Source organism: Erythrolamprus reginae, chromosome 1 (genome assembly GCF_031021105.1).
Source record: "Erythrolamprus reginae isolate rEryReg1 chromosome 1, rEryReg1.hap1, whole genome shotgun sequence".
NCBI classification, from domain to species: Eukaryota; Metazoa; Chordata; class Lepidosauria; order Squamata; family Dipsadidae; genus Erythrolamprus; species Erythrolamprus reginae.
In genome coordinates this window covers 270,993,736-271,105,274 of record NC_091950.1, presented here as the reverse complement: position 1 = coordinate 271,105,274, position 111,539 = coordinate 270,993,736, and the positions used below count along the sequence as shown (strand labels likewise).

The following is a 111,539-nucleotide window of genomic DNA, read 5'->3' as shown; positions in this document are numbered from 1 at the left end:
CTTTATAATGAAAATTCCCTTAATCTAAGCCCTCTTTTGGTATAGCAAAGAGCACTCATCTCCAAACAAACTGGTAATTTGTACAAGTCCCTTATCAGTTCTGTGATACTTAGCTTGCAGCTGTGAGGCAATTCACAGTCCCTCTTCTTTCACAAAGTGAAACACACTTTGCTCTGGTTTAGTTTCAAAGCGGGGAAAAATCAGCACGCAAAAGGTCAAAGTCAGTAAAGCAGTCATGAAACACAACAATCAGATAATCCTCCACAATGGCCAAACTCACTAATCACCACAGCCCCACCCAACCACAGGTGGCCTCATTTTATTTGATAATAATCTCTCAGTTGTTGTTGCCTATGCATCGCTCTCCGCATGCGTGGCTGTATCATTAACTCTTGTTTCGAATCCAAGGAGGAGCTAGATAATTGATCTCCTTCTGAGCTGTCTGCCACACTCTCCTCCTCCCTGTCACTCATGTCTTCTTGGTCAGAGGAGCCTTCATCATCAGATTCCACCGGGGGCAAAACAGGCCTGCAGCATGTGGATGTCTCCCCCACATCCACAGTCCTTGGGGCAGGAGCTGGGCCAGAGCTAACCACAACACATTATAACTTCAAATGATCACTAAAAAATGGTTGTAAGTCAAGGACAATCTGATGACTGGGAGATCAAGGGAATGAAACTTTTTGCTGTGTGTCCAAGTTAGAATTAGTGTCCTAGTCCACGTGCTAAGAGATTAACACGTGATTTAAGATTAACTCTTCTGTATATCTCTGGGTGCATAAAGATATAAAATAAACCGGTGAATCTTTTGAACCTTTCTGCCCTACAGATGTGTAAGATTAAATCGCCAGCATTCTTGGGCCATCCGAGAAGAAAATGCTTATACTGAAGACATTCACGTTGTAAAAATCTGCATCTGGTAAATTAATGTAGCCAAGAATGACATCACTGAAATTTCTATGTTTTTCAAAAGGGTTTCTAAGGAAATAGCTAAAGCAGGAGAAAATACATACAAAGGTTCTTCATGTTAGGATAAGCAGAAAATTAATGTCTGTAGTGAAATGGGCCTACCACTTTTGTTCAGTGTTTCCTTATTGGTAGCCATTTCAATTCCAGCTGCCTCTTTTCAAAGTAAGATAGTAACCAGACATCTCCTGAATTGGCCAGCAGACTATTCACCTGCCATTTACTTCAACTAATTGTTTGAAATCTGACATCTCTAGAGGAAAAATTGCTATGATTCATACAACAGTTGCAAGATGGATATTTATCAACATTTATTTCAAGAGCTTCTCTGGTCTTTATTTCTTCCTATATAGAGTTCAGCATATGGTCAACAGACAAGGTAGGATCAAGGAGGTGTCTTTGGAGAATGAACCGTCTACTATTTGCAATTGTTTGCTTTATTTTTTTAAAAAAAAATCTTAAACAGGCTTTACAAGAGCTCATTACTTTCAAAATCATGACCTATAAAGCCCTTCATGGCACCGGACCAGATTATCTCAGGGACCGCCTTCTGCTGCACGAATCCCAGCGACCAGTTAGGTCCCACAGAGTGGGTCTTCTCCGGGTCCCATCAACTAAACAATGTTGCTTGGCGGGACCCAGGGGAAGAGGCTTCTCTGTGGTGGTCCCGACCCTCTGGAACCAACTCCCCCCAGGGATTAGAATTGCCCCCACCCTCCTTGCCTTTCGTAAGCTGCTTAAAACCCACCTCTGCCACCAGGCATGTGGGAATTGAGATACTCTTTCCCCCTAGGCCTCTACAATTTTATGCATGGTATGTCTGTATGTATGTTTGGTTTTTATAATAATGGGTTTTTAACTGTTTTTAGTATTGGATTATTATTATATGCTGTTTTGTTATTGCTGTTAGCCGCCCCGAGTCTCCGGAGAGGGACGGCATACAAATCCAATAAATAAATAAATAAATAAATAAATAAATAAATGAATGAATGAATGAATGAATGAATGAATGAATAAATAAAATCCTATTTTATTTAGTTTCAGGTTGAAAATTTGCCTTTATAGTTAATATATACAGAACAGAGCTTTACCGAATCCTTATTCATCTCAATGAGTCTGACTTCAATCTCCATGATTTCCAGTTACGAGTAACGTTGACTGTGGGCTACACAAGTTAAAATCCAGTATTCATGGGGAGTTCCAAGCTATATTCAGTGATATTCAGTGATATTCAAAATTCATGAAGAAACTGACTCCAACTTTGACTATGTGCCCAACAAATGGGAAGTTCTTCTCCTGATAGCAGTAGGACCACTAATATTTTCCTCTCAATGTACTCATTAAATTAATCAAGGCAAGGATAGGACATCACCCACTGTCCACATGTTGACAAGGTATATGTTAACTCATGTGGGCTCAACAGAATCTATACAAGGGACATTGTATAGGTGAAGTTGTATAGACATGGAGGAAATGAAACATGAGAATCCATATTACTGAGGGAAAAATCAGATCGTCCCATCAGTTTTCACACCAATGTGAAGGTATGAAAAGTGCTTTCAATCTTATAGTAATTGTTCTGCCGGCATGTCCCAACCGCCTGTAATTACAGGGTAATTAGTCCAAAAAAGACACACACCACACGATAGGAGGAAAACCAAAAGTCTTTATCAACAGAAAAGCAGAAAAAACTCCCTTTTTAAATGTCAAAGGGATTTTCTGGTACACACAAGGCACAGGTTAAATGCAATCCAATTTCTCACCCAGTAACTGGGAAATTGAGTCCAATTCCAAAGTCCAGAAAGTCCACACACAGCCTTGAACAGGGAAACAGCAAAACCACGATCTTGACGAAACTATGAATCAGATAAACTTCCACAAGGCTAAATCAGCACGCTGCTCTTTTTATCTGTAGCACTAATTACAGCAGCCCCACCTAACCACAGGTGGCCTCACTTATCTCCTGTAATAATCCTTCAGTTGTTCTCTCCTATGCATCACTCTTTGCATGCGTGGGTCCGTCATATGTTCTTGTTCAGAATCCAGGGATGATAAGGATGATTGATCTCCTCCTGGGCTGTCTGCCAAACTCCCCTCTTCCCTGCTACTCACATTTCCTTCATCAGAGGAGCCTTCATCGGGAGATTCTACCGGGAGCAAAACAGGCCTGTGGCATGTGGATGTTTCCTCCACATCCACCTCCACATTCCTTGGGGCAGGAGCTGGGCCAGAGCCACCCACAACAGTAATGATATTTATTTATTGTGAATGATTGCTTTTATAGCCTTTGATATGTACATCATCACTGACTCTTGTATCTGAAGCATATTGGTTCCCACCCCCTCACTACCATGAATTAAAAAGCCATAGTTGCCGTTATTAAATGATAGTTAACTATTTTGCTTGTAGATTTCGTTTCTGCTTTCAAAGAAAATAATTGAATTTTTAAAACAACACAAAAGTTTTGACAAAGAAAATGATGATTTAAATCAACCAAAAGACTATCTTGAATAGCTCAAGAGAATGCAGTATGTGATGCAATTGACAGCTGAACTGTGAGATCCCAGGTGCTTTCTGAGCTTGGTTGTTTGCAAGCAAGCAAATATCTGCAAGCCAACAACTAAATTCAGAGAGCACCAAAATCATCACTAGATGGCAGAAAATGCTTACGACTAGAATTAGAGTGTGATTTATGTTTCTTTTTTTAAATTCCAGTCACATGGATTAAAAGAAAATCCTATAAACTTAACTGGAAGTTAATTGGACTCAGTGGAATTGACTTTTGAGAAGACCTAAAATGTATTCAAAAGCATAGTAAGCAGTTTTAAAATCAATTCTAATCATTAAGCATCTAAACAATACACTTTACTACTGTATATTTAATACATTAGTCTTTATTATCTTTTCATCTTGTATATTACAGGTGTACTATGGTAGTATCTTGGGGTATTAGGTCCCACAGAGTTGGCCTTCTCCGGGTCCCGTCGACTAAACAATGTCGTCTGGCGGGTCCCAGGGGAAGAGCCTTCTCTGTGGTGGCCCCGACTCTCTGGAACCAGCACCCCCTGGAGATTAGAACTGCCCCCACCCTCCTTGCCTTCCGTAAACTCCTTAAAACTCACCTCTGCCGTCAGGCATGGGGGAATTAGGCATTCCCACCCTCTCTCCCGTGCCTATACAATTTATGTATGGTATGTCTGTGTGTATGTCTGGTTTAAAAATGGGGTTTTAAAATGTTTTTAAAATCTATTAGATTTGTCATGAATTGTTTTATTGTATGCTGTGAGCCGCCCCGAGTTTACGGAGAGGGGCGGCATACAAATCAAATCAAATCAAATCAAATCAAATCAAATCAAATCAAATCAAATCAAATCAAATCAAATCAAATCAAATCAAATCAAATCAAATCAAATCAAATCAAATCAAATCAAATCAAATCAAATCAAATCAAATCAAATCAAATCAAATCAAATCAAATCAAATCAAATCAAATCAAATCAAATCAAATCAAATCAAATCAAATCAAATCATAAAATCAAATAATAAATAAATATTGCTATTTTCAATACAGTGGAACCTCAACATACGAGCAGCTCTACTTACGAGCTACTCGAGATAAGAGCTGGGAGGGGAGAGACATTTTTGTTCGTCTCCCGAGCTCAAATCCAGGATACGAGCTGAGAAGAGCCGGGCTGGTTTGCTTTCCTTCCTTCCCGCGCTGATGCAGAGCAAAGCATCACGTCCCCTTGACGCTTTCGGCGGCTTCCGAAGCGATGCTGGGCTCTTTTGCCGCCAAAAGCGTCAGGGGGGCGTGACGCTTTGCTCTGCATCAGCGCGGGAAGGAAGGAAAGCAAACCAGCCCGGCTCTTCTCAGCTCGTATCCCGGCACTTGGTGAGTGGAGAGGCGGTCGCCTCCCCTGTCGCCCCACTCTGCGGGTCCTTGGCTTCTGCTGGGGGTGGGGGGATCTGAACGCTTTCTGCTGGGGGTGGGAGATCTGAACGCTCTCTGCTGGGGGTGGGGGGATCTGAACGCTCTCCCTGGCTGGGAGCGCTTTCGCTGCGAGAGAGGGCTTTCTCCGTCCCTTTCGGGAAAGCGCGCCGCGCCCCTCTCGCAGCTCGGAACTGACAGGGCGCTGCTCTCTCTCTCTCTCCCGTGAGGCAGGAAAAAAAAAAGCAAAAAACCCCTTCTTGGGGGCTGCGAGAGGGGCGCGGCACGCTGCGTGCCTGTTTTAAAAGATTGCAGCCGGTCTGGGGGGGCTTTCCAGCAACCCCCGAACCCGGGTTGGGGGCTCAGGGGTTGCTGGAAAGCCCCCCCAGACCGTCTGCGATCTTTTAAAACAGGCGCGCTGCTTCTCCGCTGACTCCTGGCGAACTTCCCCGCTTTAGGAGTCAGCGGAGAAGCGGCGCGCCTGTTTTAAAAGATCGCAGCTGGTCTGGGGGGGCTTTCCAGCAACCCCCGAACCCGGGTTGGGGGCTCGGGGGTTGCTGGAAAGCCCCCCCGGACCGGCTGCGATCTTTTAAAACAGGCGCGCCGCTTCTCCGCTGACTCCTAAAGCAGGGAAGTTCGCCAGGAGTCAGCGGAGAAGCGGCGCGCCTGTTTTAAAAGATCGCAGCCGGCCTGGAGGGGCTTTCCAGCAACCCCCAAACCCCCAACCCGGGCTCGGGGGTTGCTGGAAAGCCCGTCCAGGCCGGATGCGATCTTTTAAAACAGGCGCGCCGCTTCTCCACTGACTCCTAAAGCGGGGAAGTTCGCCAGGAGTCAGCAGAGAAGCGGCGCGCCTGTTTTAAAAGATCGCAGCCGGTCTAGGGGGGCTTTCCAGCAACCCCCGAACCCGGGTTGGGGACTCGGGGGTTGCTGGAAAGCCCCCCCAGACCGGCTGCGATCTTTTAAAACAGGCGCGCCACTTCTCCGCTGACTCCTGGCGAACTTCCAGCTCCTCCTCCTCCTCGCCGGGAAGCACCGGGCACCCCTCAGCCGACGTCTTTTCCCCTCAGCCCTCGGGCTTGCACGCATTAATCGCTTTTCCATTGTTTCCTATGGGAAACAATGTTTCGACATACGAACTTTTCGACGTACGAGGCTCCTTCCGGAACCAATTAATTTCGTATGTCGAGGTTCCACTGTACTGGCAAACCCAACATTAGTTTACCATGCATGTATTACTGATAACAGCTTAAATGTTTTATTATGTAACATTTTTATGCCATCTCTACTGGATTCTTCTGGTCATGATTTTTCTTTAAAAAAAAAAAATCTTACTAAATTTAATGGAAAGGAAAAGGGAAAGAGAAAAAGGGAAACCGAGCAGCCCCCTCTATAAATTTCTCTGGTTTAATCCAATCCTCCAAGAACCTCACTCTGTCGGTGTCACTTCTGGAAAAAGCCAAGCTGAATACCAATGAAAAAATGACACGACCTTGTATGTAGTATGAAAGGAAAAAATAGATCCCCCCCGCCAAAGTAAATAATTAAAAACCCAGAAAGATGTGTAAAACTTCCAAAGTGGAACTGCACAAATTGATGGCTGGTGGGAAAAATAAAATTTAGTCCATTCTACTTCTACCATGTCAAAGAGGAAAAATGCCAAAATGGACGGAAACACCATGTTACACGCATGGAGGGATAATTTCCCCTCTCCATAGCAATGATACTAGCAGACTCAAGATGATGGGCCAATTTTGCTTGAGGCAGATCCAAAACCATACCAAGAGAAAAATCAGAGAAGCTGAATTGCTAATGTGTGTCCAGATTCTTACACTTCATGTCACGACCTGCCTGAGCTCCTGAATTGAAATGTCATTTGTCAGTGCTGATTGTTTAAATTGTTTAACTGTTTAAAAAGAGCACAAAAGACCTTTGGTACATTGTCTTGATTTTGTTGTCTACTTGCAATGGTTGAAGCCCAGACACAATTCCATGATACTTCTATCAGGTGAAGCTTATCCCCTTTTAGACGTGTGTTAACACTGAATACATGTACAAATGAGCGGGGCTTGGATTGAACTGTCAAAATCATCATCTTGACTTCTTTTTTAATCTTCTTCTCCCAAACATTGATTCCACAAGAAAAACAATCCATTATTTATTCAATCTTGATTACTTTGTTTTAATTATGAAAAAGAAACCCTGAAAGAAGCAATAAGTAAACCAGAATATTCTCAAATCAATTTCTTGGATTCCTATCAAATTCCATATATAAAACAGATGGTCATGCTTAAAGTATAAAATGCCTACACATGAGATATTAATAGCAAATTAACCACAGTATCTTATTTTATATTGGTTACCTTTGGACATTGATTTGATGTTTGAAATTTGAAGGTATTTATAGCAGTTGTTATAAAAGGTGCTATTAAGTATATAATCTGTCTATCAATAATCCCTCTCTGTCTCTCTGTCTCTCCCTCCCTCCCATTCTTTGCCAAATTAGTGAGCTACTTATTTATTCAGTATAATCTATCCAGCCCATTCAACAACCCAGCATGCTTGCTTGGCACAAATTTTCAAGCAAATCACCACTTGCATTTCCTAAAGCTGTTTACAGGGCATTTACAAGGCTGAGAGACATTCTTGGAAATAAAGATGATCCTATGGGTTGCCACTTTGTTGCACACCAACCTCCTTGTTTTATTTTTGTTTAGTTTAACTAACTAAAAATATTAAAACTAGAAGGGCCAGAAATGTTGTTTAAGAACAATAGATTGCCCCCCATCTTAACCTAGTTAAAGTAAAATTGCATTGTGAAGTATTGCAATAGTATCACTATGAGGCAAGCAATTGCATTCTTTTAAATAAAACAATAAGTATTTGCATATTTGACACACTGTGCCTAGTAACGGTCTCTTTTAATTGTTTACATATAGTTGGTATGTAACACCAACTAGGTAGTACAAACTTTCTGTAGCGAAGAATAAAAATGCATGACTAGAAATATAAGAACAGAGAAAAATCTCTTTCCTTTTCCTTTATCAATAGTACTTTAGATCTGAGTTTGATTACCTGTAACATTCTAGTATTTAACCATTTTACAACATATTTAACATTCCTAGTAGCATTTTCTTCCTCCTCAGTGCCATTTACAATACATAGTATCAGGTAGGGCTCATGATGAAGGAGCGGTTGCATGGAACCATCTTCTGATTTTCTTCTGGATATTAGCAAAAAACGCAACTCTCTCCACGGAGGCTGAAACAGAAGTACAGTAGTCCCTCGCTATACCGCGCTTCCCCTGCGGCTTCACTTCATTGCGGGTTTTCAAGAAATATTAATGAGAAAAATCATTTGCGGATCTTCGCTGGTTCGCGGGTTTCTGAGGAAGTCGATCGGCAGATTTAAACAGCCCGCCGAACTCGATCGGCAGGTTTTTTAAAAAAAATATATCTAAAATTGTAAATACTGTATTTAAATACTGTATCTAAAATAAATACTGTGTGGGAAGGGTTTATAAACACTTAAAACAATGAAAACTTACCAAACAATTACAATATAAATACTTAAATAAGTACTATCAGTCAATAAATTCCCCATTGCGGATTTCACCTATCGGGGCCAGGTCTGGAACGTAACACCAGCGATAGGTGAGGGACTACTGTAGCTCAACAAACTGAGGTGTTTTCTTAAAAGCTGATCCAATAAATCAAGTGAATGCTTCCTGGTTTAACTTAAGAGGAGAACAAAGGAAACTGAAACTGGACCTCTCTTTTGTTAATGACTTCTGATAATGTTGGGAATAAGTTCAGAACTTTATCAAGGTCTTCTCTCTAATAAGTAACCAATGTCTGCAAGGGTGGTTCTGCTTATCTTTGCCATTGGTTCACATCGCGGCCACAGAAGGGCAATCTTCCCGCTCCGGGTCCTCGGAGAGGGGCGGCATACAAGTCTAATAAATAAATAATAATAATAATAATAATAATAATAATAATAATAATAATAGCCTGACATTCAGCCTGGCTCAAGTGAATCCTGATTAAAATCAGATGATATGTGATTTATTTCCTTGCTTCCTTGCTTCCTTGCTTCCTTGCTTCCTTGCTTCCTTGCTTCCTTGCTTCCTTGCTTCCTGGCTTCCTGGCTTCCTGGCTTCCTGGCTTCCTGGCTTCCTCCCTCCCTCCCTCCCTCCCTTCTTTTTAAATGGCCATAGCTATGAGCAAATGGAGTACTACTGGATCTAGCTAAAGTCATGGAGACCTATAATCTCTGCAGATTAGCCACTCTGTCTGTGGATTTATTTCCAAAATACCAAGCAGGATAGATATCCCTCCTCTCACTTCATGAGTGAAATGCTTCCATTTCATTAATGCCTGTTGATCATCAATCATCGGAGAGCTCCGCCCACCCACCTGGATACCACCATTTGGGTTCTTTTACCCTATGCGCATGCGCGAAACATTCTGTGCATGCGCAGAGGGCAAAAGAACCCAAAGGATGGTGTTTGGGCAGGTGGATGGAGCCTCACGCTCCCTTCGTGACTGGCTCTCTGACAACTGACAGGCACAAGCGAATCGGGAGCATTTCACCCTTGCCTCTCTTACCTGCTTACATTTGGAACGAAAGATCCTAGGTTTTGTTGTGGCTATACTTCAATACTCCATATATATTGGTGTTGAGGTTTCTCTTCCTTTTTTGAGGACCTCTGGGTAATAACATTGCAAAGCAGCCAGCTGGAGTTCTAGCAGCAGAAAAGAGATGCCAAATCCAACCAAGCATAGCTTAAAGCCTCAGCGGCAGTAATGCTGGAAATTGTAGGTCTGTAACACCAGAGAACTAGCCAAGTATTGTCTAGAAACATTATTTCAGATGCTTATGGGGATTGCTGCATATTCTCCTGCTGTTGGATACTGTGTGGGCTGTTGCAGTGAATTTGCAGGATGGATAAAATTGCCTGGATTCAGAATGATAGCTACTGCTATCGGTATATATATATTGTTTGAACTATCTCCTGCGTGAATTCCGGCTTTAATTGACATGTAATGAAAACATGAGTATGAATTGGGAGAACTTTGTGACTGAATACTTCCACACATGTCTTGTGTGTGTGGCTCTGATTGATACTTGAGCAAAGGGGTTGGAAATCTTTCGTTTTCGTTAGACGCTAACAGTTCCAAGGGACAAAGCAAGGAAGTCATGAGTGGGTCAATCTGGAGTTCTGGGATTTGCTGGGATTATTTCAGTGCAACAAACGGGGAAGCATGCAACATTTCCACAAAAGTAAAGGCATTGGTAGCTCATGAGCATATCACCAACCCCACTGTAAAGATTTCAGAAGTATTTCAGTGATCAATCGCCCAGGAGCTTCATTTTCCCTTTCCTTGGAATATTTTCAAAGCAAGAGGGACAGACTATTTTTGTAAGGAAAAAAAAATCTGAGTGGGATTTACAGAAGACGGTAACAGGACAGTCCTAGCAATTAGTTTTATGAACCATCAAGCTTACCATAAATCTCCTGAATTTTCCCTGTCTTCTGCTACTGGGAATCGACAGAAACAGTAGGCATTATTTCCATAAATAGTTCACAGAAATATTTTTATGACTTACCTATTTTCTTTCTCCTCTGGGCCAAGGAAAAACAGACCTGAAAAACAGATTTTTTTTTTCCTGCAGCAAAGCTATGTCCTTCCTGCCTACAATGTTTTCTTTGGTTTACTGTTTTATTGAACGGTCATGGCTGTTGACTTCTTCTTCACCTCTATTTAATACATTTTGCATTGCACTACTTATTTATTTATTTATTTTTTGCTTTTGCAGCATTTTGGCCTTCACTCTTTCTAATTACGATACAATATTGCAAAAAAACCCTAATAGTATACATTCTCTGATCAACAATTATGCATATATCCATGCAAAAGCACTACACATCTTGGACATCAACACCCTTGAAAATGTCCAATTATACTTCACCAGGAGAGCCCTTCACTCCACCTACGAAACTAGACTTACAATCCTGGGTCTAGAAAGCCTAGAACTACGACGCCTTAAACATGATCCAAGTATTGCCCACAAGATCATATGCTGCAACATCCTGCCTGTCAACGACTACTTCAGCTTCAACCGCAATAACACAAGAGGACGCAACAGGTTCACACTTAATATCAACCGCTCCAAACTTGACTGTAAAAAATATGACTTCAGCAATCGAGTTGTCGAAGCGTGGAACTCATTACCAGACTCCGTGGTGTCAACCCCCAACATTTTTCCCTTAGACTATCCACGGTTGACCTCTCCAGGTTCCTTAGAAGTCAGTAAGGGGTGAGCATAAGTGCACTAGTGTGCCTTCCGTCCCCTGTCCTATAGTCTCTCCTATATCTATATATCTTTTCTTCCATTCATATATCTTTTCCTCTATTCTTCATTGACATATTCTATTCTCATATTTTTTCTTCTATCCTTTCCCTGATATTTACTACTACATAAACAAACAATTTTGTCATCGCTTTCTCCATGAAATATAGGTAGTCCTCAACTTACGACCACAATTGAGCCCAACATATATGTTGCTAAGTGAGAAATTTGTTCAGTGGGGTTTGCCCCATTTTACAACTTTCCTCTCTACTATTTGTTAAGTGAATCGCTGCAGTTGTTAAGTTAATAACATGGTTGTTAAGTGAATCTGGCTTCACCCATGACTTTGCTTGTCAGGAGGTTGCAAAGGGGAATCACGTGACGTAGGGACATTGCAATCCTCCTAAATGTGAGTCAGTTGTCAAGCCTCTGAATATAAATCGCCTGACCATAGGGATGCTGCAGTGTTCATAAGTGTGAAAAATGGTCGTAAAACACTTTTTCATTGTCGTCGTCACTTTGAACGATCGCTGAGTGAACTGTTGTAAGTCAAGGACTCCCTGCAAATAGTTTGGGTCTGAATGATTGATCCTAAAATTATATAGAGTAGAAATGCACAACCAGCAGCCCAGGGCCCTTAATCTGGTTCCCTTAGTTCTTCCAAAAATGAATGTAGCAATAGCAATAGCATTGAGACTTATGTACCACTTCACAGGACTGCTGGTTACACAGACCGGTATGCAGATTCAATTGGAAAAATGGGAACTGTGCATGCAAGCTGTGCGTCCCTGATGCGCACATGCGCCCCTGCCACATACACATGCACCCCTGTGTGAGAGTTGGTTTCTGCACATGCACAGCAAGTGCAGTCTTCTGTGAGGATGCTCATATGAGCGAGATTTTACCAATTTTTGCTGATTCTTTTTGCTTCCGTGCAAAAATCGCCAACGTCTCGCTCTTGTGTGCGTCCTCACATGAAATTTTGCTTGCTGTCCATGCACAGAAGTGCACACCCACGATGGCTTCAGAAATCGCACTGGATTGCTGAAGACAAGCGGCCCTTTACTGTTTACAGCCTTCTCTAAACAGTTTATAGAGAGTCAGCCTATTGCCCCCAACAATCTGGCTCCTCATTTTACTCACCTCAGAAGGATGGAAGGCTGAGTCAACCTTGACTCTACTGAGATTCGATCTGCCAAACTGCTGGCAGCTGGTGATTAGCAGAAGTAGCTTGCAGTACTGCACTCTAACCACTGCACCACTGAGGCTCTTATGAAAAAAGGAATAATTCTTCATTGTTTTTTCTTGTCAATAGGTCAATGCCCAGGCTCTTATTTTGAATATATGCCTGTGCAGCAAACCTGTGCCACCAGGGTGATTTCAGAGTTCAATGTGTAGCCAATGGTGCCATTTTAAAAGCACTTACAAAGATGTCCCATTGAATTCCACATGAAGTTCTTCCAGAGCACATAACATTAATTAATTGCCACTTCTTCAGTGATCATCAGAGCATAAACAGGGCTATGGTGAAAGAATCCCTTTTTATATTAGAGCACTCAGAATTCCATTATATGTGATTTGTCAGGGGAGCAACACATAATTTTGCAGAATTGTATGAGAATGTCTTGGAAAGGTAACAACTTATTAAAAAGATGCTAAAGATGTTTGTTGCATTTTGAAGAATTCAAAGATTTTCACTTATGTTAACGTTCTCAAGGAATTGGAATTTTTGACCTCAGGACATTGCTGAATTACAGCTTCTTCAGTCCCAGACTGTCTACCTAATAAGTATGTTGAAACTTACAGTTCAGTAAGGCACTGTCACTCATCCCTATTCTAACAGTAGACATATCAGATTTATAAAAATCCAGATGGTCATTACCTAACAGCCAACAAATGCTGAAAAATCCAAATCTCTTGTTTTATTAGTCGTCATTTGGATTGCTTCAGTCAGAAGAGTTATCTAATTGCAAAAGTAGCTTTTGGGCATATCACAAAATTGCAAATGGAAGAAGGAATAGAAATTTGGGTTCAAAGAGAGTGCCCCATCTAAGGTCACCTAGTGAATTCATGGTAGAGTCAAGATTCCTCATTCATCTTACAATATAGTTTATTTGTTGATTGATTTTGTCCAATACACAATGAGGGTTTTAGTGGGTATACATAGTAAAATACATAATGAAGGTTATAGAGGATATACTCATAGTAAAATATATCTAAGAAAGAATAGAAGAGAAGATATAGGAATAAAACATATCAATGAAAGAATAGAAGAAGATATATAGGAATAGAAGAAAGGTATATGAGATATAGGAGAGCAATAGGACAGGGGATGGAAGGCACTCTAGTGCACTTGTACTCGCCCGTTACTGACCTCTTAGGAATCTGGATAGGTCAACCATGGATAATCTAAGGGTAAAGTGTTGGGGGTTTGGGGATGACACTATGGAGTCCGGTAATGAGTTCCACGCTTCGACAACTCGGTTACTGAAGTCATATTTTTTACAGTCAAGTTTGGAGCGGTTAATATTAAGTTTAAATCTGCTGTGTGCTCTTGTGTTGTTGTGGTTGAAGCTGAAGTAGTCGCCGACAGGCAGGACGTTGCAGCATATGATCTTGTGGGCAATACTTAGATCTTGTTTAAGGCATCTTAGTTCTAGGCTTTCTAGGCACAGGATTGAAAGTCTAGTCTCGTAGAGTATTCTATTTCGAGTGGAGGAGTGAAGGGCTCTTCTGGTGAAGTATCTCTGGACATTTTCAAGGGTGTTAATGTCTGAGATGCAATATGGGTTCCAAACCGATGAGCTGTTTATATTATAGTTACTGAAACTGTGTGTATATTACTCCACAAATGCACCTTGTACTCTACCCATTTCACCGTGCACCCAGAATGGCTCTGTGGTTGAGAAAAAGTTTTGTGAGGGCTTGCAATAAGTGGTCATTAAATAGTCCTTCTTTGTTGAGGGAGATTCTGTTTTCATTGCCAGTCCAAGCCAGCTGCCTCATTGCAGTCTTTGCTTTGCCAAAGTCTACACGGAGCAACTCCACCCTCTTCTTCTGACTCTGTTTGTGTCCCCACGCATTTGCCTCTTCTGCTCTTCCAATCTTCATTTCTCCAACTCAGTCCCTCCCCTCAGTTGTGTTCTTTCACTTAGGTTGCATCATCTATTGGGAACCGAATGAGTGAGTCACTTCCACATGCAAAATCTTACCTAAAAACATTTTTCCTCCACATGGAAAGCATCTGAGAAAAAGATTGGACAGATATTTTTGTAGGCTGATTCGGAACATTATTATTATTATTATTATTATTATTATTATTATTATTATTATTATTATTATTATTTATTGGATTTGTATGCTGCCCCTCTCCGTAGACTCGGGGCGGCTAACAACAATGATAAAAAACAACATGTAACAATCCAATTAATAAAACAACTAAAAACCCTTATTATAAAAACCAAACAAACATACCATGCATAACTTGTAATGGCCTAGGGGGAAGGAATATCTTAACTCCCCCATGTCTGGCGGCATAAGTGAGTCTTGAGTAGTTTACAAAAGACAGGGCGGGTGGGGGCAGTTCTAATCTCTGGGGGGAGTTGGTTCCAGAGGGCCGGTGCCGCCACAGAGAAGGGTCTTCCCCTGGGGCCCGCCAAACAACATTGTTTAGTCGATGGGACCCAGAGAAGGCCAATTCTGTGGGACCTTATCGGTCACTGACATGCTCTCTTGGAAGTAGTAGCTGCTAAGTTCAGAGTTAGATTAGAAAAACTCTATCTGGGTTTTTTTGTTTGATGGGCAGTACTATTAGCTGTTATGGTTGGCTCTGCCCCAGCTCCTGCCCCAGGGAATGTGGAGATGGAGGCAGGGGAAACGTCAACATGTCCTGGGCCTGTTTTGTTGCCGGCAGAGTCAGGGAGTGCAGTTTCCTCAGACGAAGAAGAAGGTGGCCGTTGAAGAAGAAGTGTGGAAGATTATCTGATCACAGTTCTTCAGGATCGTGCCTCGCTGTGTCTGAACTTTGTTTGTGGATTTTTCATGCCTTTGACACCAAAGCAGAGTAAAGTTTGTGTGTGTGTTTCACTTCATGGGAAGAAGGAGGGCTGTGACATTTCTTCACAGCTACTAGCTAAGTACTTAAGGACTGATTAAGGGACTTGTACAGCTGACAAGATTGTTTTGGGGAAGAGTGCTCTTTGCTATACAAAAAGGGTGCTTTGTTTCTTTTGAATTTTGTGATAAAGGACATTGTTTTGAATTTTCAAACATGTGTGTGTCTGAAATTTGTACCCGTGAATTTTCGGGAGGCTTCTACCAGAGAGCCCGGCAGAACATTAACTGTTCAACAACATTTATAGTTTCCATTCCCAATGCAAGCACTGCTATTTCTTCTGATTCTGCAATGTGTAACCAATGGTGCAAATCTTAAAAGTACTTACAAAGAAGTCCCACTTGAGGGAATATAGAATTCCTTCACCTTTAGTGCCAGTGAGTGGGAGTGACTGGTGCCGAGGAGATGGAGGTGGCAGACAACAGAGGGGGAAGATAGTTAGGTGGGGTGGAGACTGAGGTGAACTGGGCCCGGAGAGTGGAGCTGAAAATGCCAACCGGTGCCAGCGGCCGGTGTGGAAGGCGAAGGTTTTGATGGGCAGAGGTACCAGCGGAAGGACCGGCAGTGAGGAGAAAATACTAAGACTAACTAAGATGGTTCTTTATATTGAGAAACATTTGTCCATCACATCCCCCCACTTAAGTTCTCCCCCCGTATGGAGAGCACCATTGATGAAAAGACAATTTTTATTCCTTTTGGAAGAACTTGTAGCCCAGCTGTTTTAAGGACAACACTTATTTAAGGCTGGCTTGAACTAATGAACTAAAGAACTAATAATTGATGAGTTAATTAAATTTTAGCTTAATTTAAATTTAACTATATATATTCAGGGTATTAATTGTTTAATTGTTTTTAAATTTTTTTATCTTATTAATGTTTTATTATTCGGTTTTTAAGTAATTTATTGAGGGTTTTTTAAAGGATGGATGATTGGGATCAGATAGAGAGCATGTATGATATGAATGAATGAATGTGATGCTATGAATGGGAAGGTCAGCCTACCTGATGGCATAGAGGTGGGAGAGATGGGGGAGACTATCTCTGGAGTTGTAGAGGGCCGGAGCATTCCGGTGCTGCTGGCGAGAGGCAGATATGGCAGGAGCCATGGGGTAGGCCACTCACGGGGAATGAGGGCTCGCTGCCTGAAAGCGATCCCTTGTTCCAGCCCCATGAGCTCAGAACGGGGTACAGGTGACCAGCAAAATTCAGGCCCTGGGCTCAGGCTGCTGCTACTCAATGCCAGGTTGGATGTAAATAAAGCTCTCCTCATCTGGGATTTGATCCTGGAGGAGGAGGCTGACCTGTGTGACTGAAACCTGGCTGGGCCCAGAGGGAGGAGTTCCTCTCCCTGAAATATGCCCAGCTTGGTTTCATGTATGGCACCAGCCACAATCCCAGGGAAAGGGGGGAGGAGTGGCTATTATAGCCAAGGAGACATTTAGCTTACGCAGACTTGCTGCTCCTGAGATTGCAAGTTGTGAGTCCCTCTTTGTGAAGTTAGACTTAGAGGTTCAGGTGGGCTTGTTGCTTACGTACCTGCCTCCCAGATGCACCTCAACAGCCCTGCCTGTGCTGCTCGAGGAGGTAGCCAGGCTGGCGGTGGAGTTCCCTGGATTTATAGTCTTGGGAGACTTTAATCTGCAATCACTCGGTGGGTTCTCTGGGTTAGCGCAGGAGTTCATGGCCAACATGGAAGCCATGGACCTGACCCAAGTAGTTCAGGGTCCAACTCATGAGTGGGGGGGGCATGCACCTGACATGATATTTCTCTTGGAGCAGCTGAGTGATGGTCTGAGATTAAGGGGTTTAGATGTTCTCCCTTGTCATGGTCAGACCATTTTCTGCTACGGCTTGACTTCAAGGCTCCAATCCTCCCCTGCAGGGAGGTGGAACTAATTAGGTGGTTCCGCCCCAGACACTTGATGGACCCTGAGGACTTTCAGAGGGCGCTTGATGTTTTACCGGATTCACTCGTACACAGTTCTGCAGAGTCCCTCGCTGTGGCCTGGAACAAGGCTGCAACAGAGGCTCTTGACCAGATTGCACCGTTGCGACTTCTCTGTGACACTAGACCCTGGAGAGCTCTGGGTGTTGAAATGCCAGAAGAGATGTCTAGAGAAGCAGTGGAGGAAAAGTAAATATGAGTCTGACCTAACACTTGTAAGAGCTCATATTAAGACTTACAAAGTGGCGCTCAAGGTGGTAAGCTGCACACATCATGACGCCTTGATTGCATCAGAGGAATCCCACCCGGCCACCCTGTTTAGGGTGACCCTCTCACTTCTAAATTGGGGGGGGGGGGTTGGGGAGCCCTTGCAGGGTAGTGCCGAGGACTTTAATGCATTTTCCGCTGATAAAGTCGTTCAGATCCGGATGGACCTTGACTCTTGAATGCAGTGTTGGCTGACAATGAGTCAGTCAAGGTGACATGTACAAGTCCTTGCCTATCTATCTGGAAGGAGTTTGACCTGGTGACACCTGATGAAGTGGACAAGGCCATTGGAGCTGTGAGTTCTGCCACCTGTTTGCTGGACCCGTGTCCCTTCTGGATGGTTTTGGCCAGCAGGAAGGTGACACGGAGCTGGGTCCAGGAGATTGTCAATGCTTCTCTGAGGGGGGGTCCTTCCTGGCTCCCTACAAGGAGGCACTCATGAGCCCCCTCCTCAAGAAGCCTTCCCTGGACCCAGCTGTACTTAATAACTACCGTCCCGTCTCCAACCTTCCCTTTATGGGGAAGGTTGTCAAGAAGGTGGTGTCGCTCCAGCTCTAGTGGTCCTTGGAAGAAGCCGATTATCTAGGCCCTCAACAGTCAGGATTCAGGCCCGGCTACAGCACGGAAACTGCTTTGGTCGCACTGATGAATGATCTCTGGTGGGTCCGGCGTAGGGGTTTATCCTCTATCCTGGTGCTTCTTGACCTCTCAGCGGCTTTCAATACCATTGACCATGGTATCCTTCTGCACCGACTGGAGGGGCTGGGAGTGGGAGGCACTGTTTTACGGTGGTTCTCCCCCTACCTCTCCGGTCGGTCACAGTTGGTGTTAGTAGGGTGTCAGAGGTCGACCTCTAGGTTTCTCCCTTGTGGAGTTCCTCAGGGGTTGGTCCTCTCCCCCCTGCTATTTAATATCTACATGAAACCATTGGGTGAGATCATCCAAGGACATGGGGTGAGGTGTCATCAGTACACAGTACACTGATGACACCCAATTATACATCTCTACCCTGTGTGCACTCGGCAAAGCAATGGAAGTGATGTGCCGGTGCCTGGAGGCTGTTAGGGTCTGGATGGTGTCAACAGGCTCAAACTCAACCCTGACAAGATGGAGTGGCTGTGGGTTTTGCCTCCCAAGGACAACCCCATCTGTCCGTCCATTACCCTGGGGCAGAATTATTGACCCCCTCAGAGAGGGTCTGAAAATTGGGTGTCCTCCTTGATTCACAGCTGACATTAGAACATCATCTTTCGGTTGTGGCGAGGAGGGCCTTTGCCCAGTTTTGCCTGGCGCACCAGTTGTGGCCCTATTTGGACAGGGAGTTTCTGCTCACAGTCACTCATGCCTTATCACCTTGAGATTTGACTACTGCAATCTTCTCTACATGGGGCTACCTCTGAAGAGTGTTTGGAAACTTCAGATCATGCAGAATGCAGCCGCAGGAGCGGTCATGGGTCTTCCCAGATATACCCATGTTTCATCAACACTCCGCGGCCTGCATTGGTTGCCAATTAGTTTCTGGACACAATTCAAAGTGTTGGTGATGACCTATAAAGCCCTACCTGGCATTGGACCAGATTACCTATGGGACTGCCTTCTGCCGCATAAATCCCAGTGGCCGATTAGGTCCCACAGAGTTGGCCTTATTCCAGGTTCTGTTGACCAAACAATGTCATCTGGTGGGGTGACCCCGGGCCTCTGGAATCAGCTCCCTCTGGAGATTCAAACTGCCCCCACCCTCCTCGCCTTCCACAAAAGCCTTAAGACCTATCTATGTCACCAGACGTGGGGCAACTAGTACATCCCCCCTTCTGACCATTAAAAGTTATGCATGGTTATGATTGTGTAGTGTCGATTGTTTCTTAAGATAATGAGTTTTAGTTACAGTTTTAATTATTAGATTTGTATCTACTATATATTGTTTTGTTGTTGTGAGCCGTCCTGAGTTTTCGGAGAGGGGTAGCATACAAGTCTAATAAATTATTATTTTTATTATTATTATTATTATTATTATTATTATTATTATTATTATTATTATTATTATTTAGCAGATTGTTGGTTGAGGGATCCTTGGTGCATTCGCTGGCTGGGGAATTCTGGGAGTTGGAGTCCAGATCTCTTCAAGATGCCAAGGTTGGGAAACACTGCCCTAGAGAACATAGGTTTAAAAATAATTTGAAACACCTGCCTTGATTCTGGGTGGAAATTTACTGTTATGTTTGGTATAATATAAAGTTTTCTGTATGATGGCGGGACCCAGGAGAAGAGCCTTCTCTGTGGCGGCCCCGACCCTCTGGAACCAGCTCCCCCCAGATATCAGAGTTGCCCCCACCCTCCTTGCCTTTTGCAAGCTCCTTAAAACCCACCTCTGTCGTCAGGCATGGGGGAATTGAAATTTCACTTCCCCCTAGGCTTATAGAATTTATACATGGTATGCTTGTATGTATGAGTGGTTCTTTAAATTGGGGTTTTTAAGATTATTAGATTTGTTTACATTGTCTTTTTATTGTTGTTAGCCGCCCCGAGTCTTCGGAGAGGGGCGGCATACAAATCTAATAAATAAATAAATAAATAAAATAAAATGATGGTTGCTACCAAAAAAGAGCATCTCTGAATGGTGCAGCAAGCTTAAATTACTGAGTCAATGTACTGCCTTTCCAAGCTGTCATGGGAAAAATTCAGTAATGCAACATTCCACTAAGGAAAATTTCAGGAGGGGAAAAAGGAGCTGATAATTTGCTGACAAAGCATTTAATTAGCTGTCTAAGCCAGAATGGTTCCTGAAGGCAAGTTTTTCTTTTTACGAAAAGCATAATAGTCAATTATGACAAACAGAATCCAGGTTTCCAAATTATAATTCAAATACTGGGCTCTCTCTGCTGCAGAGCCTGTAATGAGTTATGTTACCAGAAGCCTGTAATTACCTTGGTGCTTGCTGGTACTGTCACAGCAGAATCTATCCCCATTTTCATTACATAGGTTATTTTAAAAGTAATATGATGTAATTGCTTTTAACAAGCACATTGGACTGAAGCTTGGGAGAAAAACAATATGAAGTTTAGGAAACCATGTTGATTTCTGTGTATAGACTTGGTATACCATAACTTTGAAGAACCAGATAAATTTCAGTGTAAGAAAATACTTTAAGTAGAAAAGGTAGCAATAGTAGTAAATAGGGTTATTAGTTTTTTAATATTAGATTTGTGCGATTATAATATTGTTTTTATCGTTGTTGTGAGCCGCCCCGAGTCTTTGGAGAGGGGCGGCATACAAATCTAATAAATAATAATAATAATAATAATAATAATAATAATAATAATAATAATTATTATTATTATTATTATTATTAAATAAGGGCCTCCCAGCTTTCCTCTTGACCTATGACCACAATTGAGCTCAAAATTTGCATTGTTAAGCAAAACAGTTCTTTAATTAATTTTACCCATTTTATGACCTTTCTTGCTATTGTTGTTAGTCACATGGTTAAGTGAACCTGCCTTCCCCCTGATTTTGCATGCCAGAAGGTCACAGAAGATTATCATAGGACCCTCGGACAGTGTAACTGTCATAAATATATGCCAGTTGCCAACCATCCAAATTTTAATCATGTGACCATGGGAATGCCACAAAGGTCATAAGTGTGAGAAATGGTCTTAAGTCACTTTTTTTTCAGTGTCATAACTTTGGATGATCACTAAACAAGTAGTTATAAATTGAGGATTACCAGTAGTTGCTTTGAACAGTGTAGGGAAAAATGAAGCATGCATCCGGCCTGTTAAGTTGGGTCTAGATTAGCCTCACTATAAGATGCCATCCTGTATTTATTCTAGTTCTCATTTTCTTGACTGGAACAAAGTTGTTTCAGAGGTTTTATGTGGCCCTGATAAAGGCCATGTTTAACAAAAAGTACCTGCTCTCTTTTTAAAAGTAATTTTTACTGACTTACTTACATTTTGAAACAATAAAAAAGACATAGAGGCAAAAAATAGACAAAACAAAACAATACAGTACAATACAATACCATACAACTACACCATTTAACCTCTAGCGTTATAATACAGCAGCTTATACCGACAATAAATTCATGCTCAAAAAGTACTTGCTCTCATCTATGAATTTAATACTCCCCCACTTGTAAAACCGCTGCAAAAAGATATACTGCACTTTTCTTTTGATTGAACATTTTTAAGTCTACGCTGCGTTAGACCTTAGGTTTTATTACTGTATTTTAAATTGTGAACAGGAGCATGAGAATGTATTCCATCAAAACACATTTACAACTCACTCTACAAACAGCTAACCATAAACATACATACATACAAAAAGAATACTACCCACTCATTTAATTCTATCCTTGGGTTTCTCATGTAGGACAAAATCCTCAATCTAGCTCCATTGGGGGGGGGGGGGGGATGATTCTTTCACTGGGTTTTTGACTCCAAGCCAGGCCCAATCAGGGCACTCGCAATTAGCATGGACAAAAATACTCCGTTAAAATGAAAATGCTATAAACAGTTATTCTCACTTAAAGTAATAAGTTGTGTTGATACAGTGGTATGTGTGCATGGATGGATGCTGAAATATTCAAATCAGAAGAATATCTTATGTAGTGATATGTCTATTTATTGCACAAGACAATTAAATAATTAGGACATTTTGTGCAAAACTCACTGAACAGTTCCATTGTTTTCATTCTCTATTGCCTGGCATACCACGTTAAAGCCTCGACCTGATCAGAAAACCAGGGAATAACTCTTTGAAATATAAATCAAGACAGCAACAGACCAAATTGATATGGCTAATAGAAACAGCATTGCTACAAAATAATGAGTTTCACAGGTACTGTTCTGTTCTTAGGAGCTCAGTGAAATGCTTTATTGGCTAAGGCATCTATTGACATTTAAGAGACTGACTTACAACAGTCTCCTGCAACCAAATGTTTTACATTTGCCACTGTGTAATTCCTGTGCTAATCAGAGCCTTATTGTAAACCAAGAAGGATGGCCGAAATCTCTTCAGGTAGATAGACTTGCAAATCATAGCGATATGATGATGGATTGGGTCCCTAACTGCAAAGAGACCCAGGGTGGGGAGAAATGCAATAAGGAATAAAAAAAGGCAAAACCTTGGGACTTCTTTCTCTCCAAGATTTATTACATCTCTGAAAACCATATCCCCGGTGAACAAATGAAGGTGATTTTCTCTCTCCTTCTAGTTTTATTTATTTATTTATTTATTTATTTATTTACTTATTTACTTATTTATTTATTTACTTATTTACTTGCTTACTTGCTTACTTGCTTACTTGCTTACTTGCTTACTTGCTTACTTGCTTACTTGCTTACTTGCTTACTTGCTTACTTGCTTACTTGCTTACTTGCTTACTTGCTTACTTGCTTACTTGCTTACTTGCTTACTTGCTTACTTGCTTACTTGCTTACTTGCTTACTTGCTTACTTGCTTACTTGCTTACTTGCTTACTTGCTTACTTGCTTACTTGCTTACTTGCTTACTTACTTACTTACTTACTTACTTACTTATTTATTGGATTTGTATGCCGCCCCTCTCCGTGGACTTACATTATCTCACATTACAACTATTCTGTTGTATCTGAAAGTGTGAGCCTGTGTGGGTGATACTTATTTAGCATTTGAAGTGTTGCTAGATCCAGAAAAACAAGATAGCGCGGTCCAATCAAGACAATCTTTTTATTTTCACTCAAATACTGCATCACCCTCAGGCAGGTCAAGAAAAGACAGGATTCAGAAAGCCATGCATTTGATGACTCACTGTTAGTTGCCTGCTTTGTCCTTGCATAGGGATGGAAAGAGGAAGTGTACTTTTTGTAGGAGCAGTTTTGTACAGAACTGCTTTGGCCAAAAGACCCTTGACAGAACAAGTGTATAAGATGCACCCAAATTTTCACCTTCTTTTAGGGGGGAAGATACATTTTATACTCTGAAAAATATGGTATTAATATTTTCCCCTAATAGGCTGTTCTCATCTATACAAATGTCCCTTTGGTGTGAATTTATAGTCTTGAGGGCCCTTTGGAACATCAAAAAGTATGGAGCCAATCTAATATCGGATGGAAGGATGTTTCATAAGATATATACTACAGCAAAGAAGACACATCTCCTAGGACCTCATAAATGTAGATTCTTAGCTGGTAGTAGCCAAATCATGCCTCTCTAAAAGATCTGATGGAACAGACTACTGTAACTGAGGAAATGCACGGCCGGTGGCTTACCCCTGGCCTGGATTTGCCGCAGGGCCAGGGAGACATGGCCCTCGGCGTAGCCGCCATCTTGTTGGCCGGGATCTCGCAAGATTTCGTGAGATCCTGGCCATTTTGGGACATTGGCTCAGGCCGATGACATTGTCGGGGGGGGGCAGAGCCTGCCAGCCCTATAAAAGGGCTGTGCAGGCTTTCGGGCCTCCTTTTCGCCCCGACGATGAGCAAGCGAACACCCACCCGCCCTCCCTATCTTTCAGTGTGCTATGGTGGGTCGCCCTTAGGGGGCCGAATAGGAATTTTTGGCGGTCTCAGCATTTTCTGCGACCGGTTTTTTGCCTATTCCACACTGCGGTGACGGATGGTTTGATTAGGGGGTGCTTCGCTCCCCGATTCAGGTTAATTGGCTTACCTTTGGTCATTTGGGTTGGCAGGTTAGGGGCGGAAATTGGGTGGTGTTTAGCAACTGCGTGTTCTCCATTGGGCATCTTTGGGGATGATTGGCAGGTTCTCTCCAAGGGCTCATGGTGCCTTTAGTTCGATCTGGGCAATTGGGGGGAACCTGCCTTTGGGTCTCGCCCATTTCTATCCCCTTGAAGGGGTTAGATGGCGAGACCTCCCACATGCAGGTGCATGGCTGGGATCCAGGTGAGGGCGTGGCCCCTTCACCTGGATCAGCATGGAGCTATGCCCATATGTTGCCCCGGAAGTTTTTCTGACATCATTTTCCGCCCCAGAAGTAATTGTTTGACCCTGCGGGTCCTTGTTAGGTTTTAGTTAAGTTTATGCTAATTTAATGAATAAATTATGCTAATTTAATTAATAAAAATGACCCAGTTTAAATCCAGCTCTCTGTGTCCATGTCGTTACTGCTCTGCTGCAAAGAGGTCCCACTGCCTGGTCCAATAACTTGAAGGGCTTTGCAAACAGATTGAAATCTACCTTGAAAACTGAGTTGCTAATAATCATTTCCATTCTTAAATCATTGTTAATTCTTTCGGTTAAATACATATTACATCTAATGTAATGAGGGCAGGATATGGGATAAATTATCTCTGGTGGGGAGGGGCATAGAGATGGGATAAAAATAGAAAAAGAAAAACATGAGAAGACAATAAGGATCTTCAAACAATAATGACAAAGAAAGAAAATGAATCAGAACAAAAAGGCAGCAAAAAGGAAAACAGAAGAAGAAAAGCAGGTAGACGAAGACTTTGAACTTGACAGTGGAAAAATATAAGAAGATATAGAAAATGAACAGTTTAATGATAATACTGATTTTTATTACTTTGGGTTTAATAGTGATAGAAAAAGAAACAAGGAAAGGTATGGATATTTGACACAACAAACTAAAAAAAGAAGAGACAGGGAGAAGGGATTAAGAAAAATTGAAGGAAAATCTACATTATTGTTGTGGTTAGTTCTGGCCCAGCTCCTGCCCCAAGGAATGTGCAGGTGGATGTGGGGGAAACATCCACATGTCGCAGGCCTCTTTTGCTCCTGATGGAATCTGCCAATGAAGCCTCCTCTGACCAAGGAAGCATGAGTGACAGGGAAGAGGGGAGTTTGGCAGACAGCCCAGGAGGAGATCAATCATCTGTATCATCCTTGGATTCTGACCAAGAATTAATGACACATCCACGCATGCGTAGAGTGATGCATAGGAGACAACAACTGAAGGATTATTACAAGAGAAATTGAGGCCACCTGTGGTTGGGTGGGGCTCCAGTAATTAGGGCTGCTGCTATAAATAGCAGCATGTGGGTTTGGCAGTTGTGAAAGAGTATCTGATTGCAGTTCTTCAGGAATCGTGTGCTGCTGTTTCCTGGACTTTGTTTGTTGATTTTTCACACCTTTGAAACCAAAGAAGAGCAACGTGTGTGTGTGTGTGTGTGTGTGTGTGTATGTGTCTCACTTCGTTGGAAGAAGAAGGGGTGTGAAGTTTCTTCACAGCTGCTAGCTAAGTATTTAATGACTGCTTAAGGGAAATTGTACAGACTACCCGGTTGTTTTGGGACGAGTGCTCTTTGCAATACAAAAAGAGTGCTTAGTTTATTTTGAATTTTGTGATAGGGAACATTGTTTTGAATTTTCAAACGTGTGTGTGTCTGAAATTTGTACCCTTGAATTTTCGGGAGGCTCCTACCAGAGAGCCCAACAGAACAATTATCAATAAACATAAAGAGAGGAATACTCTTACCACTATTATGTAATAGTAGTTTGTGATTGGTAGTAGTTGATGAAATATAAAATAAATATAGGTACAAATAAATGATAGTTTATGGGGAACGGTAATTATATTATAGATTGATATGTTTGATTCGTTAGATGAAAATGCAAATTAAAGTTTAATACACACTGGGTATTATTAAAGGGAAATAGAACAAAACAACAAAAAAAGCAAATGTCACTTGACTGCACATTTTAACTTCCTGGTGGCTTCCCCATTGACTTTGCTTGAGGGAAAGCTAACAAGGAAGCCGATAAATTGCAATCACATGATTGTGGGATGTCATGATGGTTGGAAATCCAGACCACTTATGCTGAGCACCTAGATCATGACCACATGACTTCAGGGAACTGTAACAGCCAGCATTTTGAGGACTGGTCATAATGATCGCTCATCCAGGGCAGTGAATAGTCGCTGAAAGAGTGGTTGTTAACCAAGAACCTCCTGTATTCTGATTTGGAAATTGCTTTTCTACCCAAGAAAAATAGAAGTTTTCACTGTGATTCTTCAGTGGAATAAAGAATGAGAAGTCCTCCTTTCTTTAGATTTATGTGCTGTCCATCTGTCTAGACAAGGCACATTCTTAGATTCCAGACCAGTATTGCAGTTGTGTGAGTCTGTTACAACAACCCAAAGCCCCAAAAGGTTGTTTTCAATTTATTGCAGCACAAGTGCCTGTAAAGTGCAGCCCATATCCTCACTTTGGAGCCTGATAAAGTGAACTGGAGCTCATAGAAACCTACGTCCAATTTCTTCATCTTTATAAATGTGTAGTCTTTGTTGCATATTTTCCAAAGTATTTTGCTTTATGAGGAGTTCAGTTTTCTCAGAAAACTGCTTTCACATCAATTTTTGCCTGAATAGCGCAAGGTTGATCCCTCTGGCTCAATACAATTTTTCTCTGTGCTGCCTCAAAACTCTGGAAATGTTTATTCTTAGTGTGCTCTTGTTTTTGTCTCTAAAGAGTTGTCATTTCATTGAAAATGGCCTTTCTTTGTGATCTTTCTCAAAAACAAGGCGGCAACAAAGCATTTGCAGAAAGCAAGCTTTTTACCCTTTGCAGGATGCCAAAAAAAAATATGTCTGAGCCGCTGTTGTATCTAATTGTCTGGGTCTGCTTCAGTTCTTTTCTGTCTTACACAGCTGGAATAATTTTGATAAGCATTGAAATCAGAACAATTTTATTAATATGTAAGTCTGGTTTAAATCAGTAAGACCTGTTTCCAAATGGATTCGACTGAAATGTACATCTTTTTAGCTATTTTAATGCATCCAAGCCCGTTTTTGCTGCACTGAAGTATCTTTTACTATTTATAGCATGATTTTCTTGGATAATTCATAGCAATTTATATCACACCTGAAATTTTGCTCATTAATGGGCTGATGTAGTCTGCAGAACCCTAGCATTGACAGGAGTGTTCATTTTAAGGCCATATGTATACTGTTCTCTGGATTTGTTGGTTGCCAATTCCCACAAGGGCCAGCCATTATAATGACTCAGAATGATGGAACAGCATCTGGAAATACATAGGTTCCTTAACCATGCCATATGATACTCAGGTCTTTTTGAAAGAAATGTAATTGGATCTGAGAAGAATCCAACTAGATTTCAGAATTATTCTATTAGGCTATAATGAGAGAATATGGATGATGATAGTAAACAGTTTTTGTAAATAGTGTACCAGATATATTTTTTCTGAATGTCAAGTAGTTGAATCAGTCCCTTAAGACAATTTCTTGTTGTGGGTTGATATAATTGCCTTCTCTTACTTGGCCATAGGAGCTAAATGGAAAATCCCTTAAACCAAATTTTGCGTTTGTCCCATCTATGAACATCTAAGAAAGTCTTCATTGCCCATAGTTAGTGTTGTGGTTAGCTCTGGCCCAGCTCCTGCCCCAAGGAATGTGCAGGTGGATGTGGGGGAAACATCCACATGCCGCAGACCTGTTTTGCTCCCGATGGAGTCTGCTGATGAAGCCTCCTCTGACCAAGGAAGCATGATTGACAGGGAAGAGGGGAGTTTGGCAGACAGCCCAGGAGGAGATCAATCATCTGTATCATCCTTGGATTCTAAACAAGAATTAATGACACATCCACGCATGCGTAGAGTGATGCATAGGAGACAACAACTGAAGGATTATTACAAGAGAAAATGAGGCCACCTGTGGTTGGGTGGGGCTGTTGTAATTAGTGCTACAGATAAAAGTGCAACCTGCTGTTTTAGCCTCATGGCAGTTTATCTGATTCAATGTTTCGTCAAGATCGTGGTTTTTGTGCTGTTCAAGATTGTGTGTGGACTCTCTGGACTTTAGAATTGGACTCAATTTCCCAGTTATTGGGTGAGCAATTGGATTGCATTTAACCTGTGCCTTGTGTGTAATTACGGGCAGTTGAAACACGCCGGCAGAACAGTTAGAAGGGAAGCTCTGGGATGTATGTAGTTCTAGGTCCAATCCAGCAGAACTGTTCTTATGCTTAGATTGATGTATTGGCACAGCCAGATGTGACCTTAATGCGGCTATACCAGACAAGAGAAAGCATAAATGCATAAGCATTGGTACATAATCTTTGAGTTTTCACCAGTTAAATTTTGTTATGCTTATTTTCAAAAGTTGGTATGAGCATCTCAAAAGGGGGGAGGGGGACTTTTTATTATAAGTATCCTGTAAATTTCAACAATTAGAAACCAGGCACATTTCTTTAAATCTGCTTAGGAGTTTGACGACTTAGTAGGCCTTTGCATTTCTCATTATCTTCTGGGATTGGGTGGGTGAGTTTATGACACATATTATCTATTTCTGTTGTGGTTTTCACGCCACTTTAGCTCTTTCTTTAGTGTGCTACAGATGTGACTCCTTTATCCCAAAAAAATGGGTTCTAGTTATTTTTAGTTTGTTCTGGCCCAGTTCTGTTTCCTTGTCTTTTAATATTACCCCTCTTACTTATCTATTGGCCAATAGAGTCATTTTAAAACAATAATAAATAAAATCCAAGTATAAAAATAGTGTGTGGACTGATACCACTTAATTAAATGGTTGAAGTGAGAAGCAATGAATTCACTGAGAATCTATTACCTATCTACAACTATGTCCTCATTTAATGAATCACTAATGCCTCTTTGGTATGTCCTATTTGATAAAACAAAAAAATGTACTTTTGTATTGAATGCTTGGCAAAAAGAAAAATGGAAAATGGAAAGCTGAATTCACAAGTGAAAGTTCATAACTTGATTACTGAAATAATGAGTCATGATTTCCGTTTGATTAGTGCAGCACTATTTTTTAAAATGCAATAAACAAACACTAAAACAAACAAGCCCATCTCTTTTCAATACAACAATCTTATACACTCAGTTGGCATATCAATAGATCTCTGTGAACTCCCCACTGTGGTGTCAATTGGACTTGCTATTTTTTGTTTTATCAAATGAAGTGCTTATCCAATTCAAAAGGTTTGCATTCTTCTCGGGAGGCTGAGATCAATTGCCCTGTTCAGGATTGCCTTGAAAGAAAAAAAAATATGAACCAAAATATATTGGAAAAATGTTCAGGGTTGCCCCTTTTCAATCAATCCCCAAACAGGCCAATAGTTACTAACTGTAACATATCAAGAAAAGCAAACAGGAAGCAAAGAGAAGAAAATATTATAAGGGTTTGTAAAAATCTATCACATCTTTTCTACTATTTTGTAAATAAATGCTGCTTTCGGTCTAGATTTGGACGATAAATATGTGAAAAGCAGCATTCACACTTACAGTATAGAAACACCCAGTCGGTTTCAACTACATCTACTTTTGGCAGCTCCAAAATTATATCCTTTGGTCACACTCCTTTAATTGGAAAGATAAGCCTGCTTTTTCAGGTCTCTGCTTGAAACTCTGTGACTGTGAAGTGCTTCGCTAGAGTTAGATGGGATCCTTCCAAATTTAGGAGCACGTCTGAAAAAACTCCAGGCCTTACATGTTGATCTCAGTGGAATGTTAAATTATTTAACCTGGGTTGCAAGTGGTTACATTTAAAAAGGGGATAGAGTCGAATATATTTTGCAAACTAGTATAATTCAAACAAGCCCTATGTTCTTTCCGACTTCGTAAGTACTCAGGTGAATCGCATGCTAAATTTTAAGATCGATCTGTTGACACAGTTCTTTTTGGAGAGGTCATTACTCCCATCCTGTTAGAGAACTCTACACTGACTGGTTGGGGAGGGGGAGTAACTGTGTGGCAGTAGAAGGGTTAATTCATCCCCCCCTCACTTTGCCAGTTTCAAATTACAATGAGAAACCTCTTCTCTCCCAGCAGGGTTGTGCTTACATTAGCTTTCAGATCTCTTGAAGGGAGCTGCTCCATTTTTTGCCTGGCAGAGGTGAAAATCACTTTTAAGGAACTGCAAAAGATTGGATGGATATTGAGAAGGGGAGGGGTCTGGGTTTTTCTTTTTAAACATCCCTGTGTGAATTCAGAGGAAGACTGAAATTTTCAAGCCTGTGATGCATGTTTCAGATGGGCTGGACATTACAAATGTTAATAGGCTCAGCTGGGTGCTGGAAAAAAAAACCCCACTAAAGGGAAATGACACCATCACCAAGCAGTAGTTGAAGACAGAAAGCTGGCATATAGGACAGGACAGCAAGGTGGAAAAAGAGTTATTTAGTTGGGGATTAGGAATCAGAGCCCGAGGGGACTCTGAGCAGAACATTATCAGCACTGATAATGGCAGCTTGACAAGATGATCTGTTGTTTCATTCAAAGCCTATCTCCAGGTCTGATCATCTCAACGTTTTGACCAGGAATGCCTGCATCAAATGATCAGCTTCTGGGAACCTGTTCCGCCAGTGCAGGAGAATCAGTAACAGAAGCAGTAGAAAACTGGACGTCTGAATTTCAGCTTTGGTAGAACTGCAGGCAGCCCGACACGGCCCATCATACTCAAGGAAGAAGTGGAAGAAGATGATCAAGATGAAAGGCGCAGAAATGGCAATGCTGACATGAGGCATAGGTAATTCATTGCTCACCGTTCATTTTTCAGTTTTATTTTAACCTTCCTTGGTCCTGGGAACAGCAGAGTTCGTAAGAGACTAGGAAAAGGATAATACAACATTATTTCAAAGTTTATTTGTGCGTTTAATTTAATTTCATTTCATTTTAAAATGGACCAAACTCTATTCAAAGTTCTATTGAGCTTACTCTGGAATTACTGGCTTTTCATGGATTATGCTAAGGCAGGCATGGCGGACAACCATGTACACTCCAGTTTTATTTATCGGAGATTGCGGAACCATGAGAGGCGAGAGATCCAAAGAGAAATTCTTTCCATCCTGGGATTACCACATAGACCCAGGCCATTTTCAGCTGGGAAACAAGCGTCCTCAGCACCCCTCTTCATGCTGGATCTCTATAACGCAATGACAAATGAACAGGATCCCGAAGAGTTGGAATATTTGATGAGAGGATCATCCCCAAGTGGAGAGGGCAAAGGGCTACGGAAAAGCTACTTGGCATCTCCAAATGGATACTCCCGAAGAATATACATATCACGGACAAGTTCACTGCCTACACAAAATCCCACCTTAGCTAGCCTGCACGACACCAACTTTCTGAATGATGCAGATATGGTCATGAGCTTTGTCAATTTAGGTATGTTGCCAGTTTCATTTTGTTTTTCTTTGTTTGAAATCTGCTCTGGGGTGGATGAATTAGGAGATCAAGAGCCCTTGGAAGATGTACTACAACTACAAAATGGAGTTGGGCTAATGGTAAACCAGCTACTATGTAGGTAGCCCTGGGGAGAGTGAACTTTCTCTTACTTTAGTATAAAGTCTGTTTCAATAACTTTCCTGCCCTTTGTTTTCCTTCTTTCACTGATGTAATTAAAATGATTATATTAGCCCAAGAATAATTTTTTAAAATTAGACAAAAAAACATGCAAGCATTTTGGTATATATTGTTTGTTTTGCAAATCAGAACAAAATTATAGAAGATAACTACTAACTGTCCTTCAAGAATGATAGAATTAGACATTCAAACCTATATTTGTTTTTTTTGGGGGGGGGGATGTTTCATATTTGACAAGTTTCTCATAGGTAATTCTTGTTTGCATGTTGAAATGAGGAGACCACTTGTGGAATTCGCTAATACCCATGTAGAATTTGTGGCCTTTAAAAGATTTGAAATACATTTCAGGTATTGTGGCTTTTCCTTTCTGAAATGAAGTTTCCAAACAATGTGTTGTTGTCTCTGTGCTATTTTATATTTGCAATTTTTATATTGATAAATATTCTGTTTTGAATCACTGGGTTTCATTTTAATAGTTTTTTAAAAATTCTCCTTCATATATGAAATTAAACGCTAGAATAGAAATTTTCTATTTATTTTAAACCACAATTATTCAGAAAGGAATAATTATTTCATAATGCTAGGTGTGAAAAGTGGTAATATTATGGATGTTGTCAAAATATTTCTGTATTATGAATTTCACGTTGGAGAGAAAAATCTATAAACGGTGCTGTTTATAGATTGAAAGTTTTTTTCAACATTTTCAAACACATTTGCCAAAGATTTCACTGAAAAGTAAACTGTTATATAAGAGGCTTGACTAATTCATCTCCTATTCCTTTCCTAGAAATATTTTCTATAAAAGTTTTAAGCATCAGCATGAAACTCTAAAATACCTTTAAATGACATACACCATTTAAGCTGGTTCTAATTATAGTAGGTTAGTACAATGTTTAGTTCATAATTTTTTAGAAACGACATTCACCAGAAGTTTAGCAATCAGAAATAAAGTCATATTTTGCTAATATTATTTTAGGGCAAAAGTATTTTGAAAAGTACTTTTCAAAACTTAGTGAAAAGTATCTACAAATGCAATGCGATTTACCGGCACTGCATTTAAAAAAAATCCAACCAACTGCAGATGTTCTCCCTTTTTTCTTACCTTTACATTTAAAATGATTTAACGTGTTCTACAGCCACCACTAAATTGATTGATTCTATATAAAGAATCAATCAATCATGTTGAATGCATACTTCATATAAGCACTTTAATAAGAGATTTAAGGTACGTTGACCCCTCATTTATCAGTTAGCTTTAATTTGTAAAGCAACTGTCTTCTATGGGTCTAAAAACAGATTTAATAAATGCATTATTAAGCAGATGGCTGCTATTTTTTTCTCTTCAGTTTGTGGTAGTTGGACGTTTATAAACAAATAGGATTCCTGCTCATCTGCATTCAATACTATCCGTGATGACAATTCAATTTACTATAAGATCATTTCCTCCCTCCCCAGATCACTAAGTTTTCATAAATTGTATTATTATTAGATAACAGTAGCTGTTGTGTTAAGGAATATCTGAATGCATGTTCTATACTGAAACCTGATTTTTCTAACTCCTGAAATGTATCATGTATCATATCATTTCATAAAATGAAAAGCTTGCTAAGATAAACCCTTAACTGGTTTATATGCCCTATTAAACTGATGTTTAACCTTTCAAAGTAGATTGAAGTTAGATCACTTCTTGCTGCCTTTGTAGTTTGGCAGAATTTCAGTGCATTAAGCACCCGCTTCATTAAAGCTAGATAAATATACTGCTCAAAAAAAATAAAGGGAACACTTAAACAACAGAATATAACTCCAAGTAAATCAAACTTCTGTGAAATCAAACTGTCCACTTAAGGAAGCAACACTGATTGACAATCAATTTCATTTTGTTGTCAGCACATTCAACTTTGTATAGAACAAAGTATTCAATGAGAACATTCATTCAGATCTAGGATGTGTTATTTGAGTGTTCTCTTTATTTATTTCTTTGAGCAGTGTATTTCTGATGAACTAAGAAAAATCTTAATGCAATTAAAATTCATAAAATATCCCAAAGAGCAACCATCTGTATTCTGTATCTGACATTCAATGGCAATTAGAATTAAAAGTACTGCAAAGAAAAATGGTAATGATAAATGAATCTTTGGTCAAATCGTGGAAATTGGTGGAGGTTTACATTAGCCATCATCTGCAATTGACTTGCTTTCTTCTGGAAGTAGTCCTGATTCTTAAAGTGGAGGGCCATTATCAAATTACAGTACATTAATCCCCCACGAGATGATAAAGAATTTACATAAATCATTGCATCTGCCAAACTCTTAACGATGTAAAAACCTCTACGCTAAAAATAACAAATGGGAGGTGTTAAGTCCTAGAAATGCTGTTTGCTGGGAGCTTGAGATAATAAAGGTTCCTCCTTGAGGGACATCTGAATTTAAGGCAGAAAAAAGAAAAAAACCTCGGGAGGAAGAAAGATGGTTTCTGTCATAATAATTATGCTGGTGGAATAACTGCTGATAATGTTTGCTTGCTTTGCTAATAAAATTTAAAATGCCTGAGAGGGTATTAAAAATAATCCACTGGTAAAAAAGTAAAATGAAGTTATTTAAAGGTGGTTAGGTTTGTTTTCAATATTCTCTTTCTTTTTCCTCCCAAAATGTGAAGCCGAAGCGGTTTGCCATTTTCTCCACCGTTAGTATTCTAATATATGGCAATATAACCTCTTTGTCTCTTCTTTTCCCACCGGTATTTACTAAGAGATAGTTATTTATTTATTTATTGGATTTGTATGCTGTCCCTCTTGGAGGACTTGGGGCGGCTCACAACATATGAAAAACAATATACCATATACTGTACATATCTAAAAATCCAATTAACATAGGTGAAAAACTTAAAAAAAAACACTAATAAGATTTAAAATCATTCATTACCATTCACACAGGAAAACACGCTACACCCGTCGGCCAGGGGGCTAATTCTTAGTGCCTTGCATTTTTCTCCTGTCTAGCTCCCTTCCAAAACTTTTTGTTACTGAATTTTCCACCTGGTTCCCCCATTCCCTAATTTGCAAAGTTGTACTTTTTAAACTATAACTTTTAATTAGTTTTTATTTGCTATTTTGCTTTTTGATGGTGGTTAATTGTGTTTTCATTGTGTACGCTGCCCAGAGCCACATGTGTGAGATGAGCAGCTATATAAATTCAATAGATAAATAGATATTGTAGGTAGGTAGGTAAACAGACAGGCTTAAATAGTATTTTTCTTTTTTAAAAAAACAACAACAGACATCCAGGTTATTCCACAAAGACAGATACATGCATAACTTCGTCTTCGCAAAAAAGTTTGATCTGAAATGCTCCAATCAACAGATATGGTATATAGAAATCCATCAACAATTCCTCCCTCCCTTAAATTCACCAACTGAAATACAGTATTTTCAAAGGCTTACTTTAATTCTAATAGGAACTTACATCAGTGACTGATTCTCAGTGTTGTTTTTTGATTGATTGAAAGAAACGGAACTGTTTGATAAATCCTGTTTAGATAGACAGATTATTTGTTTTAACTATGTACTGGTGTATACTTGCTTTTTAACTTGAACTGCAGAAGTGGCATACCAAATCTGTTGTTGTTCGTAATCAGCTGTTATTGGATAGGAATATATTTTAATATATGCTACTGAGAATATTCAAATCTGTCTGAATTTATATTAAAAACAGTCCTCTAGCTTTGCTAAGATTCAAACTACTGGTACTAAACTTGAACTGATATGTGGGTGGGTACCACCACCCATGAAGAAGTAATGAAATAACACATGATTGTTCAATTATTTAGAGAATTTAAGGATGACCAATTATTTATTTCCATTTATTACACCAGCAAGAGAGTGGCATACTCAGTTTTGAATATGGTACACAGTTTTTCTCTTAAACTTTAGTAATTTCAGCAGGATTCGCGCAGATCTCCAGCAAGTATGAACAGTGTTGAAATAATCACAGGTTATCACACCACAAACGTTTAGTACATTATTCTGACAGTTGATGCTAGAATTTATAGAATGGAGTATGAAATAATTAAAGAGTACAGCCATATTCCTTTTTGGTTAGCAAATCCAATAACAAGGGCGTACATTTTCCTTACTGAAATAGAACCACTAAATCCATCTTGGTTTCATTTAAAGTGAGGGTCACTTCCTAGGCCTTGCAGATCTAGTGACCACTTTTTAGAACAACAGGGCAAGGGCCTTTTGAAGGTAACAATGTATTTCTTGATAAACTTTTTACTACCCGGGCAGCTCTCTGCATTGAATACTTTTATTTTTAATAGTTCATTTTAAATGAAAACACAAATGAGAGGCTACCATACTCTCAAAAAAGTAATAACATTGAATATCACCTGTACAGATATTTCTATTATTGACCCTAGGACTAGAGGGAAACACACATACACACAGGTCAGAGGCATCTGTCTGTCTGTCTGTCTGTCTGTCTGTCTATCTACATATCTATCTACATATCTATCTACATATCTATCTACATATCTATCTATCTATCTATCTATCTATCTAATCTATCTATCTATCTATCTATCTATCTATCTATCTAGTCTGTCTGTTAAATCAATCTATCTATCTATCTATCTATCTATCTATCTATCTATCTATCTATCTCTATCTATCTATCTATCTATCTATCTATCTATCTATCTATCTATCTATCTATCTATCTATCTAATCTAGTGTCTCTGGGTGTCACACGACTTTCGTTGCCAATGACAATTCGTTGTTTTGACAATGACAATAAATTTATTATTATTATTATTATTATTATTATTATTATTAGTCTGTCTGTCTGTCTGTCTGTCTATCTAATCTAATCTAATCTATCTATCATCTATCTATCTATCTATCTATCTATCTATCTATTTATCTATCTATCTATCTATCTATCTATCTATCTATCTATCTAGTCTGTCTATCTATCATCTTTCTAACAATCTATCATCTATGGATTTATCATCTCATGATTTGAAATAATCTCAACATTTATTTTTCTAAAAAAAGACAGGAAAAAGAAACAAAACCCTGACAAAAATGATCAATAATCTGAGAGAATATGATTGAAACTGCTCATTAGGGGTAGATGAGAGGGGGACCTCAATGTGTTTTTCTGTATTTCTATTTAAAATATGCAATGTTAATAATTTTGCCACTGGGAGGTAGAAAGATAAAACTCAGCTTGTTGTTTCCTTTCAAAGTTGCCTTTTCAGACTAAACACAGTCTTTGGGTGGGAATCTGTGGGTTACATACTATACATGCTTTACTAGGAAAACAAAACCTCATAGCAACCCTGTATAGCAATTAAAGTAATCCAAAATGGTCCTTTGATTGATACGACTTTTTGTTTCCTGGAGACCCATGTGGTGCGCAATATTCCCAAGCAGCATGGCTATTCCGATATAAAGCATACTGTGACAGCCATCTCTGGCCTTTATGAACAAGAAGGCTGGCTTCTGGTTATTGCCTATTGTGGAAGGGAAAAGTAAAACATGAAAAATAGCTCTACATTGTGGAGGTGTAATTTTCTTTCTTGCTCCCCTGGTGATTCTTCTAACTTCAAAGCCAGAGGTCGTGATGCAACCTCTGAACTTTGTGAGCCATAGGAAATGCTCTTCTGCATAGGGCAACCATCATCATTATCATTTTATCATTGCCTCCAACGACTAGCATTGGAAATAGGCATCGGTAGACTCCTGCAAAGGGTAAAGTCATGGCATTTATTTATTTATTTATCTATCTATCTATCTATCTATCTATCTATCTATCTATCTATCTATCTATCTATCTATCTATCTATCTACCTACCTATCTATCTATCTATTTGTATGCCGCCTCTCTCCATAGACTCGGGGCGGCTCACAACAGCAATAAAACAATTCATGACAAATCTAATAATTTAAAAACATTTTTAAAACCCCGTTATTAAGCAGACATACACACAAACATACCATACATAAATTGTATAGGCCTGGGGGAAATATCTCAATTCCCCCATGCCTGGCGGCAAAGGTGGGTTTTAAGGAGTTTACGAAAGGAAAGGAGGGTGGGGGCAGTTCTAATCTCCGGGGGGAGCTGGTTCCAGAGAGTTGGGGCAACCACAGAGAAGGCTCTTCCCCTGGGACCCGCCAAACAACATTGTTTAGTCGACGGGACCCGGAGAAAGCCAACTCTGTGGGACCTAATCGGTCGCTGGGATTCGTGTGGCAGAAGGCGGTCCTGAAGATATTCTGGTCCGATGCCATGAAGGGCTTTATAGGTATGGAACTTCTAGTATTGTATCCCCCTCTTTCTATTTCCTAGTCTCTCTTCTGCAAGGATTTGAACTATAGCAAGAGTGAAGTGAGAGAAAAGCAAAGGAAAAGGTAGTGGTAGTCCTTGACCTATGACCACAGCTGTGTCCAAAATTCCTGTTGCTAAGCAAGACAGCTATTAAGTGACTTTGGCCCCATTTGATGACCTTTCTTGCCACAGTTATTAAGTAAATCACTGAAGTTGTAAAGTTAGTTACACAGTTGTTAACTAAATCTGGCTTTTTTATTGACGTTGCTGATCAGAAGGTTGAAAAAAAAAATGCTGATATGACCCTGGGACACTGCAACCATCACAAATACATGACAGTTGCTAAGCATCTGAAGTTGGATCACAGGGATGCTGCAACGGTTGTAAGTGTGAAAAATAATCTGTGTGAAAGTTAACACAGAGATGAAAGGATTAAATTAGATATTGAGCTAAGATGTTAAGATGTTTATGTTTTATTATAAATAGAAAAAGGGAATTTAAGGGACTAGATTTTATAATATTGTTATTTGTAGATGAAATATATCTTGTGTGTAGTTAATTTTAATTAACTTAGCAAAGAAGAGGATAAAAAGTACATATTGAAAGTATTATTAGCGCTTTTCTCTCTCTCTGAATGTTTAACATATCTAAGATATGTTATTAATTATTATTTTAAGCATTGATTCTGTGTTTTTTATTGCTCATGTTGTTTTATTGTATGTTGAAAGAAAAATAAAGAAAAATTTTATACTCCCCAAAGTGTGAAAAATAATCCTACGTCACTTTTTTCAGTGCCCTTGTAACTTTGAATGGTCAGTAAATAAATTGTTATAAGTGGTGGATTACCTATTGCAGTGATGGTGGATATGTTTTTGTCGCAGGTACTAAAAGGGAGCACGCGTGTTTGATAGCGTGCATGTGCCCACACCCATAATGCAATGCCCTCTCCCCCACACAAATGCACAACCCCTGTTCTGCCCCCCTGCGCATGCACACAATACTCCCGTGTTGCCCCTCCTGCACATGAGCACAGGCCTCACTGAAGCCTCCGGACTTCCAGTAGGCCCGTTGGGCTGTTTTTCACTCTCCCCAGGTACAGAAAAGTCTTCTGAAGCCTGGGGACAGTGAAAAATGGCCCAACTGGAAGTTTAGAAACAAACCTTTTCACCACTCCCAGCAGTAATGGGCAGCCAAAATTTTTACTGCCACACTGGGGCTGTGGCTTATTTTGTGGCTGTGGCTTAATGGTAATGTGACTGGGTAGGAGTGGCTTGCTGGCCATGTGACCAGGTGGGAGTGGCTTGAACAATCATCGTGCAAGTGAACTGTTAATTCCTCAACTTAGAACCTCACCAGTGTCTCTCTCTGGGGTGACAATTTGCTTCGCGTTTCTCGTGCTCTCCTTCCTGGGTTGCCCCCTGCCTCAGGCTGGGGACCAATCAGCTGTTGGGAAAAGAGGGGGGAGGAAATGCCCCCCCTGCAACTGCTGCCGGTGCTGGTCTCCCTGCCGCTTTCCAAGGAGGAGGAAGAGGATGAGGGGGGGATAGTCAGCGGGAGTTGGGCACACAGCTTCATTTCCGTGGGTGGAACTGCATTCCACCCCATCCTGCCAGCTGCCCACCCCTGACTCCCAGGCTTTAGGAAGCTTACCTGAACCCTGTTGGTGAAAAACAGCTGAAAAGAAGGCTGAAAATCAGCTAGTAGATGTGACATAGGGCAACGGCTTGTGTGCTTCAGATATAGCTCCACGTGCCACCTATGGCACATGTGCCATAGATTCGCCATCATTGACCTATAGTGATGCCTTCAAACATCTCAAAGTGTGAGATTGCACAATTGATATTTTTTGCTGCCCTTCCCCCCCAAGATGAATGCATTTTTGAATCAATTTAAATCATTCCAACCATACTTAAAAACAGGAACACAATACATATTCTAACCCAACCTGAATAGTGTCACCAGTTAAGACAGTTATCAATTATGCAAAGTGATACCAAAAAAATCAAATAGAATCTGCCTTGTCTTGAGAAATGCTGTACTGAGCAATGATTGTTTATATAAGAAATAAACACAAACCATCTGTTCACAAATGAGTTCCAATTGTGTTCATCTGTGAGACATGCATAACTTTTAAAGTAATTCTTTGCAATGAGTCCAAGGGCAGAATTTATCCTTGTGGTCACTAACCACCCTGTTTCTTTGTCTACCTGCTGGCAATCCAAGATTTTCAGTCGAAGTGGAAGGAATATATTGGGGAGAAATATGGGAGGTTTTGGCCTTGCAAAAAGCCCCCTTGTATTCTGAAAGAGTACCATAAATTGATAAGAAACCAAGTGATGTGAAAGAAAGAAATCAACACTCCTATCTTCTGTCGTAGCTGATATAAACTCAGCCAATTGTAAATGTGGCCATTATTCTGTCACAGACTGTCTCACCCAAATTTTATGAAATTGCTGTTTCTTTGTACTTACATTGATGAGCAAATAAACAACATTATTTCTCCATTTGTGGAAACCAATGGTAGCCAACAACAACACATGTACCTTTGAAGTTTAAGTAATTCAACTAAAAAGATGTTAGGAATGTATGGAAAGTATGTCCCCAATTTTCCAGATCTGATGTGTTTGAAATATCATGGCTAGTAATTTTGAACTCATTTTCCCCTCAAAAAGAAAAAAAAAACCCCATTAATCATGTGCCAAATCTTAGCTAACATTTTAAATCCAATTACTTGTAATTGGAACGTGATTTGGTGAGCTTAGAGTCAGCTAGTTACCTCTGGACTTAGTTACAGAGATAACTAACTAGTCAGCTAGTTGTTGTTGTTGTTGTTGTTGTTATTATTATTATTATTATTATTATTAATTAGATTTGTATGCCGCCCCTCTCCGTAGACTTGGGGCGGCTCACAACTTACCTCTGGAAAGTATTGGAAAATCAAAGTTAGAAGATAGTGGTCACCCTTGTTTATATTTCCAATATTTAGATACACAGTACTGTATTTTCTTTTAAAATGGTGATTTATTTCATCCCCTTTTTGAAACCGAGCAGAACCATACACAGTCCCCAAATTTAGATAGAATGACAGGAAGGCTGCTTATGTCTAATGAGGTTGAAATACTGAACATTGAAAAACAAGTTAAACTAATGATGTGTTGCAATGAGGATGGGGGTTTCCACAAATTAATAACGAGGAAGCACTTCTTTTGTCCATCCTGCTATAGAAGATATGGCTTTAAAACTTCATGGGTATTGATAAAGGATCCATTTCAACTAACTAGCTTTCTTATTAGTGTGCAAAGCATAATACTTTATGCCTGCTAATGAAAAGATTCAAGGTGACAAACTATTTTTAGTGTTGTCCTCATAGTTGTTATATCTGTGATCTCTTGAATGCAAACCTTAATAATGTGAAAGTAGAGTGAATATTGTTTGATCTATATTATTCCCTTCACATGTACAAGCAACTAGTTGATGGTGTAATGAGGAATCTAGTTCATATGTAATAGTAAGCCAAGATTTAAAAAGCAGAATTGAACAAAAGATAAAATGCTCTGTTGAGTTGATGCCAATTTTTGATGGGTTCATTGATGCTTCTTTGTAGTCTTGTCAATAGTACTACAGTGATTAGTCACTGAAGCTCTCAGATCTCCTGGTGGTTTTATGTATTAATACGCGTTAAGCAGGATGAATCTTGTTTAGTGTCCCAAAATCAAATCAAAACTAAACATTGCCCCTTTATGGCCTTACTGAAGTCACACAAGGAAATCCATTGCAGTTTAGGATTATATATGAATTAGGAGATAGAGTGATAATACTGATAAGTATCACTTACATTTTTTATAAGTTCAACTCTGACAAGCATCTCTCAGTTCAGTCAATAAAGTTATTTTTCTAATTTTTAAAAATATATAATCTTTCTGTCTTCATTGTTCTTATTAAGTGTTCTCCTTCCCTTCTCCTTTGTAAATTACAGTCTCACAAAAGGGTTTTAATAGGTTATAGTAGCATCTGCCCTTACCGTAATTAGCAAGCTTGTGGAATTCTTATAATCACTAATTATTTGATCTTTAAGTAAGTAAGTAAGTTTAAAAAATGGATTCAGATGTAGATATTCTTTGGATTGAACTTAATGGAACAGGCTAATCTCATGACTAAAGTAAACTAGTTTGTACCAGGAGTCCACAACTTTTGAGAGATGCTGCACATCAGGAGTTGTGAGAAGCTGTTGTGAGCATTCTTTTAAAAAATCAGAAGATACTTTCAGTTTACAGCATGCTAGTGACACATCATTCCTTCTGCAGAACACCCTCTCAGTTTCTCAAAACGTTTGTCTTTTACCAAAATTTATAGTGGCCATTTGGCACCCATAGGCATTTTTAGAAATAGGTATGAGACTTCTACTTAAGCATTGCCTCACTCTATTGCCTCTACACACACCCATCTTAGTTAAATAATTTTAAAAAGATGTAAAAAGTATTGGAGCGAGTGCCTTACTACACTTCCATAGGTAAATCCTTTCATTCCAGTCAGTGAAGCTTAGAGCAAGATCCTTTCTTATGCCAAGGTATGGATGTGCAGGGAGAACACAAAGCAGCTACTAATGTGCTTGGCCACCAAGGACCTGCTCTTTGGAAACCACAGGTTAAGGGATGAGTGTTGCTGAGATGTACAAAGAGAAACTGAGATCAGAAGAGAAGGAGAAAGGGGGTCACATCCAACAATAAAGGCCCTTGTTCAGAGTCCAATTTGTGAGACCGTCCTTGCCCTTCAAATTCGATATTTTGTTCAGCAAGCAGTGGGGTTCCCATATTTGCTCATCTCTTTAACTGTCCATGCTGAATAATCTGATCAACCAGCAGCAGGCAAAATCAGCAGGTAGACTGACAACTGTTCTGTTTGTTTTGGTGGAGTATTGGTTATGGGGCCAAGTTTGGTTTTGGCTGATGATCAAAATCATTTCGGGGCAAAGCTGACACAAGAACCTTTCAGCCATAGCTGTGGTTGGCCTTTATGCCAAGTCAGAGGTTTCTTAAAATGTCACTGCTAGCCTTATGTTTAACTTTGTAACCTCCCCAAGTGTATGTGTATGTTCATGTCCGTTTGTGTGTCTTGTTTTTTTTTTTTTTAATGTAAATGGATGGTTGTATGGGCAATATACAATAACAATAACAACAACAATATTCAATTCAATTCAATTCAATTTATTAGATTTGTATGCCGCCCCTCTCCAAAGACTCAGGGTGGCTCACAACAATAATAAAAACAATATTCCAGAGAAAAACAAACCTAATATTAAAAAGCACATAAAACCCTATCATATTTTAAAAAGCAAACAGCATATACATACCCAAACATAAATATAAAAAAGCCAGGGACTTCCGGTTTCGCTGAGGATCGCAGCGGAGTCTCTTGGCAGGGCTCTGCCTCGAGACCCCCCCAACCCTCCCAGAGGCCGCCCCAGCGCGATCGGATCGAGTCCGGATGGCTCGATCCTAGAAAAGGGGATTCCCCTCTGCCCGGGGAGCCATCGCCGAGGCTCCAGGACAGAGGGTTCATCCTGCAGCTCTGGTGCAGGGAGCACCGGTCCTCTTCCAAGAGGACACGGCCATTGCGATCCCACCTAACCAGTGGGAAGCAAGAAACATCAAGAGAGTAAAAAGCAGAGAAACTGAACAACCCTAATCGAAAAAGGAATATTGCCAAAGAAGCTACAATTAAGGTAAAAGTTTTTTCTATGTTCCATGCTAAACAAGAAGTTTAAAAAACAAGAAAATTGAATCGTAGTCTAAACGAAGGCGAAAGAGAAAGTTGTTAAAACAACATTGTATCCAGGCGCGAATTAACAGCCAGAACTTATTCTAACCACTTTCACTTGTTTTGAACTGTTAAATTTTTGCAAACAAGGAGATCTAGAAGATTTTAGAATGAGACATTAAAGGATTTATTATTCACAAAATGACATTATTTGGTTGAAAAATTTTTTTTCCCTCTTTTGAAACATTTTTGAAACATTTGGTTACCGAAAGTTGAAAAATGAAGTCCGGGCTGGGATTTTTCTAGCGGAAGGACCAGACTGCTCACTATTTACCTACAAATTCTGAATAAACATTTATAAAGGGAAAAAAAAACTCTTTTCCTACATTTGAGAACTTTAAAATTTGGATTATTTAATCGACGTTTTCTTTGGATTATTCTGTTGGACTATTTCCATTGGATTTCGTTTGGATTAATAGCGGTTTGTGGATTAACAGCATTTTCGTTGGATTTACTGCGGAGAGATTTCTTTCTGGGCTGTGAGAGACGGACCGACTTCATTTTAACTTCGTGAGATTAAACTGCATTTGCTTGGAAAAAGTTTTATAAATTTTCTAAAGACTATACCCTTCTTCAAAAAACGGAATACCTTTGCAGTACTCATTAAGGTGTTTCTGACAACAAATTAGATCTTCAATCAATTGTTTTTTTCTTGCATTTTCCCTTTGATAATTTCAATTTTTGAATTTTAATTCTATATTACATTATATTACAATTGGTTCTGTTTATGCATTGCTAAATTTTCTTTTGGTCTTTGGTCCCCTGTTCCTCCTAATTGAATAATAGTCTTTAACTCCGATTGTCCCCTTTCTTCACATGCTTTTACCCTCCTTCTCACTTTGCTGACTTTTCCTCCTTATCTTTGCAGCTGTGCTAAACTAACCATTTCCCCTTTTCCCCCTCTTCTTCTTCACATCTTCTTGATATAAACTTTGACTAGAGTAATAAGAATAAATAAGTTGAGCATTAATTAGATATATTTTAAATTTTAAGTGTATTTGAAATTTAGCCTTTTATTTGAATTAGAACTTTTATTGCTATTAATTAATTGCTATTGATTTAGTATAACTGTTACTGTGGGTTTGGAATTTATAGAATCTCTTTACATTCTGCTAACATAAAATAACACTAAATTTAAATTTGAAAATGTCAAGTTCTTCCACCCATACTAAAACAATCAAGAAGCAAACAACTGTTATTTCTTCCCCGCAAAGTTCACCACATCCATCTCCCGCACAGCAGACTTTATCTGCAACTATGTTCACCAAGGAGAAGGACAGGGAGAAACAACCATCTCTGGCTTCAATCCAAGAGACATTAACAACATTAAATGACTTTATGCTAAAATCTCAACAAGACGCAACACAACAGAGAGATGAAATTAAAGCAGAGATGGCGGAAATGAAAGTTGACACAGGTGAAATGAAAGACCAGATGAAGGAGATTAAGCAAGCCTTGCAAGATAATGAAGTACGAATGAAGGCAGTGGAAGAAAAGGCGGAAAAGGTGGAGAAAAGAATTGGTCACTTGGAGGACAAAGCTGCTTCACGTTACAGAGGGTATGATGAATCAATTACACATCTGGAAATGCAACGTGCGTCATATGGACTTCGATTTCAAAACGTAATAGAAGAAAAAGATGAAGATTTAAAGGCCATTATGGCTGACATTATTGGGAAAATCCTCCAGATGGACCCAGATGACATAAAAAGAGAAATTGATGAAGTCTTCAGAATTTCTAACAGCTATATTCGCCGTTTTAATCTTCCACGCGAGATCCACATCAAATTTGTAAGAAAAAGCATGAGAGATCATATATTGCATTGGTCAAGAGCGGGACAACTACAACACCAAGGCAAAGAAATAAAAATATTAAAACAAATCCCAAGACGTGTTCGAGAGACTAGAAGAGACTATCATTTCTTGACCAAACTTCTGATCAAAGAAAACATAACTTTTCGCTGGCTTATTCCACAAGGTCTATCATTGACATGGAAATCAACGAGATATAAATTGGAGAATCTAGACCAAGCAAGAGACTTTTATGAAAACAGTGGAATATGCGAAATGGAACAGATAACAAAAGAACTGGAAGCAATGCAGGCCGAAGCCATGGGGGCACTTGCACAAGTGGAGGACCAGGACCATGGGGCCAGAAGAAAGCAACCTCAACGCGAAACCAAGAAATACAACAAATGACTACATTGAGAGATTTAAAAATCTTTTCAGTAAATGTCAATGGACTTAATGAACCAAAAAAAAAGAAAACAAATGTTTTCCAAAATTAAGAATCAAAAAGCTCAAATTGTGATACTCCAAGAAGTGCATATAAAAAAAAGTAATCGGAATTTATTGTTAAATAATAAAATTGGAAAGATGTATGCTGCGTTAGCAGACCAAAAGAAAAGAGGAGTGGCAATGTATGTTGAGAGTTCTATAAATTCCAAACAACTATATAGTGATGATGAAGGTAGAATTTTGATTGTCCAGATTGATATTGAACCCAAATCGCTTGCTATTGTTTCTATATATGCCCCAAATGATGACCAAATTGCATTTTATGAAAAATTACATCAAAAAATTTTAGAATTAAATTTGGAAAATATGTTAATTATTGGAGATTTTAATGCCATAACAAATAGACAATTAGACCATTCGGGGGTGAAGAAAAGTTGTAAAAAGAAAAAAAAGAATTTACTGCCCTCAACTTTCCAAAAAATGAAAGCAGAATTGCTATTGAATGATATATGGAGGGAAAGGCATCCTCATAGCAGGCAATATACTTTTTACTCAAACCCCCACAAAATTTGGACTAGAATAGATATGGTGTGGGCTCCCAAAACAACAGCAGAGTACATACAAGACGTAGAAATAGATGTTAATACTTGGGCAGATCATAATCCAGTTATAGTCTATATGAGAAATATTAAAAAACATCGCAATTGGCAAATGAATAGAAATATTTTGAAAGAGAAAGAATATAAAGAATGGATGGAAAAGGAATTAAAAATATTTTTCGAAATTAATAAAAATACAGACACCACCCCTCAGAACTTGTGGGATGCAACCAAAGCATACATAAGAGGATTAACAATATCCTATACTGCAAAATATAATAAAGAAAGAAAAAGAAAATATGAACAATTAATAAATGAATTAAAACAACTAGAGTTTCTATCACAACAAAATGTGAAAAATAAAGATTTGGGGAAAAAATAAATTTAATTAAACACAAAATTAGATTACAAGAACAAAATCAGCTATTGGAAAAAATAAAGAAAGCTAAGCAACAATATTTTGAGCATGCCAATAAATCAGGTAGATGGTTAGCATACAAACTGAGAAAACAGAGACAATCTAAATTAATTAGAAAATTAGAAGATAAAGATGGAATAATAAAATATGACCCAGAGGGAAAAGCAAATATAGTTCAAAACTTTTTTAAAGAATTGTATAAAGATGATAATATTGAAGAAGAAGCCGTATTTAAATACCTAGAGAGTGCAGAGTTACCACAAATAACAGAAGAGCAACAAGAAAAGATGGAGAGTCCAATAACGATGGAAGAACTCCTTATAGTTATTAAAAAGCAGAAAAACAACAAAGCCACGGGACCGGACGCTATCCCGGCAGAGTGGTATAAAATAGAAAATGAAGTATTAAGAAATAATATGCTCCAAATTTTTAATGAATGTAGAGTAGATGGTAAAATTCCTAAATCATGGTCGGAATCTTTGATAACTTTAATTCATAAACCAGATACACCAAAAGAAAAAATTAAAAACTATAGACCAATATCTTTATTGAATGTAGATTATAAAATTTTTATAGCAATATACGCAGATAGATTGAAAAATGTGATAAACAGCAAAATTCACTCAGACCAAAATGGTTTCCTTCCAGGTAGACAAATTAAAAATAATCTTAGAACAATTATTAATGTATTAGAGTATTATGAGCAACATTCAGATAAAACATTATCTTTAATGTTCTTAGACGCGCAAAAAGCTTTTGATAACGTGAATTGGACATTTATAAAGATGCAATTAAATAAAATGAGATTCGGCCCCAAATTTGTTAATTTAATAGACGCTATTTATTCAGAACAAACGACAAAAATTATATTAAACAATGAACAATTAGAAGCGTTTAAAATAAATAAAGGAGTGCGGCAAGGATGTCCCATATCACCTCTTCTTTTCATTATGACTTTAGAAGCACTCTTAATAAAAATAAGATCAGATCCAAAGATAAAAGGTTTAACAGTTAGAAAAGAGATATACAAAGTCCAGGCCTTTGCAGATGATTTGACTTTTATAATGGAAGATCCGTTAGTCACAGCACCAAGATTAATCCAAACAATAGAACAATATGGCAAGGTGGCAGGTTTGAAAATAAATAAAAATAAAACAAAAATTATAACTAAAAACATGAGTAAAATACAAGAAAGTAATTTAGAATGTATTACTGGAATGCAAATAGTTAAAAAAGTAAAATATTTGGGAATATGGCTAACAGCCAAAACAATAACATTAAAAAATGATAATTATATAAAATTAATTAATGAAATTAAAAAGGATCTAGAAATATGGAACAATCTAAAAATATCATTTTTGGGAAGAATTGCTACGATTAAGATGAATATCTTACCTAAGGTATTATTTTTATTTCAAGTGATCCCAATCAATCCAGGGGCTAACTTTTTTAAAAACTTAACAAATGTGGTTAAAAAATTTCTATGGCAAGGGAAAAAGGCAAGAATTAAGATAAATATGTTAGAAGACATAAAAGAGAGGGGGGGTTTTGCGCTCCCAAATTGGAAACTATATTATCAGGCAGCCGCCTTAACATGGATTAAAAACTGGATAACTTTAGAGGACATGAGAACATCAATATTAGAAGGACATGACCTCATGCTTGGTTGGCATGCTTTTGTGTGGTACGATAAAGATAAAAACCATTCTTACTTTAAAAGACACACGCTGAGAAAATATTTATTTGATGTCTGGAAAGACATAAAGAAAAACCACTTTTTAACAATTCCAGATTGGGTTACCCCCTTGGACGCAATAATACATCCAAATTCCATTAATGACTCAAGAAATATAAGATATAAAGACTTGTTAGACAATCAAATGAAATTAAAATCTAGAATTAAACTACAAGATGAAGGGATACAAATTGATTGGTGGCATTACGCACAGATTAGATCCAGATACCAGAAAGATAGTACACTCTATATATTTAACAAAAGTAAAAACCTGTTAAGTGAGTTAATCACTAAAAACCACAACAGAGTAATTGGAAAAATATATAAATATTTGATTACCCACAAGAATATTGAATTAACATTAAAAGATAGTATGATACATTGGTGTAGAAACATAGGTAAAGAAATTGATTTAGATACATGGGAGAAAGTTTGGATGTGCAATTGGAGAATGACTAAATCAGTTTCTTTGAAAGAGAACCAAATTAAAATGTTTTATAGATGGCATCTCCCACCAAGTAGATTAGCAAAAATGTTCCCAAAGACATCACCTTTGTGCTGGAAATGTAAGAAAGAAATAGGATCCTATTACCATCAATGGTGGACATGTAATAAAGCTAAAATGTATTGGAAAATGATAGAAAAAATGACAAAAGAAATTACAAAGCAGAAAATAGATTTCACCCCGGAGTTTTGTTTGCTAGGAATTACTAACCAAAATTATAAAAAAGAAATTTTGTACTTGATTATACATATTTTTACAGCGGCAAGGATTATATACGCGCAAAATTGGAAAGGGGAAGATATCCCCAAAGAAGAGGGAGTTATTGCAAAAATATTAGACTGCGCGGAAATGGACATGATGACAAGACGCTTGAATGAACAGGAAGAAACCAAATTTTACGCAACATGGAACAATGTTTATGAATGGATAGATAAGAATAAAAAAATAAAGAAAGAAGAGTAGTAACAAGTATAGATATTTTAGATGATCTTTTCTTATTAAGATTTATATTAGATTTAGTTTACATAGATAGAATAGAAATTTGTTTTTTCTAAAGATTTTTTTGACTTGAAATTAATTAGAAACTTTTATATGACAGTTAATTTTTTTACTAGATATTTTTTGTATTAGTAGCATTGAATTAGATATTCAATTGTGTATTCCTTTTTCTGTATCTGCAATTATACTTTTGAGAAGAGCAGGGATGATACATCCCTACAATGTATGTTAAATGTTTGTAAGTTTGTTTGTCATTTTAAAGAAAATTAATAAAAAGATTTGAAAAAAAAAAACCATAAATATAAAAAAGCCTGGGGGAAAGGTGTCTCAACTCCCCCATTCCTGGCGATATAGATGGGTCTTGAGTAATTTATGAAAGACAAGGAGTGTGGGGGCAGTTCTAATCTCCGGGGGGGAGTTGATTCTAGAGGGCAGGGGCTGCCATAGAGAAGGCTCTTCTCCTGGGGCCCGCCAAATGACATTGTTTGCAGGGCCACCATCAGGAACTTTGGGGCCCCATACAGCCTAAGTGTCTGGGCCACCCCCCCGGCCATTTTAAAACTACTGCCCCCCAAATCCCGTGCCTTGCCCACCATGGCCACACACCCTGGGCAAGCCCTCCCCCGGCCCTCTGAGGTCAAACACAGCCCTGATGTGGCCCTCAATGAAATTGAGTTTGACACCCCTGGCCTAGAGGCTAAATCCTATGAACAAGGGCTAAGAGAATGAGTATGTTTAGCTCAATAAATAGAAAACTGAGGGGGAATATAATAGTAGTTTCCCAATCCTTAAAGGGCTGCCACAGAGCAGATGGCATCTATTTATTCTCCATGCCACCTGAAGGTAGTACAAGAAGCAATGGGCGGAACCTCACCAAGAAGAAATGCAATCTGGAAATAAGGAAAAACTTGGGACTGGGCGGCATAGAAATAAATAAAAAATAAATAAATAAATAAATAAATAAATAAATAAATACATCCCTTCCTTTTTATTAAAAAAAATTAATAGAAACATAGAAACATAGAAGACTGATGGCAGAAAAAGACCTCATGGTCCATCTAGTCTGCCCTTATACTATTTCCTGTATTTTATCTTAGGATGGATATATGTTTCTCCCAGGCATGTTTAAATTCAGTTACTGTGGATTTACCAACCACGTCTGCTGGAAGTTTGTTCCAAGCATCTACTACTCTTTCAGTGAAATAATGTTTTCTCAGGTTGCTTTTGATCTTCCCCCCAACTAACTTCAAATTGTGTCCCCTTGTCCTTGTGTTCACTTTCCTATTACAAACACTTCTCTCCTGGACCTTATTTAACCCTTTAACATATTTAAATGTTTCGATCATGTCCCCCCTTTTCCTTCTGTCCTCCAGACTATACAGATTGAGTTCATTAAGTCTTTCCTGATACGTTTTATGCTTAAGACCTTCCACCATTCTTGTAGCCCGTCTTTGGACCCGTTCAATTTTGTCAATAATAATTAAAAAAAACCAAAATCCATTACTATTAAAACTAAAACAACCAGCAAAACTATTAATAAAAACAGGTGAGGGCTGGGGTTTTTTCTCTGTTATTATTTAAGTGCTTTTACCATATGCTTTAAATCAAGAATCACTTCTCTCTCTGTTTCTCTCTCTTTTCTGTCATTCTCTGCCTCAATCATTTTCTCATTTCTCTTTTTTTCTCCCCTTTTTTCTATCATTTCTCTCTCTCTTCCTTACACTCTTCTCTCTCTCTCTTTCTTCCTCTCTTTCACTCTCTTCCTTCCTCTCTCATCTCTTTCTTTCTCTCTCTCTCTCTTCCTTCCTCTCTCATCTCTTTCTTTCTTTCTTTATCTTTCTTTCTTCCTCTCTCTAACTCTCTTCCTTCCTCTCTCATTTCTCTCTCTCTATTTCTATCTCTCTCTCTCTTTCTCTATCTTGCTTTCTTCCCCCCCTCTCTTTCTCTCTCTCTCTTTCTCTATCTTGCTTTCTTCCTCTCTCTCTCTCTTCCTTCCTCTCTCATCTCTTACTTTCTTTCTCTCTCTCTTTCTCTATCTTGCTTTCTTCCTCTCTCTCACTCTTCCTTCCTCTCTCATCTCTCTCTCTTTTCTTTCTCTCTCTTTCTCTATCTCTCCCCCTCTTTCTCTCTCTCTCTTTTTCTCACTTTCCCTCTCTTGTTTTTTCTCTCTCTCCTGCTTTCTCTCACACACTCTTTCTCTCTCTCTTTCTCTTTCTCTTGCTATCTCTTTCTCTCCCCCTATTTCTCTCTCTCTCTCTCTCTCTCTCTCACTTTCTCTCTATCTTGTTCTGTCGTCGTTCTCACTCTCTCTCGTTCTCCGGAGGCTGGCGAAAGTAATTTTCCATGTCGGGCGTGCGGGCTGATGCGCGCTCTCCCCATCCCCCTGCTGCCAGCCCAACCCGGAAAATTCAAAGTAAGAAAAACCTTCGCTCTTACTTTGAATGTTCCGGGCAGGTTGGCAGGGAGATGGAGAGAGCGTGCATCAGCCCGCACGCCCGACATTGGAAATTGCCTTCGCCGGCCGGCGGCCCCCGCTGTGAGAATGCCTGCAGAGAAGAAAGAGAGGCGGAGCGGGCGGGCAGGCGAGGGCAGCGGCGAGTAGCCACGGGGGCGCGAGGGGGCTAGAGGCGTGGGGGGGCGGGGGGGACCGCGGCTTCGTGCGCGCCCTTGGAAAAGGGTGCGTGGGGGGGCCTTTTGGGGGACGCTGGCGCACGCGTGCAAAGCCTACAACTTGTGCTTGTGTTACATTTTGTTTCTTTCCTAAGCAGCCTTCTGTGTAAAAAAATCCATTTGGGAACGAGTCGTTCCCAAATGGATTCTTTTACACAGAAGGCTGCTTAGGAAAGAAACAAAATTTAACACAAGCGCACCTAACACAAGCGCAACCGCCACCCCGAAGGGGCTCCTACCTTCGCCGCACGCTTTATTCTGGGACTGGAGGACTGCGCTGCCAAAGGCTCCGTCGGGGCTTCGAGTCCTGCCTCGCGAGGGCCAGAGGGCCCGCCTTTTTTGTTGGTGAGGCAGGCGGCCGGCAAGAGAGGGCCGGTACTGCGCATGTGCGAGGAGCTGATCACTGGGCACAAATTACTGTAGGCGCCAGGAGGCTGGTGGGCAAAACCGGGGCCCCCTCATTGTTCAATTTGGCCGGGCCCGTGACAACACTCCCAGTAGTACCGCCCTATCGGCGGCCCTGATTGTTTGGTTGACGGGACCCGGAGAAGGCCAACTCTGTGGGACCTTATCGGTCGCTGGGATTCGTGCGGTAACAACAACAACAACAACAACAACAACAACAACAATAATGACTGAATTGGAAGGGACCTTGGAGGTCTTCTAGTCCAACCCCCTGCTTGGGCAGGAGACCCTATACTACTTCAGACAAATGGTTATCCAACATCCTCTTAAAAACTTCCAGTGTTGGAGCATTCACAACTTCTGGAGACAAGCCATTCCATTGATCAATTGTTCTAACTATCAGGAATTTTCTCCTTAGTTCTAAGTTGCTTCTCTCCTTGATTAGTTTATACCCATTGCTTCTTGTCCTACCCTCAGGTGCTTTGGAGAATAGCCTGACCCCCTCTTCTTTGTGGCAACCCCCAAGATATTGGAACACTGCTATCATGTCTCCCCTAGATCTTCTTTTCATTAAACTAGCCATGCCCAGTTCCTGCAACCATTTCTTCATACGTTTTAGCCTCCAGTCCCCTAATCATCTTTGTTGCTCTTCTCTGTACTCTTTCTAGAGTCTCAACATCCTTTTTACATCATGGTGACCAAAACTGAATGCAGTATTCCAAGTGCTGCATACTTGGAATATTGTATGAATACACTGCTGGCTCATATTTTAAGGGTTGTCCACTAGGACTCCAGGATCCCTCTCACAGTTACTACTGTTGAGCAAGGTACCACGTATACAGTACCGGTGCATTTTGTTTTTCTTGCCTAAATGTAGAACCTTACTTTTTTCACCATTGAATTTCATTTTGTTAGATAGCTTTCATAATTAGCATGTAGGGCATTACTTGGGGAGAGCAGGATTGATTCAAGTTTCTATTTTGATTTACATCTTTGGAAGCAAATGTTTCTCTATACCATTTTCTTAAAGAGTAACTTTAAATAATTAATCTCCTTGTGTTTTGACAAGACAGTGCTCTGCATTTATTAAAATTCTGATCTCACTTTAAATCTATTGTTATCTCCTGACCATCTGACCCCTATTGTTAATTTAATTGCATTGTCTTTTGCCATTCTTTTTTTAAAATATAATACATCCATACATATACAGTGATCCCCCGCTCGTTGCGAGGGTTCCGTTCCAGGACCCCCCGCAACGAGCGGGTTTTCGCGAAGTAGCGCTGCGGAAGTAAAAACACCATCTGCGCATGTGCAGATGGTGTTTTAAACTTCCGCAGTGCTAGCGAGGAGCCGAAGATTGGGGGGCGGCACGGCTCTTTTAAAACATCGCCGCCGACATGGGGGGCTCGCTAGCACCCCCCCGAACCCCCAACCCGGGTTTGGGGGGGTGCTAGCAAGCCCCCCATGTCGGCGGCGATGTTTTAAAAGAACCGCGCCGCCCCCCAATCTTCGGCTCCTCAGCGGCGAGCGAGCGAAGCCAAGCCGGCAGCAATGTCGCCGCCGCTGCAGCCAACGCGCGCTACGATCTTCCGGGCCAGCCAGGCTCAGCGGATTAAAACCCGGCTCCTCTCGGCCCAGCATCCCGGGCCAAGCGGCTGCATCCCGTCACTGAGCCTGGCTGGCCCGGAAGATCGTAGCGCGCGTTGGCTGCAGCGGCGGCGACATTGCTGCCGGCTTGGCTTCGCTCGCCGCTGCAGCCAACGCGCGCTACGATCTTCCGGGCCAGCCAGGCTCAGTCACGGAAGGCAGCTGCTTGGCCCGGGATGCTGGGCCGAAAGGAGCCGGGCTTGAAGATCGCAGCGCGCGTTGGCTGCGGTGGCGAGGGCTTGCGATGGAGGGTGGAGGAAGCGGCCATGGGAGGGCGAGCTGCCTCAGGGAGGAGGATCGGGCGGGACCAGATGGGGGCTGGAATTTCTCCGCTGGGAAGAAGCGGCCAGGGCGAAGGGCGGGCGGGCGAGCGGCGAAGGGCGGGCGAGCGGGTGCTGGGGAGGGCTTCTTGCCCTCCCGCCAGCAAGAGGGGGAGCGAACGGCGTGGGCAGGCGAAGGACGGGCGAGCGGCAGCGAGGAGTTTGCGTGGGCGGTGGGGAAACTCCTTGCTGATGCCCGCTGCTCGCCCTCCCGCCAGCAAGAGGGGGAAGACCCAGGGAAGCTGCCCAGCAGCTGATCTGCCGGGCGCCATCTACGCATGCGTGCCCATAGAAAAAAGGGCACGCATGCGTAGATGGTATTTTGACTTTCGGGTTGAAAAATCGCAAATTACCCTGTTCGCAATGGTCGGGGACGCAATAACCGGGGGATCACTGTACCTTAATTCTTAAAAAAAATACACATAGTTATACACTTCTATTTGATAATACATAAGCCAATATCTTAATTTGCACCTTTTATAATTTAATTACATGCCTGTTTTCCCCTTTCTGTCATATCACTCTCCTCTCTCTGTCTCCTTCGCTTTCCTCTAACCTTCTTTCTCCTTCTCTCCCACTTTCCTACTTCCCTAGTTTCCCCTCTTCCCTTCCTTTTTTACTTCCTTTTCTCTCTTAAACTTTTCATGAGATCTATTCACAACCCATCCTATAGTTAACAGACAGGTAACTCAGGTCCCCAATCTCATTTAATTATTGGTGCTTCTTTCAAACTCACTTTCCCCTCATTATCCATATCTATGCTAATTTCTTATATTTTTCTAGGTATACAGTGTTCCCTTGATTGTCGCGGGTTCGAACTTCACGAAAAGTCAATACCACGGTTTTTCAAAAATATTAATTAAAAAATACTTCGTGGTTTCCCCCCCTATACCACGGTTTTTCCTGCCCGATGTCATATGTCATCACCAAACTTTCGTCTGCCTTTAATAAATATTTTTTAAAATAAACTTTAATAAATAAACATGGTGAGTAATAATCTAAATCAGTGATTTTCAACCTTTTTTCAGCCATGGCACATTTTTTACATTTACAAAACCCTGGGGCACATTGAGGGGGGGGGGCGGCTAAAAAAAGTTTGGACAAATTTTCTCTCTCTTCCTTCCTTTCGCTCTATTTCTCTCTCCCTCCCTCTTTCTCTCCCTTCTTCTTTTTCTCTCTCCATCCCTCTTTCTTTCTTTCTCCCTTCCTTCCTCTCTTTTTTGCTTTCTCCCTCCCTCACTCACTCTATGTCTTTATCTCTCCCACCATCCATCCCTCTCTCTCTCTCTTTCTTTCTTTTTCTTTCTCTCTCTCTTTCTTTCTTTCTCTCTCTTGTTCTCTTTCTCTGTCTTGTTTTCTTTCTCTCTCTCTTGCTTTCTTTCTTTCTCTCTCTCCCTCTTTCTCTCTCTCTCCCTCTTTCTTTCTTTCTTTCTCTCTCTCTTGTTTTCTCTTTCTTTCTTTCTTTCTCTCTTGTTTTCTTTCTCTGAGCTTTGCGGCACACCTGACCATGTCTCACGGCACACTAGTGTGCCACGGCACACTGGTTGAAAAACACTGATCTAAATGGTTGCTAAGGGAATGGGAAATTATAATTTAGGGGTTTAAAGTGCTAAGGGAATGCTTGTGATACTGTTCATAGCCAAAAATAGTGTATTTACTTCCGCATCTCTACTTTGCGGAAATTCGACTTTCACGGGCGGTCTCGGAACACATCCCCTGCGAAAATTGAGGGAACACTGTATTAACTACTATCTTAATGCTGCCTCCTCAACTTCTGCAATTGTTAAACGAGAGATTTTTTAAAAATATGGTGGAGAAAGTGAAAGCTAATAAGAATTACTGAGCCTGGAGTCCTTGTCTTGGGGATTTCTTTAGATTTGAACACTGGATTTTTCACTGAAAAGTGAAATAGTCAATTAAATGGTTTTCAATTTTGTTGTTGTAAAGGAGAAGTAAATGCAAAAGTAAAAGTAAAAGTAAAATGCAAAAATGCATAAATGTAGTAGAACTATATTGTGTATATATCTATATCTATATCTATATCTATATCTATATCTATATCTATATCTATATCTATATCTATATCTATATCTATATCTATATCTATCTATCTATCTATCTATCTATCTATCTATCTATCTATCTATCTATCTCACATATTTTTGGATATGACATATCCAATATATATATATACACCAGGGTGATTCGACACAAAAATATGTAACCCTTCCCTGGTGCAGAGCTGAAGGGATTGGATACTGTAGCCTAGAGGATAATTCTCTGCCTTACAAGGCAAAGGTTGCAGGTTCAAGTCCCAGTGGGTATGGCTAGCTGATGAGGCCAAAATAAGGCCGAAATAGATCTATCCTAGTCTCCCTTAATTTTCAAATTCAGCAAAAAAACATGTGACATATATATATATATATATATATATATATATATATATATATATATATATATATGCGTGTGTGTGTGTTTTATGTCGGATTACCCTAGTATATTGAAGGAACGTCACAGCTCCTTTTTTGCCTCTAGGCCCAACCCAGGGTCATTTCAAGGCAGTTAATTTATTCATAGCCGACAACTATATTCTGTATGTATCACATGTTTTTTGCTGAAATTTTTAAAATTAAGGGAGACTAGGATGGCACCATTTCGGCCTTGTTCTGGCCTCATCAGCTAGCCACACCCTTACTGGGATTTGATCCAGCAGCTTCTGCCTTGTATATACAGTATATATATATATATATATACATATATATGTCACATGTTTAAGCTGAATTTGAAAATTAAGGGAGACTAGGATAGATCTATTTCGGCCTTATTTTGGCCTCATCAGCTAGCCATACCCACTGGGACTTGAACCTGCAACCTTTGCCTTGTAAGGCAGAGAATTATCCTCTAGGCTACAGTATCCAATCCCTTTAGCTCTGTACCAGGGAAGGGTTACATTTTGTGTCGAATCACCCTGGTATATTGAAGGAACATCACAGCTCCTTTTTTGCCTTTTGGCCCAACCCAGGGCCATTTCCAAGGCAGTTAATTTTATTGATAGCCGACAATTCTATCTGTATGTGTCACATGTTTAAGCTGAATTTGAAAATTAAGGGAGACTAGGATAGATCTATTTCGGCCTTATTTTGGCCTCATAAGCTAGCCATACCCACTGGGACTTGAACCTGCAACCTTTGCCTTGTAAGGCAGAGAATTATCCTCTAGGCTACAGTATCCAATCCCTTCAGCTCTGTACCAGGGAAGGGTTACATTTTGTGTCGAATCACCCTGGTATATTGAAGGAACATCACAGCTCCTTTTTTGCCTCTTGGCCCAACACACACACACACACAGTACACCAGGGTGATACAACACAAAAATATGTAACCCTTCCCTGGTGCAGAGCTGAAGGGATTAGATACTGTAGCCTAGAGGATAATTTTCTGCCTTACAAGGCAAAGGTTGCAGGGTCAAGTCCCAGTGGGTATGACTAGCTGATGAGGCCAAAATAAGGCCAAAATAGATCTACCCTAGTCTCCCTTAATTTTCAAATTCAGCAAAAAAGCATGTGACACACACACACACACATATGTATATTCTATTGTATCATTGTATCATAGGCTGCTGAATTATTATCATGAACTGCTGTACTGCTGAGAATTTGCTGATTGTAGTAGGCATAGAACTGATGAATAAATAAAGAAAATGTGCCAGATGGAGAAAATACAAATAAATAGCCTTTGTGACTCTGAAAAAGTTTAACTCTTGTTGCCCCCACTCTCTGTAGAAAGTGATTGTTGTTAATGATCTAAAGGAGGCTACAGTTCAGTTGTCTGCACTCTATGAAACTCATTTCCCAATGAACCTACATAATATGCTCAAGAATAAGGAATTAAATGGACTGCATCCCAACAGGAATTATAAATGCCCCATTCAAATAATTGCTTCCATTCTGTCTCTAATTTGTTGGCAATAATGGTCTTTTTAGCCTCTTTTACAAGTTGTAGCATAGAACAAGCTGCCCTGAGTCCTTCCCTTATAGGGAAGACAAGGGGAAATTAAGTAATTAAACAATAGACAGACAGACAGACAGACAGACAGACAGACAGACAGACAGACAGACAGACAGACAGACAGACAGACAGACAGACAGATAGATGATAGATATAGATGGATGGATGGATGGATGGATGGATGGATAGATGGATAGATAGATAGATAGATAGATAGATAGATAGATAGATAGATAGAGTAGACAGCTAGATGTACAGTACTCTACTCTATTTTATGTTTCATTCTTTAGAATAAAAAGAATAAAAAGCCTGTAAATTAAACATGAAATCCTTGTCCCAAGCTTTCCCCAAAAAAGGCAGGATACAAAAGGAATATGTATGGGAGGGAAAGAGCAGTTATCATGTTGAAACAAATAGCAGTTATCATGTTGAAGAGTATTTTTTCTAACAATTAGTTGGTACGAATTAGAAATCATTTAGAGATGAAGAAGCCCATCAGTAGTTGGTTTCAGCAAAGCTGATAGGGCTAATTATATTAAAAATGCTTTCTGTTGCAAACTGGAAGTAATGGGCTATAAACCAAAGACAAGAGACTATGATGACTTTAAAGACTAATTTCCAACTCCATTCACATCTGAGTCACAACTTGCACACTGTTTTGAATGGATGTCAAAAGTTCCAGTGAGGAAATGTGTAAGTCAAAGCAGATTTTGGCTCTCAAAAGGCAGAACTGGTATTTCCGAAAAGAATTTCACTTTATTAACCACAGTGAATATTTCACAGCTTGCTTTCTTTCTTTGCATCTAGCCATTTTCCCAGGCAAATTTTTCGGGGAGTATCAGGAGCAGTTTACTAATCTCCAACCTATTTGAGACATGTTCCTCTACAGCTTTTTAAAAATGGTTTCTTTTCATTGCAACATTTTTTCCTGTCAAAACAACTAACGTCAAGTACAGCTGTGCCCCAAGCAATGTAATATAGCTTGATTTTCCTCTTGTTTTTCACTCTCAACTAGGCGGAACAATTTATTTGAACCTATGGACAATTATGGACTCACCTTACACTCCTACGAATCAGAATCTAAAGAAAAGGACTGCCTTTCTAACAGGATATGAAGCAAATGTGGAAAATTTTGTCTTTCCAGTTTGAAACAGACCTCTCACTGTATTCTGTATTCTATACCTGTATGGTATTAATTTTCCAAAGTTTCCGTGACTGAAAAGGTAGTGTTAGTGCAATTCTTTAGAGGACTTTCCATTTTGAAGGTGGAAAATAGGTCTTGTGGGCTACATGTCCCATACATCTGTGTGCATTTAGGACCTAAGAAACTAGCAGGAAATCAAAGGGCTTCTATTTAATTCAACATCCAATGCAAAATTAACTCATGCTCCATAGCTGGAGTTGAATTCTGATTTCTGGAAAGGTCTAGCTATAAAGGTCTAGCTATAACTAGCAAATTTCAACAAATAATAAAGTAAGCTCATATAAAACATGGGTCTGAACACAATATCCTTTCCCCATGTGATACTTCTTGGTACCTTGAAGCACTATGATCTCCAGATTTCCCATCAAACTCATCTAGTATACACTCTTTTGGAGAGAGTGGACTGATGTTCATTTTCACATAAGAGAGAATGAACGATAATCATATGGCTGTTAAATAAGGTTGTTCTTCTCTTGGGGGAAGAGAAAGGGAAATTAATTTTTGTTTCCAGGTCAAGAGAGCGGGGAAGTGGAGAGGGGAGAGAGAGAGAGGGAGGGAGGGAGGGAGGGGGAGAGAGAGAGAGAGAGAGAGAGAGAGAGAGAGAGAGAGAGAAATTAGTCTCTTAAACTGGTCAAAGCCATAAAGTGAAAGCCTTTCTAGTCATTCAATTCAATTCAATTTAATTTATTGGATTTATATGCCGCCCCTCTCCGAAAACTCGGGGCGGCTAACAACAGTCATGAACAATATACATGAATAATATACAGTAAAAATCCAATACTAAAAACTAACTTAAAACCCCTTAATGTATAAAACCAGCATACGTACAAACATACCATACATACAGTTGTATCAGCCTAGGGGGAGAAGAAGTCTTAATTCCCCTATGCCTGGTGGCAGAGGCGGGTTTTGAGTAGCTTACGAAAGGCAAGGAGGGTAGGGGCAGTTCTAATCTCTGGGGGGAGTTGGTTCCAGAGGGCCAGGGCCGCCACAGAGAAGGCTCTTCTCCTGGGTCCCGCCAAGTGGCATTGTTTCGTTGACGGGACCCGGAGAAGACCCACTCTGTGGGACCTAACTGGCCGCTGGGATTCGTGATTCCCGCTGGGATTCATGTCTGCTGAGTGGCCCATTGATGTTGAATGACCACTTGTATGTGCTACTGTAACTTCCCTTTTGGATTGTGGTTAACAGATATCGCCTGTAGGCTGGATGTGGCCTCATTGGGCTCATTGTTTCTACATGGAATATGTTCACAAAACCATGCAACAGAGAGAGAGAATGCTCATTTGCCCATTATCTCTTTAGGTAACCACACAGGTAGGGGTGGGCTACTGCCCGGAAGGGGGTGAATGCAGTGGAGTAGCAAAAATGGAGCTCCACCCCAGAGCACCCAATTTGCACTGAAAGATGTTGAAAGAAAATGCATGTCCTGCATAAGTCATGGCCACAATGTGGTAGTAAAAATTTAGGTAGCCTTTCACTGCACACAGGTGACAGGTTCTCTGCCTAGCGCTAACAAGAACATAGAATCATAGGGCAGGGAGCAACCTCACAGGAACCTCTTCTAGTCCAACCCCCTGCTCAAGGAAGGAGACCTTATACCATCCTGCACAAATGGTTTGTCCAGTCTATTTTTGAAAACCTCCAGTGATGGAGCACTTCAAAGGTGGCCTTCTACCTCATGAATCCCAGTGACCGAGTAGGTCCCACAGAGTTGGCCTTCTCCAGGTCCTGTTGACTAAACAATGTCGGCTGGCAGGACCCATGGGAAGAGCCTTCTCTGTGGTGACCCTGTCCCTCTAGAATCATTTCCGCCCAGAGATTCGAATTGCCCCCACCCTCCCCATCTTACGCAAGATGTTAAAGACTCACCTATGCCACTAGGCATTGGGGGATTAATTCCTCCCTCTTTTCTGACTATAGCACTTGAGAATGGTATGACTGTGTCGTATTGATTGTTTTTAATATTAAAAGGTTTTAATTCTACTTTTTATAAATTGGATTTGTATCATTGTTACTGTATTTGTTGTTGTTGTGAGACACCCCGAATCTTCGGAGAGGGGCGGCATACAAATCTAATTAATAATAATAATAATAATAATAATAATAATAATAATAATTATTATTATTATTATTATTATTATTATTATTATTATTATTATTATTATGTCAGTACAACACAGAAAACGAGATCACTATGCTGGATTTCGTATTTCATCACCAGTTGGGCGCTTCCCAAGCACCTAAGACTGCGTGATGTAGCGGTGAATTATGTTTGCCAATCCCAGTAAAGCGGCCTTTTGCAATTGACAGATGGAGATTTTGTCAATTCCGATGGTTTTTAAATGTCCGCTGAGGTCCTTTGGCACTGCACCCAGCGTGCCAAGTACCACTGGGACCACTTTCACTGGCTTATGCCAGAGTCATTGCAGCTTGATTTTTAGATCTTCATATTTCACTAATTTCTCTAGCTGCTTCTCCTCAATTCTGCTGTCCCCTGGGATTGAAATGTCGATGATCCATACTTTCTTTTTCTCATTATTATTATTATTATTATTATTATTATTATTATTATTATTAAAAAAGCAAGCTATGAGATGGCGAAGGTAAATAAAACATGGAATGGCCTCCGGAGTAGGTGGTGATGGAATGGCTTCTGGAAAAAGTTGCTGACCCTTGCTTTGAGAACACAAAATTACAGTGATACTAGCGAGACAAACCAAGATTTGGAAAGGTTTATTTATTTGATTTTTATCCTAGCTTTATTATTCCATAAGTAACTCAAGTCAGTGAACATACTGAATACTCCTTCCTCTTCCTATTTTCCTCATAAGAACAAACACTGTGAGGGAAGCTGCGTTGACAAAGAGGGACTGGCCCATGGTTACCCAGCTGGTTGTCATGTCTAAGGTGGGGCTATAACTCCCAATCTCCTGGTTTCTAGGCCAGTACCTTCACCACTGCACCAAACTGGCTTTCATAAAAAACAATGGTTCCCTGCATCATTCTGAAATGGCCAATAAGCACAGTTCCGATCTCACCTACTGCTGGTCACATGACTTTGCCATGTGAATTCCATAGCAAAGCATGGAATTCACTTCCAGAAGAGGTCGTGACAGCTGTCAGCCTTGATAGCTTCAAGGCAGGATTAGACAGATTCATGCCAAGTGTATCAGTGGTTATTGAAATGGATGTCCATGTGCCACCTCTATGTTGCTTGAGGCAGGCAGGATTCCCTTGAGTACCATTTGTTGGGAGTCAGGGGAAAGGGAAGGTCTTGCATTCTCTTTCTGCGCAAGATCCCTTTGGACAATTGGTGGGCCAATGTGTGATGCAGAATGCTGGACTCGATGGGCTTTGGCCTGATTCAGCGTGGCTCTTCTTATGTTCTTATGTTCTTATTAACAGAAAAAAGACAGTTTTATTATTGGTACACCTAAGGATAGCTCAAGATTGTCACTGATGGTCCAGAGCACAGGTGTCAAATTTGCGGCGTCACATTGCCATCCCATGACATATCACAATGTTTTCTCCCTTTGCGGAGCTGGGTGGGTGTGACCTGAGTGTGATACATCTGGTCCATGGGCCGCCAGTTTGACACCCCTGATCTCGATCAGTGTTTCCCAACCTTGGTAACTTGAAGATATCTGGACTTCAACTCCCAGAATTTGCTGGCTGGGGAATTCTGGGAGTTGAAGTCCAGATATCTTCAAGTTGCCAAGGTTGCCAAGTTGCCAAGGTTGGGAAACACTGATCTAGAGACAAGTTGAAGTGATGACATGTTTTGATGCAAGAGGGGAAAGGACCAGTTTAGAAGCAAGAATGAAGCTTTCTTTTAAAGAAAGTTAGCCAAAAGATGTCCACAACACTAGTGGGATTTGGAAAATAGAAAAGGTCATAAATAAAATGAATAATACAGTTGTCAGAATTACTTTGTGATGTGAAATGATTTTCTTATTTTATATATACACACTCAGACATTTTCATAAAGGAATGATCAGGAGGGACACAACTGGTGGTGGGGTATGATTGATTGTCTGGTGGTGGGATCACTGAGCACATGTTATATGTTATATGTTGTGTGTGTGTTTTATATTATAAAAATCAATAAAAATATTAATTTTAAAAAAAAGGAGAGACACTTCTTCCTAATGTTTTTTGTTGGGAGCTAACATCTTTAGGCTTCCCCCCCCCCCGCCTTTTTAATGAATAAATAAATAAATAAGGAAATCTACCCAGAATCGCTTGCTTCTGAGATGGCCGGTATATAATTTTAATTAGTAAATAAAATGCAATAAAAAGTAAATTAAAGGCAACACCAACATAAGCTATTATGAGAAAATACTAAGAATAAGATAGTTTGTAAAAAAAATAGACTTCATGATGCTGGGGGTGCAGATAAGTCTCTGTCAAAGGTTATTTGAGAGAGGAAGCACATACACACAGTTGATTGAGTTTTAAGTAGCTGAACAAGCATACAATGGAGTTACATGAACTGAGAGTTCAAAGGGTCATTTTGCTTAACAGCTATTTATCTAACATGTCTTGGGGTATTTGAAAACAGTAGGGACTATTCTCTGTCTTAAGTTCTTCAGAGAAGTATAAATTCTGACTAAGATGGAAAAAAATTCTAATTTCTCAAAGGCATCATGTAACAAAATACATGTACTTTTCAGTAGTAATAATCTTGGAAAGCAAACAGCTAAAACTTTTAATATCCATTTAAAAATATTATGGAAGTTTTAAACCTCTTGAATGTAAAACAGCTTATGACGGTTGGTTTTACTAATAGGTCCTCTCAGTTTCATTTTAGCAACCAACTAATAATCATTTGAAATACGGATTCAGCCGAGTTCTATATATGTTTATTTTGAAGAGTGTTCCAAGCAAAAGTTTTTACTAGAGATGGATATGTAGGAAGCATTTTGGTTTACTCGGTTTCTTATTTTTTCATCGTCGTAGCCACTAGAGCCTCCCCAGATTGCACAATTGTGGCATGTGACCAGACATGAGCAGTGTAATTTCCTGCTGATATTTTGTGAGTAAACAGGCTGAAATGGTTGCATCCAGATGCAGGTAGTGTTAAAATAGAAACATAGAAACGTAGAAGACTGATGGCAGAAAAAGACCTCATGATCCATCTAGTCTGCCCTTATATTATTTCCTGTATTTTATCTTACAATGGATATATGTTTATCCCAGACATGTTTAAATTCAGTTACTGTGGATTTACCAACCACGTCTACTGGAAGTTTGTTCCAAGGATCTACTACTCTTTCAGTAAAATAATATTTTCTCATGTTACTTTTGATTTTCCCCCCAAGTAACTTCAGATTGTGTCCCCTTGTTCTTGTGTTCACTTTCCTATTAAAAACACTTCCCTCCTGAACCTTATTTAACCCTTTAACATATTTAAATGTTTTGATCATGTCCCCCCTTTTCCTTCTGTCCTCCAGACTATACAGATTGAATTCATTAAGTCTTTCCTGATACGTTTTATGCTTAAGACCTTCCACCATTCTTGTAGCCCGTCTTTAGACCCGTTCAATTTTGTCAATATCTTTTTGTAGGTGAGGTCTCCAGAACTGAACACAGTATTCCAAATGTGGTCTCACCAGCGCTCTATATAAGGGGATCACAATCTCCCTCTTCCTGCTTGTTATACCTCTAGCTATGCAGCCAAGCATCCTACTTGCTTTTCCTACTGCCCGACCACACTGCTCACACATTTTGAGACTGTCAGAAATCACTACCCCTAAATCCTTCTCTTCTGAAGTTTTTGCTAACACAGAACTGCCAATGCAATACTCAGATTGAGGATTCCTTTTCCCCAAGTGCATTATTTTACATTTGGAAACATTAAACTGCAGTTTCCATTGCTTTGACCATTTATCTAGTAAAGCTAAATCATTTACCATGTTACAGACCCCTCCAGGAATATCAACCCTATTGCACACTTTAGAGTCATCGGCAAATAGGCAAACCTTCCCTACCAAACCTTCACCTATGTCACTCACAAACATATTAAAAAGAATAGGACCCAGAACAGACCCTTCTGGCACACCGCTTGTAACCAAATACCAAAGACAGATGAGATTCCAAAATTCTGCTTCAGTTCCTCCACTGATGTAATTATGATCTTGCCCTGTCTGTTTTGGCACTTGTCTGTTCAAATAATAAAAGGCTTTGATCAATGATCAGCTGCCCTCTCAGGACAGAATATTTTTCCAGTATCATTAGGAATGCATATAGTGGATTGAAGAATCACTTGCTGGCATGCTACAAGAGTAGAGAGCACTACAACCTTGTCCAGTTGACCCAGATGTGGACTTGGATAGTTGCAACTGTACTGAACAATAAAACTACAGTAGTACCTCTACCTAAGAACGCCTCTACTTACGAAGGCCTCTGTGGGGCCTCTCTAGAAATCTCCTGGGTGGAAACAGGGCCAGAAAAGGTGGGGAGAAGCCTCTCTAGGGCCTCTCTAGGAATCTCCTTGGAGGAAACAGGGCCGGAAAAGGCATGGAGAGGCTTCTGTGGGGCTTCTCTAGGAATTTCCTGGGAGGAATCAGGGCCTCCACCCTCCTTGTGGTTTCCCCAATCGCACCCATTATTTGCCTTTACATTGATTCCTATGGGAAAAATTGCTTCTTCTTACAAACTTTTCTACTTAAGAACCTGGTCATGGAATGAATTGCATTCGTAAGTAGAGGTACCACTGTATGTCAAACTGACCTCAACAGTTTTAAAGAATTTATATCTGAAGCCTTAAACTCACAATCTCATAGTCATGGTCCAAAAGCCTGCTGTGGTGCTCTGGATGTTTTTTCTGCAGTTCTAATTATCCTCTGAAGTCTATGTCTGTTTGTTGGGTTGCAGAACTAAATCAGACAGTTATAGAGGTGCAGCTGATAGACTTAATAAATCATCTGTAGAACTGTATTAGCAACTCCTTGGGCAGTTTGAGCTTTCTGAGTTGGCGCAGAAAGAACATTCTTTGTTGTGCTTTTTTTGATGATGTTTTTGATGTTAGATGTTCATTTTAGATCTTGTGATATGGTTGAACCTAGAAATTTGAAGGTCTTTACTTTTGAATACTCGGAACATACACTTTTCGGAATGATCCTTACTGAACAAAATAGACATATCCCTTTTTCATTGTGATGGGTTCCTATTTCTAACCCTCTATCAAAGTTCAGGTTTTCTTCTGCATCCTTGGGGGATGCTTGAAGAACCAAGAGATCAGGAAAGAGCCGGTCTTGGATAATGACAGCAGATAAAGATAGGAATAGATACCATGACTGATGCATCAGTCTGTTCCCAGTAACACAACAGGGAATTCCTGGAGCCTCTGCCCTTTGAGAGCCTAAGAACTAGAGTCTTTTCATGTATCTGTGACTTATCTATCACCTACCTTCTTTGGTATTTCTAGCCTCTGCTTTCAATTATCAGCCAGCTGAAGAGCACTTAGTAATTTCAAGACAAAACTCTTGGAACCTCTGACCTCTGCTTGTCAGATAACCTAAGTATTTAGTGAAAATACACCATCATCTCATTGGTTTGAAGCTGTAAACATGTGCGCTTTGTTCTCTGTCAGCTTACAGTAACCTCCACCACCTAGAAGTGATTGGTTTACTTTCCTGCTTCTGCAGGGGATGTAGAGATTGAAGTAAGCCACGCCAAGACCTTGTATCTCTCTTAATAGGAAGCAATGACATTTGTGAGGTGTTATGTGTATGGATTAATTAGGCGTTGCCTTCACAATCCCAGTTCCATTAATACCCAGGGTATTAGCAACAAGGATTTAATTCTTGGCAAGACAAAGGGTAGATCCAGGATACAGAGCAGAGTGGGTGGAATGTGGTTTTTGTTTTTTTAATTTTAAAACTATATTAAGCCTCTTTTGTGGTGCAAATGTCCATTTGTCTGTATTTTACACTTCACAATGATAGGAAAGCAAGCTTCCAATTTCCAACAATTGTGGTCAATGGTCAGTACTGGGACCACAGAAAAGAGGCTTAAAGGCCCCGGATGGCTTGGGGACCTCAAGTTAACCACTCCTCCTATAAATGAATCACCAGTCCTGCCATTATGATGAACAACAGCTGCAGCATGAATGACTTGTTCAAAACAATTCAGAGAGCTCGTGACTAATATTTTTGTCTAATGAGCATCCTGCTGTAGATAGAAGTAGCTATATAAAAAACAAGGTTTTCAATATGGTTTTATTCGCAGAGCAAATATAGCTGGGAATATGAATACCACCGCATGAGAATGGAACAAGCATCCATGTAATACATTACAACTCCAGCCAAGGCTTGGCCAGCTTCGTTTCCTCAAATGCTGTCCAAGCATCCATGCCAAGATCATCTGCTAGTAATTCCTGCTCATATAGAAAGATGAACCAACCCAATTTCATAATTCTTTTCTAACATGTGGAGATGTTCTTTTGCCCACAACTTTATTGCTTTTAAATATATAGTCTATTTTTTGTACTCTTTGCCGAAAGATTTCCTTTCCGAAGCACTTTGACCTTGTGACTTTTGGTTACATAGAAACATAGAAGACTGATGGCAGAAAAAGACCTCATGATCCATCTAGTCTGCCCTTATACTATTTCCTGTATTTTATCTTAGGATGGATATATGTTTATCCCAGGCATGTTTAAATTCAGTTACTGTGGATTTACCAACCACGTCTGCTGGAAGTTTGTTCCAAGGATCTACTACTCTTTCAGTAAAATAATATTTTCTCATGTTGCTTTTGATCTTTCCCCCAACTAACTTCAGATTGTGTCCCCTTGTTCTTGTGTTCACTTTCCTAAAACACTTCCCCCCTGGACCTTATTTAACCCTTTAACATATTTAAATGTTTCAATCATGTCACCCCTTTTCCTTCTGTCCTCCAGACCAGTGTTTCCCAACCTTGGCAACTTGAAGATATTTGGACTTCAACTCCAAGAATTCCCCAGCCAGCGAATGCCAGATATCTTCAAGTTGCCATGGTTGGGAAACACTGCTCCAGACTATACAGATTGAGTTCATTAAGTCTTTCCTGATACGTTTTATGCTTAAGACCTTCCACCATTCTTGTAGCCCGTCTTTGGACCCATTCAATTTTGTCAATAATTTGTTTGTTGAATGTCTCTTACAGATCAAATTAAAATCTTCAATGAGTGTTGAATTAACATGGATTGTGGATTTTTAACCTGTTTCTTTCATTTTATTTTCATAGTGGAAAGAGACAAGGATTTTTCTCACCAACGACGGCACTACAAAGAATTCCGATTTGATTTGACTCAGATCCCTCATGGAGAAGCAGTGACAGCAGCAGAATTTCGGATTTACAAGGATCGAAGTTACAGTCGATTTGAGAATGAAACAATTAAGATTAGCATTTATCAGATCATCAAGGAACATCCAAACAGGTCACTTTTTCTTCCAGTTAAACTAATTCTTCAGATTTAGGAACAAGGGGTTGTTTTCTTTCTGTTAAGGAATTAAATGTAAGTGGAAATCCAACAAATGTGGCAACAAAAGAGTTAAAAAAAACAACAGTTGAAAGTATTTTCAAAAGTTTTGTTTGAGCTGACTGATCAAGAAATAACTTGGTAGCTAGCTGAGTTGTTGCAGTATTCTTGCAGATTATACTACCAAATGTAAATTTTGGATTATGTTCGGATTTTCAGTGCTGTGATTTTGTGACATTTTTTAGGTACACACATGCTTTATGTCTCTGCAAGGTTTACCATAATTGCTGTAGACTAACCGCCCTTGGAATGTGCTACATCTTTTGTTGCTGACTTGGGTGTTGCCCTATTACCCCTATGCTCTTTGTAATCCTTGAAGGACAGCTAACACTGCCAGCAGTTCAGTAGTCCGATTCTGATAAGCTCAAGGTTGACTCAGCCTTCCACCCTTCCAGGTTGGCTAAAACGAGGACCCAAATTGTTGGGGTGGGGGGCAACATGCTGACTCTGTAAACTGCTCAGAGAGGGCTGTAAAGCACTGTGAAGCGGTATATAAGTACAGTGTTCCCTCGCTTTTTGTGGAGGATGGGTTCCGAGACCGCCCGCAAAAGTCGAATTTCCGCGAAGTAGAGATGAGGAAGTAAATACACTATTTTTGGCTATGAACAGTATCACAAACCTTCCCTTAACACTTTAACCCTCTAAATTGCAATTTCCCATTCCCTTAGCAACCATTTAGATTATTACTCACCATGTTTATTTATTAAAGTTTATTAAAAAAATATTTATTAAAAGCAGACGAAAGTTTGGCGATGACATATGACGTCATCGGGTGGGAAATACCGTGGTATAGGGAAAAAACCCGCGAAGTATTTTTTAATTAATATTTTTGAAAAACCGTGGTATAGACTTTTCACGAAGTTCGAACCCGCGAAAATCGAGGGAACACTGTATATAAGTGCTATTACTATTTCCCAGGCACTCAGATTCTGGTTCCTGACCAAGGATGTCAGATGTAGATGTCAGCTTAAACTATGCACTCTGACCAAACGATACTCAGCATTTACTTATCATATCAATTAAAAATGTCAAGCAGAGAAGCATGCTTCTGAAATTCTGAAACCACAACATATTTGTATTATAATTTAAAAGGCTACAGTCCTTTGGCAGATACCCCACTCCCCATCCCCCATAAACTGTCAAGAAAAATAATTAAAGAGATAAAACACATGCCACTATATTCCTTAGTTAGGGGTGGTTTTTTGTGGTATTCTTTTGCCTGGAAACTGTGTTTTGTCTTCCATTCTCATATCCTTCATTTTTAAATTTATTATTATTATTATTTATTAGATTTGTATGCCGCCCCTCTCCGAAGACTTAGTAAAACTTAGTATGTTCGATATTGTGCATGCTCCTCGGGACGTACAGTAGTCCCTCGCTATACCGCGCTTCACCTACTACGGCTTCACTTCATCGCGGGTTTTCAAGAAGTATTAATGAGAAAAATCATTTGCGGATCTTCGCTGGTTCGCGGGTTTCTGAGGAAGTTGATCGGCAGATTTAAACAGCCCGCCAAACTCGATCGGCAGGTTTTTCAAAAAAAATATATCTAAAATTGTAAATACTGTATTTAAATACTGTATCTAAAATAAATACTGTGTGGGAAGGGTTTAAAACAATGAAAACTTACCAAACAATTACAATATAAATACTTAAATAAGTACTATCAGTCGATAAATTCCCCATCGCGGATTTCACCTATCGCGGCCGGGTCTGGAACGTAACACCAGCGATAGGTGAGGGACTACTGTATTTCTATTAGGGAAAAATGGGAGTTTTTACATTGCAAAATGCAATGTCTGGAAGGCATTATTATGTAGGTGCATGGAAGCAATGCAGTGGTGGGTTGCTCCTGGTTCGGATCGGTTCTTAGAAATGGTAGCATTGACGGCAGGAGGTTCCGCCCACCCACCCAGAACACTTCTGCACATGTGCAGAAGTGTTGCACACTCACCCAAACATGCGCACAGGCACAAAAAAGTGACAAAATATTTTATGACCCACCATTGAAACAATGGTATATATGTGTTTTCAAACAGCTGATGATGTTGATGCTGTAACCATCTAGGCAAGAAAAAAAACCAAACAGTTGAGATCAGACTGAAACAAAATGAAATATGGAAAGAGAACACTAATTCCGCCCCATATAGATAAGAATGGCCATTTTGTCTCTAACAGAACCATTTTCAGTATGAATATGGTTTCATTCATTTCATTTCATTTATTAGATTTGTATGCTGCCCCTCTCCGCAGACTCGGGGCGGCTCACAATAATAATAAAAAACAATATACAATGGCAAATCTAATAATTAAAATATCTAAAAACCCTTATTTAAAACAATACATCCACACAAACATACCATGCATAAACTATATAGGCCAGGGGAGATGACTCATTTCCCCCATGCCTGATGGCAGAGGTGGGTTTTAAGAAGTTTACGAAAGGCAAGGAGGGTGGGGGCAATCCTAATCTCCGGAGGGAGCTGGTTCCAGAGGGTCAGGGCCGCCACAGAGAAGGCTCTCCCCCTGGGTCCCGCCAGATGACATTGTTTAGTCGATGGGACCCGGAGAAGGCCAACTCTGTGGGACTTAATCGGTCGCTGGGATTCGTGTGGCAGAAGGCGGTCCCGGAGATATTCTGGTCCAATGCCATGAAGGGCTTTATAGGTCATAACCAACACTTTGAATTGTGACCGGAAACTGATCGGCAACCAATGCAGACTGCGGAGTGTTGGTGTAACATGGGCATACCTAGGTAAGCCCATGATTGCTCTCGCGGCTGTATTCTGCACAATCTGAAACTCTGAAATTCACAGCTCTGATTCTTCACCAAGAGTCCATGCCATAAAAATGTTTACCTTGTATATCAAAGATGTTTTAAGATGAAGGAAAAAATGGTTTTACCTGTGAATTTTCCCATAAGATCTCTGAAGTGGAAAGAAGTCTGTCCTATTCATTTGGATATTGGTGATGTTTTCCTGTGAATTGTATATAGCCTTTGCCTGTTGTGTGTTATAAATCCCCTCTTTACATAAGTAAGTACTTTTATTTGCTTTTTAGCAATAACTAGTCCTTGTTGGAGGAGAGATTTTTCCCTTCCTTCATATGGAAGAGCAAGAAAAAAAACCATTATGAAATCAAATGGCAGGTTTTAGATTGGTGGCTGAGGATATCAGGTCAAAAAGATGCTGAATGGGGTACAATTTAGTGCAGCAACTTGTAGGCATTTTATTTACTTACAGCTAGAATAGACATGGTAATAACCATAGTAGCTATTTAAAGGACTGATCCTGGCTATTTCCTATCAACAAAACACAAAAACACTTTTGTTTTTATTGCCAGAGTAAATTTACTATAGATATAGACGCTCTACTTAGAATTTGAAGGGCCTTTCTTTCAGAATTTTCAGTGTGGTTTGCGGGTTGCTACGTCATTTATTTTATTTTATTTTATTTTATTTTATTTTATTTTATTTTATTTTATTTTATTTTATTTTATTTTATTTTATTTTATTTTATTTTATTTTATTTTATTTTATTTTATTTTATTTTATTTTATTTTATTTTATTTTATTTTATTTTATTTTATTTTATTTTATTTTATTTTATTTTATTTTATTTTATTTTATTTTATTTTATTTTATTTTATTTTATTTTATTTTATTTTATTTTATTTTATTTTATTTTATTTTATTTTATTTTATTTTATTTTATTTTATTTTATTTTATTTTATTTTATTTTATTTTATTTTATTTTATTTTATTTTATTTTATTTTATTTTATTTTATTTTATTTTATTTTATTTTATTTTATTTTATTTTATTTTATTTTATTTTATTTTATTTTATTTTATTTTATTTTATTTTATTTTATTTTATTTTATTTTATTTTATTTTATTTTTTTGTTTATTTATTTATTTATTAGATTTGTATGACGCCCCTCTCCGAAGACTCTGGGCGGCTAACAACAATATAAAAAGACAATGTAAACAAAATAATCTAAAAAAACCCCAATTTAAAGAACCACTCATACATACAAGCATACCATGTATAAATTCTATAAGCCTAGGTGGAAGGGAAATTTCAATTCCTCCATGCCTGACGACAGAGGTGGGTTTTAAGGAGCTTGCGAAAGGCAAGGAGGATGGGGGCAACTCTGCTATCTGGGGGGAGCTGGTTCCAGAGGGTCGGGGCCGCCACAGAGAAGGCTCTTCTCCTGGGTCCCCCAAATGACATTGCTTAGTCGATGGGACCCGGAGAAGGCCAACTCTGTGGGACCTAACCAGTCGATGGGATTCGTGCAGCAGAAGGCGGTCCCAGAGATATTCTGGTTCGATGCCATGAAGGGCTTTATAGGTCATAACCAACACTTTGAATTGTGATCAGAAATTGATCGGCAACCAATGCAGACTAATATTCTGGGGCTTTCATGCATCTGAGTCTCAGCTATTACTCACCTTTAATTATTTCCCCCCTCTCAGTCATGTTGGCATTTTTTCTTTTCTTTTCTGTTCCAGGTGTTTGTAATGTAGAACTGGGTAGCTGCTAATGAGAGGTTCCTTTTCCCCACCTCGGGTGCTTTGTTGCATTTTATCCACTTCAAAGAGTTTCTGTCTGTTTTCTTTTTTTCATTAAGAGGTTTATGCTCTCTGGGTGCAGGTGGTGCTATGAAACTGTTTCTCCCTCACCTCTTTTTTCCTCACAGAAACATCTAAATCTGCAGGGTAAAATTGCTTGAAAAGTAGTAAACGGATAGTAAGCATCACCCACAGGAAAGGTGTGAAGTCCCCCTTACAAGCATCACAGGGCGTCCTCGATTTATAACCACAATTGAGCATTCTAAGCAAGACAGTTGTAAAGTGAGTTATGCCCTATTTTACTTTACACATCTTTGCCATCCAACCAACCGTAAAAACTAGCCAAAATTAATAAAGTTAAAATGCAGCTGCTCCATTTTTTTAACAGTTTACTTGTCCTCAGAAAACAAGGCTGTATAACTAACCAGTGCAATGGCTGGAAAGTAGAATTGATTGAATTGGGTTCATATTAGAAGCTCCTTTAAATGGAAGAAAATAAAAGCAGCTGGACTTTCCTTATTTTTCTCTGAAAATGTTTCACTTTTCATCCAAGAAGCTTCTTCAGCCCTGAGTGAAGGGTGGGGAATGGTGACCATCCAATCAGAGCTGAAGAAGCTTCTTGGATGAGAATCAAAATGCCTTCAAAGAAAAACAAGGAAGTCCAGTTGTCTCTTGAAAAAGTACCTTTGAGACTGAATGTCTGAGAATCTCCATAGGAAGAAAATATCGTTCCCAGGCATCTGTAATGGTGTAGTCCAGACACAGAGCCAGGCCTCTGGTAGCATATTCATTGCACATGTCCTTAAATCACAATACCTGAAGCTTTTCATGTTGTGAAAACATTTAGAATTCTGAGAAAACACCAAAGACACAATCACGCAATGTTTACTTTGTGGGACAAAACAAATCACAATATCCAGTTACCATAGGTAAACAAGAGAGGTTCTTATTTTCTGTAAATCTGCAGGATGCCTTAAGTGGAAGTAATATCCACCCACTCAGCCTATCAGTGTCATTTTTCTGGGCAGATGAACATACAGTACTTAGTTACATTGTGGTAAGATGGGCAGCCAATAAATTTAATAAATAAATACTTCCAAATAAAGCACCGCGCTGTAATCCTCTGTAATCTTTATTTTCTGAAAATGCCCTTTGAGTTGTATTAATTTGTCAATTTGACTCTTTTGTAATCTACTCCAATCTAAAGATTCTGGGTGATCTATGACAAAGTATGATATACGTACAATATAATTAAACTAAGTAATACCCCCTTTCAAAAGTCCACTCATCATTAATTAGAATCAAAGCATTGATGGAATAAAGTTTGATCCTAATTTGAAACTAATTTCTGAAATTCTTTTTTTTTTAATTTAATATTTTTATTGATTTTTCAAAGACAAACATTACAAACATAACATGAAACATAGATAGGAGCTACCGTTGCTCCGCTCAGGTTAGAAGTCTTCATTGTACAGAAAAAGAAAAGGTAACCTTGTTATTTGATCAAGCCAGAGAATATTCAAAAATATCTATAGTAACACTCTTATTATATAAAGAAATAAGATAAGAAAAATAATAATTTTTTAAAAATGACGTAAGGTATGAAAGGAAAAACACATGTAAAAAAGAGATTTATAGAAAAAAAAATTCAATCTGAAAAAGATAAAGTATCTGTAATAACTCACTATTTTAAAAATACATCTAATCATATATTAGAAAATATATAAATCTTAATTATAGATTAAATCCATCTAAAAAGAGAATATTACGTTTTAATCTTGAAATGTCTTAATTTACATAACAAAATCTATTGAATTAAATTTTACTAATACTACGACAGCTTTATAAATTTTTCGTTCTGTCGCACCAAGTATATACCATCTGCCATATGTTATAAAATTCTGATTCTTCCTGATTATTTAACTAATTTCTAAAATTCTAATTAAAACTTAAGACAGTTCAACAGCATACGTACTAGTCATTGCTACCCATTCAGACACATGGACAAGCTAGTGGTTGATTTAGGGCCCCCAGGTCTGCCGGCATAGCCAGGTCTTTGTGGCCTTATGGAAAGCCAGCAGGGTGGGGGGCCATATGGACCTCAGGGGGGAGTTGATTCCATAAAGTCGGGGCAGCAACAGAGAAGGCCCTCCCCCATGGCCCCGCCAACCTGCATTGTTTAGCTGATGCGACCTGGAGGAGGCCGACACTGTGCTCTAATTGGCCTCTGGGAGGTATGTGGCAGGAGACAGTCCCATAAATAATCTGGCCCTGAGCCATATAGGTGATGACCAACGACTTGAATTGTGCCCAGAGACTGATGGGTAGCCAGTGCAGCTTGTGGAGTATAGGTGTTATATGGGTGTACCGAGGTGCACCCATGACAACTCATACGGCATTATAGAAAAGGCCTACCACGTGGCTCACACCTTGTTGAAGGAAGGAAGACCCTTAGCAAGTCTTCACAGGCATTTATATATCTGAATATATAAAAGTGTAATACTATGTAGGGCTCTGGGGATGATAATCTCTTTGAAATGGACCCAGAACCTTTTTGTTAAAAATGCATTAATTTCAAAATTATTATTATTTTCTAACAAGCTAGGTACTACATTCTGGTTCAGTTATAGTTTTCGAGGCATTTCCATATAGACTATCCCACACTGAACATATACAGCAACCCAACTACATGATGATAAACGCAATACATTTCTTTTATTTATTTATTCTTCATAATAGATGATCAAATGGAACATAAAACAGGTAAACACCAAGGGCAGTACTTGTGGGTACCATGATGAGAATCCAGGGCTTGAAGGGGCATGCTCAGCAGTAGAACTAGCTCATGAACCTGCTCATTTTGGTTAAAAAGTCTATTTAAAATATCAGCGCTGATTAGATAGGACTCTGGCGATGCTGTATCATTCTGCAAAAAAGGGAAACATCCTTAACAGAAAGACAAAAGAGAGATGGGTTTGCAAAATAATAATTCATATGCAAATTTAGAAAGATTCTACAGTGGTACCTCAAGATACGAACCCTTCGTCTTACGAACAACTCGAGATACGAACCCGGGGTTCAGAAAAAATTTGCCTCTTCTTATGAACTTTTTTCGTGTTACGAATGCCAAACCCGAACTTCCGGGTTCGGCATTCGCGAGGCTGTTGGGAAGCCCCCCGGCTGTTTTAAAAGGTGACAGCCGGGCGGCGGGGCTTCCCAGCAGCCTCCGAACGCCGAACCCGGAAGTTCGGGTTTGGCGTTCGTAACACGAAAAAAGTTCGTAAGAAGAGGCAATTTTTTTCTGAACTGTTCGGAGGCTGCTGGGAAGCCGCACGGCTGTTTTAAAAGGTGACAGCCAGGCTGGGGGGCTTCCCGAACGCGGAAGTTCGGGTTTGGCGTTTGGCTTCGGGAAGCTGCTGGGAAACCGCGCGGCTGTTTTAAAAGGTCACAGCCGGGCTGGGGGGCTTCCCAGCAACCTCCCGAACCCCGAACTTTTGCCGAACTTCCGGGTTCGGGGTTCAGGAGGTTGCTGGGAAGCCCCCCAGCCTGGCTGTGACCTTTTAAAACAGCCGCGCGGCTTCTCAGCAGCCTCCGAACTCTGAACGCCAAACCTGAACTTCCGCATTCAGCGTTCGGAGGCTGCTGGGAAGCCGCGCGGCTGTTTTAAAAAATGACAGCCGGGCTGGGGGGCTTCCCAGGAACCTCCTGAACCCCGAACCCGGAAGTTCAGCAAAAGTTTGGGGTTCGGGAGGTTGCTAGGAAGCCCCCCAGCCCGGCTGTGACTTTTTAAAACAGCCGCGCGGCTTCCCAGCCGTCTCCCGAAGCTGAACTCCAAACCCGAACTTCCGCGTTCGGCGTTCGGAGGCTGCTGGGAAGCCCCGCCACCCGGCTGTCACCTTTTAAAACAGCCTGGGGGCTTCTTGGTGGCCTCCCAAACGCCGAACCTGGAAGTTCAGGTTTGGCGTTCGGCGTTCGGGAGGTCGCTGAGAAGCCCCCAGGCTGTTTTAAAAGGTGACAGCCGGGCGGCAGCGGTTTTTTTTGCGGGGTTTTTTTTGGTTGCATGGATTAATTGACTTTACATTGTTTCCTATGGGAAACAATGTTTCGTCTTACGAACCTTTCGTCTTACGAACCTCCCCCTGGAACCAATTAGGTTCGTAAGACGAGGTATGACTGTATTTAGTTTGAACAAAATATGTGTTATCAGAGTGAGGGAGATTGTTTATTTATTTATTTATTTATTTTGTCCAATACACAATGCGGGTTTTAGTGGGTATATATATATACACATAGTAAAATACATGATGAAGGTTATAGAGGAGATACTCATAGTAAAATATATCTATGAAAGAATAGAAAAGAAGGTATAGTAATAGAACATATCAATGAAAGAATAGAAGAACAGATATAGGAATAGAAGAAAGGTATAGGAGATATAGGAGAGCAACAGGACAGGGGACGGAAGGCACTCTAGTGCACTTGTACTCGCCCCTTACTGACCTCTTAGGAATCTGGATAGGTCAACCATAGATAATCTAAGGGTAAAGTGTTGGGGGTTTGGGGATGACACTATGGAGTCCGGTAATGAGTTCCACGCTTCGACAACTCGGTTACTGAAGTCATATTTTTTACAGTCAAGTTTGGAGCAGTTAATATTAAGTTTAAATCTGTTGTGTGCTCTTGTGTTGTTGTGGTTGAAGCTGAAGTAGTCGCCAACAGGCAGGACGTTGCAGCATATGATCTTGTGGGCAATACTTAGATCTTGTTTAAGGCATCTTAGTTCTAAACATTCTAGGCCCAGGATTGAAAGTCTAGTCTCATAGGGTATTCTATTTCGAGTGGAGGAGTAAAGGGCTCTTCTGGTGAAGTATCTTTGGAAATTTTCAAGGGTGTTAATGTCTGAGATGCGATATGGGTTCCAAACAGATGAGCTGTATTCGAGGATGGGTCTGGCAAAGGTTTTGTAAGCTCTGGTAAGTAGTGTGAGATTGCCAGAGCAGAAGCTACGTAGGATTAGGTTTACAACTTTTTGTAAACCTAAACCTACGTAGCTGAGCTACATAGCTGTGCTGAGGTTCCTTTTTGCGTGCCTGTCCTTTCAGAAGTTCATGGTTGATGAATAACTTCAGCCCCTGATCCGTTCTTCCTTAGCGTAGCTCTTTATCTTTACAAAGTTTAGTCTGGACAGCTGTTCAAATAGGAGATGCCATTAAAGACAGTATTGTAAAAGACAGTGCCTAGCTTAGCTTACCTCCTCCATAGGGGGATGATCCAACTGACATGGAACATTTATTCTTCTAAACATCTACACAGTGTGTAAATTCAGGTCAGCCCTGATCAAAGCCACTATCACCTCTGTAACTATCTTGGCCACTCTATCCACCCAACCCACAAGTCTGGAAAAAGAAAATAGGATATTGGTTTGGATTGAGAACAGAGAGGTGGTTCCTAATACCGGCGTGTCTGTTTTCAGCCTCTACCCGGAGTCTTTTTTCTCCTAGTGGTTGGAAGGTTGAACAATTCATCTCTTGTATTCAAGCTGTCCAGTGAGGTTGCCAGAAGGAAAATTCACAGGTATCCAATTTTCCAATTTCATCATGTAAATGATTAGTTCAGTTAAGATGAGCAAATGCAAGAATTACACGCACAATTTAGAGGACTAGTTTTGAAAAATACTTGCTGCCCTGAACCATGAATAAAGGAAGCCAAGTTTAATTTAGCTGCAACAAGGGGTATACTATACGGCTCAGCTGTATTTATTTTTAGAGAACCAAGAGCTACATTTACATTCTTAATCTATATGCAGTATATAGGACCTCCTGTGTTTGAATTGGGATGTGAAGCCATGAATGAACTTTTAAGATGAGATTTGCTACATCCATGCTCCTCACCATGAGTAATTTTTAATGCAAATATTCCATTAGGAAAAAATGGGTAAAATAATAATTTTGGACTTGGTTTCCAGAAAGAACTATGAACTACATACTGTATCTAAAATATTTAACACATTTAGAAAATACAGGTAATCCTCAACTTATAACAGTTTTCTTAGTGATTGTTCAAAGTTACGACGGTACTGAAAAAAATGACTTATTATCATTTTCCATACTTATATGACCATTGCAGCATGCCCATGGTCACCTGGTATACATTTGGATGCTTGAAATTGACTCATGTTCATGATGGTTGCAGGAGCCTGGGGTTATGTGACAAGCATAGTCAATGGAGAAAGCAGATTCACTTAACAACCATGTTACTAATTTAACAACTGCAGTGATTCACTTAACAACATGGCAAGAAAAGTTATAAAATGTGGCAAACTCACTTAGCAACATACATTTTGGGCTCAATTGTGATTGTACGTTGAGGACTACCTGTATTTTTCCTTCTAACGTATTTAGATTGTTTGGATTTTTGGTGTGGTTTTCATAGAATTATTCAGAAAATCAAAATAATGTACAGTGTTTCCTTGACTTTCGTGGGTCCGACATTCACGAAAAGTCTATACCATGGTTTTTTCAAAAAGATTAATTAAAAAATACTTCATGGGTTTTTTTCTACACTATGTTTTTTCCCGCCCAATATGTCATTGCCAAACTTTTGTCCGCCATTGCTGATTGGCCAAAATCATAACATAACATAACATAACATAACATAACATAACATAACATAACATAAATAATTATGTTAATAATTATCAGGATCATTAAGTATCTTCTTCAACGGTGAGTACCAGTAATAATGGTGATTAATAATCTAAAGGTTATTAAGGAAATGGGAAATTGTAATTTAGCAGTTTAAAGTGTTAGGGGATGTCCTGAAATACTGTTCATATCCAAAAATAGTGTAATTACTTTCGCATCTCTACTTCGCGGAAATTTGACTTTCGCGGGCGGTCTTGGAACGCATCCTCTGCAAAAGTCAAGGGACAGCTTCCCCCCCCCCCGCACAAATAATGAAAAAAAAAAGTATTTCAAAATACTATCAGTCTATTCTAAAGTTTAATTTTTATGGGTTTTCTCATTATTGTCTATACTTTGCATACAACTATTAGAATTTCTGTTGCACCTGAAACACTTACATGCTCATAGAATTAAACTGTGGGAGATGAAATCGCTTAATATATCAAGTCTATAGAAATAGGATTTTTTTTTATAAATGTCTGGGTTTATTAATGCCAACACAAAATTATTTTGGAGAAATTAATTTGAAGTGCTGAAATTTAATTAGTTTATGGATCACTGCCTTTCATTTCTAACATGTAATGTCATATGCAGCAGTGGGTTTTAAAACCCTTTACTACTGGTTCCCGCATGCGCAAGGCTTCTAGGCAGGTGCAGAGGCATCCCGGGTGAGTGGGCAGAGCCTCCTGCCCCTGGCGCTACTGATTCTTAGAACTGGGGTGAACCCGGAGCAACCCACCATTGATCATATTTGGATTGTCCAATTTGCTGTGCTACAGTCAGAATCAATGTTTTACTGGCATAGTTAATCCCAATGACAATTTTCATGCATTTTTATTTACTCTTCCTTTCTATACTAGGGATGCGGACCTGTTCCTATTAGATTCAAAACGGGCTCAAGCTTCTCATATTGGCTGGCTTGTGTTTGATATCACTGTGACCAGCAACCACTGGGTTATTGACCCACAGAATAATTTAGGGTTGCAGCTCTGTGCAGAGATTGCAGATGGTAAGTTGCATGTGTCTGTCACATTTCACATGAATCTGTTTGAAATTATTATGCTGTTTACATGCTCATAAACTGCACAGAACTCACAAACATTTTGAATCCTCTGGGTTGGATGATAACATTTTGATCATATACACTAAATCTGTGGGTGCTATGAAATGTTTTTACATGTAGGTATATACCTGATAAACTAAAATAAAAGGAAAAAGAGGCTGATGGTAGCAACCGTCACATTTACTGCTGATCTCTGTAGTCATGTTAACTGAAGTGGTCTCAGATATAGAAAATTCCAATTTGGTCCATTTGGAGAATGTAACCTGCATATGGGAATCTTTGCCATGCTAGGTTTAGGCGTTCCCAGCCTCCATGATTGTCAAGATGCTGCCTTATTTTATCATTAGCTTGACACATATGGGCTTAGATTGGAGAAGTCCAACTTTGCAACTTTAGGACCAGTGGACTTCAACCCCTAGAATTCTCCAACCAGCCATTCTGGGGAATTCTGGGAGTTGAAGTCTACAAGTTTTAAAGTTGCAAAAGATGGATATTGGTGGCTTAGATAGTGCTATGGACAGAAGAAAAAGAGTGCTGATTTATGGGGAGAGTCATTTATTTCATTAACATGGGTAGACCACTTATGTTGTGTTGCTGATGGAAGGAAGGTGTTAAATTTCCCTGGTTTTTAGTACCAGGGAAATACTTGGTTTTACTCAAGCATTCAGTATATTCTGGCCATTGGTCCTCCCAAAATTGTCTAGTATTGTATTACAGCTATTGCTCTTTAATCCTTTAAGCGATCATCTATTTTTATTTTATGTGCATGTTTTATTCTTTCTGATTTATGGATTAAAGCAGATCCTGAGATCTGTAGGATAATAAGTATTGTAGGTGTAAATGTTTAAGAAAAATGAATAGATAATCTTTGAACAAATTTTCTATTAGTGATTAAAATAACATAAGAAACACAGAAACAGATTCTACTGAGATGTATCTAATGTGTGAAGAATTAAATAGTGCTGATTTTCGCAAGCATGTGTTCAGGCTCCATACAATGTAATCTGCACCTTAGTATAATTCTGATTCATTTGCAATGTGCCAGCAACAAACCTAGGAACTGTTTCTCTTAGCTCTAGTTCTTCCAACACCCTAGGCCTTGTTTTACTTAGTTGATTATGAGGCTGGATTGAATCTTCTTGTTGAACTAAATTATGTTCCTTTTGGATTTTAATTGGGCCTACAATTTTTAATTTTAAAAGAGATAAAAGGGATAAAAAGATTGTTTGAAATTGCAATATGTTGGAAAACATGTAGAAAATAAAATTAGAGTATGAAAAACATACCTGCTCATCATAGTTTTGCATTTTCTTCTTGATAAAAACAAAAACAAAAAAATGAGCCAATATGATATTGAAATCCATTTTTTTCCTTTGAAAATGGAATTTGGTATCAGAGACATCATTTCTGCATGAAATATGGCTGATTTTATGCTAAAACATATTTTCTATTGAATTGTAGGTCTAAAGAGCAACATAACACATATGGAGTCTGTCAACATATAACTTATAGTTTCCCTAGGGCTGTGCTAAATTAAGAAAGAATCATGTGTTTTCTAATACTCTTTTATAAATGTCTGCATATATCTTTGTAGTGGTCCACTGGGTTCTATTATATGTGCACTTTAGGCTGAAGGCAGTTGTGATTTTACATGAGAAACCATCACTTCCAACTGATACAGAAGAAGGTGAGAGGTCAGCTGATGAATGGAAGTGTTAAAATATATGCAGATGTACAAACCATCTGAAAAAGACTCTTGTATTATTTTTTCCATGTGCAGCTTTTGATATAGTCCCATTGTTTTAGCACCTGTAATGTATGATTTAAAAAGAAAACTGATTCTACATCTAATTATAGATGATTTGTGTGTCGGATCAGATTTGGCTCTGAGTTTCAAAGTATGTGAACTGTATCTATGGCATGAGCATTTAAGTTTGTCTGGCTGGTCATTTCTCACAAATGACTTATGTATCATCTACATTCTTCCAATTTCTATCCGTAACATTCATGAGGACAGGCTTTATATCACTTCAGTGATGGCTAAGTGATGAACATAGTATAAGTCACTAGGTGCAAAATAGCTAAAATTGTATCAGTTTCCCTGGGGAATGCTCTTACTATGAAATTTTAGTTTTTCCTCTGGCCTCTTGGTAGTGATTTATGTGCAAGGCACCACCTTAAGACATTTGTGGATTGTTAAGTCTGAGAGCTGTGTCTTGTTGCTTGTTTTATTTGGCTTATGGCTTTCTATTTCTGCATACTTCAGAATAGAATGGAGTGGAGTGGAATGGAATGGAATGGAGTAGAGTAGAGTAGAGTAGAGTAGAGTAGAGTAGAGTAGAGTAGAGTAGAATAGAATAGAACAGAACAGAATTCTTTATTGACCAAGTATGATTGGATAAGGAATTTGTCTTTGGTGCATATGCTGTCACTGTACTGTTGTCCCTTCTAATAATTAATCATATGTTTCTTTGTTTGTTTTTAAAACCATACCAGTGTGTCTGTATTCTTCCATTTTGAGTATTTACCATATCCCACCAAGTTGGCATTCTATCTTTCTCATTTATTATACATAACAAATTACTTTCCATCTCTGTTAAATGTATTTCTGACTTTCTATAGGTAGTCCTCATTTAGCAACCACTCATTCAGTTTGAACATGTAACCATGCTGAAACAGTGGTATTTATGAACAATCCTCAAAATTCTGGCCACTGCAGCAATCCCACAATCATGTGATTTTTAGCCCAGATTTCCAGTCGTCATAGTGTCCTTTGGTCGTGTGATTGCAAGTTGCAGCCTTCTGTCTGCCAGAAGCAAAGTCAACAGGGAAGTCAACTGGTAATTGGAAATTGTAATTACATGAGACCCTTGCTTAACAACTTTTGGTGATTCACTTAACGACAACAATTGGGGCTGCTGGAATGATTACTTCACAACTTTTCGCTTAGCAATGAAAATTCTAGTCCTATGTCCTTTTTTTAAAAAGCAAGGATTACCTATATATGAAATCATGTTTAAATATTCAAAGACATAGCCAAAGACATAGCCCAAGATTCAAAGACATAGCCCTGATTTTCTTAATATAGAGCAGTGTTTCCCAACCTTGGCCACTTGAAGATATTTGGACTTCAACTCCCAGAATTCCCCAGCCAGCGGATGCTGGCTGGGGAATTCTGGGAGTTGAAGTCCAAATATCTTCAAGTGGCCAAGGTTGGGAAACACTGATATAGAGGACAGAATGCAAATGCTGTAGTCCATATAAGAAATAATTATGGGGATATGAGACCTAACTTCATATCATACACCAGAAAATTTAATGTGTTTGGTAAAACAGAAAGCAGCAACATTTCAACTTTGAAAAGAAGTATACAATATCTGTTTCAAAGAGTTGTACCTCTTTCTGTTTCTGCAATAAAATAATCATGAAGGGATCTTATTTATTCCACTTGTCATCGTATCTTCATAATTATTACAATGAAATCCAATTGGAATCAAAAGAAACCTTATAACAATTCATTCACAGTGGAAGTATATTATATTAAAAGGTTTGTATTTCAAGAATACATTTGGTGACATGATTGCAACATTTTTACATTTTGAACAATATATCTTGCTGTACTGAAGGAATGTGTACAGTAAAACATTCTGAAATGTTCATAAATCTTTCAGAAGGATTACATTACATAGCTTTTGAAATATCAGTGTCAACATGTACGGATAAAACCACAAAACAACTCTGTCATATTAATATAATGTAATTCTGACTTCAGAGAGAAAAAAATACCTACTTTTTTTTTAAAAATCAGTTTTGGCAATAGTTATGATTAGCTTTTCTTTTTTGCTTTTAATCCAAAGTGAATTAATTCTCAGTATGGGTTCATGTTTGAGACTTTGAGGCAGGCATAGAAATGAGGTATGGTTTCATGGAGTCCTCATTTCATATGGAAATTTATTATTATTTATTATTATTTATTGGATTTGTATGCCACCCCTCTCCGTAGACTTGGAGGGATATGAGAAGGTATAAAGGTCCAATCCATACAATCTGTCCCTCCACCCATTTTAGGTGGACAAGTTGCCCTTTATATTTTACTCTATTCACTTGGGCACAGACATGCCTGTAGAATAGAATAGAATTCTTTATTGGTCAAGTGTGAGTGGACATACAAAGAATTTGTAATTGGGACATATGCTTTCAGTGTACATAAAAGAAAATATACATTTGTCAAGAGTCATGAGGTACAACATTTAATGATTGTCATGGGGTCAAATATATGTATATGTGGAAATAAATCTTAACAACTGTAGATGAAAGTAAATTTAAAATTTTCTTAATATAGAGCAGTGTTTCCCAACCTTGGCCACTTGAAGATATTTGGACTTCAACTCCCAGAATTCCCCAGCCAGCGGAATTCTGGGAGTTGAAGTCCAAATATCTTCAAGTGGCCAAGGTTGGGAAACACTGATATAGAGGACAGAATGCAAATGCTGTAGTCCATATAAGAAATAATTATGGTACAGTGGTACCTCTACTTAAAAATGCCTCTATTTAAGAACTTTTCTAGATAAGAACCGGGTGTTCAAGAATTTTTTTTGCCTCTACTTAAGAACCATTTTCCACTTAAGAACCTGAGCCTGGAAAAATTTTCCAGGAAATTTGAGAGTGGCATGAAGGCTCAGCCAGTTTCCTGCCAATCCCCCTTTAATCCCGGTCATTTTGGGCTGCCAGAGGAGCCTTTTGATGGCGCTTAAGGAGGCTTTGGCAGTCCAGAGTGAACGAAGTATTTTCCTTTCTCTGGGCGCTTGGACAGGGAATAAACCTCTGCCAGCACCCAGAGAAAAGAAACGCTCCCTTCACTTTGGGCAGCCGAGGAGTCACCACAGTGAAGAAAAGGCGCTGGCTACAATGTGAGTGAGTGAGAAGAGAGGGGAGCCCTTCAGCATGGGAAGGAAGAGGCAGCAGGTAGCAGCAGCAGCAGCCAGTGTATGGGAGGCAGCCTCGCACCGGGTGCATGGGATGTGTGTGCTCCTCCTCGCTGTCTCAGAGTCCCTCTTTTTTTTAAGCCTTAAAGTTTTTGATTTTTTTTTATTCCCCTTGCCTCACCTTCTTCCTTCTGCAGCGACTGCCCTCCTCCTCTTCTCCCTCCTACTCCTCCCACCCAAATTCCAAGCTTTTATTTTTTTTCCTAATGGGTTTGCACGCATTATTTGCTTTTACATTGATTCCTAGGAAAAAAAATTGCTTCTACTTAAGAACGTTTCTACTCAAGAACCTGGTCATGGAATGAATTAAGTTCTTAAGTAGAGGTACCACTGTATATAACTCGGAGTTATAAGCCTTTACAGCAAAACTACTACAGCATTTAAACCAGAATTATTCCACTGATCTCAATGTCCTCCAAAATCTTCCCATTCCTCCTTCCCACTCATCTACACGTTTCTGGCTTTTACTATCTGGAGAGCTTTTCAGTCATGGGAAACCATAGATTGTATTAGTAGCTGCTGTTCTTCTGGACTCCATTTCAAATGTACAAGAAGTAACCTTTTTTTGTATATGTTTTGTTTACAGTTTTCTTTTAACAACCAACATATTTTGTGGACAGTGTAATGACTGGATCATTACATTTCTTTAAACATGATGCTAACAATAATAATACTATTACATATACATAGTTTTTATCTTCTAACCTTAACATGCTCATTATAATCATAATATATTCGTTTATGTATTAATATGCATAACACTTTCCCCCAATTTGTACTTATTCCCTCCCTACAAACAGTACTGTACTCCCTTTATAATTCTTTATCGATTTCTCCAAAAATATATTTCAACATCCATTACATTTCTTCATACAATGTATTTGTTGACTCCTACTAAGTCCCCAATGTTTGAATATTACACAAATTCTACCATATTTCCAATATCTGTTTTCTATAAACACCAATAAAACCATTTATTAATAACATTGAATTGGGTCCCCTGAATTTGTACATATTTGCTATAAATCCCATTATATTTTTTGCACACTGTTTTATCATATTAACACATTAATTACAATCTTCCACCTCCAACCTTAGTATATTTACGGTTATAGTAAATTCTATTACATATCTATATCTATATCTATCTGTTACTATTTCCCCAGTTTATATTTTCTATTTGTTTCTATTAGTTTGAATACAATCACATTATTACAGGATATTATGTCTCTATTCATCAGCTCTCAGCCTTTTTAGAATGTCATCACATGGACTTTTGGGTGATTCTTCTATATTTCTCTCTTGGGATTCTATATTTCTTTCTAATATTTTTACATAGACTGAATGTTCCCTCTGCCGTATCCTTTATCTTCTTCTGCTGCATCATTTCTCAATCTGAGTATTGTATTGACATTTCTGTATTAGCAAAAACTTCAGAAGAGGAGTAATAATTTCTGACAGTCTCAAAATGGGTGAACAGTGCGGTCAGGCGGTAGGAAAAGCAAGTAGAATGCTTGGCTGCATAGCTAGAGGTATAACAAGCAGGAAGAGGTAGATTGTGATCCCGCTATGTAGAGCGCTGGTGAGACCACATTTGGAATACTGTGTTCAGTTCTGGAGACCTCGCCTACAAAAAGATATTGACAAGATTGAACGGGTCCAAAGAAGGGCTACAAGAATGGTGGAAGGTCTTAAGCATAAAACGTATCAGGAAAGACTTAATGAACTCAATCTATATAGTCTGGAGGACAAAAGGAAAAGGGGGGACATGATGAAAACATTTAACCATGGTGTTCTGTTCGGGTCTGTGAGTCCCGAAATCAAAATTTGAGACCCTGTAAAAAAATTTCCCTGCATATCTGAAACTTGAAATTTCATAACTTTGCATCATTTCAGGGGTTCTCTCTATGACAATTTTGGGGGTGGGGTGGGGGGCTTCTTTCTTGCTGAAAAAAATAGGCCTAAAGTTCTGTTCCCAGGTCACCCTGACCCGGCCTGAAAATTCTTCATTTGAGGTGCTTATGTTTGGTCAATTTGAAAACTATTCCCAAACCATTCACATTTAAAACCATTATAATACACTCATTCATAATATACAAAAATAACCCTTTCCCCCTCTTGTTTTGCTCCTGGTTTACTTATTTTCCCCTTCTTCACCCCAATCACCTGCCCCAAAGTGCCTCCCCCCACTGCTCCATTGTCCAATCATGAGACACCTCTGCTGATTATGTTCCTATATTGCTGAGCTCCACTTGGAACCACTTTTTAATATATTTTGGGGGGGGGGGGACCCTCCCACCCTCCTTTAATTAACATTGAATGATACCTTCTTTTACTTTTTTTCTCCATTTCCCCTCCCCCAAAGAGAATAAAAATTAACAATAGTTTCTGGAAACATCTCCAAAAGGAGGCAACAGAGTCAGTTTCAACTCTTCACTTCTTTGCTTTCCTGTCGTGCTAGGCTCTTGGTTTTCTCTTCTGCTCCTTTCTAATAGCCTCCACCTGCTCCAGCAACTCCTTCAACTGCTCCTCCCTTTCCCTTTCCTCCTCATCTGGGGTACCATGAGTGCTGGAATACTCTTCTCCTCCTTCTGCTCCTTGTGGCTCTCCATCTGCTCCGCTTTCTCTGAACTCGATACCCAGTTGGTTCAATAGTACCTTCCCCTCCTCCAATGATCATGCTTTGAACATCTTATTTTCCTGGAACACCAAAATAGTAGCGGGGAAAGTCCAGGTAAACTTTACTCCACTTTGATATAAATGGCTTGAGATTGGGCGTAAAGCAGCTCTCACTTTCAAAGTTTCCCTGGAGAGATCTCTGAGGACTCTTATCATAGAAACATAGAAACATAGAAGTCTGACGGCAGAAAAAGACCTCATGGTCCATCTAGTCTGCCCTTATACTATTTTCTGTATTTTATCTTTGGATGGATATATGTTTATCCCAGGCATGTTTAAATTCAGTTACTGTGGATTTATCTACCACATCTGCTGGAAGTTTGTTCCAAGGATCTACTACTCTTTCAGTAAAATAATATTTTCTCATGTTGCTTTTGATCTTTCCCCCAACTAACTTCATATTGTGTCCCCTTGTTCTTGTGTTCACTTTCCTATTAAAAATACTTCCCTCCTGGACCTTATTTAACCCTTTAATATATTTAAATGTTTCGATCATGTCCCCCCTTTTCCTTCTGTCCTCCAGACTATACAGATTGAGTTCATTAAGTCTTTCCTGATAAGTTTTATGCTTAAGACCTTCCACCATTCTTGTAGCCCGTCTTTGGACCCGTTCAATTTTGTCAATATCTTTTTGTAGGTGAGGTCTCCAGAACTGAACACAGTATTCCAAATGTGGTCTCACCAGCATTCTATATAGTGGGATCATAATCTCCCTCTTCCTGCCTGTTATACCTCTAGCTATGCAGCCAAGCATCCTACTTGCTTTCCCTACCACCTGACTGCACTGTTCACCCATTTTGAGACTGTCAGAAATCACTACCCCTAAATTCTTCTCTTCTGAAGTTTTTGCTAACACAGAACTGCCAATACAATACTCAGATTTCCATCTTGATTAATCAATAAGTAAAGACTTTGATTATGAAACAGCTAACTTTGGAGGAGTGTTGAGATCTTTCAAATAATTCTGAATTAAGTTATTCAGTAGTTATACTGTAAGCTTTATGATTCTAAGTTGTGTGATTCTGAGTGTACTGCCAACTATAGGAGTGGTGGGCCCTTTTATGACATATGGACTTCAACTCGCAGAATTTCTGAGCCAGCCATGCTTAGTTGAAGTCCACAAGTCAAAAATGGGCCATAATTGCTCCCTCCCTCCAATCTAGTTATACTCTGGTTTCTCTTTAGATCATATAAATCTTTCACCTTTAGATTGTATCTACGTTTTTGAGATTTCTTTCCACATTCACAGAAACATACACTCAAAATTAAAATAGAAGCCTTGGATATAATTGTAAAGCAAGATATTTTTTTTTAAAAAAAAAATCTACCTTGGCTTTTCAAAAGACCAAGTAAACACAAGATAGAGAGCCACATAAATTGCTTTATGTTTAATGGCTGTTTAAGAGTACCTCTAAGTATCTCAAGGATTTATATAAACTATTATTTGTAGGATCTTCGTTGTTATCTTATTGCTAACCCATTATTATTTTAAATGGAGTTTACATTACATTAAAGGCTTTTTATTCCTTGTTATTGCTTATCACACAATATATACTTATTTAGAGTACTTAACATTGCTCATGTATTTACTCTATTTTCTAATAACTCTTCTGAGAAAATGTTGATTTTTTTATATATAGCAGTGTTAGGCAACCCCTCATCTGTGGATTACCAAATTGTTATACTAATATGCCACTGAGTAATCACATTGTAGTTTTCTATTGTTTTTCTGTTTGGAAGAGTGTGTTGATCAGGATATCAATTATGACTTTTTAAAACTGAAAACTGCACCAAAAGAAAACAAAAATAGAAGGAAGGAAGCCAAAAAGGAATGCAATTATTCAGTCTCTAAGCATACATTTCTGCACACCTACCTTTATCTTACATTCTTTGTAGAATTTCCCTTGTTCCCCCAAATTAACAATTGTCTGAATACATGCTTGGTTATTCTGCTCCTAAGTTTACTTTTCATTAAAAAAAAACTTTTCAGTTATCTGTCATTAGATACATTTTAACCCAATTTCAAAGTGCTACATCTGAATAAACACACTGTAAAAGTGTTTATATACTGAAGTGGGTCAATTCAAGGTATGGTATTTGGCTGAGACTTCTAATCTCTCCCTGTCTCCCCTGTGAAAGGACTGCTAGGAAAGAGCTGAATTAATGCATTTGTTGCAGTGGAAAGTAGAATGGAAACTGCTTTAACCGCAAATCAAACTGCCTCTTTCATTGATGCCCATGATAAGATGTTTCTCTCAAAAATATAAGCCCTGGCAAAGAGCCACCGTGAGTCTGCCTGTAAAAAGGGAAGCCTAGGGCTAAGTTGAGTAAGGCTTACTCCTAGGACTATTTGTAAGTTATTTTTTTCAGAATAACAAAACAACAGAATAACAGAGAAAAATAATAGAAGAATAGAGTTGGAAGGGACCTTGGAGGTCTTCTAGTCCAACCTTCTGCTCAAGCAGGAAACCCTCTACTATTTCATACAAAGGGTTGTCTGATCTCTTCTTAAAAAGCTCCAGTGTTGGAGCACTCACAATTTCTGGTGGCATATTATTTCACTGATTAATTGTTCTCACTTTCAGGAAATTTTTCCTTTATTCTAGGTTGGTTCTCTCCTTGATTATGTTCCAACCATTGATTCTTTATCCTGCCTTCAGGTTCTTTAGAGCAGTGTTTCCCAACCTTGGCAACTTGAAAGTATTTGGACTTCAACTCCCAGAATTCCCCAGCCAGCGAATGCTGGCTGGGGAATTCTGGGAGTTGAAGTCCAGATACCTTCAAGTTGCCAAGGTTGGGAAACACTGCTTTAGAGAATAGGTTGTGCCTTTTTTTCCTGACAGTTCCTTAAATATAGGAACACTACTATCATGTCACCCCTAGTTCTTCTTTTCATTAAATTAGACATACCCAATTAAGAACAAGCTTGAGAGCATAACATAGTTGAAAAGATAAAGGCTTTTTCACCAAAAGTTGTCTTTCGTTGATCAGAAGAATTCTACTGAGAGTTGCTGCTCCTAGAAGAATTAAGTTCAGCATTTCTTTACTAACACACTACTATTTAAAGGCTGGGCCATGATAATTCTTCTCTCTGTACAGCTGCCTAGTTTCATATGGCACTGTCTCACTTTCTGAAGGTTCTGCATAATATTGGGAGACATACAATTCTTCAAGATGCCAAAATAAATTTTGTTAAGAGACTGGGGGTTATTTGTTCAACATTCAGATGGATACAACTTCAACGTCTACACGCGGACTTTCCCTTTTCAATTTTTTTCTTTCTTTTTCTACACTTCCTCCCCTTCCCTTCTACCCCCCCCCCCCCCAAATGCCTGGGAGGGGAGTCTCTAATCCGACAAAGTAACTATTCAGTCTCAACTAAACAAATATAATAAAGAAATACACAGATCCCTTGGGATTAAAATCAGAGTCAATCATGTCATATTTTACCCTCGGTTATATATTATTCCTTGAAAGACTGAAGCCTCAGCTGTACTTGAACTTCAGAGTCCTGACAAAAAAATGAGTAATGCCTGAGAATTATTTATGTCTTGAAATGTAAATATATATACACTACCTCCATTTCTTATTTCTCTTTGGGACGTTTTAGGCATACAGGATTCCCAATTTATTTTCCTCAGTTTGTAAAAACAGAATGATCTGAGCTTTTTGCCCAGCTAACGTATTTATCACCATAATGTGTAACTACAACAGGGACATTACATAATTCTGGTACTGTAATATCTGCAAAATATGGTATTTTATAGACTCAAACTTTATCTAGAATATTACTCATCCGCTATATGGATTTTGTTTAATGGCAGCTAATTTTATATCTCTTTATTTTGTAGGTCGTAGTATCAGTGTGAAAGCAGCTGGTCTTATAGGCAGGCATGGTCCTCAGTCAAAGCAACCATTCATGGTTGCCTTCTTTAAAGCAAGTGAAGTCCTTTTTCGATCTATTCGAGCTGCCAACCCTAAGAAAAAAAATCAGAATCGCAAGTCCAGCAACTCACAAAATACTTCAAGAATGTCAGGTGTTGCAGGTAAGAGTGACCAAGTACCCTGTTTTATGGAACATGGTCCTATTTAAGAGTAATTTTCTTCAGATAAGCTCTAATTCTGGATGATTAGCTCAAAGTTGGTTTAATTAATAGTTCAGATGCCTAGAGTCAACTGATCTCATCTTTGTGTACCAAGTTACATTTTCTACCCACATTATTCCAATTCATCCAGTAGAATTGAACATATGATAAAAGTAAGTATTGCATTATGTAACAAAAGCCACCCATACCCCTCTTGATTTCTGCATATATATATTTTTTAATGTGTTAGCTCTTTAGTAGATTGGACGATTGAATCGATTGCAGCAGAAAAAAAATCATAAGAAATTTAATTTAATTTCTGCAGCTGACATGATTAAATACCCCTCCATGAAAACAAGTAATTTTTCCAAAAAGAAAGCTAGGGTGTCAGACGAATTTCTGCCCTAGCTTCCTCTATGGTTTTTTATTTCTGGGAACTAGGACTTCATTTATCTGCAAGACAGCGTGTCAACACACAATGTACCGTTTTATCTGCAATCTGAAACAACATAGCCCCATCCAATGATGAAATCTAATTTTTTTTTACTACCGGTTCTGTGGGTGTGGCTTGGAGGGCATGGTGTGGTGTAGTGGGTGTGGCTTGATGGGCATGGCAGGAGAAGTATATTACAAAATCTCCATTCTCATCACAATCTGGGGCCAATCATAGGTGGTATTTGTCGGTTCTCTGAACTATTCAAAATCTCAGCTACTGGTTCTCCAGAACCTGTCAGAACCTGCTGGATTTCACCCCTGGCCCTGTTCTAAATCAGGTTTCTGGTGAGGCTTTCATTACAGAAGTTATATTTGAAAGAATGTACTTAGGTTGCAATGCCTTAAGGCTCACAATTTAAGTAAAATGCATAGACATGTTGTAGCCGCATATCTTACAAATATTTCTCAAATGGCTTGAATGCTTTAGGGTTTTCGGATTGTTTCTGGAAAAATTCTAGACACGAGTCAGTAAAAGTTGGGTATTTAAAATCCCACTGATTTGTATTGAAGACATTTTATACAGTAGGTAACAATGCTTCAAGGTCATGTGATCCTCTTTCTCATTCTTTGCATTTATGCTCTACCTCTCTTCAAGTGGCAAACAGAGAAGAGTACCTTAATTTTATATTTGCAATAAACGGCACTATAAGATGCTTTGGGATGAAACAGAGAGCCTCGTCCAAAAGTCATTCAGTAAGCTGCATGTTTAAGCATGGAAATCTCCAGTCCAATGAACACTACATTATATCAGGTCTCTGCAAAGGAGAAACTCTGTGCCTGGTGGTTATTTTCAAAGAAAAAAATATACACAAGAGAGATTTTGGCAATTTTTTTTTGCTTCTGTGCATGCATAATCTCTCTCTCATGCGCTCCCCTCATGAGATTTTGCTTCTTGGGCAAGTGTGTAGATAATAAAGTTCAAAAAAGGTGAACAACATTTTTACTGAACTGTAGATATGTTGAGTTTGGGTGCGACAAGGAATGGCTGGGAAGGGAGGGCCAGGCAAGGGACCTTTGACATGAGTGACATTGAGTTGGCCGTGCCCACCCAGTCACATGATCACAAAGCCACTCCCACTGTTGCATCACCATCAAACCACACCCACAGAACCAGTAGAAAAAATATAGAACTCACCCTTGATTCAGTACATTCCGTTTTATGTATGGTTTGTTTGGGGTGTATGACTGTTTTTATATTAAGGGTTTTAACTGTTTTTTAATCATTGGATTTGTACTGTGCTTTGCTGTTGTGAGCCACTCTGAGTCTCCAGAGAGGGGCGGCATACACACACACACACACATATTTATATATATATATGTCACATGTTTTTTGCTGAATTTGAAAATTAAGGGAGACTAGGATAGATCTATTTCGGCCTTATTTTGGCCTCATCAGGTAGCCATACCCACTGGGACTTGAACCTGCAACCTTTGCCTTGTAAGGCAGAGAATTATCCTCTAGGCTACAGTATCCAATCCTTTCAGCTCTGTACCAGGGAAGGGTTACATATTTTTGTGTCGAATCACCCTGGTGTATTGAAGGAACATCACAGCTCCTTATTTGCCTCTTGGCCCAACCCAGGGCCATTTCCAAGGCAGTCAGTTTTTTATTGATAGACGACAATTCTATCTGTATGTGTCACATGTTTTTTTTGCTGAATTTGAAAATTAAGGGAGACTAGGATAGATCTATTTCGGCCTTATTTTGGCCTCATCAGCTAGCCATACCCACTGGGACTTGAACCTGCAACCTTTGCCTTGTAAGGCAGAAAATTATCCTCTAGGCTACAGTATCCAAACCTTTCAGCTCTGCACCAGGGAAGGGTTACATATTTTTGTGTCGAATCACAATTTATTTATATAAATAAATAAAACCACTGTTGTCATAAGAACATCTTCCAGGTGAATTTTGAATCTTGTACAGATCACAGCCATACCTTCAGGTGACAGGGGAGGGAGGGACATAGTGCTCATAGGTAGACTCTACTGCTTAAATATTTCTTAAAACAAACCACATCAGATTTAAACAAATCAGTAGAATTTCATTAGAGGCTGGAAGCAGACATTATATTATGAGGTTTATCCAGAAAGAAAGCATGTAGCTCTCGCAGGGGTTGTTCATGGTAGAAGTTGTCATTACTAATGTGTAGCAGGAAGCAGGAAGAGAACAAGCATTGCCAGTGGTCATTAGATCATCGACTGGCATTGTGGTGAAGGTTAGAGATGAGCGTCCTCATTCCGTTTCCTGCCAAGTGCAAAGTGCGTGCTGTAATACGCTACCTGAATGCTAAGGGCATGAATGCTGCTGAGATTCATTGCAAAATCATTTCAGTTTATGGAGAGGTGACTCTCACACCCAGTGACTATCATCTGTTCAATAAATTGAAGGAACACCTTGGTGGAAACCACTTTTCCGACGACGATGAGGTGGAAATAGAAGTGATGAACTGGCTGAAAAAGGTGGCAGGAGATTCTATGACACAGGCATCAAAAAACCCATCCCACGGATGACAAAATGTATTGAACTGAATGGTTATTATGTGGAAAAATAATGTAGTATCTATGCTACAATCCATGTAACTTTTATTAAAATATATTCGTTCTTTGTATTTTAAAAAAATCTTGTAACCTTCCTTTCTGGATAACCCTCGTAGATACTGTCTTGTGAGTGTAGGAGCATATGAGTATGACTATGAATTAAATATGAATATATATGACTGGCAGTGGAATTCTGGGAATTATTGTCCACCAGTCTTAAAGTCACAGTGTTTGGATACACCTGCTCTAAACCTTCAAGTAGCCACAGGACAAACTTTGGGGTTTGTTGAAATTCTTATTAAAAGCAGGATATACTTTTCACTGCAAAGTATCAAAAATCAGAAAGATTTTAACAATACTGTGACTGTGACTCTCCCAGCAAAACAACAACAATGTGTGTTGTTGCTCATTGTAGGAATCATTACAACAGATTATTGAATGAGTAAAATCACATTGTATCTAAAAGTAAGGTGGAGATCCAGTCAGACCATTAAATTATTGAAAAATGCCCACGTGTTAAATGCTGAAAGTATGTACCATTTTACATTCTACGGAACATGTTTCTTAATCTTTTAAGAAGATTTACTTTAAGATGCGCAGACTTCAATTCCTAGAATTCCTCAGCCATGAAATCCACACATCTTAAAGTAGCCAAAATTGAGAATTATTGCTAGAATGCTTATATCATCTGCACCAGCTATAATTCCTGTGAAAGGACCAGGAAAGGAATGGGGTGGGATTGGTATGATGTAGAGCAGTGTTTCCCAACCTTGGCAACTTGAAGATATCTGGACTTCAACTCCCACAATTCCCCAGCCAGCATTCGCTGGCTGGGGAATTCTGGGAGTTGAAGTCCAAATATCTTCAAGTTGCCAAGGCTGGGAAACACTGATGTAGATCATAGATCCAAACCCAATCCATCCGTTTTTCAAAAGAAACCAGACAGGATGAAACTCTTATGAATCCATTCCAGCATTGAACAGAATGGCACAAAGTATGCTTTACACAAGACAATAATACTTTCTGAAGGAAAGATTGACTGTTTAAAACCTGAACAAATAACATAGGCTTAATGAATGCTTACAATAAGCAATTGTGCAATGTGCTTTCCCCCACCCTCTGCAGATTATAACACAAGTGAACAGAAGCAAGCTTGCAGAAAACATGAACTCTATGTGAGCTTTCGAGACCTTGGGTGGCAGGTAGAGATGATATTCCATTTTCTGTTCTCCTTTTCCTTCTCTTCATCTATAAATCTATCCTTTAGGTTAGACAAGGTTATGCAAAGGGCAGGAAAAGATAAGGAGGAGGAAGAAAAGTAAGAGAAAATTAATTATGTTTAGTTCGTACTTCCTTCCTGTCTTTTTACCTTACATATTTACACACAGTAATGGGCTGATGCCCCCATTACTGGGGAGGTGACGCAGTGGGCATAGTAAGTTTATGCACTATTTATTGAATACTTAATAGTTTTTTTACTGTCCTTCGTTAGTATGATCCTTAATTAGTTTTAAAATAGGAAATAATTAAATAGTATGTTTTTACCCATAAATGCTTTAATCATTTTATCTAGAACTGAGCTTTTATAGCAATTAAAGAAAATTGAGCTATTTGCCTAATCTGTTATCATACTGAACCTTGTGGGTTTAATACAAAACCTTAAAAGGTTACTGTGCTCCTCAACAAATAATGCTGTCTGTCATTTGTCCTTTTTCTGGCTATTCAAAGAATGTGACTTAATCAACTGAAAAAGAGTCCAAGCACCTATTTGAAAATTTATCGGTAAGCCACTCCCACCCAGTCTCATGATCTTTAAGCCACCCCTGGTCACATGATTGACAAGCCACTCCCACTTGGTCACGTGGCTGGCAAGCCACTCCCACCTGGTCACGTGGCCGACAAGCCACACCCACAAAATTAGCCACACCACAGTGTGACAGTAAAAATTTTGGCAGCCCATCATTACTTGCACACCTCATTCTCACTTCATGTTATGGTTCTCCTGACAAATCCAGTGCTCAGTAATCCAGTAATCTGGAGATTATCATACAGTTTAAACATTACCATGGACAAAACATACTGCTAAAAAAAAAATAAAGGGAACACTTAAACAACAGAATATAACTCCAAGTAAATCAAACTTCTGTGAAATCAAATTGTCCACTTAGGAAGCAACCCTGACAATCAATTTAATTTTGTTGTCAGCACATTCAGCTTTGTACAGAACAAAGTGTTCAATGAGAATATTTCATTAATTCAGATCTAGGATTTGTTATTTGAGTGTTCCCTTTATTTTTTTGAGCAGTGTACTCTTTGCTCTATGGGTGCTGAATCTGCAGAGGAAAAGCAGCAAACAGAAAGGAAAACCGAAGCCACTGCTTTTCTCTTGAACATCGTAGTTTACTCTGTGCTCCACGGCACCTGGAGCAGTACTTAGCTTTCAGAGGCTCAGGACATTCATCACATTATTTACTTACTTACATTTCATAGTCCCTCAAAGAGAAGCTCTGGGCGGTATTTTTGTCTTTATTCAGTTGCTGAGTTGTGTCTGACCCCATGAATAGCAACACACCCTGTCCATTGATTCCCAGAGTTTTCCCAAATTCATGTTTATTATCTATCCATCTCATCCTCTGCCATCTCCTTCTTCTTTTGCCTTAAATCTACATTGCAATATAATGGATAAATAAAGCAACATGTAAAAATTAACATTCAAATTAAATTAGGTTTACATTTGTTAAAATTATAAACTTATGACAATTAAACAGCAAAAGGGTAAAAATCCTAAAATGGCCATTTAATATTGGTTATTACAAGGCAAGGATGGTGATGCACTCTTATAGGTCTAGCCATCCCTATGGTTGTATGATCCTCTGTGCACCCTATCGAAGACCACAAAGGCAAGATTTATTATTCTATTGGCTTATAGCAATGGGTGATTCCAGACTGGTTTACACACTCCCGTTTATAGTTTGAATGATCTTTAAGCCAAACAACTGATGTTTAGTAACAAACTACAGTAAAAACATTTCCTAACACGCTGAAATTTAACATATGAGGTCAACTACTGATTCTTAACTATTGCTGAATATGTACGTTAAGACTGAAACAGTTCTGACCGGCCTGGGCCGATCTTGAAAATGTGAAACAGATTCAGATCTGGTTGGATGGGGTGCCGTCTGAAATTATGAAGGCTTTAAGCTAGGCTGGGATGGATGTTGACTAAATACTCCAGATGAAGGCAATGAAAAGTCACTTTCTTACTATTTGCCAGAAAAACCACATGCACAGATACCTGAAAGATTTCACATATGTTCATATGACATATATACATATGTATGTACAGTGATCCCCCGGGTATTGCGCTCCCAATCATTGCGAAATGGCTATATGGCGATTTTTGAACCCGGAAGTAAAAACACCATCTGCGCATGCGCACCCATTTTTTCTATGGGCACGCATGCGTAGATGGCGCCGGGCAGATCAGCTGCTGGGCGGCTTCCCTGGGTCTTCCCCCTCTTGCTGGCGGGAGGGCGAAGCCCCCCAGCACCCGCTCGCCCGCCGTTCGCCCGGCCACCCGCCGTTCGCCGCTCGCCCGCCCTTCGCCCGGCCACCCGCCGCTCGCTGCTCGCCCGCCCTTCGCCCGGCCACCCGCCGTTCGCCCGGCGTTCGCCCGGCTCACCCGCCGTTCGCCCGGCTCGCCCGCCCTTCGCCGCTCGCCCGCCCTTCGCCCGGCCACCCGCCGTTCGCTCGCTGCTCGCCCGGCCACCCGGGTTCGTTTGGCTTCGGGACATGCCGGCGGTGACGTTTTAAAACAGCCGCGCGGTTTACCAACTGAGTCCCGAAGTTCGCCTTTGACTTCGGGACTCAGTTGGTAAACCGCGCGGCTGTTTTAAAACGTCGCTGTCGGCATGTCCCGAAGCCAAACGAACCCGGGTGGCCGGGTGAGCAGCGAGCCCGCCCTTCGCCCGGCCACCCGCCATTCGTTCGCCGGGTTGGGGGTCCGGGGGGTGCTGGCAAGCCCCCCCATGCCGGCGGCGACATTTTAAAACAACCGCGCGGCTTCCCAATGCGTCCCGAAGACAAACGCGGAAGTTCGCCTTTGACGTTTGTCTTCGGGACTCAGTTGGCAAGCCGTGCGGCTGTTTTAAAACGTCGCCGCCAGCATGGGGGGCTTCCTAGCAGCCCCCCAAACCCAGGTTGGGGGTCCGGGGGGTGCTGGCAAGCCCCCCATGCCAGCGGCGACGTTTTAAAACAGCCGCGCGGCCCCCAATCTTCGGCTCCTCGCTAGCGCTGCGGAAGTAAAAACACCATCTGCGCATGCGCAGATGGTGTTTTTACTTCCGCAGCGCTACTTCGCTAAAACCCGATCATTGCTAGGGGTCCTGGAACGGAACCCTCGCAATGATCGGGGGATCACTGTATTATATATATTACATATGTTATGTCTTGCACAGTAGCTCATCTTGTGAATACAGTCCAGAAAATTGTAGCCCTGTGTCTGAAAGTATGTGGAATTTGGGTGTATAGTGTGATCTAAGTAAATAAACATGATCTAAGTATTGCCCACAAGATCATATGCTGCAACGTCCAGCCTGTCGACTACTTCAGCTTCAACCACAACAACACAGGAGCACACAACAGATACAAGCTTAATATTAACTGCTCCAAATTGGACTGTAAAAAATTAGTAATCGAGTGGTCGAAGCATATAACTCATTACCGGACTCCGTAGTATCTTCCCCTAACCCACAACATTTTACCCTCAGACTATCCACAGTTGACCTCTCCAGATTCCTAAGAGGTCAGTAAGGGGCGTGCATAAGTGCACTAGTGTGCCTCCCGTCTCCTGTCCTATTGTCTCTCCTATATCTCATATATCATATCTACTATTCTTCTATTCTAATCTTATTATACTACTCTCATAATACCCTTCTATTCTCTAATTGATATATTCTATTCCTAAATTTTCACTTCTATTCTTTCTCTAATATATTTTACTCGAGTATAACCTCTATAACCTTCATTGTTGTGTATTGGACAAAATAAACAAATAAAAAATAAATAAAATAAAATTTCAATTTTCAGACATTTTTCAGGGGATTTTTTTTGTTTTATTTTGTTTTTACTAAAACTAAGGGATGACTGAGATGGAAAATTTGGATTTTCAACATTTTCTTTTTATTTTATAGGACTGGATTATAGCTCCAGAGGGTTATGCTGCTTTTTATTGTGACGGAGAATGTTCATTTCCTCTCAATGCTCATATGAACGCCACAAACCATGCCATAGTACAGACACTGGTATGTTTTTATCTGTTTTTATAAATAATAAATATATAACGTTTAGAAATATTTTATAAATAATAAATACAAATATTTATTTATCAATCAATCAGTCAGTCAAATAGTTTTAGTGGAGCTTCATTATCAGGAGTTATAGCATCCTGTCTATACAGAGAAGAACACTGTAAGCAGTGAGGATTTGGGAAGCTTCTATGAATTTTACAATTGTATTTTTTTTGTACTTTCCAGTTTTTCAGTTTAGAAATACAAAACATAAATCAATAAAATAAGTAAATCATTCCTCCTCCTCCTTTAAATCAACCATTACATGATAAAACACTATTCATGGAAAGTGAGAGACTGATGGAGTGAGGTTGGTAGATCCCTCACCCTCAGCTGCCACTTTTCAGTCTAGAACTATGAAAGACAGATTTGTTCAAGGCCACCATGCCTAAGGGAGGACTACAGCCTGGTCTTCCCACTACTAATCCAGCTCCTTAACTACTACAGCATACAGTCTGTTCTGCCGGGCTCTCTGGTAGGAGCCTCCTGAAAATTCAAGGGTACAAATTTCAGACACACACATGTTTGAAAATTCAAAACAATGTTCTTTATCCCAAAAGTCAAAATAAACTAAGCACTCTTTTTGTATTGCAAAGAGCAGTCGTCCCAAAACAACCGGGTAGTCTGTACAATTAACCTTAAGCAGTCATACTCTGACTGTAGATCTGAAGGTCAGCGGTTCAAATCTCATCACCGGCTCAAGGTTGACTCAGCCTTCCATCCTTCCGAGATGGGTAAAATGAGGACCCGGATTGGGGGGCCAATATGCTGGCTTTGTTAAAAAGTGCTATTGCTAACATGTTGTAAGCCGCCCTGAGTCTAAGGAGAAGGGCGGCATAAAAATTGAATGAATGAATGAATGAATGAATGAACGAATAAATAAATAAATAAATAAATAAAGCCACAGGACAAAGTTTGAGGTTTGTTGATATTCTTATCAAAAACGGGATATAATTTTCACTGCAAAGTATTAAAACCAGAAACATTTTAACAACATGACTGTGACTCTCCCAGCAAAACAACAACAACAGTGTGTGTTATTGTTCATTGTAGGAGCCATTACAACAGATTATGGAATGAGTAAAATCACATTGTATCATTTTTGTCTTTGACTTTCAGGTCCACTTGATGTTCCCCGATCACGTCCCAAAGCCTTGTTGCGCTCCAACCAAACTGAATGCCATCTCTGTCCTCTATTTTGATGACAGCTCCAACGTTATTTTGAAAAAGTACAGGAATATGGTGGTGCGATCGTGTGGATGCCACTAGGATTCAATTGCAAAACAGAGCATCACAAAGTGGAAATTATACAGTTATAACAATTAACAGAATTAGAAGGGACCTTGCAGGTCATCTAGTCCAACTCCCTGCCCAAGCAGGAGACTCTACATCTATCTCTACCTAGGATTGAACTCACAGCCTCCTGATTGTGAGGCAAGATCTTCACCTCTAGGCCACAGCAGCTAAAGTTATTCTTGTGTGTTCCTGTTTTTGAGGGTAGAGGAATTGGAGGGATCATTTCACAATATTTCTCCAAGAAGAGGATTGGTTCATTCCAACAGAATCCTGGAGCTGAAGTTTCTCCTGTATGGTGTCCGTCACATCACAAGTTGGGCTGCCACCAGCTGCTTGCCACTCCCCTCCATCCTCTATGGCTTCATTTGTAAGCATCTGGGGAAGTATATCTGGCTGTCACAAAGATCAAGGGGGAAAAAATCTCTGCAGAGGAGATTTATTTAGGGAGATAAGAAAATTAAAAGACAAAAAAAAAAGAACAGGATATTAGGGAACTTAATCCCACTGATGTCACATCTCTTTTCATGTACAGTATAATGTACATAGCAGCTTTTATTTATTTAAAGGTATATCCTTTCTTTTATATGAATGTCATTTCAAATGCTTTATTATATAGGTTTATATTATAAGTAGTAGAACACGGAAGGCAAATTTTTGGTACCCATACTGAGATTTATTTCATTTTATAAAATAAAGCTTTTGTATACTTTGTCTCCACTCTCCCTCCCTCACCTCCTTCCTCTCAAGGTAAAAAATCCAGAACTCCTGTGACTATTTTATATTGTTAAAGGAAATTGAATACATTTGGCTACATTGTGCCAATGAAAACTTTGGCGGGCTATTTATTTAGAGTAAGCACTGAGAACGTTTTTTTTAAAAAAATGCTTAGCTAAACACAATTTTCCTTTTAGAAGTTCTGCCCCATTAGGTAAAGTAAGTTGAACTGTGTTTAAATAAACAAATGGTAGCTAAATGCAGTGGGCTGAAAGATTGCGCATAATTGTTGGGGCTATTTCCTCTAGAGTAATAGCGTAACCGTAGGAACCATAATCTCCTTCCCTTTGCTTGTGGGTTGCAGCTCTTCCTGGGGGCACGGAATTTGGGCATTTTGCCAGTTGCCCATGCCCAAAACTTAGTTCTGACTTGGTGCAATGGGAGAGGGGAGGGGTGGGTGGGAAATAGAGTACAACCTTCTTACCTCAGGTAGATGTGATTGATTCATCCTTTCTAACACGGCTGCAAAATGTGTGATTCTTAGACCGAAACCAATATATAATAATAATATTATAATAATAATAGAGTTGGAAGGTACATTGGAGGTCTTTTAGTCCAACCTCCTGCTTCGGTGTTAAACCCTACACCACTTCGGACAAATGGTTATCCAATATCTTCTTAAAAACTTCTAGTGTTGGAGCATTCACAACTTCTGAAGGCAAGCCATTCCACTGATCAATTGTTCTAGCTGTCAGGAATTTTCTCCTTAGTTCTAAGTTACTGCTCTCCTTGTTTAATTTCTACCCATTGCTTCTTGTTCTACCCTCAAGTGCTTTGGAGAATAGGTTGACTCTCTCTTCTTTGTGGCAACCCCTTAGATATTGAAACACTGCTATTGTGTCCCCTGCTCCTTCTTTTCATTAAGCTAGCCAGGCCCAATTCCTGCAACCGTTCTTCATACGTTTTAGCCTCTAATCTCCTAATCATCTTTGTCACTCTTCTCTGCACTTTTTCTAGAGTCTCAATATCCTTTCTGCATCATGGCGACCAAAACTAAGTGCAGAATTCCAAGTGTAGCCTTACCAAAGCCTTATATAGTGGTATTAACACTTCACATGATCTTGATTCTACCCCTCTGTTAATGTAGCCTAGAACTGTGCTGCACACTGCTGGCTCATATTTAAATGGTTGTCCTCTCATACACTGTTGGGCAATGTACCACATATACTGTACCTGTACATTTTGTTTTTCTTGCCTTACTTTTTTCACCACTGAATTTCACTTTGTTAGATAGTGCCCAATGTTCAGGTTTGTCGAGATGCTTCTGTTTGTCGAGAGTGTTGGCTACTCCTGCCAGTTTGGTGTCATCTGCAAATCTGATGAGTTCCCCAGCTATCCCTTCGTCCAAGTCATTGATGAAGATGTTGAAGAATACTGGGCCTCAAACAGAGCCTTGGGGTACTCCATAGCATACTTCCCTCCATGTAGATGCAGTTCCATTGAGCACTACACGTTGAGTGTGGTTGGTTAGCCAGTTTCGAATCCATCTGGTGGTGTTGCTGAACCAATCTCTTCTCTAAACAAGAAATCACGAGACAAAAATGCATTCAATTACCCCTGGGCATTATGGAATTTAAGCAAACATTCCATTAATCTGTTCCATGAACATTACTACTCTATCCATATCTTCTCAGAGGTAAATCCCATAGAGTTCCATGGGCTCTGCTGCTGGATAGAGAGCACAGTTACTTGGACTAGCACTGTGTTTATTTCCTTTAAGCAAATATTTAATAAGACTGTTATGGTATAAGGGAAGAATAGAATAAGGTTTTCAGCTGTTTATCACATGTAATAAGATTCCGATTGTATGGAATAGGGGGAAAACAGAATCATGTACTCAGGTGTTATGAAAACTTTGGAGAAATGGATTTATCTCTTTTTTAATAGGGTTTAAACCTGGATATAGATTTTTAATTTTGTTACATTAAATCTGTTGAAATACTATACTTTTGTGCTTTAGAGAGATATAAGACATGCATTGGCTTTGACTCTTTTTAATTTGCCCACAAAGTTGCCAAAAACACAGTTTGATGTGAGGACACTTCTATCCTAATTTATCACAGCTATATACTTTATATTATACTATATATGTGTACTGTAGTACACATATTCCTGCAGTACATGTAGCCATTCACTGTCACTTCGAACCCCAAGATGAGTGGCTTATAAATTTGATAAATAAATAAATAAATAAATCCCTAAAGGTATGTCCTCCAAATTTCTGTTTTATCAGCCCTCTCAAGTAAATTAGATAGGAAACAAGACTAGATTCTACTCTAATTAATCCAATCAGTTCTACTCTATTGTAAGTCTGCTTCAACAAAATCTTAAAAATCTGACAGTATTAATTTCCCATTGCCCCTTTTAACTGCTTGATACATTATAACTGGTCCTTCCTAAATTTCTTTCTCTGACTGTTAAGCCACTGGAGGCTCCTGCCTCTCTTATCTAATTGTTTCCTAGGCAGCGTCTCTTCTCCTCTTAATGTCATTTACACATTCTGTTATAATGTTTAATGCATTTTAAAAATTAATTTGGGAATTGTTTAGAAAGAAAATGAATTTGTTTAGAATTTAAATAGAAGATTATGGTATTTGGAGCTGAATTTATGTTAAATAAAGGTTGAAGTGCATTTTGGGGTACATTAAATAATATATTTTGGAATAAAGGTGTACCATTTTAAGTACATGAAATGGAAGATTATATTATGTTCTTTGAAATATAAGTCTATATTTTATAACCGAATAAACCTGAAATACTAGATGGTTTGCCGTGCCTTTTCTCTGGGATTACATTATCTTGGTTTAGAAGTATTGTGTTCAGTTGAAATAGATCTTTATTAAAAATATAGAGTTGTAGCCTAAGATTTGCTTTCTGTCATAAATGGAGCATTGCATTGAAGAAGACTTGCTCAGAAAGAATACAGACAGGGGTGGGCAGCAGGCAGGATGGGATGGAACACAGTTCCACCAGCGGAAATGAAGATGTGTGCCTAGCTCCAGCTGATTGGAGGCTGCCACTTCCTGGATTACTGGTTTCCGCTCGGCTATCCTTTTTTCCCCTGCAGCTGTGTCTGCGTCTGTGCTCCTTGCTTTTTTCCTCTTTCCTCCTTCCTGGCCTCGGACGAGTTTCCCTCTCTCCTGCTCTGCTCCCCTCTAGCCTCCCGTGGCTACCTCCTGCCTGAGGTGCAAGCAGAAGGCATGAGTAGAAGCGGCGCTGGCAGCATTTATGCTTCTGGCAGCACCCATTCCACCTAGCTACCCAGCCTGAGGCAGGGGAGCTATCCAGGAAGGAGAGTGCGGGAAATGCGAAGGAAATTGGTTGACATCAGCGACACTGGTAAGGTTGTAAGTCGAGGATTTAACAGTTCACTTGAATGATGATGATTGTTCAAGTCACTCCCACCTGATCACATGGCCAGCAAGCCACTCCTACCCAGTCACATGACCATTAAGCCACATCCACAAAATAAGCCACCCCCACAGTGTGGCAGTAAAAAATTTAGCTGCCCATTACCGAATACAGATATTTTTATTTATTTATTTTGTCCAATACACAATACACATTAAAGAGAATAGACACGTAGTAATATATATAAAGAAAATGATAGAAGAAAAGATATAAAAATAGAGAAGATATATGAAAGGAGGAAAAGAAAATGAGATAAAGGAGAGACAATTGGACAGGGGACAGAAGGCACACTAGTGCAGTTATGCACGCCCCTTACTGACCTCTTAGGAACCTGGAGAGGTCAATCATGGATAGTCTAAGGGAAAAATGTTGGGAGTTGAGGTTGACACTACTGAGTCAGGCAATGAGTTCCACGCTTCGACAACTCGATTGCTGAAGTCATATTTTTTACAGTCAAGTTTGGAGCGATTAATATTAAGTTTGAATCTTTTGCATGCTCTTGTGTTGTTGTGATTGAAGCTGAAGTAGTCATTGACAGGTAGGACGTTGAAGGCAATATTTAGATCGTGTTTTAGGCATCATAGCTGTAAGCTTTCTAGTATACAGTATACCTACATGCACTGAAATTTAGCTTAAGACCCCCCTTTCCCCCAAATTGACAATTCTAAATAATAATAACAAGGATTAAACAAGAAAAGAGGAAGAGAAACTGCTTCTTTGGTGTACTGCTAGCATTGTTCTATTGCAAAGGAAAGAACATTTCCCTGTATATTTTTACATGCTCCATTACTGGGAATGGAGTTGCATGTTGCATGTGTCCAAGCATGCTTCTTGCAGTAATTGATAAAACATGCTTCACAAGTTTTTCCATTTTGACCAAAAAAAAAAAGCCATGTTAAAAAAAGCAAAACTTGTTGCAGGTCAATGTCCAATGCACCAAGTCCAGTTTTAATCTGTTTAAAGTTTCCAACTCCTCATTAACCACTTGAGCTACTTATGATATTCTCCAAAGAGCTAACTAAATGTAGCAAATTAAGGGAAAGCATGTAGCACTATTTCAAAGTGAATTGTTTTTAAGAGGTAACTGGAGTCAGTTTAGACTGCCAGCTTATTTGGGGGAAGAGAGACCTTTAGAAAAGTATTGGATACAATGGAAGGGGAGGAGAGGAGAGGAGTCTATATGGTTGTACAATTTTGGTCCCACCCATAATTACTGTAATATTGGATTTGGAAAGATAGGATGTTTTTCCAGGATCTTAAGTAGATGAAACATAAGTTCAAAATTTCCTGCTTCCAAAATCTTGGATATTTTTTTTAGTAATCTCACCAGATTCTATTTCTTACCCTGTTTCCCCGAAAATAAGATGTACCCCGAAATAAGGCATGTCAGAGGTTTTGCAGAATTTGCTAATATAAGGCACCCCCCGAAAATAAGGCGTAGTCAAGTTTACATATGGTACGGTGGAAAAACCGTATGGTACTATTCAAAGCTGTTCATAGCGGTACCGTAATAATATGGCGTCCCCTGCTCGCCCCTTCCATCGCTTTGTACCGTCCAGTACAGCAGACACAGTCTGCTGCTGTCTCACCGTCATTACAGTCTCCACTACAGTGCGTAGACTTTAGTTCCTCTGGTGGCCGGAAGCTGCAATAGCGGGAGTATACTTTTGTACTATATAAGTGCTGTCGTTTGTGTGTGTGGGTGCCTTACTGACAGGTACCGTACCGTAATCGGTGTACCGTACGGTACACTTTCTTTGGGGGTGTCAGCTTTTCTGCCTGTGAATTTGTCTTATTTGAGAAATATAAGGCACCCCCCGAAAATAAGATGTAGCACAACTTTTGGAGCAAAAATTAATATAAGACAGTGTCTTTTTTCGGGGAAACATGGTAGTATGTAAGGGATAAAAAGATTTCCTTTTTTTAAAAATCCTTAGGTTTCTTGGATAAATTGCTAAAATAGGCAAGCACTAGTCAGTAAAATAATCTTGAAATATTTTTTATAGATGGAAGATAACACCTGAATGGACCATTTCATCTATAAAATTCTATCCTATGAAGCAGAATTAAATGTCAGGAAAGTTTTAACTTTTTCCTTTTCTTTTTTTAATCTTCCTCTGCTTCTGCAAAGTCATTATTTCTTGAAATTCACAGAATATATCATGCGTTTAGAGAGCAACATATGGAAGCTGATAAACTCACAACAAGGGTGATATAAATAATAGCGCAAGCCTCTCTAGAGTTTAGCAATGGAGACATGAACATCTGTCTCCAGCTGTGCAGCTATTTCTGAATGACATAGATCAAGCCAGGTTGGACAGAAATGGTAATTATTTTTGTTACTGACTGGAAGATCAAAGGTTAGTCTCAAAATGTAAGGACAAGAGGACTGGTATCTAATGAAAAGATTTATACAGTATGTAATTTAATGTATGGTTTTCACATGAACCTCATGTACATAAATGATAGAAAAAGCAAACACTTTGATACAGGATTAATTATCACTGATGAAAAGTACATTTTTGACTCTCTCAATAATCCTCAGCAGCTGTAATATTCCAATATTACCCTTGCAAAGAATCTAGTTGTAGAGATTCTGGCCGCATCATTGAACAAATTATTTCATTCCAAAAATAAAATTAATAATTCTGTTTCACTGAAATTGGCAATTGGGCAGATAGCATTTTTGTATGATGCTTTCCTGCACCTTTTAATGCAAGAGCTGGTATTCTGGAGGGATTAATCCCTTTTTCTAATAAACCTCAGCATCAGTAGAAGAAAGGTTGGGTTTAGTTGTTTTCTGAACCAACCGGAATTTGGTCAAATCCTTCTCTTGTATTGTCAGACATTTGGTGGGGGGATTTTGGTATAGAATAAGGTTCTCTAATATGGGATTAAAGGGCATTGGGGAAGCAACACAAAATAATATCATCATAAGAGAGGAATCACAATACTGATGATTTAGGTGCCAAAATACAAGACAAAATATTCAAGCATTTTCCTGCCCCCTCCAAATTAATGAGAGTAAACTTACTCTCATTTTAATGTCTAGCCAATGAAATATCAGTCAAAACTGACAATGTGTCCTGTGCTACCCAAAGAAATAAAGGAAGAAGGATTTATTTCCCTTGGGAATTCAGATTTTTATGTACTCTGCTTTGCTGTTTGTTAGCACTGATAAGGTATTTTTCCTTCATATGTGAAGAAGTCTATTAATGAATATTGCCTATATAAATGAATAGAATAGAGTAGAGAAGAGTAGAGTAGAGTAGAATAGAATAGAATAGAATTCTTTATTGGCCAATTGTGATTGGACACACAAGGAATTTGAATGGATTGGCAGGTTAATGGAGAATCCAGGGGAAAAACAAAACAAAACAACTCCATAGTGCTGAATAAATCTTGCTTCGTAATCCAGGCATTCTCATCTTAGTCCATAAACAGCTCAGATAGAACTGCCACTCACTTTATTTGATTTTGTGACAACTCTCATCGACATACCAACCTGCTGCTCTTTTGAGCTTAGATTCACTTTATATACATGAAGTAAACAACCCCACTGAGACAATTGAACAGAATTGTAATATTGAAAAAATGCAGCTTTTTAGAATTAAAGATTAAGGGGGAAAAAACCCATGGCTGTTATCACTCCACTAGATGTGTTTCAGTTTTGGAGCATCTTTTGCTGGATATGAATTATTAAGTTATGTGGATGGACCAAGTGCAGAATCCAATTAATCTACCAAGAAAGTTTATTTTTCCATTCCCTGAAACTATGCGAAAATGTCAAGTTTTGAAATATTTTTCTTCATGC

General features: G+C 39.3%; 1 protein-coding gene across 1 annotated transcript; it reads left to right on the top strand.

Annotated features, from left to right (window-relative positions):
- Positions 1-30,445: 30,445 nt before the first annotated feature.
- Positions 30,446-104,251, top strand: BMP5 (bone morphogenetic protein 5). Its single transcript, XM_070733008.1, has 7 exons — positions 30,446-31,672; positions 69,497-69,689; positions 81,912-82,060; positions 93,630-93,824; positions 98,022-98,098; positions 102,089-102,199; positions 103,364-104,251. The coding sequence occupies exons 1-7, from the start codon at positions 31,186-31,188 to the stop codon at positions 103,511-103,513; spliced, it is 1,362 nt and encodes a 453-aa protein (XP_070589109.1). The 5' UTR covers positions 30,446-31,185; the 3' UTR covers positions 103,514-104,251.
- Positions 104,252-111,539: the final 7,288 nt, after the last annotated feature.

Excerpts from the sequence above, each read along its gene's own strand:
- BMP5 (XM_070733008.1), top strand. The coding sequence starts at position 31,186 with ATGGACCAAACTCTATTCAAAGTTCTATTGAGCTTACTCTGGAATTAC. Across the intron at positions 93,825-98,021 it reads AAGAATGTCAGGTGTTGCAG|ATTATAACACAAGTGAACAG; the intron begins GTAAGAGTGACC and ends CACCCTCTGCAG. Across the intron at positions 98,099-102,088 it reads TTCGAGACCTTGGGTGGCAG|GACTGGATTATAGCTCCAGA; the intron begins GTAGAGATGATA and ends TTTATTTTATAG.